General features: G+C 42.2%; 1 protein-coding gene across 1 annotated transcript; it reads left to right on the top strand.

Moving 5' to 3' along the window:
- The first annotated feature begins 74,889 nt into the window (after positions 1-74,889).
- On the top strand, positions 74,890-142,585 carry UGCG (UDP-glucose ceramide glucosyltransferase). The gene is made up of 9 exons (XM_077475347.1): positions 74,890-75,392; positions 96,198-96,339; positions 116,712-116,814; positions 126,172-126,273; positions 128,333-128,445; positions 130,473-130,651; positions 131,290-131,376; positions 135,005-135,194; positions 139,344-142,585. The coding sequence occupies exons 1-9, from the start codon at positions 75,295-75,297 to the stop codon at positions 139,512-139,514; spliced, it is 1,185 nt and encodes a 394-aa protein (XP_077331473.1). The 5' UTR covers positions 74,890-75,294; the 3' UTR covers positions 139,515-142,585.
- Positions 142,586-144,179: the final 1,594 nt, after the last annotated feature.

Here is a 144,179-nt window from a genome sequence, read left to right as displayed (position 1 = left end):
TCAAAATTCTTGCCGCTCAGGTCCATGCTCGTCCTGAGAAACCTTGTGACCGCTGCTTTGTCCCTGTGAGTCTCCGTATTACCGTGCTCCAGACTTAACATTCTCCCAAGGCTGCTGGCCACCCTGGGAAGAATGAACTCTTTTGGGCATTTTCTCAACAATTCTGGTGGCCTAGTCTACGTGCTGATGTAGCCGCCTTTCTAGCTGCTTGTTCCGTGTGTGCTCACAGTAAGACTCCACAACATCTTCCAGTTGGTTTCCTACAACCCATACCCAATGAAGAGAGGCCTTGGACCCATCTGTCTATGGATTTTATTGTGGAGTTACCCATCTCCCAGGGCAACACAGTTATCCTTATGGTGGTTGACTGGTTCTCGAAAATGTCTCATTGTATTCCACTTAAGACGTTGCCCACATCCAAGGAACTGGCTTCCATTTTGATAGGGAGATCTTTAGCTTACATGGGCTACCCAAGTTGATCGTTTCGGACAGGGTAGTCAGTTTTTGTCCCGGTTCTGGCAAGCCTTTTGTGTACAGTTGGAAATTCAGCTGGCTTTCTCCTCTGCGTATCACCCGCAGTCTAATGGGGATGCAGAACGAGCCAACCAGTCCTTGGAGCAATTCCTACATTGCTATATTTCTGACCGTCATAACAACTGGTCAGACCTCTTACCTTGGGCGGACTTTGCTCACAATAGTGCCTTGAATTCTGCTTCCCGATTGTCCCCATTTATGGTGAACTATGGTTTCCAACCTTCCATGTCGCCTGACTCATTTGTTCTGCAGAGCATTCCTGCATTAGAGGAACATCTCCATGGTCTTTGTTCCACTTGGGCACAAGTCCAGGAGCCTTTGCAACATGCCAATGATAGGTACAGTCAGGTAATTGCCAGGTCATATCTCTCCACCATGACTCACCTGTTGATATCCTGCTCATCAGTCCTGCTTACTTAAGCCATCCAGCCCAGATGATCTCTGCCTTCGCCTGGTAAACATCACAGAGTTATTATCCTGCGTGCCTGTTAAAGACTTGCTTGGCTGATGTTTCTTCTGGCTCAAGATCCTGCTTGTGGTCTCACTATGCTGATTCCTGGCTTCCTGGCTTGTCTGACTATCCATTCCGGTTACCAAACTTTGGCTATGTTTTGACTACGTTTGTTCTATTTACTTTTATTATTAAACAAGTGTGACTGAACTGTACTTCTGTCTCGGTCTGATTCATGGTTTCTGACATTGTAGCTCTCCAGTGCCAGCAGCACTCATGCAGCCCCAGACCATGACACTCCCACCACCATGCTTGTCTGTAAGCAAGACACACTTGTCTTTGTACTTACCTGGTTGCCACCACACACGCTTGACACCATCTGAACCAAATAAGTTTATCTTGGTCTCATCAGACTGGGAGACATGGTTCCAGTAATCCATCTCATTAGTCTGCTTGTCTTCAGCAAACTGTTTGCGGACTTTCTTGTGCATCATCCTTCTGGGATGACAGCCATGCAAACCAATTTGATGCAGTGTGTGGCGTAAGGTCTGAGCACTGGCAGGCTGACCCCCCACCCCTTCAACCTCTGCATAAATGCTGGCAGCACTCATCAGTCTATGTCCCAAAGAAAACCTCTGGATATGACACTGAGCATGTGCACTCAACTTCTTTGCTCTACCATGACAAGACCTGTTCTGAATGGAACCTGACCTGTTAAATCACTGTATGGTCTTGGCCACCGTGCTGCAGCTCAGTTTCAGGGTCTTAGCAATCTTCTTATAGCCTAGGCCATTCTTATGTAGAGCAACAATTTTTTTTGTTCAGATCTTCAGAGAGTTCTTTGCCATGAGGTGCCATGTTGAACTTCCAGTGACCAGTATGAGAGAGTGAGAGCAATAACACCAAATTTCTGTTTCAAAATGTCTATTTGAAATTCGAATAAACAAGAATAAACAAGAAAATACAATCTGCTCCTTGAGCGCCCTCGCAGGGGCTACAAAACATGAATACAAATCCAAAGGGCAAACCATCGCATTGTACTTATAACAAAATATAAGTAGGGGATGGTATCGAGACTGGCTACAGTACCGAACATCTTGTCCCCTTGTCGTCTCTGGGGGGGAAAGCCCTTCTCCCACTACCCCCTTCCATGGGGGGCAGCAGTATTTGTTAGCAATGAGAGAGATTATAAAGAAGAGTGAAAAGAGATAGGGGACAAAGGAAAGAAGGTTAGAGAGAAGAGAGGGAGGAGAAAGGAAGGGGGAAGCTCGGACGTGGATGCCTCACCGAGGGGAGTCAGACCAAGCCCAGACATGCAGCTTGGAGCGCAGGGAACTCATAAGAGATCCACGGCTCCCAGATTTTTAGAAATTTAGCATGAGAATCATGTACAATACTGGACATGCGTTCTTGAAGTAGCATAGCAGTCATGCGTGTTTTAACCCCTTGGAAATCTACCAGTTGGGTCTTCCAGGCTTGGGCAATGGTCCGCTTGGCCGCTATAAAAAGATAGGTAGCCAGCTTCTGCGGAGGGCCTCGCAAACCAGGTATCGGACAATGGAGGAGGGCTAGCTTAGCATCCCTTCAGATCGTTAAGTGGAAGAGTGTCTACAGCAAACCAAAAACCCTAGACCAGACCCCACCAGCCTTGGGCAGGCCCACCATGTGTACATAACATCACCCCGCTGCTCACAGTTGCGAAAGCATCTGTCAGTACTCCCAGGGAAAGCCTGGGCTGTGCAGGCTGGTACCCAGTACCATCGGAACAATACTTTGTATGCAGCCTCCAGGGTATTTGTGTTGAACGAGCATTTGGCTACCATTCTCCAGGCCTTGCTCCAGTCCTCCAAGTCTACTGGGGCCTGAAGGTCCTTTTCCCATTGAGCCATATAAGAGAGGGATGCTGATGGCGGGCATCCATTCAAGGATGCATAAATGGCCGAAATAAGGTCTGGGGACCCCGGGGCGTGTTGGCATGCATGCTCGAAAAAAGTGTTTTGGAATGGGTAGGTGGACGTGCGGCGCAGTGCTACAATCCAGTGCTTTAATTGGATGAAATGATAATGCTCGCTAGCCGGTGCCCCTTGTGTTTCCCGAATACCCTCCCAGGAGGGGAAGGAGCGTGAAGAAAGAAAATTTTGGACTCGTGGGCAGCCATGTGAGGGCTCCTCCAGACCTGGGGGGAAAAGAGGGTTATGGGTGATGGGGAGCAGGGGTAGAAAGGGGGACATCAGGTTGCCCGAAATGCGAACCAAGTCTCAAACCTGCAGACCATGTAGCAGCATGGGACTCAGAGAGGGAGGGCGCAGGTTCCTGGGGAGCCAGAGTAGTGCCTGAAGTGAACATGGGTCACAGCCAGGCACCTCCAAGAGCACCCACAGAGGAACATCCGTGGTTGCATGAAGCATAGTCAACGGGGAGATCTGGGCCGCTGTGTAGTATTTAGAGATATTGGGGACCCCCAAACCTCCCCGGAGCCTATGGGTAAAAAGGGTCGCTCTAGGTACCCTAGGGCATTTGTGCGCCCATATAAATTGGAGGATCCTATTCTGCAGGAGTCTAAGGAAAAAAGTGGGTACTCGAACAGGCAAAGTGCGAAAATAATAAAGGACTTTAGGCAGGATCATCATCTTTGCTGTCGAGATCCTGCCTACCCATGAGAGTGTGGGAAATTGCCAAGCCTGCATAAGGGTGGACACCGTTCGCAACAGGGGATAGTAGTTGGCAGGGAAAAGGGAAGGATAAGATGGCGTTAGTTTGACACCTAAATAATCAATCGAGTGGGGAAATGGTCCTGGAGGCGCTGCACCAGTTCCAGAGGGAGGTTGACGTTCAGCGCTGTGGTCTTGGAGGGGTTGATTTGAAGACCCGAGAAGGCTGAAAATCAGTCCAATACTAGTTACAGGTTGGGCAGGGAGATGAGTGGGTTTGACAGAGTCAAAAGGGCATCGTCAAAGAAATTCACTTTATATTGAGTGCCATGTAAGGGACTCCCGAGATGTCACCATTGGCCCTGATCGCCACCGCCAGCGGCTCCAATGCCAGGATAAAAAGTGCCGGGGACAGGGGGCATCCCTGTCTGGTACCCCGAAGTATAGGGAAAGGGTCAGAAAGAAAGCCTGCATATTTTACTGATGCTGACGGTGCGGAATAGAGGGCCTGGATCCATTGCAGAAAATGTGGCCCAATTCCCCATTTGGTTAAAACGAAGGTAGTCCCAGGAGAGCGAGTCAAACGCTTTATAAATATCCAGGGAAAGCAAAAGTCCTGGGATTTTACGCTGATGGAGTATGTGGAGGAGATGGATAACCTTGTGGACATTGTCCCCCGCCTGGCGACCGGGCACAAAGCCCAACTGATCCCTGTGAACGAGGGCCTGAAGGTATCTGTTGACTCGTGTGCTCAGAACTTTTCCCAGAACCTTCAGGTCAACATTCAGCAGGGAAATGGGACGAAAAGACTGCGGGTCTCAATAACACCAAATTTAACACACCTCCTCCCCATTCTAACATGAGACCTTGTAACACCAACGAGTCACATGACACTGGGAGGGAAAATTGCTAATTGGGCCCAATTTGGACATTCACTTAGAGGTGTACTCACTTTTGTTGCCAGCAGTTTAAACATTAATGGCTGTGTGTTGAGTTAGTTTGAGGGGACAGCAAAGTTACACTGTTATACAATCTGTACACTCACTACTTTATATTGTAGCAAAGTGTAATTTGTTCAGTGTTGTCACATGAAAAGATATAATAAAATATTTACAAAAATGTGAGGGATGTACTCACTTTTGTGAGATACTGTATATTGTACATTTACATCAGTCCCTGCCCTCAAGGAGCTTACAATCTAAGGTACCTAACTCACATTTATACATATACATACTAGGGCCAATTTAAACAGGAGCCATTTAACCTACTACTACCTACTACTCTTTGGAGTGTGGGAGGGAACCCACACCAGCACAGGGAGAACATGCAGACTCCAGGTATGTAGTGCCATGTTGGGATTCAAACCAACAACCCTAGCGTTGCCAGGCAGAAGTGCTAACCACCTAGCCACTGTAAGTATGCTAATGTGCATTTGATGTGTAGTTGAACGCTCTATGGCAATGGATAGGTGTGATTGGGCCCTTAAGCACCACACAAATCCACCCCCCATCTTCTCTATGGGAAAAGGAAAGGATCAGATATGTTGCAAGGAATTTTTTGAATAAGCACTTAACCTCCCTAGCGGTAATCCCGAGACACAGATTACAGTACTGTATAAAAAAATTACACAACCCCTTTGTCCCTAGTGGTCTGTGCAGTGCCCTGCATGCACTTTTATATTATAAATACAGTTTTTTCTGCCTGGAATTTGCAGATTGTCCATAGCAACCAAAAAGTGTCCCTTTTTCAGTGTTTTTGGATTTGATTACATTATTGAATAATTTTTATTATTATTTATTATATTATAAACTTTATCATACCCGGGATGTCTGTTTGAACAGATTTAAGAGAGTTATTCCTAAGAATTACAGGACTACAATATAAAACGCCAAATTTCCATGCAAAATAATTGTACCACTTTCAGCACCTAAAACCAGAACTAATCATACCGCCAGGGAGGTTAATAGTGTTTGCTTCTAGCATTGCAAGTCATGATCACCACTTTCTAGGAGGGGCTAAACACGTAGATACTTTCACAGGCCTTGTTTGACCTACATTCTCATCAGAAGCAACTATTCTATTTGCCTACGGTGGAGGAAAAGGCCTGTTTATACCTGCTAGATTAATGTGAGGATTAGTTGTGGATAAAGAAAGAATAATATTTTCTCTGGCCTGTTTTCCTGTAGCCACCCTGGTGGTATGATTATGTCAGATTTTTGTGTCTCAAAGCGGCACACTTTTTTTACATAGAAATTTGGCGTTTTATATTGTAGGCCTGTAATTCTTAGTAATAACACATTTAAATCTGTCCAGACAAGAGTCTAGTAGACATCCCGGGTATGATAAAGTTTGAAACATGAAATCATAAATTATAATATAATAAATAACTATAAAAAATAATAATATAATAATAATAAAATGAATTTCCTCATGATTCACTATCGCTCAATTCTGCAAGTGTTTTAATTTACTATAGCTGTTTTCTAGCTGGTCTAAAACCACTTTTGACGTAAAGGGACACTTTTTGGTTGCCATGGACAATCTCAAGCTTCCAGGCAGAAACAACAGTATATATAATATAAAAGTGCATGCAGGACACCTGACAAAGCACTAGGGACAAAAGGGATGTGAAATGATTTGATACAGTAATGTAATCTGTAAGATTACAGTGTACTGTATGTACTTTCTTAATTTGCTGCCATGTTCCGCCCCATGCGTTGCGACGCTCACAGGGAATGGAGCCCGGAACACAGAGCATCAGGCGGAGGACACAGCCCACGAACACAGCGGGGGGACTGGTGACAAAGTAAGTACACTGCACCAGGATTCTGCAATGCAATCCTGAGTGTGGCTCGGGGTTACCGCTAACGGTACTGAAATTTAACCCCTAGCTACACTTAGGAATACTGCCAGGGAGGTTAAAAAAAATCTTCTGATGTGATTATTGTATGTTGGAGCTGAGAATAATTTTTTTATGTGCTAAATAAGCTTTTTTTACGATGACCTTTTCTGCCAGCCTCTGCCAGGAATAACTGATGTACTGTAGAAGTATTTTTAATATGTCAGATGCATGAAGCCTTAAAATGGTTGTAAAGTCAGAAGGTTTTTTCATCTTAATGCATTCTTTGCATTAAGATAAAAAACAGTCTGTGTGCAGCAGCTGCCACATGACCCCCCTAATACTTACTTGATCCCCATCTCTCTCCAGCAATGTCCACAAGTTCCTCGGCTCTCTTTTTCCTCCTGATTAGCTGAGACCCAGCAGTGATGCCATTGGCTCCTGCTGCTGTCAATCAAAGTCAGTTAGCTAATCAGGAGAGAGAGGGGGCAGGGCTGAACTGGGGCTCTGTGTCCAAATGGACACAGGGAGCTGTGACTCAGCTCGGGTGCCCCATAGCAAGCTGCTTGCTCTGGGGGCACTCGACAGGAGGGAGGGCCAGGAGAGCCGAAGAGGTACCTGAGAAGAGGAGGATCTGGGCTGCCCTGTGCAAAACCACTGAACAGAGCAGGTAAGTATGTTTGTTATTTTTAGAGAAAAAAAAAGAAATTTACAATACACTTTAAGCTGGCCATACACTGACAGTTTTTTTCTCGTTTAGCCTGCAGGCTTAAAAAGACTAACGAATTCCTCCATTCACACAAACAAGAAGAATGGAGGAATACCTCCCTATCCCCCACCAGGGCATTGTATTCTGTCAGCAGCATCTGCAGCTGTTAAAATACACTGACTGAGAAAAGATTTCCAAGATATCCCTTCAACAGAAGTTGATTTAAGGAGAAGTACAGTCAAAGCTCATTTAGCTGTACTTCTCCTGTGGGTCACAGGAGTATAGTTCATTCTGCACTCCTTAGAACCATTTTTAGCAGACAATGGCCTGAAGCACGCTGGTGGCTGACATCACAGAGCGGGTCCAGGCTCAGACAAGATCACATTCCGCTCGGGGAGCCCTAAGAACCAAGCGATCGATGGTATTAGATCCTTTGGTTCTCAGTGTTAGAGCCGGCGGGGGGACAGATGCAGTATCGGACCGATACTGCATTCACCTAGGTAAGTATGTTTTAGCAAAGAAAAAACTAACCCCATACTTTCTCTTTTAACCCCCCTAGCGGTAATCCTGAGTCTGGCTCGGGGTAGGAATTTACTGATAGAAGCGGTAACCCCGAGCCAGACTCGGGATGGCTTTGCTCGATGCAGGGGAGGACACAGGGAGAGTTACTCACCTTGTCCCCTGGATCCAGCGATGTCCGCCGCGCTGTGTGATCGAGCTGTCCTCCGCTCGATTCACAGTGCCGAATGCCGCCGAGCTCCGTTCCCTGCGGCGTTACGGCACACGGGAGCGGAGAACGGCGGCAAATTCAAAAAAGTTAAAACACACAAAACACACACAGCACTGTAATCTTACAGATTACAGTGCTGTATTAAAAAATACACACCCCCTTTGTCCCTAGTGGTCTGTGCAGTGCCCTGCATGCACTTTTATATTATAAATACTGTTTTTTACTGCCTGGAATTTGGAGATTGTCCATAGCAACCAAAAAGTGTAAATTTTTCAGTGTTTTTGGATTTGATTACATTATTGAATAATTTTTATTATTCTTTATTATATTATAAACTTTATCATACCCGGGATGTCTGCTGGACTCTGGTTTGAACAGATTTAAGAGCATTATTCCTAAGAATTACAGGACTACAAAATAAAAGCCAGATTTCCGTGCAAAATAATTGTACCGCTTTCAGCACCTAATTCCAGACTGAATCATACCGCCAGGGAGGTTAAACAACTGCCATGTGTTCAGCTGTGACTTATCAAAATTTGACTGGTTCCAGCTTTAGGTGCTGCACACACTGAATTAGTTTGTTAGCCTGACAATCATAAGGTTATTCCGGCACCTCCCAGCTCTGCATTTGCTATGTTCTTTTGGTATGTACTGTTGCAAAGGCGGAAGACACTTCTAGGAAAAGAAAGGAAGACACATGCTGTACCTTATAAAGTAATTGGAAGTATTACATAATTTTCAATGTTCTCATAAACTATTTTCAGACGTTATGAAATATGTTCCAAGATTGCTATAAAAACTACACCATCACTGGGCGAGTCACAAGCAAGTAAAAGGTGTGACAGAGGTGGATCAGCTGCTATTGTAATGTAAAAGCCACAAAAGAAAGTAGATTGTGCACAGTCACTATGTTTATCGTTAGTAAATACCCACTTCCCTTCAATGAAATTATTGGTAATTTGTTAGCCTCACCTTATAAGAATGTATAATCTATGAACATCTACGTAACATAATTTTTCACATCAGTGCTCTGTAAACATAACATGAGTGGAAAATACATGTATGAACAAAGCAGTTACCAAGCAGAACAATATGACATGGACAACAAAACACTTTAAACAGCAACGGAATTCATTATAGAGTTCTCTATTTAGTGTATAAAGGAACAGGGATTGATTCCCTGTTCATTACTGCTGCGTGGGGTGGTAGATTTTTCCCTCGTGTCCAGCAATGCCATGTTATGCTAACCTTGCCTTGTACACCCAGCTACTACTGTCTTCACCCGGGGAGAATTCCCTATACAGGCATACCCCACTTTTAAGTACGCAGTGGTGTTTATTTACTAAAGCTGGGAAGTGCAAAATCAGGCTCACTTCTGTATAGAAACCAATGAGCTTCCAGGTTTTATTACCAAATCTTAACTGAACAAGCCTAGGTTAGAAGCTCATTGCATACTTAAAAGTAGGGTATGCCAGTATATTCCTATGGAGAATTAGATAGACAGGAGATGATACTTTATTTCTATGTTTTAGAAGGTGGTTCAATCGGACGTAAACCTAAGTTAAAGCGGTTGTAAAGGTAAATGTTTTTTCATCTTAATGCATTCTATGCATTAAGGTGAAAAAACATCTGGCAGTGCCGGCACCCCCAGCCCCCCCCCCGTTTCACTTACCTCAGCTCTCGAAAGTCCCGTGCTCGTCCCCTGACGTCCTTTCCACCGTTCAGCCTGGCCGCTGATTGGCTGGAGTGGATGGATGGAAAGCAGCGCAACCATTGGCTTGCGCTGCTGTCAATCACATCCACTGACGCAGAGCGCCAGGGGGCTGGGCTGTGTGATACAGTGAGCTGCTATAGCCGCCAGCTGTATCACGGGAGCGTGCCCGCAGATGCTCCTCACCATGCGAGGGAGCTCACATGAACGTGAGAAGCACCTGCGGGAGGAAGCAGAGACAGCCGCCGAGGGACCCCAGAAGAGCAGGTTCGGGGCCACTCTGTGCAAAACGAGCTGCACAGTGGAGGTAAGTATAACATGTTTGTTATTTAAAAAAAAAATTCACTTTACAATCCCTTTAAAGAAAAAATGTGAGCAGGCTGCTTGTTATTGCAGAAGATACATCATATGTCTCTTCTGCCAAAATGAACACCAACTGCCTGCTTGCAGTCTTCTACTGAATGCACACTAAGCTGTGCATGTGCAGCTCAGCATGCATTCCTGGCACACTCGGGCTGTGCCAGAATGACTGATTCCTGTGTGCATGTGTGGGATGATGTCATTCCCCACCTGCCGATCACGAGGTCAAAAAATGAGCATCTGGGCAGAAGTTAACAGCTACATCTATGGAGGGAAGAGGTATATTGTGAGTTAATTCCGCTTTAGGTGCTAAGAACTTGTCTTCCCACACTGTGTTTCTGGGTTAAATTCACGCTATCCTCATGGAACTTATATTTTTTTTACTTATAATTAAATGTACTTATTGCAGTGAAAACAGTTGCTGAGCTGAAAAACCCATCTACACTCAAACGATACCCCCTTTTCTTGCTGCTGTCTCCTTCCTTAAAAAATAAAGCATTCAAATGCTTATATGTCAGCTGGAGAGGTCTCTTTTTACATTTCACTAAATCACTAAAAGTGGAAAGGGGTGGCTCTGTGTGAAACAGAGACCCTGATTAGATGCTAAGTTAGCAGTAAAGGGCTGTTGAGTCTGTATACAGTTGAGCAGGGTTTCATAGGGTTTCTACGAGTTCCTTGAGCAATGAGCAATTTCTGTCTCTCAGATAAGTTCCCACTGAAACTATTGATCTTTTTAGCTATCTGTAAGGGGGTAATTCTTCCCAGTGACCACATGTGTAAGGAACATTCTTCCCATGACCCATACACTAATATATTATGCATTGTAGATATAGTAATTTTCAACAGGGGTTCCCCTGAGACCAGAAAGGTATTTTAAGGGTTCCTCTGCATTGAAAATGTTGGGAAAAGCTGCATAAGAGGCAGTGATTGCCCATTAAGAAGGACAGTCAAATAGTGGCTCAACCTTATTGAGGACTCATCCCTTGCCATGCCAGACACTTAAAAATATTTTCTCTCTTGTCCATTGAGGGACATGGGAAAGCTTAGACTACAGGACTATACTGTGGCCTACAGGAGAAATAGACACTGGCAACAAAAAACCTTTAGCCTACAGGATAACTCCTCCCACAGCCATCAGTTTTTTGCTAGTGTCCTTAGGAGAGTGAGCATTTTCCCTGTTTGGAAGATTTGTCTACTATTGACAGTTGCTGGAAGATTCATACCAGATATAATAAATCTTGGAAGTCTTTGCAGTCAACTAATGAGCACTGGTAAATTCATGCAGGATATGTTAAATCCTGGAAGTCTCTCCAGCAATGACTGGGTTTCCCCATTTATACTGGTGCACTCTCTGTAACAGCCCTACATTTCTGTAAAATTTCTCCAGTCAGCTACTCATACATTCAGACCGGATATGGAAATCCTGAAAAGTTCTTCAGTTAGCTGGCCAGAGCAGATTCTCGGTCCATTATCTATGCTGGCATTCTCTATGCATCAGTATGTGTTCCAGTTCACACAGGACTGCACTATTCAGGTCATACGAGTATGTCTGGGAAATTCCCTATGAAGTTATTGATCCCGAGCTGAGGACATTTCTCAACTGACCCCTTTTCTGAAGATGTATTGATCTAAGTGAATGTATCAGGCTAATGCTGTGTTGAGGGTCTGGATCCACTGCTCCTCTGAAGAGCCATCTGCATTTGGATTGTTTTTTGTAGGAGATTAACCGGTGGTGAGAAGGCAATGTGATGCCTCCTAACAGCCTATTTTAACCCCATTTTTGTTGACAATTGTGTCGCAACCATGTGCTCTGCAAACAGTTGCAGGGCATTTTCAACACTTCCCTGATGCTTGAATCAGTCACTTTTGATGGGTTTGCCATCCACTGATCGCAACACGTTGGATCATTTTTGCAAAGCATTGCAACCTTGGCATGTAAACACTGCATCTGTTGCATGCCTACAATTAGCCTAAGGTATATTCTGCCTTTCAGGACATTGTTTTTCTATCCCTCTGTCCAGTTCCAGTTCACTCAAAAGATATTTTCTTTCATTGTCTGGATGTGTTTTGGGCCGGAAAAGTCTATCTCTCAGCTACTGCCTCTTTGTGTTGTAGCCTTCCTTGTCCAGGTGCACTCTACTAGATCAGTAAGTGTGTTCTGTTTTTTCCTTTGGCATCAGTTGTTTCCCACATTTGCTGATTTTACACACAAGCAGTAGTCCAGGTCTCCAGAGGTCTGACACAACTACTCCCCTCTGCACATTATTCAAATCAATGGTTCTACAGCTCCCAAGAGTGTGATGTAATACAGAGAGGGGGATTTACCAAAACTGGAGCAGCCAGAGTTTGGAGCAGCTGTACATGGCAGCCAATCAGCTTCCAATTTTTTTTTCAAAGCTTAAAGAGAAAGTTAACTCCCCTGGTTTGTTTGTACCTATAGGTAAGCCTATAATAAGACTTACCTATAGGCACTGTAAATATTTTCTAAACTTGCATTGGTTCATGCGCTCTGAAGGAATGGCTGCCCATGATGTTTCTTCAGGGTGCTGTGCCGTGACCAGCGGCTCCCGCGTGCACAAACGGGAGTGACGTCATCACAGCTCCTGCCAATCACAGCTCCAGAGCCTGTGAACCCAAAAGAAACACCGGTGAAGAGGTCAGCCATCTAAGTGGTGCGTGGGCGCCCCTGGAGGGCTTCATTCTAAGGTAAGTATTTCATAATGAGCTAGTATGTGATGCATAGACAGAGACGTCAGAAGCGTCTTACCTGGACTAATGAGAAAAAGGACTGGACTGTTGCTCAGTGGTCCAAAGTCCTGTTTTTGGATGAAAGTAGATTTTGCATTTCATTTGGAAGTCAAGGTCCCAGAGTCTGGGGGAAGAGTGAAGAGGTGCAGAATCCAAGTTGCATGAGGTCAAGCGTGATGTTTCCACAGTCAGTGATGATTTGGGGAGCCATGTCATCTGCTGGCGTTGGTCCATTGTGTTTTATCAGGGCCAAGTCAGCACAGCAGTCTACCAAGAAAATTCTAGAGCACTTCATGCTTTCATTTGCTGACCAACTTTATAGAGATTCTGATTTTATTTTCCAGCAGGACTTGGCACCTGCCCACACTGCCAAAAGTACCAATACCTGGTTTAATGATCATGGTATCAATGGGCTTTTTTGGCCAGCAAACTCATCTGACCTAAACCCCATAGAGAGTCTGTGGGGTATTGTCAAAAGGAAGATGAGAGACACCAGACCCAACAATGCAGATGAGCTGAAGGCCGCAATCAAAGCAACCTGGGCTTCCATAACCCCTCAGCAGTGCCACAGGCTGATCACCTCCATGCCACACCACATTAATGCAGTAATTAATGCAAAAGGAGCCCTGACCAAGTATTGAGTGCATTCTATACTGTATATGGACATACTTTTCAGTAAGCCAACATTTTTGTATTAAAAATCCTTTTTATTATTGGTCTTATATATTATTCTAATTTTCTGAGATACTGAATATTGGATTTTCACTAGCTGTAAGCCATAATCATCATAAGTAAAATAAAGAAATGCTTGAAATATATCACTCTGTATGTAATGAATCTATAAAATATATGACTTTCACTTTTTAAATTGAATTCTGAAAATAATAACTTTTTGATATTATTCAAATTTTTGGAGATGCACTGAGACGATCTCTGTACTAGGAAATTACCTACTATCCAATGAGTTTAGTCTATTCACATTATAGGAGATTATAGAAAAATCCAATGCTTTAGCCATGATCCATATCAGACCAGGTATAATCCTGGCTTACTATAAACCTTACCTAATTGGGAACCCTGCTGTAAAAGAAAATTATACATAAGACCAAATGGAAAAGATTACATACAAGTTGACTAAGTAATCTCTATATGAAATGTTGTCCTTGTTAACCCCTCAAGCTGAAAAGAGAACCTCATAAGAATGCAAGTAACAAAATATTACCCAAAGCATAAATAGCATGGCTGCATTGGTTGAAAGAGACACATGCTCATCAAGTTCAACTATTAAAAAAAAAAACTTTTATCCTTAGAACCTGAAACCCCAGGGTCGAGCCACTGAAAGGCAGAAAAGTGAATTAGTGGTAAGCATGTCTGCCTTGCAGTGTGGGGTCCTTGGTTTGAATCCAAGGCAAGACACTGCATAGATTGAATTATCTTCCTGTACTTGTTGTGTAGGTTTACTCTGATTTCCTCCTACACTTCAAAGATGTTCTGGTCAGATGTTCCTCATTAAACTCGTCATAGGCCTAGTACACAAGATGAGAAAATCTGGAGAAAAATAACCCTTTTGAAGCGATTGTACGATAATCTGATAATTAGTATATAGCTTTTGAGAGCCGATCATAACAGTTCATGCAAAACTATCCGAAGGGACAAGCATGAAAATTTCTCGTATGACACCAGAACATTTTTTTTTTCATTTACTCAGTACAGTATTCATCTGAAAAAAGGAACCAAGATCACGCATGCTCGAAAATTAAAGCATGAATTACAATATATCACTTCCGAAGTTGTATTCTGTCATACAAGAATTTTTGTAACTTTTGTAACCTCTTCATATGAAAGTAGCATGCAAAAAAAAAAAAACAGACTATCATTCATTCAATAGTCTCATCGTGGGTATGAGGCTTAGTATGTGCATGTTTGTGAGATATGGACCTTGGACTGTAAGCTCCTGGAAAACAGAGTGATGTCAGTGCACAGTATGTAAAGTGCTGCGTAAATTGTTGGTGCTATATAAATTCCTGTAACAAATACATTTCTCTGTCAGGAATAATTGTTGTTCCTGCTTTCCAATTACTCAGAAAACCCCTAGTATCAATATACAGACATACCCAACTTTTAAGTACACAATGGGGTTTATTTACTAAAGCTGGAAAGTGCAAAATCAGGCTCACTTCTGCATATAAACCAATGAGCTTCTAACCCCAGCTTGTTCCATTAAGCTATGGTAATAAAACCTGGAAGCTCATTAGTTTCTATGCAGAAGTGAGCCTGATTTTCCACTTTCTAGCTTTAGTAAATAAACCCTATTGCGTACTTAAAAGTGGGGTATGCCTGTACTAGGATGTTATGTTTTATAAATACTAGTAGCCATTTATATTTTGTGCCATACAAACATTTCCAGCCCTTTTTGGAAACAAACTGGGTTCTCACTAATCAGTTCCTGTGATAAACAATTACATATTTTAGCTATTCTAAAAGGGGTTTTAGGCTGGGTTCACACCTAATACAGATGCAGCTCACAGCAGGGGTCCGATGCCTCTCTGTTCTCCATTTCAGGGACGAATTAGGCCTGAATTTTTGCCCAAGTTCGGGCCTGAAATAGAGCCAAAGACGCACATGACCCTTGTGCAATCCGCTCTGCGGCCGCCCCAGAGATGTGTGAACAGGCTCAACTGAGAGCCGGTCACAGTTTTCTGTCATGAGAATTGGATGCAGAGAAGTGTGAACTCTGCCTAGAATTGGTGTCTTTTTATTTTGTTTTCATTATGATTTTATACCCTTCCATGATGATCGTATGCTATAAGTCAATCTCACATAAGCCGTTTTACTATTCAGCTGTGCTTCTTAAACCACAAAGGCTTGGTTCAAAATAAAACTTTTCAGTTTTGGGCACAGCTCTTGATTTCACAAGGGAGTGACTCATGCAGTACTGTACAGTCAGATAACACGAATCCTTGTGATCCAGCCCTGTGTACCTTGTGGAGGAAAGAATCATAGATAGGCAATTCTCTGAGCTGTATGACGTCGCTGAGCTGCTGACTACTCCATACATATTTCATTGTGACTTGCATCATCAGAAGAAGAGTGATTAAAAACTTTCCACTCAGATACTAAGAATATGGTGTAAAGAGTTAACATTTTGACTTGAGATATGATTTATAATGTATTTTTAGAAATGGGTGTGTGTCAAATGTACAATTCTAGTATATAGCAAAGCAATCCACATATGCTATAAGGAAAAAAGAGGTCTTCTAGATTTGTTTTTCTTTGTCCATTGTATATATACATTATACATACTTTTGGCAAGTTCCATTTAATATGTGTAAGGTAAATCTTTACAGTGACCATGTGCTTAGACACAGCCAGATCTACTTTAAGTTTGTAAAATTTACAGCCGTTTAGATCTCTAAGGCTGAATTTACAAAGGTAGTAGATCCAGAAAAGCATGGCAGTGTTCTGCTCATGGTTGGTCTGCTCTCAGTGGAAATTGAAATTCAAGGCAATATTCAGCCACAGGCAGCTGGGATTTGGGTATTGCAAAGCACTGCTCACATATGTGTTGAGCCAGTTAGCTTAGGGGCACTTGGCAGAACCAGCTGTCGGGAGCTTTTTTTTATCCATTTCTATAAAGCCAGAGTATGTGGTTAGCCTTGACTATCACAATGCAGCAAAAGGTTATTCCACTTGATTCAAATGTATACAACTACATAACTAGGCATACATTACATTCCCCACTGTCAGTTACTTTATTGTCAAATTTGATAAATACAGGTATTTGTGTGTGTGTGTGTGGGGGGGGGTACTGATAGTGAAGAGACAGGCAAAACAAGTAGGATAAAGTTCGCAAGAAATTAAAGTGTATGTCTGGGCAATTTGAAAAACGCATATTCAGTACTTTTTTCCAATCCATGTAGATTTTTCTCCTTTAGGCCGGGTTCACACCGCTGCGATGCGGGAACGCCGCAAATCCGCGGCGTTTTCCCGCATCGCATTACTCCCGCCGGCAGTTCACACTGCCCTATGCGGACGGCTGGGAGTGTCAATGATATGTTAATGACACCCCCAGATCCGTCCGCATATCGCAGTGCGATCTGCCGACTCGCACAGGAATCGGATCGCATGGTGTGAACCCCCATGCGATCCGATTCTGTTGCGGACAAAAAAAGGGTCCCGTGCGAGTTTGCTGCGGGAGCGATGCGAATTCAGCCATACTATCTGTATGGCTGAACTCGCATCGCTACGGAGATCGGATGTGATTTGCGGTGCGAATCACATCCGGATCTCCCCCCGCAGCAGTGTGAACCCAGCCTTACTGCAAATAATAACTGCAATAATAACTTTCTATTTGAGTGGACCACAGAGTGGGATTGATTAACTAAAACGGGAGAGTGCAAAATCTGGTGCAGCTGTGCATTGTAGCCAATCAGCTTCTAACTTCAGCTTGTTCAATTAAGGTTTGACAAAATAAAACCTGGAAGTTTTCAAGCACAGCTTCACCAGATTTTGCACTCGCACCAGTTTTTAGTAAGGCCCCGTACACACCTATGCAAATTAGATGCAGCTTACACCGCATCCAATTCACAGGACATTTTAAAATACATTCATTTGAATGCTTCTGGTTCACAGATGTGCGTTGCATTCGCACTCCACATTGCCCAAAAAACGTGAGTTTTCTGGGCATTGCGGTGTGAATTGCAAGCACATTATCTTGGCAGGGGTAGGGATCCTTGGCTCTACAAAGCCCATGAGACATTGCAAGACCCTAACAATCACAAGCATGACTCCTAGAGGCAGAGGCATGATGGGATGTAGTTTCAAAACAGCTAGAGAGCCGAGGTTCCCTATCCCTGTTCTATGGGAACGCATCTGATTCACAGATGCATTCCGTTTTGAACACAAATTCTCTCCTTCTCCTCACTACACCTCCCCCTCTCCCTGCTCTGATCCGCAGCTACAATGGAGGGGCACCGCTGAACAGCTGTTTTTTCTCTTTGCAGAGAAAACGGAGCTGGAATTCGCACCGCACATGTGTGAACCCCACCTTAACCACTTGCCTACTGGGCACTTAAACACACCTCCTGCCCAGACCAATTTTCAGCTTTCGGTGCTCTCACACTTTGAATGACAATTACTCAGTCATGTAACACTGTACCCAAATGAAATTTCTGCCCTTTTTTCCCACAAATAGAGCTTTCTTTTGGTGGTATTTGATCACCTCTGGGTTTTTTATTTTTTGCGCTATAAATGAAAAAAGACCGAAAATTTTGAAAAAAAAACGAATTTTTCTTTGTTTCTGTGATAAAATTTTGCAAATGATTAATTTTTCCTCATAAATTTTGGCCACAATTTATACTGCTACATATCTTTGGTAAAAATAACCCAAATTAGTGGATATTATTTGGTCTTTGTGAAAGTTAGAGAGTCCACAAGCTGTGGTGTGAATCACACAAAATTGATCACATCTGATGTACTGGTGGTCTATCTCATTTCTTGTGACCCGAACAAGCCAGAAAAGTAAAAATACCCCCCAAATTACCCCTTTTTTGAAAGTAGACATTCCAAGGTATTTAGTAAGAGGCATGGTGAGCTTTTTGATGTTGTAATTTTTTCCCACAATTCTTTGCAAAATGAAGATTATTTATTTTATTTTATTTTTTTCCACAAAATTGTCATTGTAATAGGTTATTTCTCTCACGTAGCATGTGTATACCACAAATAATGCCCCAAAATAAATTCTGCTACTCCTCCTGAGTATTATGATACCACATGTGTGGGACTTTTCCACAGCCTGGCCACATAGAGAGGCCCAACATGCAGGGAGCGCCGTCACGTGTTCTAGGAGCATAAATTACACATCTAACTTGTTGACTACCTATTACACTTTTAAAGGCCTTGGAGCACCAGGACAATGACATGTGACACCGACGTGGCACTGATGACAGATGGCACTGATACGTGGCACTGATATATGGCACTGATGACAGATGCCACTAATACGTGGCACTGATGACATGGGACAGTGACAGATGGCAATAATATGTGGCACTGATGACAGATGGCACTGAAACACGTGGCACTGATGACACGTGGCACTAATACGTGGCACTGATGACAGACGGCACTAATACGTGGCACTGATGACAGATGGCACTGATACCTGGCATTGATGACACATGACACTGATAACAGATGGCACGTGACACTGACAGGTGGCACTGATGACAGATGGCACTCATATGTGGCACTGATGACAGATGGCACTAATATGTGGCACTGATGACACTTGACACTGATATGGAACTGATGACAGATGGCACTATGTGGCACTGATGACACGTGGCGCTGATGACAGATGGCACTATGTGGCACTGATGGCACTGTGGCACTGATGACATGTGGCACTGATGACAGGTGGCACTGATGACAGATGGCACTTATATGTGGCACTGGGGACAGGTGGCACTGATGACAGATGGCAGTGGGGGCAGATGGCACTGACAGGTGGCAGTGGGGGCAGATGACAGTGGGGGCAGTGGGGACAGATGGGCACTTTATTTTCCTTTATTTATTTATTTATTTATTTTTTGACACTAACCGCTGTGAGATCTCACAGCAGTTCACCTCTCCCTCCTCACAGGCTGTCTGTGTGAGGAAGGAGAGCGGCGATGTGAGATGATCTCATATGTTTACATATGAGATCATCTCTCATTGGGCACGCCGATCGTGCTGTAAATGGCCACTGTGATTGGCCGTTTACAGCGATCTGTGACTGGCTGTGTCCGGGGGACATGGCCAGCACAGAACTTCCCTGGTGCCCGTGGCAGCGCGCAGAGGGGAAGTAAACAGGAGGACATCCAGGGACGGCCTCCTGGCAGTTAGCGTCCGCTCTGTAGCCGTCTTTCAGGGTATAGGGTGGGCGCGAAGCGGTTAATCAACCCCAGTGAACCCCACTGCATTGAAATCCCAAATAGTGTTGCCTGTTCTGCCTGACTGACTAAAGAATACAGGTGATACTCAAAAAATTAGAATATTGTGCAAAAGTTCATTTATTTCACTAATGCAACTTAAAAGGTGAAACTAATATGAGACTTTATTTATACATATGTTTGAAATATGGCATGGGAATGTTCATAATATTTGAATGGACAGTATTGAGCGCTGCTGCAATATTTTAGAATATTTATGTTACATATGATCTCTTATTTATTGCTTTTATTGAATATATGAGATAGACTCATTACATGCAAAGCAAGATAGTTCAAGCTGTAATTTATCATAATTGTAATGATTATGGCTTAGGCCGCGTACACACGGGCGGACTGTTCGCCCAACTTTGTCCGCTGAACAGTGTTTCAGCGGACAGTCCGCTCGTGTGTGGGCTTCGGCGGACAGTTTCAGCGGACAGTCTGACGAACAAAGTTTTTCGGAATTCCCGTAAGACAGTCCGCTGAAACTTGGTTTGAGCGGACAGTCCGCTCATGTGTAGGCTTGTTCGTCAAACTAAGTTCCGCGCATGCTCAGAAAGGATTTACACGCCGAAGGTTGCATTGCAGTGTATAGGACGTCGTTTTTCTAGTCCCGTCGTACGTGCCGTTCACGTCATCGCACACGCTTTCAGCGGACTGTTCGTTCATCGTGTGTGGTCAAGTCCGCTCATGCAAATTTTGAGCGGACTGTTTGTCGGATTGTTTGACAAACTAAGTTGGGCGAACCGTGTGTACGTGGCCTTACAGCTCATGAAAACCCCAAATCCACAATCTCAGAAAATTAGAATATTACATGCAATCAATAAAACAAGGATTGTACATAGAACAATATCGGACCTCTGAAAAGTATAAGCATGCATATGTACTCAGTACTTGGTTTGGGCTTCTTTTGCAGCAATTACTGCCTCAATGTGGCGTGGCATGGAAGCTATCAGCCTGTGGCACTGCTGAGGTGTTATGGAAGACCAGGATGCTCCAATAGCAGCCTTCAACTCTTCTGCATTGTTCAATCTCATGTCTTTCATCTTTCTCTTGGCAATGCCCCATAGATTCTCTATGGGGTTCAGGTCAGGCGAGTTTGCTGGCCAATCAAGCACAGTAATCTTATGGTCATTGAACCAGGTTTTAGTGCTTTTGGCAGTGTGGGCAGGTGCCAAGTCCTGCTGGAAATTTAAGTCAGCATCCCCATAGAGCTTGTCTGCTGAAGGAAGCATGAAATGCTCCAAAATCTCCTGGTAGATGGCTGCGTTGACCCTGGACTTAATGAAGCACAGTGGACCAACACCAGCATATGATAACAACACCAGCTCCCCAAATCAACACAGACTGTGGAAACTTCACACTGGACTTCAAGCATCTTGCAGTGTGTACCTCTCCATTCTTCCTCCATACTCTGCGTCCTTGGTTTCCAAATGAGATGAAAAATTTGCCCTCAGCATCTCATTTTGCAATTTCCTTAGGAGGCTTTCCCTCCTTATGAAGGGTGTCAATGATGGATTTCTGCACAACTGTCAGGGCAGCAGTCTTTCCCATGATTGTGATTCCTACTAAACCAGACTGAGAGACCATTTAAAGGCTCAGGAACCCTTTGCAGGTGTTATTACTTAACTAGCTGATTAGTGGGACACTTTGAGCCTAGAATATTGCACCTTTTCACAATATTAAGATTTTCGAAGATTGTGGATTTGGGGTTTTCATGAGCTGTAAGCCATATTCATCACAATTATAACAAATCACGGCTTGAACTATCTTGCTTTGCATGCAATAAGTCTATCTCATATATTCAGCCATTGGCTCGCACTGCTGTCAATCACATCCAATGACGCAGCGTGCCGGGAGCGGGTCGAGTGATACAGCAAGTAGCTATAGCGGCCTTACTGAATTATTTTTTAATTATTTCCATACATACACTCTAAACAAATAGGGAGAGTATCTGGAAAAAAGGGGCAAGTGAACAGGTGACATGCCAAGAAGGGTTGGTACTTGGCAGAAAAGGGAAGACAACCAAGAGGAATGAAGATGCCATTAACGAATGGAAGTGGATTTGGCCCTGGGAAATTGAATGACTAAAGACATGACACAATGATAAGTCAACGAAAGCTGGAATACAAATAGAAAAGAGGAGTACCTATTTACGCTTTAAACAAATGGGGAGAGTATCTGGTAAAAAAGGGCAAGCAAGAAGGCAGGTGACATGCCTAGAAGGATCTGTAACTAGCCAAAAAGGGAAAAATATGACACAATGATAAATTAACAAAAGCTACAATAGAGAAGTAGGGTACCTATTTACCAACTTAAAATGTTACTGTGGAATGTGTGATGAAAATGGACTTATTGTACAGAGTGGATATAAAGGTCAACAGATGTAGCATTTAATGTGTGTAATATTCGCAAAATGGGTAGACAAGGAAGTGTAGAGGGCAGAAAAGACAAAGAGGGCAATAGGGATCAGTGCAGAATGTTGAGAGCGCCAAATGTACCAGAAACAAGTGAACAATCACACATGAGGCAGAAGAAAATAGAGCATCGACCAAGGAAAATGGAAAAGAATAAGAGATAGCATGGAACAAGAAATATAGAAAAATTGGATTTTAAAGGTGCAGCATTCAACATACACATTGGATCAAAAACTATTATTCATTTAGAAAGAATTTTTTAAAAGACATAATAAGATTAATAAAAAATTCCTCCTGAATTACAGTACAGTTTAGTTGCAGAATGTGCAGCTGAAAAATGTTCTTAACATGTTTCACCTCATCTAGTAGCTTCCTCAGGAGAATTACATTTATCAGGCACTAATGACTGTACACGAGGCAGATGCCACTGTAGCGTCCGTTCCTCCCTTTTTTTTGGTGCAGTTTTCTAGGCGCTAGATTGGGGAGGTGGAGGGTATATAAGAAACCCTGGTGGAGGCATTCTAAGCAATGGCCGCTATGAGAGGAGGAAGGTTTTGTTGCTGAATTATATTTTCAGGTATTTTATTATGTCCAATCCCTGGGTGATATTTCTCATCTCTCTATATGGATTATTGATCAAAAATTCCTCCCCCTAGGTTTTTTTGCCTTTTTGGGGACCTCGGACTGTAGCAGTTCTCTTGAATCAGGACATGTGAAAGTTCATCTTGTTGAACGTCAGTCCTGCATATTCAATTCAGTATAGGTACATCTTACGATTTATTTCATATGGATTTTGGATTATTTTTTTTTATTTTTTTTCATTAAATCTTGTCTACTTGTTTCTATCCCTATTTAGGCCTTTTACCCACCTGTCGCAAACATATATGCTTTTTTTTTTCTTATAATACCCTCTATGGTCACCAGATGATCCACCTGTGGGGTTTCTTTTTGACCTCTTGGCCTTGTCATTAGTCTTTACGTCATCTGTATTTATCTATATACAGGTAAATCTGCCTCCAGTGGTTTTGTCATTGTGGTATCAGTTTAGCCATTGGTATTTTATATAATTGTGTTTTTGAATTTTTGATTTATTGTGTACTATTGTATTGCTCATATTGTAATTCTTGTGTATTGTTCTTCTTTATTTCAGTAGATAGTGCCTGATAAATGTAATTCTCCTGAGGAAGCTACTAGATGTGGTGAAACATGTTGAGAACATTTTTCAGCTGCACATTCTGAAATGAAACTGTACTGTCATTCTGGATGATTTATTATGTCTTTTAAAAAATTCTTTCTAAATAATCCAATGTGTGTGTTGAATGCTGCACCTTTAAAATCCCATTTTTCTATATTTCTTGTTGTTTATTAATCAAAGGGATGTGGTCTCAATATCATTTATAGGTGATAAGCAAATATATAGTTTTCTCCTTAAGAGATAATATGGGTAAAGGATGATGACACCCATAGACCAGCCTGCTGAAGAAAAAAAGACACTGGCTAACACTACATATAAAGAAAAGTGATGTATACATATGGGATGAGTGGAGGAAGATAAGGCTGAAAGAAAAGTTGGCAAGGAAGACAAGACTGACAAGAGAAGATAGTACTGGAAACAGAACCTCATAAAGGAAAGCCAGAATGTTCAATAGTGGCAAAGACAAGGAAGCTCAACCTGACAAGGAAGGTGAGACTTGTGAATGAAGCAGGTGAAATAAGAGATACACAAGGTAGTCAAAGTAAGACAAGACTGAGTAAGAAAAGACTTATGAACAAGACGGGCTGTAGGGGGAAAGTAAGTCTAAAATTGGCACAGGGACAGAAAACATACCTGCCAAAGTAAAGAAAACATGCAGAACCTACAGAAAACCAAATAAATCAGTTTGGCACTGCAAAATGGTAACGGCATGGAACATAAGCTTATCAAAGGAAAATTAGACTTCCAAGCAAGTTGAGTAAGGACAAGAGTGTCACAAAACATGGCAAAAAAGAAAATGGAAAGATAAGAGTGACAATTTAGGAGAGGCATATGCAAAAAAAATTCATAGCCATGAGATTTAATTATAGTGAAGAAGTTACCCAGTCCACATGTCAAGGTGCACAATCACCACCCTACAAAGAGCTCTATAAAATTTTGTTGCAGTTGATTTCAGAGATTTAAGATTAATATGTAAATAAATTCTTTATTTTAGATTACCTGACTTCTGATAGCAGTGATTAAGGGGATGAGAGCTGAACTGCAAACAAATTTCTGACAACATTTGACAGATTACAGGGCTGCATGAATATCAAATTAAGCTATTCTCACAAACAGATTTTGAGGCATTTGTGACATCTGTCATTGCATGTCAGACTAAGTCTTCAAAACAAACCTGTGTTTTGCCCATTTAGGGCAAAGCAATGGATTTATTTAACCCTCCTCCCAAGAAGTATATAATTACCTTCTAGGTATGAAGGACCATGTTACTTAGTCCTTGTGACAATTAGTGATCTGTAAATCTGCTCAGGTTCCATTCACCAGGGGTAGTCTTCAGCAAACTCGAACTTAGAAGCAAATCTCATTGAAGTCTATGGGGCAAATCTTGTTGATAAATTTTAGCCATTTTTAGGGCTAATATGCAAACTGCTCTCAAACAAGGCAAGGGAAGTTGGGCACTACTATAGAAGACATGTATCAATGCAAAACATATTTTTAAACAATACCATAAGTGGGAGAGACAGTCTTTTTATGCTGCTTCAAGGCAATATTGAAACCACAAAAATCCTTGTTTGGCTGGCTGGCTGGCTGGCTGGCTGCTGCATAGTGTAGAAGTCTTGTGCCCGCTGCAGGAGCGTGCCCTCAGACTTGATGTCCACTGGTAGCCTGCAATCATGGTACGGAGAGGCAGAACGGGGAGATGCCTATGTAAATAAGGCATTTCCCTGTTCTGCCTAGCAACATGACAGGGATCTACTGCTCCCATTGATCAGGAGCAGTGATCACTGTCATGTTCTAGTGAGCCCACCCCCTCTACAGTTAGAGCACACCTAGGGAACACACTTAACCCTTTGATTACCCCCTAGTGTTTAACCCCTTCCCTGCCAGTGACATTTACACAGTAATCAGTGCTTTTTTATAACACTGATCACTGTATAAATGTCCATGGTCCCAAAATAGTGTCAAAAGTGTCCGATCTGTCCGCCGCAATGTTGCAGTCACAATAAAAATCACAGATCGCTACCATTATTAACTAAAAAAAAAAATTATAATAAAAATGCCATAAATCTATTCCCTATTTTGTAGATGCAATAACTTTTGCGCAAACCAATCAATATACGTTTATTGTGATTTTGTTACCAAAAATATGTAGAAGAATACATATTGGCCTAAACTGAGGAAGAAATTTGTTTTTTTATATTTTTTTGGGGCTATTTACTATAGCAAAAAGTAAAAAATATTGCTTCTTTTTTCAAAATTGTTGCTCTTTTTTTTATAGCACAAAAAATAAAAACCTCAGAGGTGATAAAATTCCATCAAAAGAAAGCTCTATTTGTGTGAAAATAAAGTACATCAATTTTGTTTGGGTACAACGTCGTACGACCGCACTATTGTCAGTTAAAGCGACGCAGTGCCATGTCGCAAAAAAGGGCTTGGTCAGGAAGGGGGTAAATACTGCCGGGGCTGAAGTGGTTAAGGGAAGCCTTGCATCAAATAATACATAAAGCAAATATATTAAAACACAGGACAGTAAGTAAAAGTGACCGATGAGCTCAAATCAACCACAACATACTATGTAAAAAAAAGAAGCTCCCAATAATAAGAACAAAGAAAGCAACACAGGGTTGACTGCCCAAACAGCTAGCAATCAAAAGTAAAGCAACATTTACCTTTGCAGTTTGTAAACTTTCCCTATGCTTTCCCTGCAACAGCTTCCAGTTTGCTGGCACTAGATTCTGAGATCTCCTTTCATTTTCATTACTTTTTTTGAGTATTTCTAATGCCGCGTACACACAATCAGACTATCCGGCGGACTTAGTCTGGCGGACAAACCGCCGTACAGTCCGCCGGACTGTCCGAATGAGCGGACCTGCCCACACACGCGACTTTTCTGTACTTTTGAAATGAACAGACTTGCCCACACACACGGAGGAAAGTCCGTTCATTTTGAGCGCGGCTCCAGGTAACCGGGACTAGCGAAGGAAGCGTCGCTGGCCTCGTCACCTGGTATGGACTTAAAGGGGAAGCCCTACGCCAAAAAAATGGGGTTCCCCCCTAGGTCCATATCAGACCCTTATCTGAGCACGCTACCTGGCCGGTCAGGAAAGGAGGCGGGGACGAGCGAGTGCCCCCCCTCCTGAGCCGTACCAGGCCGCGTGCCCTAAACATGGGGGGGTGCTTTGGGAGGGGGGGCTGCGTGGCCCCCCCGTCCCCAAAGCACCTTGTCCCCATGTTGATGAGGACAAGGGCCTCTTCTCGACAACCCTGGCCATTGGTTGTCGGGGTCTGCGGGCGGGGGGCTTATCGGAATCCGGGGGCCCCCTTATTATACCTGCCCCCCACCCTATGTGAATGAGTATGGGGTACACAAGGGTTAAAAATAGTTTATTGCACAGCTCCGGGGGTCTTCTTCCGTCTTGGGGGGTCTTCTCGCCAGACTCCTCTATCTTCTGCTAGCTCTTTTACTAGCGGAGGAGCCCGGCTTTCTTCTTCTTCGCCGCCTGGGGGTCTTCTTCCGACTTCGGGGGTCTTGTCCCCCTCTTCGGGGGCTTGTCCCCCTCTTCGGTTCTTCTTGCCGGACCTCCGCACCTTCTTCTAGCTCTTTTACAAGCGGTGGCCCAGTCTTCTATCGCCGCTGCCGCTGCTGTCTTCGCCTCCTTCTGTTCTTCTGTTCTTCTCTTCTTGAGCTGTTGACTCGTCGCTGTCTCTGGCCACAATGACAGGCACGCGGCGTGCGGCGACTTATATAGGGACATCGTCGGGTGATGTCCACGCCCATTATGATGTCACAGTCCCAGAGGATGCTGGGCTGTCTTTAGGAAAAGGCATCCAAACCTTCTAGAACATAAGCAAAAATCAAGCACAAAAAAACCCTCCTCCCATTCATTTCAGTGTGACTTTTCACACTGGTGCCGTGCGTTTGCAGGATGTTCTAAAAAGTCATGCAAGCAGCATTTGGTTTGGGAGGGCTTTATACAGACCTCAGATCGGCACATCTCAGATCGGCAGGAGGGCTCTGTGATTGGCCCTCCTGATCACATGACGGCCGTGTCCAAACAGCCGGTTGCTAGGCAACCGGCTCTCCTCTCCTCACACGGAAGTCATCGCTGAGGAGAGGAGAGCAGAACGCTGCAGCCGGCTGATGATCAGTGAGTATGAGCTGTTTTTTACAGCTTTTTACTCACTGATCATCAGTCTAGTGTAAACACACACACAACACAGTGTAAACACAATGTCCCCACACATGTCCCCAAAACACACATGTCCCCAAAACATACATGTCCCCAAATAATAAAAACACATGTCCCTAATAATAAAACCATGTCCCCCACATATGTCCCACTAAAATCACATGTCCCAATGATTATCTGCACACATATGTACGTGATCACCTGCACACATATGTACATGATCATTTGCGTACATATGTCCGTGATCACACAAACCAATTATTATACACTTAACGGATTTTTTTTTTACCAAAAACATATAGCAGAATACATTTTGGCTTAAATTTATGACAAAATTTGATTTTATTGGATTTCTTTTAAAATAGAAAAAAGAAAATATTGTTTTTTTTCCAAATTTCGCCTTTTTTTGCGCTTATATCGCAAAAAATAAAAAACGGAGTCGTGAATAAATAACACCAAAATAAAGCTCTATTTGTGCGAACAAAATGATAACAATTTCATTTGGGTACAGTGTAGCATGACCGCGCAATTGTCACTGAAAGCGCTAGAGCGATGAAAGCTGAAAATTGGGCTGGGAAGGAAGGGGGCGAAAGTGCCCTGTATTGTAGTGGTAAAAATGCTGTCACCACCAAATTTAGGAAAAGGCGTCCAACCTCCTAGAACAGTGATAGCGATCTTTGGCACCCCAGATGTTTTGGAACTACATTTCCCATGATGCTCATGCGCTCTGCAGTGTAGTGGAGCATCATGGGAAATGTAGCACAAAGTACAAACAAAAAAGGCATAGTTGCAAGTGGGGTGTCATACAGGAGCTGCTTAACATGTTTTGTTTGCCAATGTCCCAGCCTCATGTAAGCAGCAGTATGATCAAAATGTTTAAAAATGTTTGTATTCCTGTGCCCTTTAATGGGTGATAAAGAAAGAAAGTGTTTGGTTTACTTTAAGAGGCTTTGGATTTAGTACTTGTTTGGTCTTAGTTTTTCATCTGTGCCTTATTATTGCCAGAAATACAGTAGTTCCTTTTTGATGGCAATATCAGATTCACAAAGGCATTTCCATGTGTGAAACTGCTAAAAAGGTGTAATCATCACTTCAGTTTTGCAGCCTCTTATAGCCTGTTAAAAACCTAGTGATAATGACGTGTCCAGCACTGATCTTACAATGTAACCCTAACTCTGCAAGAATGTTTTATTTTTTATTTTTTAACATTTAAACTTTTTCTTTAAAGCCTAGAAGTAAAGTTGACAGAAAAAAAAATCTTCTCCCTGCAAATGTGTTAGCATGCAATGCATACAGGCACATAATGAAAGACTTACCTTGAAGCTAAACCCTCCAGCGGTGCACTATCACCGCTGACAGGGCTTCTATCTTCACCCGGTCTTCCTTTTGGGTTCAGGTACTCCGGTCCGTTGAGTGACCGAGCCGCAATGACATCACTGTTTACAGCACACGAGGCCTTGAAGAAATAGCATGAGTATGTTGTTCCTTCAGAGCGAATGCGGCTGTAGAGACAATGAATATCTATAAGCTTACCTGCACTTAGGTAGAAGTGTCCATGGGGACTATACTATCACTTTAAAAAATAGGTAAAAAGATTCAAAATTAACTAATCAGCAGGTTCTTACAGATGTTTTTTGTACCCTTTATTTTCCTTTAGGGGGTGCAGGTAATAAATGAGTGTTTAAATAAAAATTAAAAATAAAACATGACAACATCAGGCAACAAAATTTCATGTGATGGTTACATTCATTCTTTTTTTAGGCTTTCTTTCACCTATTTTGATAGTGATAGATCCAGAAAGTATGTTGTTTTTCAAAAGTACAAGCACTCCAGCAGAATGTATCAGTTACAGAGATGAGACAACCCATTACCACTATCAGAGGTGCCTACAATGATCATCTTTTATTTATGTAAAACCTTTATCGCAAAAGGAACAGCAGTTTTTCTTTGCTGTAACTGCTTATAAAGTGTTAGATGGGGTTTGGTTTCAATTTGGTAATGTCTCTAAATCCGCTAGTACATCAAACCCCCCCCCCCCCCCCCCAGAATGGCAATGCTGCTGTCCAAAGGTGCCCCCAGGGCTCCTTCATCCAGAGTGGAGGCACTCTAATATAGCAGGTATGTTACTGGCCAGATCACCAGGTGAAAACAGAGAGAAGAAGCCAAAGAAAAGAAAACGGATGCAGCCACCACATCTAATGATTGGTAAGATGAAATATATTATATTTTAGGTTTTAATACAGCTTTAAACTTACTTTATCTGTCAGTGAATCCAAACCTCTCCCCATTCTCTGCTAGTAAGCATCATCAGGTGCCTAAACGTACCATTACCACCTTATACAATTTATAGAAATGATGTCAACAATCCATAAAATACAAAATTAATAAATTGATATAAAGAAACAGGAGTATCAGACCAGGGTTATCGAGAAACATATATAGACTGTTTTGCCATAGAAGCCCTCTGTTGCCTATTTATCAGAAATTAGAGGCCCTGTTTAATTATTATTATTATTATATATAATGTGATTCAAACCAATGTTATAAAATACATACTTTTTAAAATAAGGAACTTATTAATGTATATGTATAGGTATGGAAAAACACTCTTTTTACAAGATTGCTTTGTGGGCAAATAAGCCACTAAGCCAGTGTATGATCCGCGACATATGATGTTGGACATAGTGGGACTGATTTATTAAAGACAAATAGGCTGTTCACTTTACAAGTGCAGGTGCACTCTGCAAGGGAATTTGGTCCACAGCTTAGTAAATGAGGTGAAGCTTCATTTTGCAAAGAATACCTAATCATATGCTAGGAAAATAAAAAAAAACAGCATTCTTGCTTGCCCATGATTGGATAATGGAAGTCAGCACTGCTTCACCTCTTATATTAACCTCTTCAGTTACAGAAGGTTTACCCCCCTTCATGACCAGGCCATTTTTTGTGATACAGCACTGCGTTACTTTAACTGACAATTGCACGGTCGTGCGACACTGTACCCAAATAAAACGTATGTCCTTTTTTTTCCACAAATAGAGCTTTTTTTGTGGTATTTGATTGCCTCTGGATGTGCATCCAGCACATTTCTGCTGTCAGAAGAGAGCCCTGTGTTTGTTTACCTACACAGGGCTCTCATCTGTGATCTCCAGAGCCGACCACTCAGATGCCGCACCCACTGCTTGGTTCGTTTTTAAGCCAAATCCAGCACAGCTGGGGCAGGCGCGTTTCCTGGCCCAGTGCGTGGATCACATACTAGGTACATGATTCTGCGCAAAAGAGCCGCCTTTCCGCAGTATATGTACTGTATATGGCCGGCAAGTGGTTAAAGTGATTGTAAAACTTAGTTTTTGGGGGCTTTTTTTTACAATTAAAATAACAAACATATTATACTTACCTGCTCTGCAATGGTTTTGCCATGAGCAACCCCATTCCTTCTCCTCTGGGATCCCATGCTGGCGACCCTGCCTCCACACCCCTGCCAAGTGCCCCATAGAAAGCTGCTTGCTATGGGGGCACTCGTGTGTGCTGGTTCCTAAGCCCTGCTCTAGTTGTCCATAAGAAACACAGAACAGGATTCAACCCTTCTCCCTCATCACTGGCTCTGACTGACAGAAGTGAGAGCCAATGGCTCCTGCTGTTGTATCTGAGCCAATGAGGAGTGATAGAGCCTTGGCTCTTGTGCACATCCCTGGATCGAGATCAGGCTCAGGTATGTATTTAGGGGAGGAGGGGGGAGCTGCATGCAGTAGATTTTTTTCCTTACTGCATAGAATGCATTACGGTAAAAAACCTTTGGCCTTTACAATCATTTTAAGCTCTAGAGCAAATTCCCTTGCAACATGCAACTGTACTTGCAAAGTGAACAGTCTATTTGCCTTTAAATCAAACCCTGTGTGTTAATGACGATATCAAATGATTGATCTGAAATAATCACTGATCATCAGACCCTTCATTTAAACCCAACCCATCACATCCTAAGTTATAAATAACTTGGCAATATGATCAAAATTGACGCTTCTTCATGGTATCCAGGAAATGTGTGTATGTACACTATTCGAAAAAGGAGTGGACAATGGAGGAAAGTAAACTGTAAAATATAGCTACAATTTACATAATTGCTGTGGTTTGAATACTGTTGCCAGGGACCCTTAACTTTTCACCAGGTGAGTTTTTGCATGTAATGTGAATTCTCATCAAAGCCAGTGCACTAACCACTCAACTGTTCATTATCATAATACATTTCTCTTGTACTTCATAAACATCAAAATGAATAATACAATCTACTTCTAGGGTTATCTCAATAAAATGTGGAACCTAATTCAGATACAGAGTTTGGGGATTTAGCCCCCATTCACACTGTTTGCGGCTTTCAAAAGCGACTTGCTGACATCTGTGCGATTTCATGCAGAGAGGTCAATGCAAGTCACACATGAACTCATAGAAAGACATTAGATGCGACCTCAGGTCCGATTTGTCTTTGGCGTAATAAAATGTGGAGCTGGTGCCAGCATTTGTGTAATACAGCTACTTCAAATGTATACAGTATATTCAAAACGATTATTTTCTACTTTTGATACAGTAGGGAAGAATTAGAACCCTTGTCAGATTTTATCAACACATACATTCAACAATCTGTCCCATGCTATCTTCCATCAGCAGACAATTATATCTGGGACATATACTGTATTTTTCAAACTATATCAATATCTTTACTGAAGATTTCAATAACATTTTTAGTCGTACAAGACTAGAAGACAAAGATACAAGTATGTACCTTTAAAAACTATTTTTGCATTCCTACAAAACGAAAATATTACAGTGCTGTGAATATGGGGATTAGCTAGTAGGCAAATATAGACTTGTAAACCATGTGTAAATGTATATATACACTAAAGTTATTGCATAATTTCTTTGTTCACTTAGGTGCATTTTCTATCATAGTTGAACATGTCCACCCATCAATTATAAATGTATTTATAATACATGTGTACTAAATATACCAGAGTACTTCTCTAATTCTGATAATTAACTCCAGTAATCCTGCACACTCGATTGTGGCATTCAATTAAGCATCGATTTGATTGTCAATGTATCTCATTCAGTGAAGAAAGTATAACGTGAACATGTATTTATTTGTTGTGTTCCTTACATCAATGCCTTATACTTTTAGATCTTCACATTTTTGTATGGAATGACATTGGTGCATGTTGAAGCAATTATTGGCTACCATATAGTTCATTTTAATATTTCATATTTATTTAACTTCTTAAGACCCCGCTTATTAGTGTACTTAGTATCATATGTTCATATGTTTTAGGAAAAAAAAGTAGTTCTCAACTACATCTAAAACCTTGCTTACTGGGCACTTAAACCACCCTGCTGCCCAGACCAATTTTCAGCTTTCATCGCTGACGCACTTGGAATGACAATTGCTCAGTCATACAACACTGTACCCAAATTACATTTTTGTCACACAAATAGAGCTTTCTTTTGGTGGTGTTTAATCACAGCTGGGATTTTTATTTTTTGCTAAACAAACAAAAGAAGATGGAAAATTTTGGAAAAAAAAAATCCTGTTTCATAGTTTGCTATAAAATTTCATACAAGTACGTGGTACACACAAACTTCTTGTATATAGGGTCACAGGTTCTCTTTTTGGAGGCTTCAGGGGTCTAGTAGCCTCCCTGGCGATATGATTATTTCAGATTTTTTGGTACCATTATTTTGCATGGAAATTTGGCGTTTTATATTATAGGCCTGTAATTTTTAGGAATAACTCACTTCAATTTGTCCAAACCAGAGTCTAGTAGACATCTCGGGTATGATAACATTTGAAACACAAAATCATAAATTATAATATAATAAATAACAACAAATAATAATATAATAATAATAATACTTTTAATTCAATAAATTTTAGCAAATAATATAATCAAAAACACTGATATTTTTTTTTGGCCAAAAAAGGGCGCAATATTAGTAGTCACATTTCTTCAGTAAACGTTCTGGGTATGGAAAATTTTAAAACATGGTACAGCACAAAGTCTGACGTCACAATCGGGACAATAGAACCTGGTTTCCCTCCTGATTTTCCTTCCAGTGTCGACACGCTTAGAGCAGCAAACCACACGCATCCTTGTGGGTTCTGACTTCTTTTCCGTTGGTGGAATGTGGTCCATAAAGTGACGACCAGTCAGTCGTTCTGGGTTCACAACGCCAGCAGCACGACGTTCAGATCTATTTACAATTGTTGGTGTTTGGTGCTTGAGAAATATAAGTTCGGCAACTTTCCAAACAAAGTCCACATGAACCACAGGCTTGTCACTTTTTTTTATCAGAATGAAGGCATTCCACAGGCACTGTTCAAGAAGATGCCTGAAGAATTTTTTTTGTTGTTTTCTCATCGCTGGATAAAATGTCATGGCCTGGTCAGCTCTGTCAACACCTCCCATGGTGTTATTGAAGTCCATCAGGATGTCTTTTCCACCTTTTGTGTGTACCATGACAGTAGAGGTGTTGTACTCATTAGGCACACATCTTTTTTGTCGCACCATCATTTTGCCTTTCTGCTAGGCAACTATTTCTCCTGTCTTGAGCTTTTTATTGCCAAAGATTGGCGGCATGTCACGCCGGTTAGCCCTACCGGTCCCATAGGCATCCATCTTGTTCTGTAGAAGGAACTCATAGGGTTCTGGAGAAGTGTAAAAATTGACACAATAGCCCTGATTCAGCAATGGCTCAATCAAACTGAGGCCGCGTACACACGGGCGGACTGTTCGCCCAACTTTGTCCGCTGAACAGTGTTTGGGCGGACAGTCCGCTCGTGTGTGGGCTTTCAGCGGACAGTTTCAGCGGACAGTTGGACGGACAAGGTTTTTCGGAATTTCCGAAAAACTGTCCGCTGAAACCTTGTTTCAGCGAACAGTCCGCTCATGTGTAGGCTTGTTCGTCAAACAAAGTTGCGCGCATGCTCAGAAAGGATTTTCACGCCGAAAGCTATAATGCAGTGTATAGGACGTCGTATTTTTCGTCCCGTCGTACGTGCCGTTCACGTCATCGCGCACGGTTTCAGCAAACTGTTCGTTCGTCGTGTGTGGCCATGTCCGTCCATGCCTAATTTTGAGCGGACTGTTTGCCGAAACTGTTGGATGGACAAAGTTGGGCGAACAGTCCGCCCGTGTGTACGCGGCCTAAGAACTGAAGCGGTTGCCATTCAATAATTACTGAATCTTTTGTTGAATTTGGTTCCTTTCCCAGTGTAAAGGACCGAATTCCATATGTAACCAGTGCTGGATTCACATAGCATGAATGATTTTATGCCAAATTGTGCTCTCTTAGATGCAATATATTGTATCCAGCTGAGTCTTCCTTTGTAGGTCATTAGACTTTCATCGATACTGATGTCTCTATCTGGTACATAGGTCTGCTGGAAATTTTTCTGAATAATTTGATATACCTCTAAAATCTTTTTGAGTTTTGGTGCTGGATGAGAAGTCTCATCAAATTCTTCATTATTTTCAAAGTGCAAATACTTCATTATCAGAGAAAATTTGTACTCCAACATGACGGGGCCAAAAAAAGGAGTGGCTGGTAATTTGTTGGTTGTCCAATATCACTTATGCAGGTGTTTCCCCACCACTCCCTGAATTATTAGGCTCAGAAACTTCCAGATGTCCTCTTTGGTCACTGGTTCCCACTTTCTGCTCCATGCAAACCTCTGATGCGTAGCAGCTTGTTGCTCCTGGTACCTATTTGTCTACGTAACATTTTTTTCTATAACCTTGTCAGTCAAAAAGAGTTGGAGGTATGCCAAGGGGTTGTCATCTTCAACCTCCGCTTTGATACCAGGTGCTCCAGTAAACGGGAATAATGGAGGCGCTACATGCTCGGTACCGCAGTCAATCGAGCACCAAGTCCACACATCACTGGGCACAGTCGCAGGATCATCGCTGAAATCGCTTTCTGTGTCTGATGACGAACTTCCCCACGAATCTCTATCACTAAATTCTGCAAGCAATTCTGTATCGAGGTTGCTGTTTTCCAGCAGGTCATATGCTGCTTTTCAGGTAGAGGCGTGCTTTTTTGATGCCATGGTCGGTCTGCAGTTTCCAGACAGAAAGTACAGTAAAACTGCAGACAAGGGTACTGGAGAAAGCACTGGGGGCAAACTAAGGTCAATTTTATTTTATTTAGTAATGTAATCCAATAGGATTACAATGTATCAGTGTGTTTCTGCTTTATACTATTTAAATTTGCCACCGGTTCCACCCCCTGCGTCATGACTGTAAGGATTGAGGTATGTTGAAACAAAATGGCTGACCGTATGTCTTACTAATTACTTGTATTTCTCTCTGTAAAATAAGGATTCGTCATCTTTAGTCACGTACGCATAAGGAGAGGCCGCATCAGCCCTAAAAAGCAGTCTACGCCCAGAAGATTGTCTTATCAGCTGATAACACCCGGAGAATTGTCTTTCCTTTGCAAAAATGTTGTTTTTTTTACATTTGCTGATGTTTGCCCTTTTCTGTCTATAAAAGATGTAATAAACAAGCCTCAGAGCCACAGTCAGTCAGAGACAGTCAGAGTTAACGACGGACTTCTGAGCAGAAATACTGAATACTTCTGTGTCTCTTTGCTCGGATAAGAACTCTAACTAACAATTGGGAAACGGTAACATAACCTGACAAATAGGTGACTTGTTGAGGTCACACCTAACATTTCTGGCGCCGCGAACACGGACTCGCTGAAGAAACTACAAGAGGCGAACGAACATAAGGACGGAACAAAAAGGCTGGGCACATCAAGAACCACAGACAAATCCTGCGCAGGTAAGAAAAGCTTTATTTTCTTATAAACTCTGTGCTTCTTAGATTTGTGCCCACCTGATCTGTCTGAATTGTTCTTCAGGTAAAAACCAACCTCTGTAGTAAGCGGGTCTTGAACTTAATATTTTGGCTTATGTTACCGTTGTTTCTTGTCTGTCTACTTGTCATCTGTCTGTTGTGAATGAGATAAGCCCTGTTTGTATGGTGTGAATTGAAACATATATCATCCCAATGGGTAACGGAATGCGCCCTTAACTCGTAAGAGTACTTTGGGGGTCCGACACTTAAGTTTGATATACGCTTTTTGATTCATGAGCCTAAAAACGGGTTGAAAGTATAAGTCCTGACTGCCTCAATAAAGCAGGAATAAGAAACGAATGCTGAGAGATTCCATGGTAATGGGAAGGGATAAGGTCTCCACAAAGCCCGGAGACCTAGTCATATGTGTTTGGCCACCAAAAGGGAATGCTTGTATATGTTGTAGCCGTCAGTCTGGTCATAATATTTGTCAGTTGGCTAGCATATAAGGTAATTCGATTTCAGAAATCTCATCCAGGAGAGGTTTTTAGTATTTTGGCACCCTAGGAGGAGAAGGCAACGAGACACTTAGTAAGTGATCCAAACGCCACCTAGGCAGGACTGTCAAAATGGGCCAGACACATGGTAAACCCCAGGAGGAATCTCAGAAATGTTATGCTGTTAAAGACATAATTACAATGTTGTATGGGAAGGATAAGGCACAGGGCACAAATAGGATTCTCAAGAAATTGGGGATGGATGGAGAAAATGGATTAAGTGTAGAAGGTTGGGAAGAAATAAAGAGAGACAGACAGGGAGAGATATTGAAGAACGGATGGGTATCACAAATACAATGTTTAATTAAGGTTTCCAACAGGGCTGAAGAGGAGGGATGGGAGTATTGTCAGGAAAAGGGTGGATGGGATATGAAGGTCCGACACAAAAGTCTTCCTTCTGCTCCCGGCGATAGGGTAAATACGGGAGATACTCCACCTCCTTATAACACTACCACACCAGGTAGCGAAAGACCAAAACTTTATCCTTCCTTAAGAGGAAGAGGATGGGTATGCCGAGTATGCGGTACCCAGAATACAGACTGGGCACAGGAATGTGTACATTGCGGCGCTCAAAGACCAGAGCCCGTAGCTCCAGTCCATAGTCGGACTAGGGTAATACAAGTAAATAATCCAAATGCGGGTCAAGCAGGACAGCCACCTACAGTGACCCGACAAGTCGTTCTGAGGACATGGACACCTTGGTCGGCTGACACTCTTATGGCATTAATACAGAATGCTCCTGATCCCGTAGCAAAACCTGCCGCATTCTGTAGATTCGTGACACAATTACTAGACACACATGAAGCAACTTGGCAAGATGGGGAAGATTTGTGTAGACATAAAATGACACTAACGATGTTTAATCAATTTATGAATGAAATTGCTCCACATAGACCACAAGGGGATCCAGCGGCAGATCCGCCAGGAGTACACCCCCGTCATATAGACTCTAGACCCCTGTTTATTGCTCAGTTACGAGAATTTTGCCAAGGGAAACAGCAGGAAAGGGGTTCGACAGCGCCCATAAAACAGGCCCCAGGTCAGACTGTTACAGAATTTTACCTCAACATGGAAAGCATGATGGCTGACGAAGGTCTAGATTTAGCCTTACCCGTCACCATTAGGGCTTTCAATCGACAGTTTATGGAAGGACTAGTACCCCAAATAGGTGACAAACTGAAGGCATGTACTCCCGAATGGAGAGCCATACGGGACAGAGGAACATTGTTGCAGAAAGCACAAGGCATAGAGGCTGATTTAGCAGAAACTAAACCCAGAAGGACACCGGGAGTTAACACTGTTGCCCGGGTCAATGAAGGAGGGAATTCCTCCCGTAAACCTCTTACCTGTTATTACTGCAACAAGGTGGGACATATAAAAAGAGACTGTAGGAAAAGGATAAAAGACGAACAGGAAGGAAACACGGACAGAGACACGAGGGACTACAGACAGAGGCGTACCAATGATAGGGACGATCCGACCGCATGACTTGCCCCAGTCCTAGCTGAATCAGAGAACAAAATGCTCCACATGTTGATGAAGGTGGAAGGTAAACATATTCCTTGTTTGGTTGACACAGGAGCGTCACGCAGTCTGTTGTCTGATTCAGTAGTCCCTCCACACATGACGTCCCGTGACACCATACCCATAAGTGGTTATGACGGTCTTTTGTCCGATGCCCCACTGACTAAACCTTAAAAAGTAAAAATAGGGGGAATGGCAACCGCCTGACACTTGTGTATTGTTGCAATATGTAGATGACCTATTGTTATGTTGTCCGGATAACGATACTTGTTTAAAAGCCACTCTCTCATTGTTACAATTCCTGGCTGAAAAAGGGTGCAAGGTGAATAGAACTAAGTTACAGGTATGTCAGAAAAAGGTTGTCTTTTTGGGCCACTGTATATCCCAGGGTACTCGACATCTCACTGAAGACCGAGTCCAGGCCATAAGACAAATGAATATCCCACGCAACTTTAAGCAACTTCGTATGTTTCTGGGAATGGTATCATATTGTAGACAATGGATACCACATGCCAGTTCTCTGATGCAGCCATTATATGATTGCTTGAAAATAGTACCCTATGTACTCACAGAAGCAGGTCATGAATCTTTTAGCACCTTAAAAAGGTTACTGATTTCGGCACCTGCGATCGGGATCCCTGATTATACCAAAACATTTCATTTGTACATTGCTGAAATCACGGGACACGCAACAGGGGTGTTGACACAACAACACATCAAACAAAAGCCGGTAGCATACTTCTCGGCAGCTCTCGATCCTGTCTCTAGAGGATCACCGTCCTGTGTACGAGCAGTTGCAGCAGTGTCAATTATCATTGACAAATCCTCAGAAATTGTCTTAGACAATCCTGTAGTGGTACATACCACACATGACATACACGCCATCTTATCACAGGTCCAACCAAAACACATATCAATGGCAAGGCAGCTGCGTCTACAATGCACTTTGCTCCTACCCCCCAATGTTACCTTTCAGCGATGCACTTCTTTTAACTTAGCACAGCTTTTACCATTACAGACAGATTTGACAGGGGGGAGTAATGATGATAATGGTGTAGATACAGCACAAGATACTCAGGATTCTGACACACGTTTCCACATGTCACAGACATACCCATTGCAAATGCAGAACACACACTGTACATAGATGGTAGTAGATTTGCCGATGACAAAGGTAAATATCACACAGGTTATGCTGTGGTAACGGACACACAGGTAATTGAGGCAAAGTCACTACCAGCACACATGTCGGCACAAGAAGCGGAACTAACCGCTCTAGAGAAAGCCCTAGAACACTTGGAGGGACAAGAAGGGAACATTTACACTGATTCCGCATACGCCTACGGTGTGGCACATGATTATGGCCACATATGGAAAGCTAGAGGTTACCTTACAGCAGCAGGCACACCTGTTAAACATGGTGAAGGAATCAAAAGAGTCCTGAACAATCTTCAAAAGGTTATAAGAGTAGCCATCATGAAGATAGCGGCACACACGAGCGCAAAAACAACTGAGGCAAAAGGAAACGCATTTGCAGATTTAACTGCAAAGAAGGCAGCTCTAGGGGAAGTAAGCCCTGAGACCTTAGCCACGGTACAGGTGAGTATGCCCGAAACCACATGGCAGCAGCTAATGGAACTACAGGAACAAGCAGGGGCTATTGAGAAGGACCGTTGGGTTAAAGAGGGAGCTGCACCAGGCCTTGACAATGTATGGAGAGAAGGAGACAAAATATGTCTACCCGGTTCTCTATACCCCGCAATGGCAGCGGCTGTTCACTTACCCACTCATGTCAGCTCCAATTCTATGTATAGGATTGTAAGCCAAGGATGGCTAGCCCCTGGATTCAGTAGTACTGCAAGGAACTACTGTGCTGCATGCCAAATCTGTCTGATTAATAACCCAGGACAGAGAGTGAAAACCCCACGTAAACATCAGGTTCGGGCCCAATATCCCTTTCAGAGACTGCAGATTGACTACATACAAATGCCTAAGAGCGGCCCCTTTGAATTTGTTCTCGTGTGCATCTGCCTATTTTCAGGCTGGTCCGAAAGTTATCTTGTGAAATCAGCTACGGCAAAAGCCACCGCCAAGAAACTGATTACTGAGCTGATACCTAGGTTTGGTCTCCCAGAAACAATAGAATCAGATAGGGGGACACATTTCACGGGAGAAATAATGCAAAATGTGATGGCAATGTTAGGGGTTCAACAAAGTTTTCATACTCCTTACCACCCACAGAGTTCAGGATCAGTAGAAAGAGTAAATGGTACAATCAAGCTGAAAATACAAAAAGCTATGCAGGAGTTGAACAAACCATGGCCTGAGTGCCTACCCTTAGATTTGTTCTCTATTAGGTACACCCCAACAGGAAAAACAGGGTTATCCCCATATGAAATACTGTTTGGAAGTGCACCTAGATTAGGTTTATATTTTCCTCAAAGTATGCAATTACAATGTGATAGTTTAACTACGTATGTAATACAGTTGCAACAGCGTCTGACTAAAATCCACAAGAGTGTGTATTCTTCTCTTCCAGACCCTAATTCTGTCACAGGTACACACGATCTACAACCAGGAGACTATGTGTATGTAAAGAAACATACCAGAAAGACACTGGAACCAAGGTTTGAAGGTCCTTTCCAGGTGCTATTGATTACAGCAACCTCAGTGAAATTGGAAGGGAAACCTACCTGGATCCACGCTTCTCATTGTAAAAAGGAGCCAGTTGGCAAATGACAACATGTATCTTTTTATTGTTTCAGTAATTCTGGCTAATAGTTTGGTTACCTCACAGAATAAAATACACAAGGATGAAGGATTTTCTAAAAAAATGTTATTACTGAAGTTTAAATATGCTTATGCCCAGAAGTCAGGATATGAGAAATGTTGGATTTGTAGCAAATTACACCCCAGCACAGCAAGTATACCACTGATGGCAGTTCCTATAAACTATACTGATCTTGCTAACAGTAGCATTAACAATTAGAATTACATGAATTAGCAATTGAAAGTATGAGTGCAGCACTGACAGGACTCTGTGAAACTACTGAGGACTATGAGTGCTGTACTTGGATACATAACACCAGCATTGAGGTACCTGACTATTATGACATCATTGCACAACACCGTACGGAAGTAAAGAATTTACAAGAGAAGGCCCGAAATATTGGTCGCGACTGGGATCCGTTTGGTGGAACTTTTAGTTTCTCAGGGTTATTCTCTTGGGTTAAGAAGGCAGCAATGACGATTATAGTGGTGCTCTTATTCGTATTTTTCTTTTATGTATGCTTTAAACTGCTCATATGCTTTTGCAAGAAAGCCAAGGTAAATGATGCGGAAAAGATGGAACTTTTGTGAAGATAGGTAGATTTAGTTTCTTGACATCACCCATCTGTCAGAAAAGCCACTCTTCCTGAATTTTAGATGTTGGTACTGTCCAGGGGGATGGGTGTATACCCCTCTGACAACTCGCGGTCAGGGAGAGTACTCTGGATATAGGCTGACTAGAACTTGTTCAGGTGGACCCAGGGCAAGAGGGAGGGGTGATGTCAAAGGGGGAAATGTAAGGATTGAGGTATGTTGAAACAAAATGGCTGACCGTATGTCTTACTAATTACTTGTATTTCTCTCTGTAAAATAAGGATTCGTCATCTTTAGTCACGTACGCATAAGGAGAGGCCGCATCAGCCCTAAAAAGCAGTCTACGCCCAGAAGATTGTCTTATCAGCTGATAACACCCGGAGAATTGTCTTTCCTTTGCAAAAATGTTGTTTTTTTTACATTTGCTGATGTTTGCCCTTTTCTGTCTATAAAAGATGTAATAAACAAGCCTCAGAGCCACAGTCAGTCAGAGACAGTCAGAGTTAACGACGGACTTCTGAGCAGAAATACTGAATACTTCTGTGTCTCTTTGCTCGGATAAGAACTCTAACTAACAATTGGGAAACGGTAACATAACCTGACAAATAGGTGACTTGTTGAGGTCACACCTAACATGACGCTCGCAGGGAACAGAAGCCAGGGCACACAATGCATCTGGCGTAAGATCCGGCCACTGTACACAGCGGGAGTACATTGCGGGATCCCAGGGAGAAGGTACGTAACCTCTTCCAGGATCCAGCGATGCAATGCTGAGTGTGGCTTGGGGTTACCGCTAATGGTACTGAAATCTCACCCCAAGCCTCACTCAGGAATACCGCCAGGGGGGTTAAACTCCTTAATGCATTCTCTGCATTCAAGTTATAAAGATTGACCACAAACTGAGCTTGATCTCCAGGTTTCCGTGGCGAGAGCTACCAGTACTGACAGGGGTTGGGGTTGATTCATTGTGCAGCAGACCAGGAAACAGGTGGTTCTCCGTCTCCTCTCATTGACCATCTTAGAAGTGTTTCTAAGAAGTCCTATTAAACTATGCCAATAAAAATAGCAAATCTGCCACTTTTGGACCCTGTTAATGTGTAAAGTGATTTTTTTCCCCCTAAAATGAACAAACATGTGATACTTACCTGCTCTGTGTAATGGTTTTGCACAGAGCAGCCGCCCCTCCTCCCTCCTGCTGGGTTCCCCCACAGGACATCAGGACATGGACATTGCTGGAGAGGGGCCCAGGTAAGTATGGGGGGGGGGGGCTGGAGGTGCTGCTGCTCACAGAAGGTTTTTTGCTTTCATGCATAGAATGCATGAAGGTAAAAACCTTGTGCCTTTACAACTACTTTAAGGAACCATTTGGCAGGTGTGCTGGTGTAGATGATTTTATAAACTTTGGTTAGTGTTATGCCCCATACACACGATCGGACTTTCCGACAACAAAACTGTGGATTTTTGCTCGAAGGGCATTCGTTCGGGAGCCTGTCCTCCCCTCGTACAGCGTGGTGGCGTCACTGCATGCCTTTCCAGACACATTTCGTCACAGATGACGTTGTCAATGGGGAACATCACTATGAGGGCTTCCTCCTCTTTTTGAGCTGCTAATAGTGCTACTATCAATCTGGGATTGCTGATCGTGGGAGTTTTCATGTGACGCTGCTACACAAGGGGAAAGCTGATCCATGAGCTTTTGGTGTATGGAAAAAGACACAGATCGTTCAATAATAAGGCTCTATTTGTGTTGCTATTTGGTAAGCGCATCCACTTCTCGGTGATGGGCACCTGTTTTCTGTTTTGTGTGGATTCACCGTGGTGTCCTGAAAAGAACTGTTACAGAGGACTTTATTATATATATATATATTTTTTAGTAGTGACCCTAGAGAATAAAATGGTGGTTGTTGCAATATTTTATGTCACACTGTATTTGCACAGCAGTCGTTCAAATGCATTTTTTGGGGAAAAAATTGCAATTTAATGAATTAAAAAAAAAATAACAAGTAAAGTTAGCCCAATTTTTTTTGTATAATGTGAAAGATTTTACGCCGTGAGAATCATGACAGAATCGTGATCTTTTTATTCTAAGTAAAAAAATTGTGATTCTCATTTTGGCCAGAATTGTGCAGCTCTAGCTCCAACTTGTCTTGCATACACACGGTCACACAAATGTTGGCCAACAATTATGAATGTAGTGACGTACAAGACGTATGACGGCTGATAAAAAGGAAGTTTAATAACCAGTGCGCCACCCTTTGGGCTCCTTTTGCTAATCTCATGTTTATCTGGTGTTATTAGAAGTTTGGTGAGAGACGATTCATTGATTTTCAGCCTCATGCTTTTCAATTTGTGCTTGTCGGTTCATATCTGTTCTTCAGTGCATGCTTGTCAGTTCATTTCTTTCTTTCAGTGCTTTCTATTTATAGTTCGCTTCTGATTTTCAGTGTGTTGTTGTCCGGTCGTTTCTGAATTTCAGCTCGTTCTTGTCAGGTCCTTTTTGATTTTCAGTGCGTTCTGTCAGTTCGTTCTGAGCAGTCATTCATTTATTAGCCATGTTGCGGTTATGTACTCGTCAGAGAATTTGTGCTGTTGTTGGGCTTGGTGTTGGAGTTATTGCTTTGACCCAAGTCCAGTCCATGAACAGGGGGAGGAGGAGTTCTTGGACCAAGAATTGGTTGCTTAATTATGACCAATTCTGTCATATGTCCTTGTTGCATGAGCTCCAGGAGAATAATCCTGATGATTTCAGAAATTATCTCTGGATGACGCACCCCGTCTTTCACCGTCTCTTGGCTTTGCTGATCCCTTATATTATGAAGCAGGACACCTGCATGCGGCAAGCCATCACTCCCGAGCAAAGGCTCGTCGCCACCTTGTGGTACTTGGCGATGGGGAGAAGTCTCTGACCTAAACTTCACCCCTGATCTCCCCTCAGAAATCATTATTCCAGAGACCTGTTCTGCCATCATTCAGGTCCTGCAGAAGGACTATATTAAGGTAAGTTTTATCCTTTAACATCACATTCTATGTATTTAATGCTTGCTGATGTATTGTATTTATTTCATCATTTCATAATTACCATGATTGTACTATGCTGTGAATGTCCTCTTTGTCCTCATGTATGCTGTAAGCTTTTAATGCTCTTTTTTTGTCCTTCATGCATATTTGCTGTCACTAACCTCCCCAGCATGTTATCCTGGGCCCATACTCACCTAGCCTAATCACATAACAATGTATTTTGTCAGCTTCATTGTAGTGCTTACCCTAAACACCCCCTAAAATGTGTCCAAATGTTATTGTTGTTCTTAAATTCAGGCAGAGTGCAAGAGGCTTTTTTTTGGGGGGGTGGCAAAACTCATTTGGAACCCTACCTCCCGCCCAACCCGCTAAGTCAACCGATGCCAATACTCTATCTTCTAACTTTGCCAAACCCATATAATACCATTCAGCAGCCTTATGCCAAGGACTCATGATCAGATTTTCCTACGGGAAATGTTAGATATGAGCTTGTTGGCTGAAAGTCTGACCGTGTGTATGCTCCATCGAACATTTGTTGTCAGATTTTCCACCAACAAATGTTGGCTAGCAGGTTCTCAAATTTTCCGCCAACAAAACTTTGTTGTCAGACTTTCCGATCGTGTGTACACAAGGCTGTCGCACAAAAATACACGAATGCTCTGAATCAAGTACAAGCCGGAAGCGATCGGTCTTAACTAGCGTTCATAATGAAGATATCACATCTGTGACGTGCAAATTATGAAATCTCTCAATGCAGCGCATTCTCTTCTTCTTTATAATGCTATAATAATGAAGTTGCTTTGTTGCTGATATTCACAGAGTTCTGACAAACGTATTTTTTATTATTTCTAGTGATCTGAATTAAACAAGCTTATGAGAATGGAAGAATTATCGACGCAGCTGCACGACCAATAGTCTAATTTTCAAGATGTATGGCTCCCTTGGATATCTTTTATGGAAAAACCTGATTTTGCAACCTTATTATCTTAAAACGCTATCATGTGACCATAAAACCCATTTTTCCTAATATATTATTGGACACTTTGTCTACAGGCCCAAGTCACCCCTTTTTTCCCCCTTTTTTTATACTTAACTATGGCTACTATTGTTCAAACATACAAACGTACAACTGTAAATTAGTCCTAATATTTTTCACGGTAACTCACATTAATTTACATGGGCAGATTTCTAAATATATTTAGGGCATTAATGGGCATTATCATACATTTACATGTTGTTAATTGTGATTTTTTTTTCCTTTCTCTTTTATGTAAGTTTCTATAAATTCTACGAAGAAAATGTCAATAATAATATATTAAAACAAAACAGAATAGGATCATTTACTAAATGTAGCAGTACATACGAATCACAATCCAGACACATTGTAAATATAAAAAAGAAGAAAAGGTATGAAATACTGAACTCTGAAAAAAAAACTTTACTAACTAGTTTTTCAATGCTATGTCCAGATCAGCAAGGGAGGGACTGTTCCAGAAATCACATCTAGACAAGAGCTAGCAATAGTAATTACTTCAAGACCTGTCAAAAAAAAGGGTAAAAATGGTTGACATTATTAACACAGAAAAAGAAAGAGAGACAAAATAGGAAAGTAACAAAAAAATAAATAAAACAAAACAAAAAATAAAAACCCAAGAGAAACAGAAAAAAAAAGGGGGGGGGGGGATGAAAAAGAAACTAAAGGAGATAAGGTATCAAGAGGATAGTAAAAGAGAGAAAGGAGGAAGGAAAGAAAAAGCCAAGAAAAGAAACGTATACCGCAATTAGAAAGAGGCAATTGATATTTAAATGCTGACACTGACAGAATTAGCCATAAAGCTGGCAACCAGAGCTGGATTTATACTATTTTCCACCTTAGACCAGCACCCTTGTGCCACCTATACCCACATACTGTAACAGACAAAAAGTGAGAAATAATTAACTTGCCTAAATAATAATTAACTGTACTGAAATATAAAACAACTTAACCAATTCAGCCCCGGAAGGATTTACCTTAATGAAAAGGCCATTTTCTTGATCATACATCACGGGACACAGGAGCTTCATTACATAGTGGGTTATATAGGCACCTCTGGTGATTGGACACTGGTTGACCCCAATTAAGGAGAATTCCTCCCCTATATAACCCCTCCCATATGGGAGGCACCTCAGTTTTTTCGCCAGTGTCTATGGTGGTTGGTCACGTAAAACATTAGCTCTATGCAGGTCCCTGCGAGGGCCTAAGGGCTACAACCCGGATCCATATCTCGGGCCGATATTTTGACTCCCAAGATGGTATGGTACCCGGGCCTCGTCAGCCGAAGAAGCGAGGTTTTGCCTGTAAGTCCTCTCCATTGGAAGACTGGGCTCTGGGAAAACCAGACTTGGTGTACTGTTTATACAGAGCGCACGAAAGTTTCTGGCAGAGCTTTCTACATGGCCCAGGTAGGAGGTTCTTCCGAGAAAGAGCCCCAGATAAACCTGAAGGTTGGCTAACAATACCCGCCGTGATGGGTGAAGGCTGGAATTTGTCTGGTTCAGCAATTCCTGCGGCGAGGACAGGCAAGAGAAGTTAATCCTGTATATATATAATTATATGAATGGATTTCTTCATTGTGAGTAGTTGTATGTCTTACCTGGTTTCCACCACTAGAGGGAGTAAGAGCAGCCTGATGCATACTTACATGCCTTTCAGTACACACGCTCAGTGAAGCCTGGTTCTCCAGCTGACTCACGTCTCCACTGCAATCCCTGCCACATCAAGGTAAACAGGGGTCCCACGTAGTCTGGGGGTCCCACGCAGCTCCGGTGGAGTTCTCCTTCCCCCCCCTGGATCCCGCTGACCTCATGCACGCGCGCGGGCGTGTGCATGCGTGCCGGGCGCGTTCCCATCCTAATGGAGGAGGGGGGAGTGTGGTTGTGAGCCGTGCACGTTGGTGTGCACGGCGCTGTAATGCACAGGCGCCAGGCGGCAGTTTTTAAAAAAGTCCAGAGCGTCAGGGGGCTGTAAGTGGAGACACAGGAGCTGTGGGCAGTAAGCATCCGTGGGATTGGATCCAGGCAAACCTAGACACCTACTCAGCATCAGGTTGTGCAGTTTAAGCATATATATTTATTGTGAGAGTTTAAGCACAACAGTGATTGCACTTGTACTAGTACCTCTGCTTTGTAGCTTAGGACTATGTCTCCTCATAAGAGGGTTTCAGGGGGAGGTAGCAAAGGCACTGGTAAATCACCGCCTAGGTCCAGGGGTTCTAAAAGAGTGCCTGTAAGTTACCATCCCCCCCTGCAAGACTGGAGCCAGCCTCTCAAGACGAGTCAGTGCACCTGTCAGGTTTGCAGCCTCTCCTAATATGTCAGCCCCGGTTTATGTCACTGAGGTACTCCCTTAGGGCTACATTGGAGGGTTTTAAAGAGAAAATAATGAATTTTATTTCTGCTTCCCTGAAATATAGCAGGAAAAGGGGTAGATCCCCTCCCTCTGCTGAAATTCCTCTCTCAGGTGATTTTTCTGAAAATGAGGAGAGATCCCTATCTTGGGATGGGGATCATGAGCAGTCGGATGAATCAGAGGAAGAGGAGAGAGTCCCCTCCTCCCAGGCACTCAGAAAACAGGTGCAGTATTATACTGAATTGGTGCGTACCACATTCAGAATGCCTGCTGCTGAAGTCGCTACGTCCTCTGTTTCTTCCCTGGGAGTCAGGAAAGCCCCACAGACTGCCTATTCCTTTCCAAGCCATCCCTTAATGGAGGGATTGTTGTATAAGGATTGGGGACATCCCGATAAAACTGTTTCCTCCTCCTAAAAAGGTTTTCTATGCATTATCCTCTGGAGGAAAGTTTCACCAAGAAGTAGGGGGTCCCATCTGTTGATGCGGCTGTTTCTTGCGTGAATGAAACCTGACTTGTCCCTTGGATATTGCGCAGGTATTTAAGGATCCAACTGATAAGAAGCTGGAAACCTTATTAAAAGCCTCCTTTTCCATGACTGGCGCTGTGGTGCAACCTACAGTCGCAGCCGTGGGGTTGTCAGTTCCTCAAGGAACAGGTTAAGCAGATGCTTGGGATCCTTACCAGTGAGGAAGTAGAAAATTATGCAGAACTGCCTCATATTCTGTGTTTTATGATTGATGCGATTTTGGATTCTGTCCAACAAGCATCACATTTGTCCCTCATGTTGGTACACATGCGAAGGGCCCTATGGCTAAAGGATTGGGCAGCTGAGCTGTCATGCAAGAAGCATTTGATTGGGTTCCCGTTTAAAGGGGAACGTTTGTTTGGAGAAGAATTAGACAAATCTACTCTCCTTCCAGTCAAAAGGAGCAAGCGTCCTTCATTCAGGCGTGCTCCCTCTCCCAGAGCATCAAGCTCTAAGCAGTGGCGACGGCCTTCTCAACCCTCCTCTACAGGAAAGGCTCAAGGCCGAGCCCAGGGACAGGAAAAGACTTGGGGGCGAAAGCCTGCCAAGCAAAGCCCAAAAGCTTCCTTGTGAAGGGGCGCCCCCGCTCGGCCGAGTGGGGGGAAGGCTCCTGCGGTTTGCAGGAGCCTGGCGGTAAGAGATCCGGGACAAGTGGTTGATCTCTTCGGTATCTCTGGGCTACAGGCTAGAGTTTCAGGAGATTCTACCTTCTTGCTTTCTAAGGTCAAGGATCCCCAGGGATCCAGTAAAGCAAAAACCGCTATTTCGGGCCTTAGATCACTTACTATCCCAAAGGGGTGATAGTAGAAGTGGACCCAAAAGAACAGGGTTCAGGGTTTTACTCAAATCTCTTCACCATTCCAAAGCCGAATGGTAGTGTCAGACCTATCTTAGATCTGAAGGATCTGAACCGGTTTTTACGCATCCGGTCCTTCCGAATGCAGTCAATCCGCACTGTGGTCTCCTCCCTGCAAGGGGGAGAATTTATGGCATCAATAGATATCAAGGATGCATATCTCCATGTGCCAAATTTTCCCGCACACCAAAATTTCTAAGGTCCGCAGTGGAGCAGCGCCATTTTCAATGTGTGGCCTTGCTGTTTGGGCTTGCTACGGCCCCTCGAGTCTTCACAAAGATTCTGGACCCTCTCTAGGCAAACCTAAGAGCTCAGGGTATAGCCGTCATGGCTTATCTAGACGATTTGCTTCTCATGGAGAAAAACAGCAGCGTTCCTGAATCGCAGCGTCACCAGAATGCTAGAACACCTGGAACGCCTAGTTTGGATCATAAACCTAGAAAGATCGTCCCTACAGCCTGACACCAGGTTTGAATACCTGAGCATGATCATCAACACCGCTCAGGGCAAGGTGTTTCTTCCAAGGCCAAAGGCCTTGGCCATTGGGGATCTGGTGCGCCTAATTCTGGGCAGAAGATCTTCCCCCATTCGGTTGTGCATGAGACTGTTAGGGAAAATGGTCACATCCTTCGAGGCCGCCCCATTCGCCCAGTTCCACTCAAAGCCTCTGCAAAGATGCATCCTTGCGGCTTGGAACAGGAAGCCCCAATCCTTGGATCTTCCTATGCGTCTATCCCCAGGGACACGCAAAGTCTCGTCTGGTGGTTACAAACCAAGAATTTGCTGGAGGGCAAAACCTTTCTTCCTCTTCCATGGAAGATTATCACAAACAGATGCCAGCCTGGCAGGCTGGGGAGCAGTATGGGAGGAGACGTGGGGAATGGTCTGCGATCGAGAAGCTATTGCCCATAAATATCTTGGAGATCCGGGCAGTTTATATGGCTCTCATAAAGTGGTCTTACAGACTACGAGGTCTCCCGGTTTGGTTCAGTCGGACAATGCCACAGCAGTGGCTTATATCATTCACCAGGGCGGTACCAGGATCTGGTGGCCCAAAAAAGAGGTGAATCGCATACTTGTCTGGGCAGAAAAGCATGTTCTGTGTCTTTCTGCAGTCTTCATTCCAGGAGTGGAAAATTGGCAGGCGGATTTTCTGAGCCGCCAGCAGTTGTGCCCAGGAAGATGGGCTCTGGACCCCGACGTGTTTCGGAGCATATGTCACAGGTGGGGTACTCCAGACGTAGATCTGTTTGCATCCAGGTTCAACAGGAAACTGGACAATTTTGTGTCAAGGACAAGGGATACACTTGCTCAGGGGTCAGATGCTCTGACAGTTCCCTGGGATCAGTACAATCTGATCCATGCCTTCCCCCCGAGCCCGCTTCTGTCGCGGTTCCTGGGAAGAGTCAAGAGGGAGACAAAGTCGGTCCTTTTGGTGGCCCCGGCTTGGCCCAGGCGACCATGGTACGCAGAGATCATGAAGTTGGCAGTAGGCAGGCCATGGATCCTCCCTCTCCGGCCAGATCTGCTCTCATAGGGTCCAATCTACCATCCTGCTTTACGCAGTCTGAATTTGACGGTTTGGCTGCTGAGACCGTGGCCTTTAGGGGCCAGTCCTTTCTACTCTGGTCAATACCAGAAAGCCGGCCTCCAGGCTTATTTATTACAAAATCTGGAGGGCATATGTTTCCTGGTGTGAACTCAGGAAATGGCATCCTAGAAAGTATGTCATTAGCAGGATCTTGGCCTTTCTCCAGTCAGGCCTAGAAATGAATTTGGCCATAAACACTATCAAGGTGCAGATTTCGGCCCTGTCAGTGTTTTTTTTCAAAAGCCACTTGCATCACATTCCCTGGTACGGGCCTTTATCCAGGGGGCCATGCGGATAAGACCGCCAGTCAAACCTCCGGTATGCCCTTGGGATCTGAATTTGGTTCTCTCGGCTTTGCAGGGGCAACCATTTGAACCTTTGCATCTGGTTTCATTAGCTCTCCTGACTAAATAATTGGTCTTCTTGGTAGCCATATCCACGGCTAGAAGAGTATCAGAGCTGGCAGCTCTTTCCAGCAAGGAGCCGCATCTAATTATTCATAAGGACCAGGTGGTCATGCGTCCCAACAGGTCCTTTCCACCTAAGGTGGTTTCGGGATTCCATTTGAATCAAGATGTAATCCTACCATCCTTTTTTCCGGACCCACAGTCCGCAGAAGAAGAATCTTTGCACACTTTGGATGTGGTTAGAGCAATCAGTATTTATCTTTAAGCAACTACTCAGATAAGGAAAACTGATTGCTTATTTATTTATTTTGCCGGAAGGCCCTAGGAAGGGCCAGGCGGCGTCAAAATCCACTCTCTCAGGGTGGATTAGACAAGTTATTTCTCAGGCCTATAGTGTAAAGGGGAAGATTCCTCCTTTTCAAGTGAAAGCGCACTCTACTAGGGCTGTTAGTGCTTCTTGGGCAGTGCATCACCAGGCCTCCCTGGCTCAGATCTGTAAGGCTGCAACTTGGTCATCAGTCCACACATTCACCAGATTCTATCAGGTGGATGTCAGAGGGCAAGAGGATATCGCCTTCGGGCTCAGTGTACTGCAGGCTGCAGTTTAGGTCCTCCGGTCCCTGGCGGTCTATAATTATGATCTGTGTCTCCCTCCCCTCAATCTGAGCATTGCTATGGGACATCCCACTATGTAATGAAGCTCCTGTGTCCTGTGATGTATGATCAAGAAAATGGGATTTTTATATACAGCTTACCTGTAAAATCCTTTTCTTGAGAGTACATCACGGGACACAGGGCTCCCGCCCCTCTTGGGTTTTACGTGGTTTCTTATTGCTTTGCTACAAAACTGAGGTGCCTCCCATATGGGAGGGGTTATATAGGGGAGGAATTCTCCTTAATTGGGGTCAACCAGTGTCCAATCACCAGAGGTGCCTATATAACCCACTATGTAATGAAGCTCCTGTGTCCCGTGATGTACTCTCAAGAAAAGGATTTTACAGGTAAGCTGTATATAAAAATCCCATTTTTTGCTATACAGCACTGCGTTAATTTAACTAACAATTGTGCGGTTGTGCAACGCTGTACCTAAATAAAATGGATGTTATTTTTTTCCCACAAATAGAGCTTTCTTTTGGTGGTATTTGATCACTTCTGTTTTTGCGCTATAAACAAAAAAAGAGCAACAATTTTGAAAAAAACAAACAACACTTTTTTAAACTTTCTGCTATAAAATATATCCAATAAAAATATGTAAAAACTCTAATTTCTTCATCAATTTAGGCTAATTTGTATTGTACTAAATATTTTTAGTTAAAAAAATCCCAGTTGGCTTATATTGATTGATTTGCACAAAAGTTATCGCGTCTGCAAACTATGGAATAGATTTAGTGATTTTTTTTTTTTTTACTAGTAATGGTGGCGATCAGCGATATTTAGCAGGACTACGACATTGCGGCAGACAAATTGAACACTAAGTGACACTTTTTGGGGACCAGTGACACCAATACAGTGATCAGTGCTATACTGTCACAGTATAAATGACACTGGCAGGGAAGGAGTTAACATCAGGGGAAATCAAAAGGTTAAATGCGTTCCTTGGGAGTGTTTTCTAACTGTGTGGGGGTAGCTGACACTAGACAGTGAGAGAGATATCTGTGTTCCTGATTAGTAGGAATCACAGAACTCTCTCTCCCTGTCTGACAGAATGAGTCTGCCTTGTTTACATAGAATTACATTCTGTCATTGCTGAGAAAAATCGCGGGTGGCCGGCTGCCTCATGGCCCCTGGACCTGCTGATTAGCTCCTGTTGTGTCCAGTCACAGCGGGAGTGGGTCGCTGGCGGCGCACACCCCATAGCAGGGATCGTGGACAACTTACAGTTATGTTGTTTTGCGCAGCTGGGCCGCCCTGCCGCAGTATATGTCTGGTGGGTGGTCCGGAACTAGTTGAATAAGGTGATAAGCCTTTTGTCTATAAATTACTATAAGGCATGGTTCCCACCTATGCGCTTAGTGCGACCTATTTTTGTGTGGGCACAGCAGCCCATTCCCTTGACACAAGTGTGAACCTAGCCTAAATAAACATGTAATAATGAACTAAAGGATTCACAGAATAATTTTACAAAAGCATAAATATTAACACCTATTTCACATAGACTTACAAAATTATACCTAAGGCTCCATTCATACTTGTACGACTGCAAAGTTGCATCGACTTTGGTGAAACTTTGACACAACTTTGGATGGGTGCAACATGGATACGACTTTTGCTTTGAGCAGTGATAATGGACAACTGTTGCACACAAGTTGCATTGTATAACATTCAGGTACGACTTTTGTGCAACTTCTGAGGATTAACATTGAAGTCAATGGCCCTCAAGTTGCATGAAAGTTAGACCAAAGTAGTACATGAACTACTTTGAAGTTGCTGCAACTTTAGGTCCCGCATATATGAATGTTTATCATTGAAAAACATGGGAAACGACTTACCATTTGACTTTGATGTCCAAAGTTGCATGACAAGTTGCGCAAGTGTGCAGCATAGCACAAGGATGGTGGTAGCCCCTCATAATAAGCAGCCTCAGGACGAAGTCAGCACAGCACAGGGATGGTGGGAGCCCCTCATAATGAGCATAGCACAGGGATGGTGGGAGCCCCTCATAATATGCACAGCAGAGGTACAGCCCCAGGAGGAAGTCAGCACAGCACAGGGATGGTGGGAGCCCCTCATAATAAGCAGCCCCAGGAGGAAGTCAGCACAGCACAGGGATGGTGGGGGCCCCTCATAATAAGCAGCCCCAGTAGAAATATGACACCGCTCAACCTCTTCAAACAGGAGGGTACGGGCATATAGTACGGTGTGCTTTTTTTGGACAAGGAAGTGAGCCAAATGAAGAAAGAAGGTCTGTGTGCTCGATTAAAAAAATCATTTATAGACATATACATGGTCTACTGGTCACATGTGTTGAATTCCTCCAAAATCCATGCCTCATTCATTTTTAGAAATGTGAGGTAGTTAACACTGTCGTGAGCTAGGCGAGTACGCTTATCGGTCACGATCTCCCCTGCTGCGCTGAACGTCCTTTCGGAGAGGACACTGGACAAGGGGCAAGTCAACAGTTCGATTGCAAATTGGGCAAGCTCTGGCCAGAGGTCAAGCCTGCCCACCCAGTAGTCCAGGGGTTCATCACTCCTCAGAGCGTCCATATCGGCCGTTAACCCGATGTAGTCGGACACCTGACGGTCTAGGCGTTCCCTGATGCTGGATCCGGATGACACCCGTCGATGGGTGGGCTGAAAGAATGACCTCATATCCGAAGTCACCAACACATCTTCAAACTGGCCTCTTCTTGCAGGCGCTGTTGGATTGGTACCTGCAACTCCTTCTCTGGGAGTGGGAATTGCTCCTCTGCCAGCGCACGCAAAAGCAGAATGCAGCATTTCTCGAAGCAAGGTCTGGAAGTGCTCCATTCTGACAGCCCTCTGTGACGGCAGTAACATTTCCGCCATTTTGTGTTTGTACCGGGGGTCTAAGTACGTTGCCACCCAGTACTGGTCCTTGACCCTTATGCTTTTTATACGGGGGTCCCTATTAAAACACTGGAGCATGAAGGCCCCCATTTGCACTAAACTGGAAGCGGTGTGGTGGCCTGGCTCCTGCTCATCATCCAGGATAATGTCATCCTCTTCATTCTCCTCTCCCCATCCACGCACAACAACAGGGATCCCAAAAAGGTTTAAAGAATGCTCTTCTTGCTCCTCCTCATCCGCCCCGGCACCATCCACCTCTGACTCCTCTTCAGACTCCTGTTGTTGACTTGTCTCAGATAGAGTAGCCCCCCCTGAGAATTCATCCAGCATTGCGACTTCCTCATCTTCCCGCTCCTGCTCCTCCACACAGCTTGATCAATGACAAGACGCAATGCACGCTCCATAAAGAAGGCATAAGGTACCATGTCACTTATGGCGCCATGGCTGCGACTGACCAGTTTGGTGATCTCCTCAAATGGGTGCAGAAGTCTGCATGTGTCGCGCATGAGCAGCCACTGGCGTGGTGAAAAAAAACCCAGCTCCCCAGAACCTGTTCTGCTGCAGAGCTCATACAGGTAGACGTTAACTGCACGTTTCTGCTGGAGTAGCCTATCAAGCATATAGAAGGTTGAGTTCCATCGCATCGGGCAATCGCAAATAAGATGTCTGACCGGCAGATTGTGTCGCCACTGAATGTCAGCAAGGCGAGCCATGGCCGTGTAAGATCTTCTGAAATGGGCAAAGATTTTCCTTGCCTGCCGCAAGATGTCCTGGACCCCAGGGTATTTGACAACGAATCGCTGCACGACCAAGTTTAAGACGTGTGCCATGCATGGCACGTGCGTAATTTTGCCCTGTTTCAATGCGCTAAGCAGATTGGCACCGTTGTCACACACCACTTTACCAACTGTCAAATTGAGCGGTGTTAGCCACTGATCTGCCTGTGAACGCAAAGCTGAAAGGAGTGCTGGGCCAGTGTGGCTCTTGGCTTCCAGGCACAACAGACGCAGCACGGCATGGCAACGTCTCACCTGGCATGTCGAATAGGTTCTGGGGAGCTTGGGCAGCGCAGCGGAAGAGATGCTAGCAGCGGAAAAGGAGGAGTCAGCCGAGGAGGAGAGGGAGGAGGATGGAGTAGGAGGAGGAGGAGGAGAAGAAGAGCCAGGCCTGCATGCAATCCGTGGCGGTAAAACCAAATCTACACGGGTGCCACGGGTTACATGCTTGACGGCCGTCAGAAGGTTCACCCAGTGGGCAGTAAAAGTGATATACCTTCCCTGCCCGTGTTTGCTAGACCACGTGTCTGTGGTCAGATGTATCTTGACACCGACACTGTGTGCCAGAGATACAGTCACTTGCCGCTGAACATGGCCATATAGCTCTGGGATGCCCTTCTCTGAGAAATACTTCCTTCCTGGGACCTTCCATTGTGGTGTTCCAATGGCCACACATTTTTGAAAGGCCTCCGAGTCCACCAGTTTATATGGCAGTAGTTGGCAGGCTATCAGTTCTGACAAGCCAGCTGCCAACCGTTGGGCAAGAGGGTTATCCGGCGTCATCATTTTTTTACGCTCGAACATTAGGCCCACAGAAGCCTGCCTTTTTGCAGAAAAACGTGAGCTTGGCATGATGGAAGGTGGAGTGGAGGACAATTGTGAGGAGAGAGGAGAAGGAGAAATAGAAGACGAGTCTGGACGGTGAGAGCCTGGAGTGTGGCTTTGTGTGTTCCGTTGCTCCCACTGGGCTCGGTGATGGCTGCTCATGTGCCTTCTTAAGGTGGTCGTCCCTAGGTGAGTGTTGGGCTTACCGCGACTAATGCGTTGACTGCAAAGATTGCAGATGGCAACGCTATTGTCAGCAGCGGACACGTTAAAAAAAGCCCACACTGCGGAGCCATGTGCCAGCGTCCTGGGAGCGCCAGATGTGACCGTACATGGTCGATGACTCGCTCCTGATACATTAGCAGTCTGCTTTGTCCCTCCTGTGCAATGTAAGTTATTCCTGCTTCTACTCAATATCTGCTGGTCCATATCTCCCTCTGAACTCCCCTCCTCTTCCTCTCTTGTGGGCACCCATGTGACATCACTAGACACGTCATCATCGACGTCACCTTCCCCACCGCTATAAGTAGAGATCTCGGAGTAGGCAGCAACACCGGGGACCAACCTCCTCCTTGGGCTGATCTGGGTACTGTCGTCAGACTGCTGAGTGGCGGTTCTTGCTACCTCCTCTTCCTGATTCAATGCCAAGAGTGGCTGTGTATCAGAAATGTCTTGATATGGATCGGAAAATAATTCCTGTGACTCAAGCGGAAGGTATGTGGTGGTGGTGGTGTTGTTGGTGGTAGTGTCTTTGGGGGTGCACATAGCAGAGAGTGAAGAAGAGGGTGCAGATCGAGAGGATGAGGAGGGTGCAGAAGAGTAAGGCTGAGTGAGCCAATCAACTAAGTCTGGTGCGTCCTTTAAAGTAATTGAACGCACCTTCTGCAACGTCCCACTTTGGCTCAAGCCTGTTGCTCCTGCCCTACCCCTACCACCCCTGCGGAAGGGCCTGCCTCTTCCTCTGCCTGTCATTTTTTAAATGACCCTGTGACAAAACTCTCAGTCCCTATACTGATAAAGGACTGCTGCAGAATAGGGCAGCAGTCAGCAGTAGTGCACCTCAACCCTATATATTGTGGACCTATACAAGTCCTTAAGGAATAGCAGACTGTACCTCACTCAACCCTATGTACTGTAGTACCCTATACCTTACCAGTCCTTATAAGGACCTTTGTGGAACTAGTAGGTTGTGAATGATTAGCAGACTGTACCTCAGTCCCTATACTGATAAAGGACTACTGCAGCAGAAGGGCAGCAGTCAGCAGTAGTGCACCTCAACCCTATATATTGTGGACCTATACAAGTCCTTAAGGAATAGCAGACTGTACCTCACTCAACCCTATGTACTGTAGTACCCTATACCTTACCAGTCCTTATAAGGACCTTTGTGGAACTAGTAGGTTGTGAATGATTAGCAGACTGTACCTCAGTCCCTATACTGATAAAGGACTACTGCAGCAGAAGGGCAGCAGTCAGCAGTAGTGCACCTCAACCCTATATATTGTGGACCTATACAAGTCCTTAAGGAATAGCAGACTGTACCTCACTCAACCCTATGTACTGTAGTACCCTATACCTTACCAGTCCTTATAAGGACCTTTGTGGAACTAGTAGGTTGTGAATGATTAGCAGCCTGTACCTCAGTCCCTATACTGAAAAAGGACTACTGCAGCAGAAGGGCAGCAGTCAGCAGTAGTGCACCTCAACCCTATATATTGTGGACCTATACCAGTCCTTAAGGAATAGCAGACTGTACCTCACTCAACCCTATGTACTGTAGTACCCTATACCTTACCAGTCCTTATAAGGACCTTTGTGGAACTAGTAGGTTGTGAATGATTAGCAGACTGTACCTCAGTCCCTATACTGATAAAGGACTACTGCAGCAGAATGGCAGCAGTCAGCAGTAGTGCACCTCAACCCTATATATTGTGGACCTATACCAGTCCTTAAGGAATAGCAGACTGTACCTCACTCAACCCTATGTACTGTAGTACCCTATACCTTACCAGTCCTTATAAGGACCTTTGTGGAACTAGTAGGTTGTGAATGATTAGCAGCCTGTACCTCAGTCCCTATACTCATAAAGGACTACTGCAGCAGAAGGGCAGCAGTCAAGTATAATATTCTTTCTATATTTGGAAGAAAGAATATTATACGTGTACAAGCCTATTACCATACCAGTCCTGAAAAGAACCTTTGTGGACCTAAAAGTAACAGCTACTGATTAAACTGACTGTCCCTCACTGCCACACACAGCTTCCTGCCTGTCCCTATTTAAACTGACAAAACACAGGCTGCTGGAACAATAACTTGAATAGCACTCAAAACTATATCCTGTACTAATTTACCATACCAGTCCTAAAAAGGACTTTTGTGGACCTAATAGTAACAGCTAATGATTAAACTGTCTGTCCCTGCTGCACACAGCGTCCTGTCCCTCTCTCTACACTGACAAAAGACAGGCTGCTGCAACAATCACTAGCACAGCAGTGCCTCAAACCTATATCCTGAACTACACCTAACACCTATACCATGATACCAGTCCTTAAAAGAACTTTTGTGGACCTAATAGCTAGCGATTTGGGTCACTGAAGTCTCTCCCTGCTCCACACAGAAACCTTTCCCTATAGTGACATACGAAAGAATGTAAAATGGCCGCCGGATCGGGTCTATTTATAAGTTAGGGGGAATGTCCAAGTGTCCATGTGCTGTAATGTCTCAATTGGCTGTCCTGTACCCCATGATGGATGTGTCATCATAGGTCAAAGTTCTTTTACACAGTAAACACACAAGTCTGCCGGGCAAACAGCGGCAATAGTCCGCCGATCGGGCGGACGGCGAACAGCCGAAATTCGCCTCGAAACGACCGCCGGGCAAACCGTTCGGCCATCCCTAGATGTGTCATCAAAGGTCAAAGTTCTTTTACACAGTAAAAACACGGAAGTCCGCCGGGCGAACAGCAGCAATAGTCCGCCGAACGGGCAGACCGCAAACAGCCGACCGCCGGGCGAACCGTTCGGCCATCCCTATTCATTATGCATGCTCATATGCCATCCTGCTTAGCCTGTCCATCAACACTAATGTTAGCTTACAAACATGGTGCTACCATCTGAGGGGAGTTCTCAGCAGGAACCACTTTAATTCTTTGACAGGAATCAGGATTGTAATAGGACGGTTCTATCCCTCCCTAATCTTCTTTCTTTTCTGCTCTCGTATAAGCAACTTGTTTTAAAATTACTGCTGTTATTAAAGGTGTAGGGAGAATGCATGGCATGACTGGGAGGGACCACACTGTCTTCTATTCCTTATGCAAATATAGGAACATAATGACACACTGAGAGGGAGCTATGGAAAGCCTATTACCTTTCGGTTGGTAAGCAATAAAGACTGAAACCAAGAGGTCATAGAGAAACCTGGGTCCTGCTAGTGTGTGCCACAGCAGCTGGAAGACCTTTTGGATAAACTACATAGGCCCAATGCACTCAGATGGTTTGAGGCATACAAATTCCAGCCATTTTTCATGCCCGGGGATCTGCAGGTGGTGCCTACAGCCAATCACAGAAGTGAACAGCTGTACGCACTTGTACTTGGATATATGCTTTGGTGCAATGAGCATAAATATGCACATGTTAACGAGGCCTTATTCATACCATGTGCAAAGGTGTGATATTTTCTGCTAATGTTCTGCAAGGGCACAAAAAAAACAATTATTCTCTGGTTCACCGGTGTCACATGCAGATTTTTTTCTGCGCAGGAATCTGCAACAGGTATGCGGTTTTCTGCACGGAAATAAAATTGATGTGATGACACAGGGTGTGATGTCTATCTGTGCATAATAAAAACGTGCATGAAAACTGATGTCAACATGCATAAAAACTCACTGAAACACGCATGAAATCTGATGTAAACTTGTGTTTTGCTTCCATGTTCGTGAAATCTGCATGGTTTTTACATCAGTTTTTATGCAAGTACGGTGTGAACAAGGTCTTAAGAATGGCAGTACATGCCAGAGTGGGAGGATTTCTTTTCTAGGGCAATTGGTTACAGTTAACGTTAGGCCTCATGCACAAAGGATATCTGCTATCCCAACTCTCCTAGACACCTTTCCTCCTCGCAGCAGCGTTTTGACTGAAGAAAAAAACATTTGAAGCTTGTGAACGCTTCTCGACACGTTTAGGCTCGCTAAGTGATTGGACGTTAATTAATTCCATTAGCCAGAGTAATAACTTATTCTGGCCTTTTAAATTAATTAACACTCAAGGGCTAAAGACGCCTAGCATTAACGCTCATTTAGATGCGCTTACGTGCATCAAGTGTTTTTCTGCCAAAGCGCTATTTTTCTCTGTTTCTCAGGAACATGTACATTTTAGGGTTGACATACACTATATTAACAAAAGTATTGGGACACCTGTCTTTACACGCACATTAACTTTTTTTTTTCAGGTAGGATCTTATTGAGAAGTCACATAAGCCTCTTCCCATTGATCACCAGGTATGTCACCCATGTCCTCCTCCCAGCTGTCACAAGCTGAGCTAGGAAACTTTTCCAAGTATAATCCTAGAAGGGAAGCATAACAGTTAGAGATAAAGCCCTTGGTGGAGTCAGATTGCTGCATTAAATAAAGGACTGGTGTGCATGAAAATTCAAAGGCATCCATAGACCTCCGAGCTTTTACCGTATGTTTCAATTGTGCATAGTAGAAAAGCATATTTTAAATAGCATATATTAAAATAGCATATTAGAATAGCATATTTTAAATAGCATATATATAGCATATATTGAAGGAATACCAATTCTAGACTGTAGTTGGGCAAATGATAACAGGGTTCCATTTTCAAATATTTGTTTAAGATGTGTACCCCCTACAACCCCCCACCTGGCAGCATGCTGTAGCTTAAGCAGTTCAGGGAAGGTATGGTTGACCCATATTGGGCCGTAACTGGTGTATCCTGTAACCTTCTGTAATTGCTTTGTTTTCTCCCATACTTTTTGTAAAAGCCTGTATATTTAGAGAATAGTTGCGCTTCTAGCCCTTTAGCCAGGGTAGATGCCTTACTAAACTGAAACATTATGGCTAGTATAGAGTTATACATTTCAACTCTAGAGCCTGAGATCTCCACCAAGCCTCCTACCATATGTTGGAGCTGAGATGCCAAATAGTATAGCCATGGGTTTGGGAGAACCTGTCCTTAGGCTTCTGTAGTTATTCCAATTTGATTCTGGCATTACCCCCTTTCCACAGGAAGGACTCAAAAAATAGAATTAACTACTCAAAATATCTTTAGAGGGACTACCACCGGGGAGTTACGAAGATGGTATAGTAACTGTGGCATCAAAATCATTTTGATCAGGTTAGCTCTTCCTGAGAGACATCATTTGTTCCATAGCTTGGCCTTATCGCTAAATTTATTCAATAATGGTAGGATATTTAAGTTGCAAAAATCCAATGGTTGCAAGAATATCACAATCCCTAAATATTTGAATGATGTCACCACAGGTACTGGGCAATAAGTTAACAGGAGTTGTACCCCTTGATCTAATGGCAGTAGAGCTGATTTGGACCAGTAAGCCCTGAAAATCGCCCAAAGTCTGTGATAGTTGTCATAACATTTCTCATGGAAGTATCAGTGCCCCCCAGTAGCAGAATGAAATCTGCATAAAGCCAGAATTTTCTCCTGTAAACTGCCATACCTCCTGTTACCTCCTAGTTACTGATACAAATAAGCACTTTTTGGGCCCAGTGATGTGGATCTGAGGTTAGATCCTGCTAGTCCTATTAACAGGCTGATAAGGGGTGTCTGGCAGCAGCTAAGATGTTATGGATTGTATGAACTGAAAGAAGGAGGGAGGGGGAGATAGAAAAAGGTCACTGTGGCTCTTTCCTTCTCATGACAAAACTGCAGGTGAGAGTTGTGACGTGAACAAAATGGCTGCTGCACACACAGCTTTTCGTGTGCCCAGTACACATGACCAATACAGGGAGCATATCAGGTGGCCTAGTAAGATTCCGTCTCTTTAACCAACTTCCTCTATGTGACTAACACTGGTCACAGACATTAAATCTGGACTCTAAGCCAAAACAAACTTTTAGATTCAGCGGGTAAAATAAGTATTGAACGCGTCACCATTTTTTTTAGGTAAATATATTTCTAAAGGAGCTATGAAACGTTCACCACATGTCGGTAACAACCCATGTAATCCATACATACAAAGAAACCAAAACAAATAAGTTCAGAAATGAAGTTATATGTAACAAAATGCAATGACACAGGGAAAAAGTATTGAAGAAGTATTAATTGCTAAAACATGCAACCTGGATGTGCAAAACAGAGCTTGTTAGTAACACATAAGGTGAAAATACATAAGGTGAACTACATTGGTACTAGTGCAAACAAAATTGATGTGAATAAAAATTTAATGATGTGAAACAAAAAAAGGAATTATATAACTGAACAGTCCTTAAAGGGGTTGTAAAGTAAAAATGTTTATTTTTTTAAAATAACAAACATGTCATACTTACCTCCACTGTGCAGCTCGTTTTGCACAGAGTGGCCCCGAACCTGCTCTTCTGGGGTCCCTCGGCGGCTGTCTCTGCTTCCTCCCGCAGGTGCTTCTCACGTTAATGCGAGCTCCCTCGCATTGGTGAGAAGCACTGCGGGCGCGCTCCCGTGATACAGCCGGCGGCTATAGCCGCTCGCTGTATCACAAGGCCCCGCCCCCCGGCGCGCTGCGTCATTGGATGTGATTGACAGCAGCGCGAGCCAATGGCTGCGCTGCTTTCAATCCATCCACTCCAGCCAATCAGCGGCCAGGCTGAGCGGCGAAGAGGACGGTGGGGGCGAGCGCGGGATTTTCGAGGGGTCAGGTAAGTAAAACGGGGGGACTGGGGGCGCCGGCAGTGTCAGATGTTTTTTCACCTTAATGCATAGAATGTATTAAGGTGAAAAAACATTTACCTTTACAACCCCTTTAAAATATAGAGTACACCCCTCACATTTTTGTAAATCTTTTATTATATCTTTCCATGTGACAACACTGAAGAAATGACACTTTGCTACAATGTAAAGTAGTGAGTGTACAGCTTGTATAACAGTGTAAATTTTCTGCCCCCTCAAAATAATTCAACACACAGCCATTAACGTCTAAACCGCTGGTAACAAAAGTGAGTACACCCCTAAGCAAAAATGTCCAAGTTGGGACCAATTAGTAAATTTTCCCTCCCCGGTGTTATGTGACTTGTGGCAGGTGTGTTTAAATTCGGTGTTTTCGCTCTCATGCTCTCATATTGGTCACTGGAAGTTCAACATGGCACCTCATGGCAAAGAACTCTCAGCCCTTGTACACACGGTCGGAGATTCCGACAACCAAATCCGTCTGAGTAATTCTGACGGATTAATTCCAGAAGAGGTCCGGAAGTGATGTTGCATACACACGGTCGGACTAAGTTGTCGGAAAATCCGATTGTACATAACGGGATGACGTTATTTCGTTACGACGGGACTACGTTCAGGCTAGTAGCCAATAGCTTTGGTCTAGGAATTTGATCTGAGCATGCGTGGCACTTTGTCCATCAGAGTAGGCTATACATGATCGGAGTATGTCCGATTGGAGCATTTTGTCGGAAAATTTTACCCGCAAGTTGGAAAAGTTGGTCTGTCGGATATTCCGACGGAAACAGTCTGATGCAGACCACACACAGTCGGAATATCCAAAAAAACGGTCCGATAGGACACATTCCGTCGGAATCTCCGACCGTGTGTACAAGGGCTCAGAGGATCTAAAAAAAAAATTGTTGCTCTACATAAAGATGGCCTAGGCTATAAGAAGATTGTCAAGACCCTGAAACTAAACCGTAGCATGGTGGCCAAGACCATACAGCTGTTTGACAGGACAGGTTCCACTCAGAACAGGCCTCGCCATGGTCGACCAAATAAGTTGAGTTCACATGCTCAGCGTCATATCCAGAGGTTGTCTTTGGGAAATAGGCGTATGAGTGCTGCCAGCATTGCTGCAGAGGTTGAACGGGTAGGGGTCAGCCTGTCACACCACACACTGCATCAAATTGGTCTGCATGGCTGTCGTCTCAGAAGGAAGCCTCTTCTACAGATGATGCAAAAGAAAGCCATGGACATGGAAATTAGTCCAAATATGACTAAGTCCCAATAAATCTTTCAAGTACTCCAATGAAAAGAAAATCTTCCTACATGGATCATATGGTGACAATTGTGGATGTACACTTACCAGATATTGTAGATCCCCCTGCCTTATGATGAGGATCATAAAGGGCTTGTTGGGTCTCCCCGGCCTCCTTTGGTCTTTTAGGCAAATCTTCCATTGTACCTCCTCCAAGTAGAGCGTAACTTCAAGACGGGATGTCACCAGTGGTAAAGGAAGGAACAACAATAGTGTAAAACCGTATAGGTAGTTTTATTAACCACTTACAGACCGGACCATTTTGCTGGTCAAAGACCAGACCCCTTTTTGCGATTCGGCACTGCGTTGCTTTAACTGACAATTGCGCAGTCGTGCGACGTGGCTCCCAAACAGACCAATTTTCAGCTTTCGGTGCTCTTATGCAACACTGTACCAAAATTAAATTTTTGTCCTTTTTTTCCCACAAATAGAGCTTTCTTTTGGTGGTATTTGATCACCCCTGCAGTTTTTATTTTTTGCGCTATAAACAAAAATAGAGCGACAATTTTGAAAAAAACACATTATTTTTACTTGTTGTTATAATAAATATCCCCCAAGAATATATAAAAAAACATTTTTTTCGCTCAGTTTAGGCCGATACGTATTCTTCTACATATTTTTGATAAAAAAATCGCAATAAGCGATTATTGATTGGTTTGCGCAAAAGTTATAGCGTTTACAAAATAGGGATAGTTTTATGGCATTTTACTAGTAATGGCGGCGATCAGCGATTTTTATTGTGACTGCGACATTATGGTGGACACATCGGACATTTTTGACACATTTTTGGGACCATTGTCATTTATACAGCAATCACTGCTATATAAATGCAGTGATTCCTGTGTAAATGACACTGTCAGGGAAGGGGTTAACCAGTGGGTGGCAGTGTAGGGGTTAAGTGTTCCTAGGGGTGTGTGACTAACTGTGGGAGGCTGGGCTTTCATTTAGTGAACACTGATCTCTGCTCCAATCACATGGAGCAGAGATCAGCGTCACTAGTTGCTAGGCAGAATGGAAAAATGCTGTTTACGCAAGGACGTACCTGTATGCCAATATGCCTGCCCATGCCATTCTGCCGACTTACATCAGCGTGCGCTGGTCGGGAACCGGTTAAAAGCCTCAAAGGGCTGCAGCATAAAACAGGTGAAAACAGTCTATGACCCTCCAAATGCAAACAACCGTAAACACAATGGGGGTTGTGGAGAGCCATGTAATCTACACCAGAGTCAGCGTGCGTTCCACAAAGGCGTGACCTAGCACAACGTGCGTTCCAATCTTATGTGTTTCGTCATCAAAATATATATATATACTCTGCACCTGCAGCATCCAGTCAGTGTAGCCTAGATCTACATTCTGCAGTGTATTCCATGGTGTACTATTTCTTATCGACTTCAGGCAGTGTATTTAATATATATATATATATATATATATATATATATATATATATATATATATATGTGTACAGTCAGTCTAATATATATATATATATATATATACATATACTCTGCAGCATCCAGTCAGAGCATGCGCTTCGTGGAATAATAGACAGGGCACTTAAGGCAGAAACAGCGGGAGGAAGAGGAGGACTTCCTTACTTCTCAAGGCCCCCTTTATCCAGATAGCATTCCTGTGGGCCCGCCAAACACACAGGAAGAAGAGGAGGAGGAGGACTGTGTCAGCATGGATGTAGAGGATAACACTCAGCACCAGTCTTTAAGGGATGGTTTCCAGTTCCCGGAAACCCAAGGAGTTGTACGTGGTTGGGAGGAGGTAGTTCCTGATAACGTCATCCTCAGTGACCCGGAGGACTCACAATTGAATGTGTCTGCAATCTTACGGTGCATAGCCTCCCTGATTCTGCAAAGCCTGCAAAAGGACCCTCGGATTTGTGGTATGAAGGAGAGGGATCATTACTGGCTGGCAACCATTCTTGATCCACGTTACAAGGGTAAGGTTGCAGAACTTATCCTGCCTTCGCAGAGGGAGAAGAGGATGAAACATCTTTAGGAGGCCATGAAGGAAGGTTTGTGCAATGCGTTTTCAGACCCTGAGAGGTTAAAATGTCATGGTGCTGGACAACGTGTTGCTGAGGCTTCGTTCAGTCAGAGGAAGAGCGGTGAAGGTGGCCGACTGACTGATGCCTTTAGACAGTTTTTCAGTCCTCAGCGCCAAGGTCTGATCAGTTCAACCAACCATCGCCAGCGTCTACATTACATGGTGCATGAATATCTTGGGGCAAGAACAGACTTGGAGACCTTTCTAACAGAGCATCCACTGTATTTCTGGGTCTTGAGGATGGACCACTGGCCAAAACTTGCTCAATATGCAATTGAGCTACTGGCCTTTCCTGCATCCAGTGATCTTTCTGAACGTACATTCAGTGTCCACAGACTCCAATGATAGGCTCACATTCATAAAAATGAATCAGTCTTGGATCAGCAGCAGCTATCAAGCACCTGATGCTGATGAAACTGATCGATTTTTCTATGGATGTGGGATCCCTTGAAGACTGCCTATGCTGAGTGACTATCATATTCCTCCTCAATCTTGATGATGCTAGCTTCCCCAATATTTCTGCCACTGTTTAACAGGGGCATGTAATTACAATATTTGATATAATATTTAACAGCAGGGCCTGTTCCTGCACCCACCAAGAGTAATTGTGAGGGGTTACAGTGTTGTCTAAGGTCCAATATTTCTGCCCCTGTTTAACAGGGGCATGTAATTACAACTTTTTGATATAATATTTAACAGCAGGGCCTGTTCCTGCACCCACCAAGCGTTTTTCTCAATGATTTTCATCACCGGGACCTGACAATACAGTAAAGCCGCTAGCAGTGTTAAATTACTTTTTTCCTTTAGAAATTTCATTTTGCTGTGGTATTGTTCTAAACACAGGAAAAATTTGCCAATTTACAGGCATACTATAGACACGCCCCAGGCATGATATTTAAAGGAATATTTCATTTTTATTGTTTCACTTCAAGCATTCTTAAAACCACTGCTCCTGAAAAAACAGAAGTTTTTAAAACTTCTTTTGCATTGATACATGTCCCCTGGGGCAGGACCTGGGTCCCCCCAAACACTTTTTAGGGCAAAGACTTGCATATAAGCCTTTAAAATTAGCACTTTTGATTTTTCACATTTGTGTCCCATAATGGTGGTAACACCTTTAATGGTGTTCACATGTTCGAACAAACTTTTTTGCATGTTCGGATGTTCTGGTGCGAACCGAACCGGGGGGGGGGGGGGGTGTTCGGCTCATCCCTAGCAAGGACACAGGTTAACATAGAGGGGTGTTTAGAGGCAGAAAAAAAAGGTCTGAAAGAAAGGTCAAACGTCTGTAAAAGTATTGTTTTTGACCTCCTGTATACATGAGATTTAACCACTTGAGCTCCAAAAGATTTTACCCCCTTCATGACCAAGGCATTTTTTGCTATTCAGCTAATTAACTGACAATTGTGCTGTCATGCAATATTGTTTGCAAATGGAATTTATATAATTTTGTTCACAAATACAGCTTTCTTTTGGTGGTATTTGATCACCACTGGGTTTTCTAATAAATAAATTAAAAAAGGACCACAATTTTGGAACCCCCCACCCCCCCAATATTTTCTACATATTCAATAAAATCGAATTTCTTCATAAATTTATCCCAAAATGTATTCTGCTTCATGCCTTTGTTGAAAAGAAAATCCCAATAAATATATATTAATTGGTGAAAGTTATAGGGACTACAAACTATAGAATATACAGCATATCTGAAAATTTATCAATTCTGATGTACTGATGGCCTATTTCATTACGTGAAGCCCAAAAAATGGACAGTAGAAATAGCCCCCAAATGACCCCCGTTTAATTTTTTACACTGTTATTGCTTATACAGTATGATCACTGTATAAGCAATAGTTTTAGCTCTCACAAATCAGTTAACCGTACATGAATAGCTTGCTTATGGTTGTGATCTGTGATTAGTTAGAGAAAGTAAATTTGATCATGTGCGCTCGATCAACTGAATAAAGAGAGAGTAGGTAATTAGAACTCTCTTTCACATTGAGTTCATGTGGAGGGGTACATTTGTGGCACAAGGACAGTTGAAGTGTTCTTAGATAAGTTGACTGTAGATGGCTGCCAGCTCCTGACAGGCTAGTAACTCTGTGTTAGGCAAGCACAGAAGGAGAGCAGCATCTCAGTGAGGCATTATCAAGACATTTTATTACATAAAAGACAATTGGTAACTCACAAGATGTAGGAGATGTCAGCTCATGTGGGATTAATAATGTGGTTCATCCGCTCGTGGGGAAGACAATCTTCTCACTGGTGAAGAGGCAGCTGATGGGTCCAGGGACGTCGGTGGTTCCCAGCGCTTCCAGACACTCAGGACAGCTCACAGACAGTGGTGTATGTCACTTCCAGTTGGAGAGCTCATTTGGAGCATGCATGTTCCTTCATCAGACTAACAGTGAGAAGATCATCTTCCCCACGAGCAGATGAACCACATTATTAATCCCACATGCGCTGACATCTTATACATCTTGTGAGTTACCAATTGTCTTTTATGGAATAAAATGTCTTAATAATGCTGCACTTAGATGGTGCTGCTCTCCTATCTGTGATTGGCTAAGCTATTCACATGGAACAGGTAGCCAGGTACCATGTGATTGCTTCGGGTCAAGTACTGATCACAACAGTAAACAAGCTGTTCATAAATGGAACACCATTTATGACAGGATGTTTACATTATTATTATGTGATCGCTAGGACCAATCGTATCATCACATGATACCACGTTTGGTATTGGGAGATTATACTCATATGGTAGGTGCTTTTCCAATGAGTTGAGCCAGGGGAAACTGCATTTAAGGGCATGGCAGCCCACCTTTATAAAATAAATGGAAAGTTCACATAGACATCAGTTGCTTGTGCCGGAGTTCTTCCACATAAATATGAACAAATAAAAATACCAAGCCACCTGGCTCCCTTGTTGGCAGCACCACTGCTGTTCCCTTGGCTCTCTTAGCCTTCCGTCACAGTGCCCTGCTGCAAGGCACAATATCGGCTACTGGATAGGGGTTCTCCTGACACCCCAATAGAAGCCAACCTGCCTCCTGGGACAAGACCTCCTGGCTGGGCTCCTCTGACCCCTGGGTGAGACCTTCTGTCTCTTGGCTTCTGGCTGAGCTCCTCTGACCCCTGGGTGAGACCTTCTGTCACTTGGCTCTTCTGACCCCTGGGAGAGACTTTCTGTCTCTTGGCTTCTGGCTGGACTACTCTGACCCCTGGGTGAGACCTTCTGTCTCTTGGCTTCTGGCTGGGCTCCTCTGACCCCTGGGTGAGACCTTCTGTCACTTGACTTCGGGCTTGACTCCTCTGACTCCTGGGTGAGACCTTCTGTCTCTTGGCTTCTGGCTGGGCTGGTCTGACCCCTGGGTGAGACCTTCTGTCTCTTGACTTCTGGCTGGGCTCCTCTGACCCCTGGGTGAAACCTTCTGTCTCCAAACTAGGAGCTCTGAGCTATCCTCAGGTCTGAGTGTATAACGACACTGCACACCCAGGTACTCAAATAGGCTGAAGGTACCTGGTAAATTCCAGGCACGGGATTGAAATTTCTGATCCAGAATGACAGAATCCACGTCACGTAATCCTCAATGCAAATCTTATCACATATAGGTATATATATATTTGACTGATCCTGCCAACGCCACCCTGCCACAATAAAAGTACTGTGGTGGGGCATTAAGTGTTTAATCATAGAAAGCCATGAATTCTGTGAAAACAAGAAATTTTGTGGATAGAGTAGGGTAATTTCAGATTCAGAATACTTTATTAATTATTAAGATATAGTTACATTCAGAGACACAAAATAACAATATGGAACAGAAACAAGACAAAATAAAAACCAATAAAATGACCATTAACAAGTTAAAGTGGTTGTAATATCGTATGTATTAATTACTTTGATTCTCTCTGTTTCAGGTCCCTGTTCAGTACAGTGTGTGTGTTTCCTAAAATTATAATGCTAAATACCTTCTTTGCAGATCCCTGCTGTCCTGTCATGTGACCTCCTTCTGTTTCCATTCCTGCGTAAGTGAGTACAGTGGGAGGGGCTAAGATTTCCCTCTGATGAATGTAAGCGGGCAGAGGGAGTTTACCTGTCTGCACAGCAAAGAAAGTATTTAGCATTATAATTTTAGGAAAACTCACAGTGTACTGAACAGGGACCTAAAATAGAGACAATCAAATAATTAATACACACTTCTTTACTTTACAAGCACTAGAGCAGCTGGGGGTTATAGAGTTACACAGGCATGAGAGGAGAGGGGATGGGCGGGGAAGTGATCGGCTCTCTCACAGACTACAGAAGAGACATAACGCAGCAAACCTGCCCACAAGTGGGACACCCAATGTGACAGCTCTGACCAATTAGAATCCATCTGGTCCAACCTTGAAGCACTGATGGAGAAGAGCGGTGATTTGAAATCTTCGAACTGGCTGCAGGGGTGTTTACAGCTCAGCAACCCTGAAGATAAGTACAGTGAAGGCTGGGGGGGGGGGGGGTACTGTGTTTGTTCACCTTTATAGAAATGTAAGATGCACCTACAGGCATCATCCCGGTATGTATCTTTTCAGCTGGCGATTCCCTTTCAGGCAGATATGACCTGAGTGACTAATTAGCCACTCAATCACTTCTGCGGGTGGCGGGAGGGGGGTCGCAGCTGCCTTTCCCAGGCTCTACCATCCCATTGTAGAGCGATGCGACCATTGCTGTCCTAAACTGAGAGAGAGGAACTGACGTTGTTCCTCTCTCTCTGTAACCCCAGAAACTGGGAGCGACGAGTAGTTTGTCACTTCCGGTTCTGCCTCTTTGTTTACCTGGCTGCCAGTAGTCAGGAAACAGCCGATCAGACTGATCTGCGTCTGATCAGCTGCATGGGAGGCTAAAGAGATTTGGGGTCCAGCAGACCCCAGATCTCTCTATAAGACCCCTTTCACACTGGGGCTGCGTTAGCGCTAAAGCTTTACCGCTGTTTAAGCTGCGCTTTTTGGCTGCTAGTGGGGTGCTTTTAACCCCAAACAAGGGGTTAAGAACTATTTTTCTGTGCTTTCAAGGCGCTTTGAAAGCGCTGCCCATTCATTCTAATGTGCAGGGGTGTTTTGGGAGCACTGTAAACAGCGCTCCCAGCCCGCCCCAGAGATGCGGCTTGCAGGACTTTTTTCCCTGTTCTGCAAGAGCACCGCCAGAGTGTGAAAAGTCACAATGGAATGACTGAGAGGCAATTTTCAGGTGCTTAGCAGAGGCAATTTCCAGCACTAAAGCCCCTTAAAACTGTCCCGGTGTGAAAGGGGTCTAAAGAGGGCCTGTCACAAGGGATGTTGTCCATCCCTTGTGATAGCAATAAAGTTCATCTAAAAAAAATTAAAATAATATATATTTTTTTAAATAAATAATAAAAAAATGTTTTAAAGCGCCCCATCCCACCATGCTTACACACAAAGGCAGGCGCATACGGTACTCCCACATGCACATTAAATGGTGATTGCACCACACGTGAGGTATTTTTTGCAAACGTCAGAGTGAGAGCAATAATTCTAGCACCAGACCTCCTGTACCACACTAAGCTGGTAATCTGTAAAAGCTTTTAAAGGGTCACCTATGAAGACCCTTCTATTAAAAAAACAAAAATGTCATACTTACCTCCACTTAGAGGTGCGCGATTAATCGCGAAACGATCGCGATCTCGAATTACCCCCCCACGCGATCTAAGTTCTGGGTGACCTGCGATTTTCTTTTAGTGCCGCCGGTTCTGCGTAACCAGCGTGGAACGCAAATGGCGGATATCGGAACTGATGTCAGCCACCGGAACTAACGTCATTGGAGCGTGCGGTCACCCCGCTCGAATCGGCACATGCCGCGATCCGCGGAGCGCTCCACGGTCTCGGCCTTAGGAAAGGCTGCGGCTTCGGCCTAGCTCCGAAGCAGCGGCCATCTTTCTACACCCAGGCTGTTTACACTGTGATCGCTCCGATGGAGCGATCACTTGTAAACAAACCGGCGTCATGTCATGACGCCGGTTCCTCTCTCCCCCTCTGTACTAATCTGTACAGTGGAGGGGAGAGATCCAGAGATGGAAGCAGCCATCCCTCCATACCCTGCAGTACCCAGAAATACCCTGCCAATACTCTAGCAATACCCTGACAATACTCTAGCAATGCTCTGCAATAACCTGCCAATACTCTGCAATACCCTGCCAATACTCTAGCAATACTCTGCAATACCCTGTCTGCCAATACTCTGCAATACCCTTCCTGCCAATACTCAGCGATACCCTGCCTGTAAATTTTTCAAATAAAACAGTTTTTTGAGAATCGTGATCTTCATTCTAAGCAAAAGAATCGTGATTCTCATTTTTCACAGAATCGTGCAGCTCTACCTCCATTGTGTAGTTCGTTTTGCAGAGTGGCCCCGGTCCTCCTCTTCTGGTGTCCCTCAGCAGTGCTGGTGGCTCCTCCCCACATCAAGTGTCCACGTTAGAGAAGTGCTCTCCTTGGTGGACACCCGTGCGTGCACACCAACCAGTCCATAATTTGTTTCTTTTAAAATTTATTGTGAGTATTAGCAGATTATTGCAGAGTATTTCAGTGTTGCAGAGTATTGGCAGAGTATTGCACAGTATGGGCAGAGTACTGCAAATTATTGGCACCGAGCAGCGCTGTGGGCGCTTCACATTTGGCCCACAGCGCTGCTGCCATCTCTCCCCCTCTCACTGTACCAATCAGTACAGATAGGGGAGGGAGGAACTGGCATCATGACGTGACGCCGGTTTGTTTACAAGTGATCACCTCGTCATTTGACGGAGCGATCACGTGGTAAATGGCCCCTACCAGTAGCCGTTTACCGTGATCTGTGTTGTTTACTGTGATCACGGATCCGTTTACCGTGTTCACAGATGTTTCCGAGTGCACGCCCCAGGGGGCGTGCGGGAGCAAAATTCAGAATAAGCCGACCGCGCTGTAGCCGTATTTCGACTATGGCCCGGTAGGCATGTGGTTAAGCACTGTACTTTGCCGCCATTCAACCGGCTGATGCAATTTTAAAAAGAGTGACATGTTAGGTATCTATTTACTCGGCGTAACATAATCTTTTACATTATACAAAAAAAAAAAATGCGCTAACTTTAGGTGTTTTTTTTTTATTCATGAAAGATTCCCCCCCCCCCCAAAAAAAAAACTGCATTAAAAAAAAAAAACGCTGCACAAACACAGTGCGGCCTACAAAATTGCAACACCCATTTATTCTATAGGGTCGGAAGTTCTAAGTAATTTTCTAGCAAAAATAAAGTCGATTTTTTTACACGTAGGAGTGAAGTGTCAGAATTGGCAGGTAACTCAATTTCAGACGTATTTTACATAAGCATTGTACATATACATTTCACATATGCGTATTTTACAAATAGCATTTGCAAATAGCACATATGGCACTGGTAGTGATGGGGTTAAGCCAGCGTAGTTTTCTGTCGCCCAGCAACTACAGAGATGGGGGCTGGTCCTGGTTGTACATTTAGATAGGACGTGCAGAGTAAAGGAAGACTCCTATAGGTAGTATCAGGTTCTTCCAGTTGCACCCTGACACATTGCCCTCTCCTTTCTAGTCACAACAAAACTATTCCCGAACCATGACGTCACCCCTTTCTCGCTAGACTTTCCAGTATTACCTCCTCACCACAGGACACAACCTCTCCATGCCCAATGACAATGACGACATCCCACATGACATGTTCTCCACACACTATTCGGCCCTCCCCCTCCCCGCTCGTGATGTCACCGCGTTTGATTGACAGTTTTACTGATAGTGTGTCTCCTTCGGCTGGGGTACCGCCCTCAACCTGCTGCGTAAGAGGAGGGGCTACGCTGCCGGGGAGTGGCCGTCGGGTCGGCAGGAGTGGGCGTGTCTGACGTAGAGGGAGGACGAGGAGGGGGTAAACACGGGTGTGCTCGGAATTGTCGTGGTGCTGATGAGTGAGTGAGCCGGACATGGGGTGGGCGTGGAGTGTGCCGGGAGGCGTAGTTACGTGTCTGGCGGAGAAGGGTGGTTGAGCAGGGGTGCCGCTCCTGCGCCGGTGTCACTTGCAGCTCTTGGTGTTCTCGGAGACAGTGGTGGTTGAGAAGGCGAAGCTCCATACAGGCCGGTCACTGAGGAGTAGAGGAAGGCGAAGGAGGCCGCTTGTGTCACACCGCTCTAGACTGCTTCCATGTCTCGTTGTGTGAGGTATCACTGACACTTGCCATTGGTCTGTCCGGACACCGAACCGCCGCTCGCCCGCACAAGTGAGAGAGAAGGAGGAGGAATTCTTCATACAGCTCGGTGTCATCTCCCCCGGTTATGGCCATCCTGGATCTGGCCCTGCAGGGACTCGCCATCTTCGGCGTCGTCCTCTTCTTCGTCTTATGGTTCATGCATTTCTTATCCATTATTTACACGTGAGTACCCACTTCACCCTCTATCTGTATGTTCCACCCCCTCGTAGTCTACACAATGCCAATCATGGAGGGCTCATCTCTATATCCTGCTGTCATCACTACTATATACACCCCAGGAGGAAACCAACAAATCTTCTTCGCTCTCTGGGACACCGCGCCAAACCAGTCCATTGGCCACCAGACTAATGTCACCTATGTTGGTGGTCGGTCATAATATTCCTCGTTAGTAGTTTATAGGAAGAATCTGCATTACGTTGGTGATCAGTTGGTAGAATGCCCCCCCCCCCCAATTCATTGCCAGCTAGTTGGAAGAAATCCCCCCCCCCCTTCATTGGCAGTCAGTTGGAAGAATGCCCCCCCTTTTTGATTGGCGGTTAGTGGGAAGAATGCCCCCCCTTTTTGATTGGCGGTTAGTGGGAAGAATGCCCCCCCCTTTTTGATTGGCGGTCAGTTGGAAGAATGCCCCCCCTTCTGATTGGCGGTCAGTTGGAAGAATGCTCCCCCCCTTCTGATTGGCGGTCAGTTGGAAGAATGCTCCCCACCTTCTGATTGGCGGTCAGTTGGAAGAATGCTCCCCCCCCTTCTGATTGGCGGTCAGTTGGAAGAATGCTCCCCCCCCCTTCTGATTGGCGGTCAGTTGGAAGAATGCTCCCCCCCCCTTCTGATTGGCGGTCAGTTGGAAGAATGCCCCCCTTTTTGATTGGCGGTCAGTTGGAAGAATGCCCCCCTTTTTGATTGGCGGTCAGTTGGAAGAATGCCCCCCTTTTTGATTGGCGGTCAGTTGGAAGAATGCCCCCCCTTTTTGATTGGCGGTCAGTTGGAAGAATGCCCCCCCTTTTTGATTGGCGGTCAGTTGGAAGAATGCCCCCCCTTTTTGATGGGCGGTCAGTTGGAAGAATGCCCCCCCTTTTTGATGGGCGGTCAGTTGGAAGAATGCTCACCCCCATTCATTGTCAGTTGGAAGAATGCCCTCACCCCCATTCATTGTCAGTTGGAAGAATGCCCTCACCCCCATTCATTGTCAGTTGGAAGAATGCCCTCACCCCCATTCATTGTCAGTTGGAAGAATGCCCTCACCCCCATTCATTGTCAGTTGGAAGAATGCCCTCACCCCCATTCATTGTCAGTTGGAAGAATGCCCTCACCCTGCTTTTTCATTGGCAGTCAGTTGGAAGAATGCCCTCACCCTGCTTTTTCATTGGCAGTCAGTTGGAAGAATGCCCTCACCCTGCTTTTTCATTGGCAGTCAGTTGGAAGAATGCCCTCACCCTGCTTTTTCATTGGCAGTCAGTTGGAAGAATGCCCTCACCCTGCTTTTTCATTGGCAGTCAGTTGGAAGAATGCCCTCACCCTGCTTTTTCATAGGCAGTCAGTTGGAAGAATGCCCTCACCCTGCTTTTTCATAGGCAGTCAGCTGGAAGAATGCCCTCACCCTGCTTTTTCATAGGCAGTCAGTTGGAAGAATGCCCCCATTTCCATTGACAGTTAGTTGGAAGAATGGCCCCACCCCCTTTTTCATTGGCAGTCAGTTGGAAGAATGCCAATAAAAAAAAAAGGGGGCAATCAGTTGGTAGAATGCCCTCACCCCTCTTTTTCATTGGCAGTCAGTTAGAAGAATGCCCCCATTTTCATTGGCAGTCAGTTGGAAGAATGCCCTCACTCCCCTTTTTTTATTTTATTGGCAGTCAGTTGGAAGTATGCCACCCCTTTCATTTGTGGTCTGTGGGAAGAACGTCCCCCCCCCCCCCCCCCCTTTGGTGGTCATGTGGAAGAATGCCCCCACCTTTGGTCGCGTGTGAGGAATGCGCCCCCCCAAATTAGCGGTCACGTGAAAGAATGCGCTCTGTTGCATTGGTGGTCCATGGGAAGAATGCACTCACATCGGGTTCATGCTAGATTTGCCTATTGGTGTTGACCCTGGAACTATGCGGAAGTCAATCGGCCATAGCTCGAGAAACCTAGCATTCTACCAAACCTGGGTTGAGAATTATTTCTTTAGAAACAGATTCTGACCATCTCACGTCTTGCTCATAACTATACAATGCAGTGCTGGTAAATCATTCCATCTGGCTTCCAGTGCAAACCTGCTAAAGCAGTGTTCTTCCACTACTGTACTTCAGAGACAGGCCAGGGGTGCTGAATGGAGCAATCCTTGATAGGTGAACAAGGCTGATGGACCATTGTTCGCCTGACAACCCACCTAAGCAATTTTGACAAGCTTATGAGCCTCCACATCTCATGTCAATGCAATGTAAGTGTGGCCTGCTTTGTACAACACCAGCGTCTAGACACAGGCATATGTCTGTATCAGAATATATGCTTTTATCATGGGTGTCCATGCAATGGATGTATGGACAAATGTGCTATTGATAGCCCTGCTGCTTTGAATGGTATGGATTTTTTAGAATGGCAAGAGGAAGAAGCCGCTTACTGGAAGGAGGATTTTCTTTCTGTCATGCTGCTGCTATTGACATTTGAAGTGCCTCCTGAAGCTGTGTAGAAAACTGGAACATATAGGCCTTGTTTTACCCTGATTTGTATGGCTATTTATAGCTTCGTTGTTACTACACATTTTTAAGTGTATAGTTACTGTTTGAAAGGGAATATTTATTCCGGTAGAAGGGATAATATCCTATGAGTAGAATCACAGCTGAATGCAAGCAATGTTCCCAAAATACCTACTATCTATGACTTTGACGTTTAAAATCTGTTTGTGGTCGAAAGTCATTTGATCGAGAGACTTGGACCCAGCTGCAGAGCATTCAGCACACATTACTACCATTGCTGAGACAATCCAGTATGCAGACTGAAAATAAGGATGTGGTAATAGACTTGCTGCAATGTTGTTTCAGCATAATAAATTCAGCGTTGATGTCTAGGTTGTGCAGAACTGCTGAGTATCCTAGTTTTAGCTCATTATGGTCTCCCATGATGATGCATAATTAACTTTTACTCTTTGCTCTCTTTAAAGATGAAATTGCTACAATAAGATGATTAAACTTTGTACTGCATCAGCAGATCACATGGCATTTCATGTAATAGTTTTTTGTTGCCACTTAGTAGTCTGCTGTTAGGATGTAGTCCATTCTATCTTTTTTTATTTTTTTATTGCAGTTTTCTAATTCCTATTTCCCAGGACCACCTTTTCAAAAAAATAAATGCACATCTTTGCAGGTGTTTTTTTTTTATTTTTTATTTTTTTTTATTTTTTTGGGAGCCTGTAAAGCATTGCACACACGATCAGCAGATTGGGGGTGCTATGCAGGGCTCTTGCATACAGGGCTGGTGCTACCACTAGGCAAACTAGGCTGCTGCCTAGGGCGCCCGGCCACTGGTGTTCCTACTCTCTTCTCTCTACAGCAAGCAGCTAAGTCTCAGCATCAGCAGGCAGCCGCCGCTCCGTTTGCACATATTGTTAGAGGTGGTGGAGGACTGTGTCTGTGTCCCGACTCTCAAATGAATAAAAGAAAACATTCATTAAAGGGCGCTGGTGAGGCTGCATTGATGGGTGCTTCATTAAAAAGGTGGTTTATACATAGGCAGGGCAAATAGGTGGAGTCAGGGGTGGAGCCAAGGGGGCGGCAAAATGAGGTTTCACCTAGGGCAGTGATTGGGAACCTTGGTACCCCAGATGTTTTGGAACTACGTTTCCCATGATGCTCCTGCACTCTGAAGTGTAGTTGAGCATCATGAGAATTCATGGGAAATGTAGTTTCAAAACATCTGGAGTGCCAAGGTTTGCCATCACTGACCTAGGGTGTCAAAAATCCTTGCACCAGCCCTGTGGGCATAAGCTGTTTGCTCATTCAGACAGGCAGTTGCACACTAACAGGAAGCCTCAATGAACTACCTAGAGGGCTCAACAGCACCCTGGTAGTTCATCAAGAACTACAACCTGACAGCTGCAAAGGCTGTCGGTAGTTGTAGTTTCCTATTCACAGAACTCTGAATTGTGAATTATGAATTGTAACTGCAAACGTGGGAAAAAGATCCCTGGTCTGTTATAGCAGGGACTTGAGGGTGGTGGTGGTTGTGTGTGGGGGGGGGGGGTTAGTGGGGGAAGATGCAGCAGTAACATGTTACACCCCGAATACAGGTGTAACATGTTACCCTGGTGCGATTGCATATGATTTTCACCGCATTCCTGTGCACATCACATGCGATATCTTTGCAGTGTGATTTCAGTCTTACAGTTTGTAGGACTGAAATTACATTGCATCCAAACCAAAATGGTGCAGAACCCCCCCCCCCCCTTCCCCCCCCCCCCTCTGCACCTGAATTGCATCGCTTCTGGCAATCGCACTGCATTTTGTCATCTGTTTCGGTGGGGGGTCGTGAAGATAACTTTGACACCTGCAGCAGATCGCATGGACGCTGTACAATTGCTTAGAGTGCGATGTGGGGAAGCGCAGCAAATTGTATGTTTTTCCCGCACCACATTAGTATGAACCGAGACTAAAGGCTAACTCCACTCCACCATAGCAACATGTTCCGCTTGTAGATTCTTCTCCCCTACCATACATCTTAAAATGGCTCTGAGAATCAATGAATTATAAATCTTGATCTGCCGGTAATCGGCACACTTATGGTTTGACAGTTCTCCCAGCTCTCCAAGCCTTTATGTAGGTATGGACAGGGAGCTGGAGGAGGAGTTTGCAGAAGTCTGATATTGCACCAGCGATCCTGGTCAGGAGTACAATACTTTGCACTCTTTGCAGGCTTCTTTTTGCAGTAAAATAAGTTGTGCATTTATTTTTCATAAAGGAGAACTTGGCCTTTTAATGTGTTTTGAATCTTTTTTAATGCTTGACTCCAAGATTTGGACAAATTAACCCTTGCAGTGGGGCCCACCTGCATTGCAAGGTGTCACCATATCTTTTTGGGGGTGCAGGAATAAGAAGTAATACCATATTTCTTGCTCCAGCAGGGTCCTTTCAAGGGAGCTGCTGATCCCACAAAGTCCGCTGTCAAAGGTGTTCCTGGCTCCTCCACATACAATACAGTGGTAATAGCCCAATATTGTATGTGATTCAGAGGGACCGTCCACAGCCCAGAGAGAAAGGGAGCTCTGAAGCTAGCATGAGCAGGGATAAAGTAAATGTTACAGGTATTTTGTCTTCCCCCTAAACTTAAAGTGGAACTTTATCCATAACAACTTTAATAAAAAAGATTATTCTTTAGCAAGGAACATACGTTCTACATTAATAATTACGCGACCAAAATAGTGTGTGCTGTAAATTGCCTCCATCATTGCTCCTGTCTCTTCCTGCTGGAGGCTGTCATTTTTGCTAAAGCCCCAGCTTTAACTCTATAAGGACTTTTTTTGACGCCCTGCCAGCGCAGAGCCTCAGTGTGAAAGCACTCGGGCTTTCACATTGGGATGGCAAATGAGGCTTCCTTCAGGCACTTTTTTTTTTTTTTTTTTTTTTTTTTTTAACACTAAAGCCCCCCAAAAAACGCCCTCGGTGTGAAAGAGGTCTAAAGCAGAACTAAACCCATCGCTTTACCAGTTTCAAACTGTTGATTTAATTGTGTTCTCAACCAAGCTGTCAAATCATCAAATGGCTGGGGTCATAACTGAGCTCATGTGCAGCACCATCGCAATTTCAGAACTCTGCTTTCATCTTCTGACTAAAGTTTCACTTTAAAGAGGTTGTAAAGGGAATTTTTTAATTTTTTTTTCTTCTTAAAATAACAAACACGTTATACTTGCCTCCACTGTGCAGCTCGTTTTTGCACAGAGTGGCCTCGAACCTGGTCTTCTTGGGTCCCTTGGCAACTGTCTCGGCTCCCCCCCCCGCAAGTACTTCTCACATTCATGTGAGCTCCCTCACATGGTGAGAAGTACTTGTGGGCGCGCTCCCATGATACAGCCGGCGGCCATAGCTGCTCACTGTATCACTCGGCCCCGCACGCCGCGTCATTGGATGTGATTGACAACAGTGGCCAATGGCTGTGCTGCTTTCAATCCATCCACTCTAGCCAATCAACGGCCAGGCTGAGCAGCGAAGAGTATGTTGGAGGCAAGCGTGGGACTTTTGAGGGGTCAGGTAAGTAAAAACGGGGGGGGGGCAGCACTGTCGGATGTTTTTTCACCTTAATGCATAGGGTGCATTAAGGTGAAAAAATGTTTTACCTTTACAACCCCTTTTTAATGAGCATTTACCTATGCAGTTCAGGGGGCCCAAGGTACTTTTATCTAGTTGCTGGAGTTGGGCTTTAAGCTATATGTATCTAAAGCCATTTATTTTGAATAAGATGGAGAAGGCATAGCTGTTATTGGTGCGGATGTTCTCCTTCTCTATATAACTCCCAGTAACCATTGTCTCCTGGACTAGGAAAATGTAAAAAATGTGAGTGTTTACTGGAACAGAAATAAAAGGTAAAATAATTTCTCCCATAAATACAAACAGCATGGATGGAGGAATCTCCATTTTTATTCTGGCAGCTATAGCACCCCGATAAGATGTGGTCACTGTTTTGCTGATACATTTCTACCTAGCTCAGGAAATTTTAAAATCAAGCCGTGGCTTGATTTTCGGCCGATTCAGCAAGAATTGCCTGCAATGCAAGCCACCTATGGAGGGGTTTCCCTTATGTTGAATAGATTTCCTATTGCCTCCTGTGTTTTATCTGTGGGGCAGGGAGTGTAGAGAAACCTCCCCAGTGGAACAGACGGCTGAAAAATCTGAAAGGGGTTTTAACTCCTTGCCACTAGCCCTTTAAGGGGTCATAATGCTGAAAGGTGGGCTTACTGATCATCTGACCACTGTAACAGTGGTCACATGATTTGGAGCCTGTCCCACCAGGTCCCCGTTGTAAACCGTGACCAGGAGTTGTTTTATTTATATATATATATATATATATATATATATATATATATATATATATATATATATATATATATATATATATATATATGCACCCCAGCCATGCTGCTACATATGTGTATAACCATCGGGAAGTGATTTTCAGCTTTACCTACACCAGTGGTTCTCAACCTCAAGTACCTGCAACATGTTTTGGGATTTTCTCTTAGGTAAAATAGCTGTCCAAAATACAAAGCCATTGACTGATTTAAAGCACCTGTACAAGATAAATGAAAACCTGCAAACATTGCCTGTTGGGGGTACTTGAGGACTGAGGTTGAGAACCACTGACCTACACTATCCAAAGCATAATTTTTTATTTTTTTGTATTAGTTGTCATCTGCAGTTGGAAGGTTGTAGCTCTGATTGCTGGGTGAAGGTTGTCATTTTGGTAATCGGTTGGTGAAGGTTGTAGTTCTGATAACCACTTGTTGAAGGTTGTCCTTTGATAAGCCCTTATGTTAATATACAGGCATTGTGGGATATTGGTCTGGTTGCAGCAGTCAGGGTACATATCTTGTGTATTTATATTAGTTGGAGATATTTGAATTATTTTTCGCAAGAATTCGAATAAACCTAATATGTCTTCTAGCAATATCTAATGCTGGCCATACATGTGTACATTTTTAGTTCAAAAATGTTCATTTAAATAAGTTTTGTTTCATTGTAAGGGCCGGTTCACACAGGGGGCGACACGACTTGCCGTGCCGCGACCTGACAAGTCGCCCCCGTTCTGTACAATGGAACCGTTCTAAGAGGAGCGACTCGAGTCGCTCCGACTCAGAAAAAAGGTTCCTGTACTACTTTTGGGCGACCTCGGGGCGACTTGCATTGACTTCTATACAGAAGTCATTTGCAAGTCGCTGCTGAGGTCGCGGCAGGTCGCGGCGAAGCAAGTCGGTGTCGCCTCGCATCGCCCCCTGTGTGAACCGGCCCTAAGGTTCCAACTAACGATTTTCATAATCGATTAGTTGGCCGATTTTTTTTTTTTTATTTTTTCGATTAATCGGTCAAAGCGGAAGTAAACCCATCCTTAAAACAGTTTAATTTCCTGCACATGCCAGAAATGTAACAATCCCATTGCTTGTGCTCTCAACCAAACTGTCAAACCATCCAATGGCTGGTGTCATAAGTGATCACATGTGCAGCACCATGGTAGTTGTAGATTAAACAGAGGCAAAGATGGCAGCTTCCTTGGCTGAAAACAATATGAGGGTTTACTTACACTTTAATAACCTTAACAAAAAAAAGTGGGTCAAATTGAGGTTCATTTTCAACCACAGTGACAGGAAAATTTGGAAATAGAAAACTTCTCGGTCAAAGGATTTTTCAGACAGTGTATGTGGTTTTTGTTCAGAAATGAAGTGAAAATTTCAAACAAATTTCTTTCATTCAGCAAATGTACAAAGATTTTTCGTCTGAATATTCTCACCTGAAAATTGATCCGTAAGGCTCGGTACACACCTATGCAGTTTTTGCTTTTGATCTGTTTCTGCAGTGCTTTTTGCTGTGCGTTTTTTCCTTTATGCTTACGTGATTTTACTGCAATTTGCGTTTTTTTTTTTTTTTTGGGCAGATTAAAAAACACAAATTGCTGCAAAAACGCATTACATTCTTTTCTGCAGCTTCTCCATTAAAGTATATTGAACCAAAAAAGCACCGTTTTGCGTTAAAAGTCCCTGACTCTTTCCAAATATGCAGCGACTGGAAAAAGCACAAATCTGTACGTGTCCCATAGGAAACCATGTAAATGAACTGTAGGGCGTTTCTGCAAAAAGCACCAATAAACATATAGATGTGAACCAGGCCTAAGACGTTTAGTAACATAATGGGGTTAAAAAGACTAAAATTAGCCCTTTATAGTACAAAAAGGCAGATAATCACTACTAGAAGGGGTTCGTTTTTTTTTTTTTTTTTTTACTGTAGAACAGTGAAACTAATAATTGCAGTAGTGATTATATTTTTGTACTATAAGGCCTCTTTCACACGGGGCGGATCAGTAATGATGATCCGCTCGCTCAGCGGGGATCACTCCGTTGTCCCCGCTGAGCCAGCTGCGGACAGGGCGGTCTCCGCACACTGTGAGGGGACCGCCCTGTCAGCTCTCCGCTCTCCTCTATGGGGATCGGATGAGCACGGACCGTGTGTCCGTGTTCATCCGATCCGCTCTGCAGACTGATAGAAAAATAGGATTTTCCTCCGTCTGCAGAATCGGACTGTTGCGGAGGAAATCGGGTGTCTGCGGATGTTCATCCGCAGACACCCGCTATCCCATAGGGATGAATGTATGTCCGTATTTCATCCGCAAACGGATGGATGAAATACGGACATATCATCCGCATGTGTGAAAGGGGCCTAAAAGGGCTTATTTTAGTGTGGGTTTTTTTTTATTTTTTTTAACTTCGTTATGTTACTGGCTGTTCGATTATGAAAATAGTAATCGATTCATTTCATAATCGATTAGTTGTTTCAGCCCTATTTCATTGAATGTGTTATTGGGGTCAAATCATTGTTTTCGATCAGTGACAGGAAAATTCAAAGGAGCAGAATAGAACATTTTCTCAATCATGAATTTTTGGATAGTGTATGTGATTTTTCGTTCAGAAATTACATTTGTTTTTAAATTGAATGTTAAAAGCAGGTGAAATTTTTTGAGTGACATTTGTCCATTCTTAAAATGTACAAAGACTTTTCGGAATAATATTCTCACGAAAGGTTATACGTATATGGCCAGCATAACTTGGTATGGGAAGATGTATCCATCTGATGCAAGTAAACCTTTTCATATAGTGCATTTTAATTAAACCAACAGTTGGCTAGTACATTGAGGGCCTGTAAATGTTTTATCAGGTGTTTAAACTAGAGGTCGACCGATATATCGGCCGATATTTGCCGTTTTTTAAATAATCGGCATCAGCCGATTTGTGCTGATAAAAAGCCGATTTAGAACTACAGCGGGACTTTGAAATGACTTCTGTATAGAAGTCAGTCTAAGTTGACTGAGTCGTCATAGCAACACTTTCCTCCTCTCTGGGCAGGCTGCCAAGAAAAGAACAAAATGATACAATGTTTACACTTGAATGAATTAAGTCATCTCAGTGTGTAGAAGTTCTCAGTTTAACCATTTAAAGACTAAGGGTCCTTTCACAAGGGGCGGATCAGTTCTGATCCGCCCCGTGGATATCCGTTTGCTCAGCGGGGATCACTCCGTCGATCCCCGCTGAGCAGGGAGATGACAGCTCCGTCTCTGCATACTGCACAGGGACGGACCTGTCACAGCGCCGCTCTCCCCTATGGGAGATCGGATGACGACGGACCGCAGTGCCCGTCGTCATCCGATCCGATCCGCAGACGGATGGAAAAATAGCTTTTTCCTCCGTTACACTTTTTCGGATCGGAGCGGGTCGGATGTCAGCGGACATGTCACCGCTGACATCCGACGCTCCATAGAGCTCTATGGAGCACCCGTTCAGGTCCGCCTGAAAAACTGACAGGCGGGCCTGAACGGGACGTCAGTGTGAAAGAGGCCTAAATCTTTTCTGACACATTTGCACAGAGGTCTTTCAAATGCATTTTTTTGGGAAAAAAATAAAAATAAAATAAAAACAGTAAAGTTAGCCCATTATTTTTTTTTTTTTTTTTTTGTCCAAAAGTTTTGACTACCTGTTTTTATTTATTTATATATATATATATATATATATATATATATATATATATATATATATATATATATATATATATATATATATATATATATATATATATATAATTATTTTTTTTAATCTAAATCATACATACAAGTAAACTGATTGGAGGTTTGTTTTGTTTAATAAATGTTTAAGTGTAAGAAATTTTCTGTATCGCGTATGAAGGCCGCTTTCACACTGGAGCGGGCAGGCGTTGATGGTAAAACGCAAGTTTTAGCGGCTCTTTACCATCATTTTAGCGGTGCTATTTGGCTGCTAGTGGGGCACATATAACCCAGCTAGCGGCCAAGGAAGAGGTTAAATGCGCCCATGAAGCACCGCTGCCAAATCGCATTGCATGCGCTTCGGCAGTGGTGCCCATTCATATCAATGGGCAGGAGTGGTGGAGGAGCGGTATACACCACTCCAAACGTGCTGCTTGCAGGACTTTTTTTTTAAGATCCTGCCAGCGCATCGCCTCAGTGTGAAAGCACTCTGTCTTTCACACAGACTGCAGGGGAGCCATTTTACAGGCACTTTACAGGCGCTATTTTTAGCCCAAAAGCGCCTTAAAACGCCCCAGTGGGAAAGGTGTGTTCGATCAAGGGGGATTAAAAATAAATAAATAAAATAAAATCGGCCTAACATATCGGCCCAAAACAATCGGCATCATATATCGGCTATCGGCCGCCATGATTTCTAAATATCGGCATCGGCCAGAGAAAAACCCATATCGGTCGACCTCTAGTTTAAACAGAAATAGAACTTTCTTTTGGTGGTATTCGATCACCTCTGCTGTTTGTTATAAACAAAAAAAAAAAACTGAGCATTTAAAAAAAAAAAAAAAATGGTTTACTTTCTGCTATAATAGCAAAAAAATAAAAATATTCATCAGTTTAGGGCAATATGTATTCTGCTACATATTTTTGATTAAAAAAATGTATTGGTTTCTGCAAAAGTTACAGCATCTACAAAATGGGGCAAAGATTTAGGAACTTTTTTATTTTTTAATTGTTTTTACTAGTAATGGCGGGGATCAGCAATTTTTAGTGGGACTGCGACATTGTGAAGGACAAATCTGACCCCAATTGACACTTTTTGGTGCCCAGTAACACCAATACAGTGATGATCAGTGCTATGCACTAATCACTGTATAAATGGCACTGACAGGGAAGGGGTTAACACTAGGGGTGATCAAAGGGTTAAGTGTTCCCTAGGGAGGTGTTTACTCCCAGTCAGTCCGCCCCCCTGACAATTGGGGAGATCGCTATTCCTTCGCTCTCTCGCAACGGGATCTGCCTTGTTTACAAAGGCAGATCCCCGTTCTTCTTCTCTTGATTGTGAGCTCCCCACTGTATCTAATGCACGCACCAATATACAGGTAGGTTGGTTTGCGCAGCTGGGCCACCCTGCCAGAGTATATGCAGTGGGCGGTCCAGAAGTGCGTACGCACTTTAAGAAAATAAGGCATATGACCGTCTGGTTTTCCTCGCTGTTTCACAGGAAGTCGAAACCATATGACACAGGTGTCGTGTGTGTGTGTTTTTTTTTTTTTTTATTTTTTTTTTTGTCGACCTCTGATCATGCTTATTTCATGTACAAAAACAGTTTGTTCTTTTCATTTATGAGAGAGTTTAGAATTTTGTCCCTTTTTTTTTTTTTTTTGAAATTTTTATTTGGAAAGTCTTTCATATTTGATTTTTATGAAACAGTAAGCATTAAACGAAAATTATTTGTTCTGTTCACGTACAGGACATATTTTTATTTGGAAATTCTGAATTGAATGTCAAATTGTGTACACGTTGTGCATACGATCGTGCCTCCTACAGAATTTTTCTACAGATTTTCTGTAGTGTGTGTGTGTGTGTGTGTGTGTGTGTGTGTGGCCAGCTTTAGGTAAAGAAAGCAAGCTATCCCAGTTTGGTTTATTGTGACGAGTACATAGCAGAGGTGGGTCTTTGTTTCCCAGCAACTGTCAATCTAATATAATTGGGAAAGGAAGGCTTCCTCCTAGGTAGAGTATTGTCAGTAGTATCCAAGGACAACTGGTGCAAAAGGTTAACACCTGTATTGTCTGCACAAATCACTAAACTACCAATTGAGCAAGCCACATCTGTTCTGCTCTTTGGTGACTCGTCTATATCCCAGCAGACCTACAGTACTACTATTAATGATCATTGGTGTCATGTGCTCTTGTGCCTCACTGCCTTGCACATGTTCAAAAAACATCATTTAGGAATCTGGAACTTTGGGTACAGTCAGATTTTTTTTTTTTTATTTCTTTTTGCAGTGTCTTGTGTTTTTTTTTTTTTTTTTTTTGTAATCCTAGTGACATCAGCAACAGCTGAGCTGTATTATTTGCCTGGAGATTTGCTAATTCATTTTGAGAAAATTCTAAGAATTGACCGCTTTCCTTAAACCTTGTTCCTTGCTGTTTTTATTGCCAATCTCAAACAATGCTTTCCTTTTGATAAAATAAAAAATAAACTTGTGCAACTTTTGAAGGGTGATCAACCATTGACTCCTAGCTGAACTGGCATGAGATTCAGGGCAAATCCTCCTTCCAATATTGTCCAGACAGAGTGAAAGATATGCTGACAGTTCTATGTTTAAACATAAATCTTATGAACTTGTATTAGGACCAGTTCACACCAGATGCAGTTCCGTTTTTTTTCTGCACCAATGCAGTCAGTTTCTGCACCAGAAACTGACTGCATGGTGTGAACCAGAGCCATTGGAATGCATGTAAAACACTGCATGCATTAGTGCAGAAAAAAAGCAAGCAGAATTGAACGTAACTGCATCTGGGTGGTGTGAACTGGCCCTTAGATCCTGCACGGTTACAGCTCCCTGCTTTTCTTTATCACTGGTCAGATTAGATATCCTGTTGAATGCCATAGCAATGCGAGTTTTATACAGTATTTAGAACTCCGTGACACTATTTTGATATCGAATTTTAAAAGCTGCGTCAAGCCTGCTGATCTCACGTTTTGCTAATCTGACAGAAGACTGCTGCTTTTAAAATTGATCATCAAAACAGTGTTAGAGTTCTAAATACTGTATTTCACGTGTAAAAACATGTCCGCTTAGCGACTTCAAACTGTAGGCTTACTGCGGCTGAGTGCGAGGTGTACCAAGATGGACGTGACGGAATGTCACTTCCGTTACAAGATTTGACAGGTTGCCTAATCTGACGGAACACCTGCTTAATATATAAATGGTGTGTGTGTGTGTGTGTATATATATATATATGTATGTGTGTATGTGTGTATGTGTGTATGTGTGTATGTGTGTATGTGTGTATGTGTGTATGTGTGTATGTATGTGTGTATGTGTGTGTGTGTGTGTGTATGTATATATATATATAATTTTTTTTTTTTGCCTAATATCAGGCATGATACTCTTCTCCAGCACTGGTGTGCCCTCAGTATCAAGGTCCTGCTGCTGTGGGTGTGTCACCAGGCTTACAAGAGAGTCACAGGGAACAGTGATCATATCATGCAGGGTGGGGGCTCAGATAAATCGGAATGAAATAAAACGAAGCTACTCTAAACCATTATAGTTGCGGTTAAAGTCCTTGTGCCTTTTTAATAACATTAGAAGATGACCTTGAGACATATTGGAAATATCAGTTCGTTCGTAAAGAGGAGTGCAAGGTTGCAGGCAGTTCTCAGCAGCTTGGCTTGAGCATATATGAATGACCTGATTTTTAAGAGAATGCTAAAGACCACTTTATAGCACTGTGACTCTTTATTGATAAGAGAGCTAAAGAAAGCTAAACAGAATGTGAGCTGGTATTGCTGACCTTTTTTTGAAAAATGCTAAGTGCCTCACTATCTTGGCCAATGCAGGAGCCTTTAGTGCTTTTCAAGTCTGTGACCTGGAGCAGATGTGCAGAGCTCTGGTTTAGGCTTTACTTCCTGCCTAGGTTTTCTGTGTCCGTAACTTGCAAAGTAATAAACTTAATGGGGTTGTCCTAAGAAAAAGATTTTTTACTTGGTAAAAATTGGTCATACACATAAGATTTTCTTTATTCAGCCCAAGGGATCATAGATTCCCCATCCAAGCTGAACACAGAATCTCCTGCTGCCACTTATTGTATCCTGACACTTGTCACCTATTGGTGACCGAATACAGAACAGTGTAGCTTAATTGCAGGCAGGCACTGTTGGGTTACATTTTTCTGCCTAGCTTTTTTCCAGTGGAAGTTTTTGAGGTGGGTGGTGCTGGCAGGGTCACCCATGGCAAGAATTTCAACCAGTTTACAATAAATTTGCACAGTACTGAGTTCCAAAAAAAACAAAAACCTGCCTTCACGGTCCTATATGGACTGTATTTTCGCTGTACGCATTTTTATTTTTTTGTCCTAATTACATGGGTACAGCACCCATGTACCTTACTGGCCTGTTCTTGCTGACATGTGACTATTAACAGTGTGTAATCAGCATTACACACTATCAAGTTGACGTGTTAACCCTGAATGGCCGCGTGTGTCCTAGCAATCGGTAGGATACATTTCTGCTGTATGAATACATGCGTACAGAGTACGGGCAAGATTTTATGAAGGACCTTACTGCCAACAGCCACGTGAAGGACCTTACTGCCAACAGCCACGTGAATGACCCAGCTATACTTGGAAGCTTGTTTGGAGTTGGTGGAATTCACACTATTTTTAGTAATGTTCCCTTCTTCCTCCTGCCTACCCTGTGTAGAAAAGTTAGCTTTTTTTTTTTTTTGGTCCGGTCATGTGATCCCGCAGCACCAGCTTCCTTGTTCAGTGAGTGGCGGCTGCATGGGGGAGGAGGTAGCACAGATTCTGCCCACAATTCCAAATCCTGCTGCCATAGTTGCAAAACACACCAAGTGTTCGGTTGGCATTCATTTTCAGTGGTACCTAAACGCGGTGCGGTTTTACTGCAAGAAATCACGGCAATCTACATCGCGCAAAGCTTGTCATCCAAAATAATCTCTTACTCTGCTTCGAGTGATGCTGTTTGCTGAGTGATTCATCTCACAACAATCATGATAAAATCAGTGCCACTTGAACACACATGGTGCTTTTTTGCCACTATTGCAGTGTGATTTGGGATTGCGGGCAGACTCACGGTAATTCAGAGTTCCCAATACGTCAGATGTGAATGGGGACTAGAGGATCAAAAACACCTTGATGTGCTCAAAAGGAAGATTATAGTTTTTTGTAATTCGGTTTAGAGTACAAGTGTAAACCAGGACAGTTGGAAAGACTTGGGTTCTGCCTATTCAGGCATAGTCATGTCACGTGTAGGGAGATGAGCAGAAAAGTGCTCACATGTGACTGGGGGCTTCTTTTGAATGACACACCAATAGGCTGTCTAATACATGTTGATGTACAGCGTAACCCAAAGCAACAGTGTGGATCCAACTTTGACAATGGCAACGCATAATGAAGTGTGCACAGAAAAGTAGGCATCCACCCTGAAGGTATTCTGACATCCAGATCATGTGCTATACAGTGGTAGTATATCAAACGCAGATTTTCTAAATTATCAGTATCTTGTCTTGTATGTTACTATCACTCTCATTCAAACTAGTTAATAACAAATGCCAGTTCGGACCCATTCAGACGTGTACCTTATGTTAATGCACAGTAATGCACACAGATTGTGGGGCTTTACTGTGATGCAATGTAGGTAATTGTGATGCAATAGCATTTATTTGTAATGCCACTCCACTACACAAATATAATGGCAGGAAATGTACCTTTGTTGAAGCACAATGCCATACACATGCTATGCAAAAGATAAAAAAAAGTTGAGGGTCATGCCCAATTTTTTTTAATCTTTGGGGCCAGTTCATACCATAGAAACACAGTCCGGGTATTTTTTTTGCGTGTGTCTGACGCGTTCCAGTGAGTTTTCGGTGCAGTCCAGTGCATTTTTCCCTTACGAGGCAAAATGGACATTTTAAACGTGGGTTAACATCTGTCAAGTTAATTCATTCAGAGGTTGTAAAAATGTCCCGTGTACATTAAACCTTATATTGCAGCTTAGCAATTCATAGGTCTCATTTACACTTGCTTCGGCTTCAACACACATTAATGGCTAGTTTACACTAGCTTCAAAACAAGGCTTCGGATGGGCTTTGTTAAAGCCCTCTGAACCCCAGTCAAAGCTCCTGTCACTAAATAAAATGGTTGGCTTTTTATTTAGTCCTGTTTACACCTTGCTTTTGCCTTTGGGGCTTCAAACGAGCTTTGCCTCAGACTTCTATGGAGGCTTTGAAGACTCTTTTAGGCTTTGCCCATTGGCATGATCCTTACTCTTGGATCATAAAGTGATTTTTGTAGTATTTTATTGGAGAAGGGGGTTGGATGAATGACAGTCTCCCCTTCACAGAACACCTTGCATTCTAGGAAAATAGGAGTATTGGGACAGGAAGGGTAGTGGCTAATTCTCCAGCTTACCAACCCCTATATTGTTGGTTGATCACTACTGTGGAGGGTGAATTTTCAAGAGAAATCTGCAAAGCATGGGTTGTACTTTATTAGGGGCAAATTATGTGGCAGGTGCGGCGTGGCCAAAAAAACTTTTACTGGTGTTCAGCTTTAAACCCATTGACCAATCAGTGGACTTGTGAAGTGCTTAAATCCTGTTTGTGACCATTTAGTCTTTTGCAGAAGTCATTAGTGTCATTTGAGCTGTTTAGGGAAGGTGGCTGCTTTATAACACATAGATCTATATCAAGTAAAGGTAAATATGTAATGTGGCGTGCAATAGATCTTTGTCGTGGAGTTTTGTTCATTTATGCAGCACCTGCCATTAGTTAAGCAGTTCTAGCTCTAGGCATTTGCTTCCCCTCGTAGTGCCTTTTTAATTGCCTCATTCTGCTGATGTTCAGTGAGTTCCCACATTAGGGCTCAAGGCAATTACTAGTGTGTTATCATGGGACTAGCAGTCACTAGCAAATGCAGTTTTCTTAATAGAGTTTCTGATCATTGCATTCCTTGGTTAAGCTAGCACATTAGCAGCTAGAAATTTTAAGGGTAGGGTACTACGACCGTTGCATATCTGGCCAGATTTGTGATATAGAACTAGAGATTTTCTTGTGGCTGCAATAAAGCTGAACTCCTGGCAAACAATAAAACATGCAGATGCAATTTATTTGAGGCTACATTCACACCCGGGCGCTTTGAAGCACGGGCAGAATTGCCACGATTCTGTCCGTGATTGCAAAACACGCTGCCAAAATTACAAATGGCACAACACGAATTTTGTATGCCCTTCATTTTAAACCTAAAAACGCGGCGCCAAGATTATCATGTGACAAACCACTTTGTGTGTTGATCGTTGCTTAAAAAAGGATCAGGGGCTTTTTTCAGGCGACAAGCTTTGCGCGGTTACATTGCGATGGCATCATTACAATGAATGGCATCTAAAATTCACGTTGTGCTTATTTGTCATTGTCGGACACGTTCACACCTGGGCATTTTAGGATCTGCCGACAATCTCAAAATGCACAAAAATAGCAAAGCACAGGTTCAGTGTCATTTTCAATGGCTCCCAAAACACAACACAAGCGGCAAATCGCATTGCGCAATGCTTCTTAGGAGCTTCTTTTGGGGGACAAGCTTCACGTAATGTGATTGCCTTCAAAATAATGGCACCTAAACCTGTGTTTTGCAATTGTAGGCAGAATTGCAGCGATTCTGTCTCAATCCCAAAAGTGTGAATGGAGCCTTAGCAGAAAAAGGTATCAGGTCAATGATGTGCTTGCAGTTAAAAAATTACATTTAAAAGGGAAGTACAGGTATTTATTTTCTTCAGAATCATACTTGCCTAGGTGGATGCTGCTTCTGTCCCCCGTCAACTCTAAGACTGAGAACGGAGCGATCAAACACAGCTGATCACTCAGTTCTCATGGCTCCCTGAGCAGAGAGCTGGTGACTGTGAGTCACTACTGTCTGCTCTGACTGGAGTGCTGGGCTGTGGAGGGAATGGGAGGCTCAGGCTCTCAGCGGCTCGATGAGAGGCTGAGCTGGGTGTCCGGTCCAGGCATCCCAACTTCGTTGTCGCAATCTTGCCTGGACTGGCTCTGTGATGTCGCCCAGCTTCAGCCCGCTGTACGCTGAAAATGGGTCATAGGAGTGCAAAAAAAACTGCACTCCTGTGATCCACAAGAGAAGTAGAGCCAAACGAGCTATGGCTTTACTTCTTTTCTAATGTCGTATTAAAATTCTGGAGCTTCAATGTTTTAATGTTGTATTTTACTAGATGTATAATGGAATTGGCGTTTTTCTTTTATTAAACTTAAAGTGGTTGTAAAGTCTTCCCCCTCCCCCATAAAAACATGTTACTTACCTGCTCTGTTGTAGTGGATTTGAACAGAGCAGCCCGTATCCTCCTTCTCGGGTCCCTCTTCTGTAATCCTGGCCCTTCCCTCCTGTTCAGTGCCCCACAGCAAGCAGTTTGCTATGGGGGCACCCGGGCTGAGTCACAGCTACCTGTGTCCATTCCGACACAAAGCACGGATCTGGCCCTGCCTTCTCTTCCCTGATTGGTTAGCTGACTTTGACAGCAGCGACAGCCAAGGGCGCCACTGCTGTGTCTAAGCCAATCAGGAGAGAGAATTTCGGATGGCTGAGACACTCCTGGGTAGAGAGGGACCTCAGGTGTTAGGGGGCCTAGGGGGGGCTACTGTACACAGAAGGCTTTTTATCTTAATGCATAGAATGCATTTAGATAAAACACCTTCTGCCTTTACAATCGCTTTAAGATTCTTTTATTGTACAATAAAGCCAAATCAGTTGTACACACTCCATGAGGCATTCCCACATTAAAGGAAGCCTCCACTCTCATAATAAGTAATTGCAACAGAAGCCATTTTGTAATTGAACATTTTTAACCCCTTAGCGCCGACCGTACGCACATATGCGGCCTCGGTTTGAAGGGGTTATACCGGGGTGATGCCTGCAGCTACAGGCATCACCCCGGCACCAGTTTTTAGAGTGGGGGGTCGGCTCTTTAATGTAAACAACCAATGCAGCCAAAAGCAGCGTTCCCCCTCCTGCTGCTCTTCCCAGGCTTCCTGTCCCATCGGGAGACCAGATCCATGATCTGGCACTTCTGCCGGATAGGCTGAGACTGAAATGAAGCTGGAAACGGCTTTGTTCCAGTCTCCTATGTAAAAACATGGAAGCGACATCCCTTCCGGTTTACTCGGCTGCCAATGGCGCTGATTTAAAAAAAAGAAAAGACAGTATTCGGAATTGCCATTTTTGACAATCTGAATACTGAAGTGCAAAGGAGGGATTGGGGGTCTTTTAGACCCCCAATCCCTCCATAAAGAGTACTTGCCACCAACTGTTATGTCACAAGGGATGTTTACGTTCCTTGTGACGGCAGTAAAAGTGATCAAATTTTTTTTTTTTTTTTTTTTTTTTAAGTGACAATGTAAAAGGGGGGGAAAAACCCCAAGTCACGCCCGCATATGTAAACGGTGTTCAAATCACACATGTGAGGTATCGCCACAATAGTTGCAGCAAGAGCAATAATTCTAGCAAAAGACCTCCTCTAACTCTAACCTGGTAACTGTTAAAAGAAAAAAATTTAAAGCGCCGAATGTGGAAATTTTTTAGCTGCTGTAGTTTGTTGCTGTTTTAAAGTGTGATATGTTGGATATCATTTACTCGCCGTAACATCATCTTTCACATTATGCAAAAAAATTGGGTTAACTTTACTGTTTTAGTATTTTTTGAAATATTGACAAATTCCCCTAAAAATTGTGTTTGAAAGACCGCTGCGCAAATACTGTGTGACCTAAAATTTTGCAACAGTCACCGTTTTTATTCTCTAGGGTACATTATTTTCTAGCAAAAAATATGGATTTTAACTTGTAAGCAACAAATGCCAGTAATAGGCTTAGATGTGGAAGGGTTAAAATGACCCTTTCATTGCACTCTGTAGATTTATTGTAGATCATTTTCTAGATATATCCGCTCTTGAGTTCATAATGTACAGCATCATGCTGCAAGTGCAATTGCTGGTCATAATATCAATACCCTAAACGTTACACTTGATGCCTGCGTTGTCGTGTTTGCTATTTATAGTTTCATTACAGAAATGCTATTGGTGCCATTCGATTCTGTATCTGCAGTGTGCACAGTGCTTAGATGGGGCTCTGACAAGGAGTGTAAATCCTTAGTGACACGGATAAAAAGGAGCCTGTTCTAACTACTGATTCTGAATTCATTCTGGTTTTTGTTTTCATTATAGGAGACTACACCTGAACAAGAAGGCATCCGACAAGCAACCTTACAGCAAGCTTCCTGGGGTTTCCCTTCTTAAACCATTAAAGGGGGTGGATCCCAATCTCATCAACAACTTGGAAACCTTTTTTGAACTGGACTATCCAAAAGTATGTAGGAACATTTTTCTTATTGTTTTTTCTGTTGAATTACAGCAGACGTGTATCCTCTGCAGAACTTGCAGCCCTGTGGTCACCCCATACCAAACATTTCCTCCTTAGTGTTGCAGTTTTGCTCCCATGCTCGCACTGTCTACACATTTCTATTGGTTAGTTAGTCAGCCCATCATAGCTATGGGCCAATTGGAATGGCGCTCCCCTGCTACATGTAAATAACTCAGCCTGACATTCAGATGAAGTAGAGACTAAAGAATGCTGATGTGCAGGTCCCAGCACTCTATGCCTGTAAGCAGGTTTCAGTATACTGTACTTAATGTGCTAGGCTCATTAAAGTCTAATTCTGCTTATAGCCTATACAGTCGCTACACAGGTCATATTTGTAAATGCAATTTCCCGCTTTGTTTGGCTCACTGATTTTCTTAGAAGTCTGCACTACAAGTAAGATTTTTAGGTATCCCTGCAACAGAAATGTAATTTTCGCTAAGATACTCCCTAAGGGTTAAATAGTTCTGTAGGGATGCGGACACAGCAACTTTTTTCAACAGAACACTGAAAGTGCACCAGGTCATTATAATGAACCTTGGCCCTTTCATTCAGAATCAGTATCGGGTATGCTCAAACAGCTATCTCTTCAGAGCAGAAACTTGTAGAATTCTGCAACAATGCGTCCTGAAATCCCTGATCATCCAGAAGGGGTCTTTTATTGAGTTAAAAAAAAAAAGTGGAGTTGTTCTTTAAGTCACTGTCGGTTCTTGTTGATGTATTCTACCTTGCCTCAGAATTATGGTAGTAATCTTTGACAACCCTGAACTTGGTGAGTACAGACTAATACACAGAATAAAAGCATGGATTGTGCAGTGCAGATGCAAAGTTGTCAGTGTACTGACCACTGGGATACATGTAGTCAGTGATATTTCCTATGCCCTAATGAGCATCTGGCAAAACCATTTATTTTTCTATTTTTTTTTTTTTTTTTTTTTTGATTTTTGCATGGTTCTAAGCAATTGTTAGAGTTGCATATACCTCTTGAAAGGATCTTCCCAACTTCCATTTTTTAAGCCCCGTACACACTATCAGATTTTCTGCTGATTTTTTGTCTTCAGATTTACCAAAACCATGTATTGCAAGGGCCTGCCTGATTACATACAAAGTGGAACTCCTAAGGTTTGACCTCCATATTGCATGGTTTTGGTAAATCTGCAGACAGAAATCAGCAGAAAATCTTATGGTGTGTATGGGGCTTTACTATAGTTGCAGCTACACCAAGTGCTTGTGTTGCATTTCCTTGATGGATTACGCATAACGGGAGGTGAGAACAAATGTGTTTGTGATGAATAAAGCTGCAAAAAAAAGTAACACTGTCATTCTGGCTTTGCAACAGATGGCTGGTAACAAACCACTGTAAGGAAACGTTGTGTCCTTCAGTCAGAAACCATTCCTTATTGTGCTGCTCTACTTTTATACTGCAAAGTGGCTGTTTACTTTTTGTGACTTCCTGTTTCAATACTGTGACTTCAGCTCAATTTCTGCATAGGATTTGCAATTGCAATAAATTACTTTGGGCCTCAAATTGTTCCCTTTCAGTTGCAAGTGTTAAATATCTTCCTCACTTCTTAAGATAGCTCATTGGTGTGTGTGACCATATGCTTGGTTTGTCTATGTGAAAAATATCTGGTATGGCATTAGCACTACAATTCTAAATCTGTTGCAGTATGTAATTGAATTGTGCCTTGCAACTGATTATTAAATGGAGTGAATGCAACAGGATTGATAAAAGTCCCCCAAAGAGTTTTAGGTTGTTATGGCAAGCTGTGATTTATAAATAATGGGATATCCACTTTCTGTGACCAGTGAACCTAGAGCAGACATGTCCAAAGTCCGGCCCGTGGGCCAATTGCAGCCTGCTTTCCGATTTCGAATGGCTCACCTGTTAAAGGATGCATTAAGGTGAAAAAACACAAACCTTTACAACCCCTTTAATTCAGAAAGCTGCCAAAAATCTGATTCTTTTCTTTGTGAAAAAAAAAATATATATATATATATTCTTGAGAGCTCATGAACTTTAGAAGGTGAAGAGACAATGTTTTTGTCAATTCCTGAAAGATCCTACAACAGCTAATCAGGACTTTACCCTCCTATCCTTTACAGCCAAGAAAGTTGCCATCTTCTTGGCTTCTGTCCAAATCTTCAGTTGCCATGGTACTGCACTTGTGATCAGTTATGAGACCAGTAATTTGAGGGCTGAAGTTGAGAGTTGACATAAGCACACTGGCAATTGTTATCACTAGAGGCATGCCTTGAAATGTAACTGTTTTGGAAAGTACAGTTAAAGTATTTGTTACCACAACACTTCATATTCCTGATGTGTCTGTACCATGTACTTTTATGAGACAGTATCCTGTTCTTTGTATTGCTTCCTTTTATGTGAAATACCTGGCTTTGTTGCAAGTCCCTCTGCCTATTAAAAACTGGCCACACTAAGCAGGAGAGCACACTGGTCAGTTCTCTAGCTGTGCTGTCCTCCAATGATCAGACTTGTACTGACACGCCCCCCCCCCCACCCCCCACACCCCCCACACCCACAAAGCCATTCACTGCCTCACCTCCCCCAGCTCTTATGCAACTGAGAACAAAGGGAATGTGATTCCTTATAAAATTGTTGATGGTTAGAAAAGTGTGGTTTTCGTGTGTGAATTCATATTAGCTGGAAATGATACGTTTAAGTTGAAATGAAACTCTTCCTGTTTTGGTTTTCTTGTGAAGAACAATCTTTGTTTTTGCAACTTTATGCCTGACTTGACGTGTTTACCCAGAGAGCTTTATCGAACCATTAGCTTATTCGTATCATTTTTATATCTCTTCTTAGAAAGATACGAGATCATGACAGGGAAAAGACTGAGGGGTAGGTTTGGGCCTCTTTTGGTCTGGTTGTCTAGATGGGGTGGATTTTACTGCTTGGTGAAAGGCAATTGTATTAGAAACAAATATATATGCCTGTGCAATTTGATTTGGGTGTTCTGTAGTTGAATATTAAACCACACCTTGCTGCTTCTGTTCTAGTGCCAGCAATCTATTAAGAGATCTTGTCTGAAAACAGGCATGCAGATAAAGTTAATAGGAGCAAAGTTGTGCCAAAATATTTGAGTTTCAATGAAGTTGTTTTTGTATATGGATTTATTGATGAAAATACTTTTTATAGAAAGCAGACCTTCAGTGTGGGTTTTTTTTTTTTTTTTTTTTTTTTCTCTCCCCAACTTTTCATCTATTAAATCTTCAGTCCTTGTTTTGGTTAGTAAAACATCATTTTTCTGCCAGTAAATTTCTGTTTCTTGTCTGGTAAAAAGCCTAGTCTTGTGACATGCACAGCTCTCTTTGCAACGTGGTTGTAGGGAAGCGTCGGCATGGAATAGATGTTATTACAAATGATGTGAGCAGACTGCAATTCCTTGTGAACTGCCCCACTGTAGATTATAGTGCCTATGTAAGCTGCAGCTAAAACTGGGAATGGTGAGGTGGTGTATGCTGAAAATTGGCAGAAATTAGAAGACCTTGCCCTGTTTTAACACAAACTCAACTGCTGTAGGGACCACTGTGGATGTGATTATTGTGGCTAGCACTTGTGTACCTTTTTTTTATTTTTTTTTATTTTTTTATTACATGTTGATCAAAATATTAAGGCCCCATTTACGCCAATTCAAAATTTTGTATCTACCTTGAATTTTTTTATTCTTCAGGGTCTCTGACTTGTAAGAAAATATAAAATGTTTGGGGGTTTTAACAAATCTTCGAGGCTAAAATGATTTTTTATTTTTTTTTAATGAAATTATGCCTACAAAAAAATGTAAGGGTTAAAGGGCAACCTAACCTAATGGAAAAGTGCCTATTATGTATGTTTCTTGTAAAAAACAAAACAAAAAACAAAACAAAAAAAACACTCGTGTATCTGGGATGCACAAATCTTATCGCTCAGATGCCCGGGGCACGCAGTTCTGGTTGGCAGGCAGGTGTGTGGGGGTGTTTTTTTTTTTTTTTTTTTTTTTTGCCCCTTTAATGGATTAGGCACTGACACTGGCGCTTGATTTGGCTGCTCAGCATACACTTGCACTGAGTGCTTCCATATGTGAGGGTAACCTGAAGGAATAGTTTTTTTTATTTTTTCCTCATTTACTCGCTCAGCAGATGAGCCTCTGCTGAGCATTAAGAGAGCCTGACACACCCAATGCTGGTCACACGGCTAGTCCCCAGATGTGCTAGACCACTTCTGCCTAATAAAAAAAAAAAAAAGCAACTCTTCATATGTTCCATCCCGGCCAAGCCATTTAAAGGGACATGCATCCATTGCAAATCCATAAAACTGTCTCGTTCAGTAGTATAACTGAAACCGTTTGTCTTTTTTTTTTTTTATTAAAATGATAAACTAAAAGCCATACATTATGTTTAAGTAAATTATGGCTTTTTATGTAAAAATCAGACAACTGTCTCCAGTTATGCTACTGAATGAGACCATTTTATCGCTAGGTATTTTTAAGGGATGAAGGTCCTTTTTTAATTGTGTGCCTGATGCATAATTTATTGAAAGTTGGCTGTGTACATGTATGGTTGTAAGTGTTACTAAACCCAGGACCCTGGATTCACTATATCTGGTCTCCCACAGAACATGGAAATGCAATTATTTTAGTGCATATAAACTAATAAATATCTCTTCTCATCAGCAGTATATAGCAGTCTTGTGGTTTTCTATCAATGCCTGGTAAAGCTTGTAGGAGGAATTTTCATACTGCACTGGCTGTCCTATCGGGTTGCAGTACCCCTGACCCGCTGCACAATGCTGATTGGCCCTGTGATGATTAAATGCACCCTTTCCAAAAAAAAAAAAAACTCTAGCAATACACTCCAAACTGAGCATGGGGATCTGTACTATCAGTAGATGGATTGGGGACTGTAGAAGAAGGGGATGATCAAAGACAGGGTCAAAAAGCCTTTTACACAATGTGCAAGATTAACCCCTTAGGTTCCACAGTGAGTATAACAAGCATGCTTTACTGCATATACAGACTGATTTTATTGTTGTGTGGGCTTTGTAACACTTTAGGTGACTGTGTATGTGACTGTGTGCATGTATGGGTAATTATGGGTCTTAAATAATGGTGGTGTTTTAAAATGTATTTATTTTTTATTAGGACCCCTGATTTAGTCCCTTGGACAAGTAGCTAGTGGTGTGTGTTTTTATTTTATTTTTTAAATGTATTGATCATTTTTGATATTTAATCTGTAACCCATGCTTCTTGCCAAAGCCTTTCTATTCGCACTGCCTTTTATTTATTTTCAGCTGAGATATGTGCAGGAATGAGTTCTGTCTGGTATCAATGCAAATCTATAAAGCTGTCTTTTGGCTTTAAGAGCGTTTCATGCTATTTTTGTAGTATGTTTGCATTGCTGTATTGTAGCTGCTAATTGCACCTCTGTTGCATTAAGAGTACAAATCTCTTCCGATATTTGCTTTGCAGTCTCCTCGGTTTATAGTCCTTATATACTAAAAGGTACATCATGTTTTTTTTTAGAACGTCAAACTGCTTCTGCTAAGACTCCGCAGATTTTTAGTTTAAAATGAACTTGATAAAGTAACCTAACGTGCGAAAGGAATGCACTAAAAATGTTCTCGTGTTTAGAACAGAAAATGGGGTTAAAAAATGAAATAAAATCTTTATCTATATCATTGTGTGTGTATGCCTTTGAATTCTAGGGGAGCTTGTTTACAGTTCATTCAAGGTTAAAATAAGTAGATAAAGAAAAACAAAGACCCAGCAGTGCCTTTTTATAAAATTGTGTCCTAAACAATTTAAGATCAGGACCTCATTTCCTTTCAGGAGTAGATTTCTTTCCAGAAGAAAAAATAATTTGGAAGAAGGCCTTTACTGTTGATACAGATGTCGCGTGAGGGCATGTCTACATTTTAAAGATAATCAAAATTAGGGCCGAAACAACTAATCGATTATGAAAGTAGTAATCGATTAATTTCATAATCGATCAGCCACTAACATAATGGGGTTAAAAAAATTTTTTTTTAACCCTTTATAGTACAAAGAGCAAATCGCTACTGTAAATATTACTTTCACTGTCCCATAGTTAAAAACGAACCCCTTAGACCCCTTTCACACCAGGGCGTTTTGCAGGCGCTATAGCGTTCAAAATAGCGCCTGCAATCCATCCTAAAACAGCTGCACCATTGTATGTAGTGTGAAAGCCCCGAGGGCTTTCACACTGCAGCAGTCCGCTCGCAGGACATCAAGAAAAGTCCTGCCAGCAGCTTCTTTGGTGAAGGAGCGGTGTGTTTACAGCTCCTCCACCGCTGCTCCCCATTGAAATCAATGGGGCAGTGCTGTAATACCACTGGCAAAATGCTGCTATTGCGGCATATTGCCAGCGGTTTTAACCCTTTCTCGGCTGCTAGCGGGGGTGAAAGCACCCCGCTAGCGGCCGAAATGCACCGCAAATCTGACGGTAAAACGCCACTAAAAATAGCGGCGTTTTACCGCCGACGCTATGGGCAGCGTGGTGTGAAAGGGGTCTAACAGTAGCTATTATTTTCTCTATTTGTACTAATTTTAAGTGTGTGTGTGTGTGTGTGTGTGTGTGTGTGTGTTTGTTTGTTTGTTTGTTTGTTTGTTTTTTTTGTTTTGTTTTTTTTGGTGTTTTTGCAGAAACGCACGTTCACATCCATGATTTTTTTTTTCCCGCTGCTGCGTATTTGGAAAAGACAAGGACTTTTTTTTTTTTTCTAACGCAAAAACGGTGCTATTATTTATTTTTTGTTTTTTTTGGTTCAATATACTTCAATGGAGAATCTGCAGAAAAGCATGTAATGTGTTTTTGCAGCAATTTGTGTTTTAATCTGCCCAACATCACATTGGCCTAAAAAAATGTAAAAATGCAAATCGCAGCAAATTTAAAAAAAAAAAATAATTTGAACCCATAATCGGCCAACGAATCGATTATGAAAAAAATCGTTAGTTGCAGCCCTAATCAAAATAGATTAAAAGGTAACATTTATTAATGTAAAGTTAAAACATATATGTCTGAAAATACACATATGCAGCCATAGAAACAGATATAACAATGTTACAAAGAAGTATATATAGATATATATAAAATGACACCTTTTTTATATGCCTGTATTTGTCTTTGTAACAACATTGTTGTATCTGTTGTAACTGTATTTTCAGACATGTTTTTAACTCTTTGTATTAAATGTTAACTTTTTTTAAATCTATTTTTTATTATCTTTGTAAGTACCTATATAGTTCCAATCCCAGAGGTTTATCTGTTTGTATAGTGCTTTCATCCTGGATTTAAACAATAGCAATTTAAAGTGATTCTTGTGTGATTTGTTTTTGTTATACAAATTCATACTTTCCTCCTCTGTGCAGCATTTTTGCACAAAGCAGCCTGGATCCTCCTCTTCTCTGGTCCCTCTTCCGTGCTCCTTGCCCTTACCTGCTGTTGAGAGCCTCCATAGCAAACAGTTTGTTATGGGGCTACCCGAGCCAAGTCAAAGCTCAGTGTGTTGATTCAGACATGGATGCCCCCTTTCTGTCCTGATTGGCTGATCCCCTTTGACAGCACTGGGAGCCGATGGCACAGTGCTGCTGTCTCTGCCAATGAGGGGAGTTCTAGGCAGTCCAAAAACTTCTGCAACATCTCTGCATCTAGATGAACCTCGGGTAAGGATTGGGGAGGCTGAGAGGGGCCGCTGTACACAGAAGGCTATTTAACTTAATGTATAGCATACATTAGGATAAAAAGCCTTCTGCCTTTACAATTGTTAAGGCCAGTTTCGCTTTGCCTACATTTAAAGGGAATATATCATGAGGCAAATACAGGAGGCAGCTGTTTTGTATAGTTTATATTCATTCCACAGTAGTGACGCTTAACTTTTGTAAATGTGTTCATCGTTCGGCTCCCTTACATGCAGCTCGATATGGCGGAAATGGGCGGGTCCCGCTTCTGCTGGCGAGCGCAACCCCCTCCTTGCTGGCGCCATCTTTGGGCATTCACGGACGCCGCACTTTGCGGCACATGTGCGGGGCCCCGTGGGTGAGATGTGACGTGCGTACATCACGCTTTTCTGACGTGAATGACGCAAAAGCGGGGCCCCTCTACAGCCTTCCAGGATGCCGGGGAGGTCACACCCGGCTAGCCATTTGGCAGCCATGTCCCCCTGACATAATTGGGAATAATGGTAGGATCGCATACACCTGCTGCAGCACACAAAAGGATAGGATTGGCGTACACTATATATATATATATATATATATATATATATATATATATATATATATATATATATATATATATATATATATATATATATATATATCTATATCTATCTTCCAAATGGGAATAGATCGCTCATTTTTCTTCCAACCACAGGAGGATCAACACCAATGCTTACCCACTAATCGGTATGTTGACATTATCTATTTACAAGTCTAATATTATATTGGCCACACCATATATGCAATTAGATGTGGGGGTCATTTGGAAACCACCCATATAGGCATATATAATATAAAAATATTTTATTATATTTTTTTTCTTACTTTTAGATTGGGTGCTTCCCCATTTTCTTCCTCCCTTTTTTGGCATGGAACAATAACTACTGGTATATTCAGCGCAAGGGTCATATCACAGAGCCCTGCCACGTCACCTTTTTGAGCGACGTGAAACACTACTATGCGCATTAATCTACGCCATATATCAACCTTTTAATCAATATATACTTGGCGACTTCAAGGTACTGTTTTGTGTTTTTTTTTTTTTTTTTTTTGTAATAATTACTTCACATTTATTCCCAGCTTTCACACGCAATGGTTTGCTGCGTTTTCATTCACTTCCACTTCGTTATTTTTGTTTCATTCACAATCACCCATCCCTTTCCACACCCTTTTATTTCTGTATTCACACACTATGGGCAGGTCCTTCTATTTAGCACTTCCTTGTTCCTTTATCACCTTTATGATTCTTTGTCACCCTAATTATATTTTCTAGCATTACGCTCATCTTTCCACATCACTTAGTAGTCTTTCATATGTCACCTTAATTCACATTTTCCATTATTCTCCTTATCATCCCACGTCACTCAGTAGTCTGTCATGTATGTATGGGGCTTCTATCACCTCACTCATTCCTACAGCTCCATCCCCAACTTCACATGCTTAAGCATCCACTTCTTGGCTCTCATCATTTCACCCTCACTCCTTTCCTCATGATTCAATTATTAAATCCTTTTTTTTTTTTTTTTTCTCTGCACACGAGGTCCCCTAATATAGGATTTACACCTAATAGATATAATGCTCCTTCCATTTACCCCTCAAGCCTTAACACATATGGGAATTTATTTATTTCTCCTTATGTGTGGTGTCTTGCCACAAACACTGGTGGTGGTTAACCTTAGCAAATACAAAAATTCAAAACCCCTTACACCATATTCTTTCCTGATTGATTTCTGCTGCAAGTGTGATCTAGCTGCGTCCCAGTTGACGGCGATTCACGCCGTGTCGGAGGGTCCTTTTGTTGGTGTGACCTCTCGTGAGACACATCTTGGAATAGGTGCCCCTCCCCATCTGGGACGCATGGTCGGGGCACGTCTTTGGATTCCCAACCGGGAGGAAAGAGGGTAATTTTAAAGGGATCTCCAGTTTGGACTAAACTTTCTTTTGACTCTGTACTTTGGATATGCATTTTGGGGTAATTATGTGAAATGTTTGTGAATATATCTATATCTATCTCATGTATGCACATAATAGTTTACACATATACTCATGATGTGTTTTTCCCCGGGAAAGACTATCCCTCTGACTAGGTTGGGTTGAAACGCATCCATTTTTTTTTTTCTTGGGTTTGGAAACAATTGTCACTATTTTTTGTTCCTAGGAAAATTTCAGTCTGTATTGTATATTCATATTTCCCATAATATTATTGTCCTACTGGAGCTCACTTTTTAATCCCTATGTCTATTTTTCCTTTTAATTATTATTTTTTTTTGTTTTTTTTTTTTTTACAAACTTTGGAATATAAATTTATAAAATAGATTGGACCCTTAATTCTGCTGCCTAAAAATCCCACCTCTGGGGGAATTGCTCCCAAATATTTAACTTTTGTAAATGTTTGCCCCATCTAAAACGTATTTATTTTTTATTTTTTGGATAGAATCTAGAATGGTTAACAACTTCAGGATTTTTTATTTTTTTTGGTGTCGTGACCGTCGTAAAATTTGTGAATTTCCCATCCATTTCAGTATTGATGACCATGGTCGCCAGGACAAATGGAAAGGGTAAATGTCCCCAGATGCCTAATAAAAACCTTTTTTAAACTTCCAGTCACTGCCCTGAAACTAGTTAGTGGTGCATGAATGATATATTCATCACAAAACTTTGAGACAGGTGCTCTTGCTTTGTGACCGATTAGCAGGTCCTCCGTTTTTTAGCATGTACCTCTTTCTGCAATGAATGATTTTGCTTCCATGGTTTATCCTGTATAAAAAATAAAAATAAAAAAAACAAATGGCAATAGTTGGTTTTTTTCCTTGTAATATTGACATGTTAGAATTTTATTAAAGTAAATCTAAACCCTCATTGCATGGAATGTGTGTGTGTATGTATGTGTGTGTGTGTGTAATAAATATATATATAATCTAGGCTGATTCCCAAACCTTAATTTATAAAATTGATGTTTTTTTTGCACACTTTTTTCCCCCCACTGTATTATATTGCTGGTTATTCCTAAAAATGTTTAGTTGACCAGTTATTACCAAAGCTTCTATATAAAAAAAATAAAAATGTTGATAACGCTCGCATTTCATATGCGTTCTGATAATACTGTGGTGATCCTCATACTGTGTGACACTGCTTAAAAAAAAAAAAAAGATGAAAAAGCAGTGCAAGTTAATTACGGAAATGTTGCCAAATCTCTAAACATTACTATGAACTTCCAGCAAGATGAATTGCAATGTTTTTAACACATGTCTAAAGGTTATGTAACCCCAAGTGCTTTCTTTTAACACAGAAATGTTTGCTAGTGTTTAGAGTACTGTACCAGAGGAATGTTTTTTTTCCTGTTGGTTTATGCACACACGGCATTTTGGAAGGATGTCTTTTTGATGCCATCTCTGTTCAGCTAGTTCTAGAACTCCATTTTTGTAAAGCGTCACTAAAGGTAAAGCTATAGAACTAGGGTCTCCATTGGAAGATTCTCTTTCTATTACTGTTTTCATGTCCACCAAAAATGTGGTGTTTTTTTTTTTTTTTACTTTGGATGATGAAAAACAGCGTAAATCTCCCTGACAGGGTTCTAAACCCTCTCCACTCTGTCACTGAAAGAAAAAAAAACGTGTTTTTTTTTTTTTTTTTTTTTTTTTTTTTTTTTCTTGAATACTATTAGTAGCTTTTGGAATTCCTTTTAGTATTCATCATCTACTTTCCCCCAACATTTCTAGTAGTTTTAAAGTGAGTGAGTAGTGCTTCAATATATATTAACCTGAAGTGAGTTTGTTTTGTATGTTTGGCATCATACAATGCTGTATACAATATTATTTTTATTTTTACTTTTTAGGCTGATGCCCCTAACTTGCTTCCATGCAAATTAACAGTAGTGTAGTCAGCTTGCTGTGCTGGTTAGCCTTTGGGCTACCATTCAGATAAGCAGAGCCACAGCAAAACTAAGGCAAACAATGCTGCAGCTTTATTCGCTTGGACTAGTCAACCTGAAATAAGAATGGCTGTTAGGTTCCGTTCACACTTTGCAGGTGCGCCGGAGTATATAAACTTTTTTGTTTTACATTTTGGAAAGCCCATTCATTTCAGTGGGTTGTCCTTCATGCGAGAAACATGCAAAAGTAAGTGCTTACAAAACTCTAGGGCATGATGGTGAAATGATGAAAAATAGACTTTGGTTTTTTCATAAACTTAAAATATTAAAAATTAAAAAAATATAAAAAATGTAAGGTCTTTTTTTTGTCACCCTTGGCTTTGATGGAAGTAGCCATTTCCCAACTCTGGTGACACATACTGGTTCTGGGGCAGTAAAGATAAGCCTGCTGGGTGAGTCATTGCTGTGAACCCAGTCTGTAGGACACAAGTCAAGAAATGTTCGCTTTTGTCCCGCCCCACCAATGTTGAGATTGAGAACATTGTTAACTGTGAGGTTTATCTAGCGGGCAGCCAAGGGCACAACAAGTCTTTCAGCAGGTAGGCTATGTCACAAGTAGGTTGTTTAAATGTAGAATTTCTTGTTTGGCTAGTGTCTTCCCTTTTCAGTTTTCTGCAAATTTTGTTTTTCGTTTAGTAAAATAATTTTTTGTGTGTATACACCAGACTTCTAAGGTCCAACGTCAAATGTGGTGAGGGAGGGGAGTTGCTGGATCCACAATAGGTGCAATGTGTGTGCCTCAGAAATAAAATCTGTTCTTCGTTCTTCATTAACATTTTTTTGTTTTTGTATATTTTTTTTTTTATTTTTTTTTTATTGAAAGCAGTGTGCTATACATTGCAACTATGATAAAGACCAAAAGTTCACTTAGTGATCTGAATTATGTGTATTCCTTTTAGCCAAAGCATGCCTCTGTACAGGTAACTTCATCTGTACATGTTGAGTATGTAATGTTTTACTCAGTTTCCTGCAGTTTTGTTTGCACTCTTTCCTGTATCACCAATCACAATTCCTGGTCCAGGTTGAATCTGTTGTCTGTGAGAAGCTTCAGGTATCTTGTTTTTTTTTTTTAATTTTAAATTTTTTTTTTTATATATGCAAGAGACTTCAAAGAGCCTGCGATGGATGTTCCAGCATCCCATCACAAACAAGATTTCCCAGCACGCTTACTGACCAGGGTTTTGTTTGCACGTATATGCATAAGCTGCATTGCCCATGTCAAGGGACCTCTGTATATACTGTAGTACTAACTCTAAATTTCCAAATCCTCCATAGTAGGAGCACATATGAGTGGATCGATTTAAGGGCAGGTACGCCTGGAGGAAGCCCATCCCTCCTTAAAGGCGTTGTGTCCCTGTGCCTTTTTAAGAATCTGTCAAACGGCATGAGCCTACATTGGCTGCAGAGGTTTTTTTTATTTTTATTTATTTATTTATTTATTTATTTTTATTCCTTAGGGTCATCTACCAGCGTTCATTAGGGACTCTCACTAAAATCTGTAGCAGACTTGAAAGGGCCTGGTATGGATGGGGGCGGGGGGGGGTCCCTTCTTTTTGGCAAAAAACAAATGTTTAGTTTACATTCAGCTGTCAGTGGGGAACCCTGCTGACAGCTGATGAGTCCTCTATTGTTAAGGAGGTTCACTGGTTATTAAGACGCCGGCTGCCTGATCTTTAACAAATTACTACTGTACTGCTCCTAAACAGTTTTTGAGCATTTAGTGTACATGGAGCCTTAGAGTTTAGAAGAGAATGAAATATATATATATATATATATATATATATATATATATATATATATATATATATATATATATATATATATATATATATATATATAATTATAAATTGTTTTTAGCTAATTTACCAATTGCTCCTTTTTATGTTGTCCAGTAACTATTAGCTGTATTTTGAAGTTCTGCGCAAAGCTGGGAGTGCAAAACTGCTTATAACCAAATACTTTAAATAATGAAACCTATTTTATTTTTTACAAATTTGCACTGGTTTTAGTTTTTGGTTTTTAGCAGGCCATATAGAGTGCAAATTTCTTTCCTGCAGCCACGTTTGTAAGAAATTTGCATTATTCCCCCATCAACAGATACTGCTGACAGGGGAATCCCTCCTGCTGAGCAATTGTCTGCCCCCAATCATGGGAGTGGGCGGGGGAAGCTGTCCCGCCAGGGGAAGACAGTGATTGTTAGTGGCAGCCACTAGCGATAATTGCAAGTGACTCAGGCAGGCTGGTTGTGCCCAAGCTGATCAATTGATCAACTTGGTACATTCAGCCTGCCCCTGCATTGTTTGAATCTTGGCTGGTTCTTATTGTACCAGTTGAGATTCGAACCGTCTATGGCCGGCCTAAGTCATCATTCTAATAGTTTTAATTTAAAGGCAACCTGCCTGTCCCCAAAATTTATCGTTTAGCCTCCTACTCTTTATGTTTTTGTAGTGCCTTTTATATAAAAATGTGGGTAGCTGGAGCACTGCTTCTAAACAATGCTTTGTTTACAGGTGTGTGCCAAAAAGCGCAACGCTTTGTTTTAATCACATTGCCATTTAGACGTTGCAGATCACAAGCAAAAAGCACAAAGTCAATCAGGATGCATTTACCTTTTTATTGATGTTTGTAGGACTGTAAAAATGTGTTTAAGTGCTGATTTATGAATCTGGGTTGTGAGAACACAAGTCGGCGCATGCAGCTTCTATTTGTATACTTTGTGTGGCTCAAAATATTCCGTTTATATAAACGGAAACATATTATTTTGTTCTTCTGCTTCTTTTATTTTTTTGTTTGTAGGACTGTGTTCCCATATTTTAACTACTACCCTCTAGGCAACACAAGTCACAGAAAACTTCCTCCTCATCATTCAAACAAAGACAATGTTGCCATGCATGAGGTCTTCTAATACAATGTTTTTGTGTCTGTGTAACCAAGTATTGAATTGACAGAACAGGTTTAGCAAATGGAACCGGTCATGGGAGGAATGCGTGTTGCCCTTGCCAACCTCTGGCGGAATATTTTTGTTGCCTTGCTTTTGTTGAGGTCCTTTTCACTACTTGCCGACTGCAAAAATATACAGTATGTAGCCAGTGTAGTGGGAATGACTAATCTGTATGTTTGCGTAGTATACTCCTAGCATTCATGATTGTTCATCCTAGCTTATTTCTGTGATGACCGATTTTTTTTACCTGGATCCGCAGGTTCAGGAAGTTCTTACTGCACAGGATTTAGAAAATGTAATCATAGTATAAGGATGAGCTCACACGTTGTCTGGTTAAACCCTGGGAGGTACATAAGCTTCCTTAGAGCTGAGTTAATGACTTATCTTGACATTAGCTGTAACACATTCACACATCATCCTCTTATAACACACATCTATTTATAGATGACAGGAAAGGAGAATAATAAGATTGTATACTGTTTTCATTCACAAGCTCATTTGCTATTGAACATCTAATAGATCTGGCTTATTTAAAGCAAATGTCCAGGCACTATCCACATTTACTGCAAAACCTTCCTCTGTCCCAACACTCTCTATTAATATTATTTTTGTACCTCGTTCCTGTATGATAAACGGTTTATTGCTCCTTGTGACATTTTTCGCTAAGAGAAATTCTGCAAGGACAGCTTCTGGGAGATCAAGTTAAAGGTTCATTTATAGGTAAAGTTGATCCAGGGAATATCCGATTTGCCTCTCGTGGAATTGGGAAGGATTTTTTTCCCCCTGCTGGAGCAAATTGCTTCATACTTTGCTGGATTTTTTATTTTTTGCCCTTCCTCTGGATCGGCTGTGGGTATATGAGATTGTATGATTTCTTTTATTTATTTTTCCTTTTTTATTGGTTGAACTAGATGGACTTGTTGGGTGTGTGGTGGTTTTTCTTTTTCTTTTTCTTTTTCTTTTTTTTGTTTTGTTTTTCCCAACCACACTATGTAACTGTCAACTGGTGGGGATAGGCGGAGTTCTGCTGTGTACTCGGCATGAGTCCTCTTCCTGACTGCCGCACTGATGCTCTTGGCTTTCCCGAATGGCTGACCTGAAACGTGTATAGAAATAAGGAACTCTGATATTTTGCTATATAGTTGTGCCAACAATCCTGTTTCCATTGAAAGCATAGCCAAGATGCCGTCTACATTTTTGCATTATGCAATCTCCTGCCCCATAAGCTGAGAGTCCTGTCAAGCTGTAAGTTGACTGGAGAGGCAGAGATTGATTGCAGCCTATGTGGCTGCAGGGCTTAGGTGCAATCTGAACAGGATGCCTCATTGCTCGCTACTTATGGACACCCAATCGCTGGCTGCATGGGCAGTGACTCTGTGCCAGCAGTCTGTTTACCTAAAACGTAGTGCACATAGGTAGAATGTTGTGCGGCATTGGGCAGTTCAGTAAAAACTGTCCGACATTTGGCCCGTGTGCACTGCAGCCAGTGGGCTGGCTTCTGTCAAAGGGTCATGACAGAAAAAGGTCTGTCAGTCGGCTCCCATTGTCTGAGAATTCTGACCGGAGTGTTCTGCAAGGAGGGTATCCCCCTGTCAGAACACAATAGCACAGTAGGGGAGATTGCTGTACTAACGGCAGATAGTTAGTACATCAGCTCCTCCTGTGCTGTTAGTTTTTTTTTTTTTTTTTTCAGCCCTGTTTGGTTGAAGAAAAAAATACTGGTATACTAGGCTTAAAGTGATTGTAAAGGCATTTTTTTTTTTTCGTAATGCATTCTATGCATTAAGATAAAAATCCTTCTGTGTGCTGCAGCCCCCCTAATACTTACCTGAGCCCATCTCGGTCCAGCAATGTTTGTGCTAGACTAGAGACTCAGCTATTCGGGACTCTCCCTCCTGATTGGCTCAGACAGCGGCGCCATTGGCTCCTGCTGCTGTCTTAGTCAGTAAGCCAATGAGAGGGAGGGAGAGTGGCTGAGTTACGGCTCTGTGTCTGAATGGGCACACGGAGCTGTGGCTTGGTTTGGGTGCCTCAATAGCAAGCTGCTTGCTGTGGGGGCACTGAACAGGAGGGAGTTGTCAGGAGTGCTGAAGAGGGACCCGAGAAGAGGAGGATCTGGGCTGCTCTGTGCAAAACCGCTGCACAGTGCAGGTAAATATAACATAATTGTAATGGAAAAAAAAAGATTTTAGTATCACTTTAAGTGTGGAGGGCTTGGAAGGAACATTATGTCTAATCCTGCCGTTATCCTTGCTGAGGTGATGCTTACTAAGGACGCCATAAAAACACCATTGTGATGTTGGTGGCACCCCTATGTTTGAGAAACACTTTTTTAAATAAAATTCTCTGAGGTAAGTTTTGGAAGCTTCAGAGTGAAGTTTGGGGGTGTTTGGCAATCAGATTTGCAAAAGGAGTGGCTATCCCTTGACAAACTACAGAGTAGGTTTGTCTTCTTTTGTTATGAACATGTAGGAGATTGATACCAGAATAATGTATTTTGGCTAAGCAAACTATCCCTCTTTAATGGCCAGTGATGTTTCCTGAGAGCACTGTAATTGAGGGACCATCGCCCACCCACCCTCTCTCCATCCAGTCATTAAAGAAAGTACTTCTGTACTACACAGAGAGCAAATGAGTGTAGATGGGAAAACCTAATTCCTATACACAGTCGTAAATAGGTTGGTTTTGTTATACTAGAGGTGTTTGTTCCCAGGTACTACAGTTGTGTTAAGTTCCCTTACATGAGCTTGGTGTCATTTATTATTATTATTATTATTATTATTTTTTTTTTTTTTTTTTATTCTACTTTTGATTTGACATTTAGTATATAATGCAGCATTTGGATTGAGACATTGGGGAGAATTCAATAAAGCTGATGCACCGTTTTTTCTGGCATTAATTCCTCGTGTTAATCTATTGTGATATATTCGTAAAGTATTTGGGACCCTTTTGATTCTGACAGCAGCTTGTACACCAAATTCAGGTAGCTCTATAATGCACTACTTAGCCTATAACTAAGGCTCTCGCTAAAACGCGCCAGTTGTTTGGTTATTAATGCTCATATATGTAGCCAATGGGTTGCCGGCTCTTCTCCCTTATGCACTTCTTTTACATTGTGTCACATTGAATGCTTCAAATGTAAAAGTGGAGCGAATTAAGACCAACCCTTTTGGGCGTACAGAGAGAACTGGCTCAGATGGGTTTTGCGAACCTCTCTCTCTCTCTCTCTCTCTCTCTCTCTCTCTCTCTCTCTCTCTCTCTCTCTCTCTCTCTCTCTCTCTCTCTCTCTCTCTCTCTCTCTCTCTCTCTCTCTCTCTCTCTCTCTCTCTCTCTCTCTCTCTCTCTCTCTCTCTCTCTCTCTCTCTCTCTCTCTCTCTCTCTCTCTCTCTCTCTCTCTCTCTCTCTCTCTCTCTCTCTCTCTCTCTCTCTCTCTCTCTCTCTCTCTCTCTCTCTCTCTCTCTCTCTCTCTCTCTCTCTCTCTCTCTCTCTCTCTCTCTCTCTCTCTCTCTCTCTCTCTCTCTCTCTCTCTCTCTCTCTCTCTCTCTGTGGCGCAGCATGAGCCAAAGTCAGGTACAATTTCTAGACAGGTTTATGAATTTGGCACATTCTTCACCACTTTTAGAATGCATGAGGTACAAATATGGCAAATCTGCCTGCGTCAGCCTTTATGAATTCCAGGGATTGTCATGATTTGAGCTTGGTTAAAGTAACCATTACAGCCAAGCACAATGAATGTTCTAAAGCAAACTGATAACAGTACTTCCTTAAGCAAACTTCTAGCAGGTGATTTAGGTTCAAGTTACAACAAGCCTGGACAAACCTTAGATATCTAGTAGCCGGCTGAATGTTAGGGGCAAGCAAACCGCTGGTTGACATGGTGGCTGATCTTTCCAAATGTTTTATTGGCATCAAACAAATTGTATCATGACTGTATGGGACTTTCCTGTCACTCAATCTAATTCAGAAAAATGTATGTATATTATCTCGTTTTATTGCAGAACATAAAATCATGTCTCACTTTTTCCCCTGATGAAGTGATGTACATACAGACTATGAACCTATGATGGTTGTATATGGGGTCCTGTTCTCCAATAGTGCAAGTAAGCCTACAGTGTATGTTTTGGGATATGGTTTTATGTTCTACAATATAAATGTTAAAAAAAAACATATAAAATGTTAATTTTTATTTGATGCCAGGAAAGTCCCATACACTCATGATATAGTTTGATGGACAGACTATTTCTGGGATGTTGACACCCAAGTAGCCTCCAATCACACAAGCTATTCTGCCATAATTACAAAAATCTCTCCTTCCTTCTTCCTTCTTCCTTCTTCCTCCTCTCTCCTCCTTCTCCTCCCTCTCCTCCTTCTCCTCCCTCTCCATAGACTACTTTCACGCTGGGGTGTTGGTGGTAAAGCACCGCTATTTTTAGCGACACTTTACTGACATTTTTACTGAGCTTTTCGACTGCTAGTGGGGCACTTTTAACTCCCGCTAGCTGCCGAAAATGGGTTAAAAGCGCCCACAAATTGGCGGCGATGCCCATTAATTTCAATAGGCAGGGTCACACCGCTCTTAAAGTGCCTCAAAGACTCTCCTTGCAGGACTTGCCAGCGCACCGCTCCAGTGTTTCACACTGCAGTGAGAGGAGAGCCGCTTTGCAGGTGCTATTTTTAGTGTTATAGTGCCTGTAAAGCGCCTCGGTGTGAAAGCAGCCTTTCTCTCTCAATACTGACCCATATGCTGACTCCCAGATCTGTTCATAGATCGCAGTGCGAACATATGCGATATATATTCCTTCTTTTTTTTTTTTTTGGTCTGATTATACACTTATCGTTTTCTGCTTACACTTACAGAAGCTGTGCCATTCTTATTTATCCCTATCCAAAAAATGTAATGTATGTGTAAAGTAGCCGTAGGGCTTTTAATGACCAGTTGTCGCTTTCTCGTTTAGCAAAAAGTAGGCTTAAGTTAACTTCTAGACATAAATAGACTTGTGTTTGTGCAAGAAAGAAAAATGTCCTTCATAGCCATAAATGTGTAATAAAGAGGATATATAAACTTCTCAGTGTTATTTTTTGAAACTCAAGTAAAAGGTCCTCCATGATGTAAAAAAATAAAATATTTGTGTTCATTTTGTCTGTAGTTTTAAAATGTACTCTGGGCTTGTAGATTCTGCTTTTGCGGTACTGCACAATAGTTCTGCTTTTCAGCTTTACTGTCTTGCAGTACAGATCTGTGAATTGGTTACTTCGTTAAAAACCAGCATTGGTGGCTCACTACAGGAAGTTAGGAGAACATTATGTTTTCAGAACATAAACAGTTACTACTCAATAACTGCAGTGCTTTTTAAAGGGATAAACCTGAATTGTGTATGTATTGCACGGGTGTACAAATTATATTCTCTGAAGCCTCCCCAGACATATGCTTTAAAATTTATACCTCTTCTTTAATGCTTGAGAATCCATTGTAAATATGTAGAGCCACTAAAGACTTGCACTCTTATTGACAATGTGTATATTATATGAAAAACTGAGTATGGAGAATTTGAAGCTCTTTATTTATAGTAATCCATATTTTGTTGTACTCCATCCATTTATTATACTATATAGGAGATTTATGTTAAAGTGCCATGCCACCATGCTAGTGTGATAGTTGGATTTTTAACTAATCGTGTTTTTTTTTTGTTTTTTTTTTGTTTTTTGTCGCTTGCAGTTTGAAATCCTTCTCTGTGTACAAGATGTTGATGATCCGGCAGTGGATGTATGTAAAAAGCTACTTGGAAAATACCCAAATGTGGATGCCAATTTATTTATAGGTAAGTGCTGTGCTGAACATTTAGGCCTCATGCACACGAGACGCAGATGAAACCTCTGTTAAAAAAAAGCTGAAACGCGCGTTTAGAAACGCGCGTTTTGCCGCGTTTGCATGCCGCGTTTAGACGCGTTTAGACGCGTTTGCGTTTAAACGCGTTTATAAAGATAACATCATGTAGACCCTCCCCAAGCTCTCAAAGCATTTTTTTTAACTATTTCTGCTATTTTGATCAGAGTGAGCAGCAGCAGCATAGAGAGCAGTTGTACACTTGCATTTGCCGTGTCACTTGCCACGGCACCTGCCACAAGTTGTGGATTGTCCACTTGCCACGTCACTTGCCACAAGTTGGGGATTGTCCACTTGCCACATCACCTGCCATGTCACCTGCCACAAATTGTGGATTGTCCACTTGCCACGTCACTTGCCACATCACCTGCCACGTCACTTGCCACGAGATGTGGATTGTCCACTTTCCACGTCATCTGCCATGCCACCTGCCACAAGCTGTGGATTGTCCACTTGCCACGTCACCAGCCACATCACCTGCCACAAGTTGTGGATTGTCCACTTGCCACGTGACTTGCCACATCACCTGCCACGTCACTTGCCACATCACCTGCCACAAGTTGTGGATTGTCTACTTGCCGCGTCACTTGCCACATCACCTGCCACGTCACTTGCCACGTCACCTGCCACAAGTTGTGGATTGTTCACTTGCCACGTCACCTGCCACGTCACCTGCCACAAGTTGTGGATTGTCCACTTGCCACGTCACTTGCCACAAGCTGTGGATTGTCCACTTGCCACATCACTTGCCACGTCACCTGCCACGTCACTTGCCACGTCACCTGCCACAAGTTGTGGATTGTCCACTTGCCACGTCACTTGCCACAAGCTGTGGATTGTCCACTTGCCACATCACTTGCCACGTCACCTGCCACGTCACTTGCCACGTCACCTGCCACAAGTTTTGGATTGTCCACTTGCCACGTCACCAGCCACATCACCTGCCACAAGTTGTGGATTGTCCACTTGCCACACCACTTTCCACGTCACCTGCCACGTCACCTGCCACAAGATGTGGATTGTCCACTTGCCACGTCACCAGCCACATCACCTGCCACAAGTTGTGGATTGTCCACTTGCCACGTCCCTTGCCACGTCCCCTGCCACGTCACCTGCCACAAGTGGATTGTCCACTTGCCACATCACTTGCCACATCACCTGCCACAAGTTGTGGATTGTCCACTTGCCACGTCACTTGCCACAAGTTGTGGATTGTCCACTTGCAATTGCAATTGTTTAAAATATTTTTCTAATGGTTTTTCATCATTTGCAATCATTTTTGAGATTTTTTATGTAAAAAAAAAGGTCACCTTTAAAAACGCATATAAACGCAAACGCGGCTAAACGCGGGTGCCGCGTTTAGCCGCGTTTAGCCGCGTTTAGCCGCGTTTTGCGTCTGAAACGCAGAAATTTTTGTTTCTGAACGCATTTTTTTGCTTCTGGAAAAACGAGATTAAACGCAACTGCATATAAACGGAAAAAAACGAGACTGTGTGCATGGACACATAGGATAACATTGAATGAGTTCAGGTGCAGTTGAAAAAACTGTCCAACTGCATCTGAACGCGCGTTTAACTGCGTCTCGTGTGCATGAGGCCTTAGACTGGCAGGGAATCTATTTGCTAGGTGGATCAACAAAAATGTACAATAACAAGTTTAATGCATGCTGCTGTTTATTTTCTTTGTTATTGACACCAATGCAATGAAATGCAACACCCAATGAATGGTAATGTCAGGATCTGAGATATATCTGTTCTGAGCAGAGAACAGTGACTGCTTTGTACTGTGTTCCTCCAGACCTGAATGCAGCGCCAGGCAGGAGAGGGGGCAGGAGCAGCTGGCTCAGACTTCCAGCAGCTTGCTTAGAGGCTCAGCCAGCTACAGGTTAGACATATCTGGGTGGATCACAACTCTGATATCAGCTGACTGGGCTTTGGTCCACCGTCACCTGATTCTGATTCACAGGAGTAAGTGTATGCCTGTGACCTACATGAAAGCAAACAAGCTTTTGCCATACTTCTTTTAAAGTATTACTAAACTCACAACAGTAAAATCAGTTTGTATATGCAATAAAGCATGCTTGTTATACTTACTGTGGAAACTAAAGGGTTATACCTGCACATTGTGGAAAAAAAAAAGAAGCTGTTTGACCCTCCTTTTACTGTCCCAAATGAATTTTGTTTCATGAACAGAGCCCTTAGGAGGCACTCTGCACATGCTCAGTTTGGTGTGTATTGCTAGAGAGAGAGACTTTTTTGGGAGGGTGTGTGTGATCAGCAAAGGGCCAGTCACTGGTCCAGACACAGGATCAGGGGTCATGCAGCCTCATAGGCAGTCACAGGAGAATGACAACTCCTCCTACAAGCTTTAACCAGTGCTCAGTTGGACACTAATAAAAGTCACAAGACTACTATATACTGCTTATGAGAAGTTATTTAGCAGTTTATATTTACTAAAATTGCATTTCCGTGTTCTGTGTATTGTGGCTGACCAGATATATTGAATGCAGGATCCTGGGTTTAGTAACAATTTAAGCACTGGCTATGACTTTTTAATGGTCACCATTTGCATAATCACGCTGATGGTGCCCTGATGTGGCAGTGCCTGATCCTGTTGACAGGGTACTCAGTCTCTGGCCATTGTGATAACTGGCCTGGGAACATACATGTTGTCCACTTCAAGTAGTACAGAAAAAGATGTTAGTGCTGGAGCTATCAATTCCTGCTGCCTGGTTATTATTTTTTATATTTTTTTCTCCTCAGGGTTTTTTTTACATATGGCTGACATAGGTGTTAGACGGTTGGGGTTCAAGAGTCAGTCTTCTTTTGGAGAATGGGGTCAGGTGCCCTCCCTCTTAGACTGTAAGCTGTAAGGAGCAGGGCCCTTCTAGCCCTCTTGTTCTGAACTGTACTGTTGTTGTTTTGTCTCCCTTTATATTGTAAAGTGCTGCGCAAACTGTTGGCGCTATATATGTATGTATGTATGTATGTATGTATGTATATATATGCTGTATTATAATAATGTGCTTCCATTGACTATGGAAAAAGCTTACAGATTCCAGCTATAATTGATTTTAGTTGCTTGGACTGCCTAGGATTTTTTGGCAGAGTACAATTTTAACGTGGCAGCGGCATCCCCTTATTTTGTAAAATGGCAACTATGATTTTTAACATAATGTTCTTACTGGAAATGGCATGAAAAATCTTGTGTGCAAGATAGCTTGTGAGCTGGATGTAGCAGGATGTTTAACAGAGGAGCTTTGTTCATAAATCACTCCTCTGTGCTTTGTAATCGAATACAGAACAAGCTGCTACACTATAAAAGCAATTGCTGCAGTGCTGTTACTGCGCAGTATCTGATACCCGAATTCCAGGATTTCTACATCTCTTCAAGAAGATGAAATGGCAGATGAATTTCTGTGTTCTTATTATTTGAAGCTAGGGAAAGCTTGCAGGGGTTACTAAAAAAAGAAGCTCCTTTTTTATATAATAAAAGCAGCATGCACAATGTCTTTATCTCTAGACCTTTTGCTTTTCTTTTAAAAATTGTGAGTGGTATTGACTGCAAACTTCCTGGCAGGTTATGCTGAGAAAGGGAAACCTCCTTTTTGACTTGTTTCAAGATGCATTAAACAGCAGTGTTTGCATTTCCTGGGATTCTGGCACGCAAGCTAAACATAACTGGCCCGCGAGACCCACCAACAGCTGAGCTCCGACAAAACTGCTTGGCCTCAATCAGGCTGCCTCTTTCCTGCCAGTAATGAATATTTCATAACTCGTGCTACACGCTTCCATTATATGCTGTCAGTCTTCTGAAAAATTGGGGCATGCTAAAACATTTTTAATGTTTTCATTCCTGCCTTTCTCCCTATTGATCTGTTCCATATACACCAAGGGTGCATGGACTCGGCTCACTGTATTGGGGCTAATTGGGATGGAACAATCATTTTATAGTATATCTTAACCACTTTCAGACCGGACCATTTTGCTGGTAAATGACCAGAGGTCTTTTTACACTTTGGCACTGCGCTGCTTTAACTGGTAATTGCGCGGTCATGCAATGTTGTACCCAAACAAAATTTGCGTCCTTTTCTTCCCACAAATAGAGCTTTCTTTTGATGGTATTTGATTGCCTCTGCGATTTTTATTTTTTGCGATATAAACGTAAAAAGACCGCAAATTTTGAAAAAAAATGATATTTTCTACTTTTTGTTATTAGAAAAATCCAATAAACTCAATTTTAGTCATACATTTAGGCCAAAATGTATTCAGCCACATGTCTTTGGTAAAAAAAAAGTCAATAATTTGTATATTTATTGGTTTGCGCAAAAGTTGTCACATCTACAAACTAAGGTACGTTTTCTGGAATTTACGCAGCTTTTAGTTTACGACTGCCTATCTCATTTCTTGAGGTGCTAAAATGGCAGGGCAGTACAAAACCCCCCCAAATTACCCCATTTTGGAAAGTAGACCCCCTAAGGAAATTGATAAGAGGCATGTTGAGCCCATTGAATATTTTATTTTTTTGCCTCAAGCGATTGAATAATGACAAAAAAAAAATTTTTTTTTTTTTTTTACACAAAGTTGTCACTAAATGATATATTGCTCACACATGCTATGGGCATATGTGAAATGATACCCCAAAATAAATTCTGCTGCTTCTCCTGAGTATGGGGATACCACATATGTGGGACTTTTTGGGAGCCTAGCCGCGTACGGGGCCCCGAAAACCAAGCACCGCCTTCAGGCTTTCTAAGGGCGTAAATTTTTGAGTTCACTTCTCACTACCTATTACAGTTTTGAAGGCCATAAAATGCCAAGATGGCACAAAACCCCCACAAATGACCCCATTTTAGAAAGTAGACACCCCAAGCTATTTGCTGAGAGGCATGTTGAGTTCATGGAATATTTTATATTTTGCCACAAGTTGCGGGAAAATTAAACTTTTTTTTTTTTTTTTTTTTTTTAACAAAGTTGTCACTAAATGATATATTGCTCATGCATGCCATGGGCATATGTAAAATGACACCCCAAAATAAATTCTGCTGCTTCTCCTGAGTATGGGGATACCACATATGTGGGACTTTTTGGGAGCCTAGCCGCGTACGGGGCCCCGAAAACCAAGCACCGCCTTCAGGCTTTCTAAGGGCGTTACAGTTTTGAAGGCCATAAAATGCCAAGATGGCACAACCCCCCCCCAAATGACCCCATTTTGGAAAGTAGACACCCCTAAATTTAGGGGTACACTAGTGAGACTAGGTAATAAATGGCGGGTGCCCTGAAACTATAAAAAAATAACTAACCAACCAGCGTCACCTGTAACAGTTATATGGTGATCACTGGTGAAAGGGTTAACTAGGGGGCAATTAGGGGGCTTTATGCGGTAGTATATGGGGGTCCCTGGCGCTATAAAAAGCTGCAGCGAACCTAAATACCTACCTGCCTAACTAGCGTCACCTGTGACACTAATACAGCGATCAGAAAAACGATCGCTTATTAGGCTGGGTTCACACTGGAGCGATGCGGGAACGCCACGAATGCGCGGCGGGTTCCCGCATCGCATGCCTCCCGGCGGCAGTTCACACTGCCCTATGCGAACTGCTGGGAGTGTCAGTGAAATGTTACTGACACCCCCAGATCAGTTCGCATATCGCAGTGTGATCTGCAAACTCGGATCGCATGGTGTGAACACCCATGCGATCCGATTCTGCTGCGGGCCAAAAAAAGGGTCCCGTGCGAATTTGCGGCGGGTGCGGCGGGTATGGCGGGTGCGGCGAATGGCTGAACTCGAATCGCACAGAGATCGGATGTGATTTGCACTGCAGTGCGGTGCGAATCACATTCGTTCTCATAAACCGCTGCAATGTGAACCCAGCCTTAGTGACACTGGCGACGGGGGGTGATCACGGGGTTAAACCTTTATTGGGGGGGTTAGGGGGGTACATTAGAACTAAAGGGGGCTAACTCTAACTGCCCTAACAGTTATTACAGTCACAAATGACACCAATGCAAAAAAAAAAAAAAAAAAAAAAAAAATGACATTGGTGTCACTGTGACTGGGGGGCAGGGGTAATTGGGGGGGTGATCGGGGGGTAAAGGGGGGGTGTGAGTGTGCCTGGCATGTTCTACTGTGTGTGTGAGTGTTGGTGCAACTTACTGATCCGCTCTCCTCCGTGTCGGAACGAAAAATACCGACACGGAGGAGAGAATACATCACTTCCTCTCCTGTGTTTACATTACAGGAGAGGAAGTGATGTCACCGGGGATTTCTATTCGTCGGGAGCGATCGCGAGGGGGTGGCCATGAATGAATGGCCGTCCCCTCGTCCGGGATCGCTCCCGAACGAATACCGACCGCCGCAGGCACCGGGCGGGGGCCCGATCGGGCCCCCGACCCGCGGGAGGCAAGGGACGTACATGTATGTCCTTATGCCTGCCCGTGCCATTGTACCGACGTACATCGGCGTGCGGCGGTCGGCAACTGGTTAAGCATGCTAAACTCCTGTTGTAGTGAAAACTATTTTCATGCTCCTCTCTCACTCACACTCTCACACACACACACACACACACTCTCACACTCTCACACTCTCACACTCTCTCACACTCTCTCACACTCTCTCACACTCTCTCACACACACTCACACACACACACTCACACACACTCACACACACACTCACACACACACTCTCACACACACTCACACACTCACACTCTATCTTTTTGAGACGTTTATATTTAATAAAATAATTGCATTTCCATGTTGTGTACTGTGGGAGACCTGGTATAGTGAATGATGCAGGGTTTTGGGTTTAGTAACACTTTTTTTTTTTTTTTTTTTTTAAGCTTTGACAAGGAAACCTGGTTTCTATGCAGATCTTGCACTCTTCAGTTTTAGCAAAGCCACCTCCGTTTATTCAGCTCCTGGAGTGAAGTCTTTCACTTCTTCATTGTGGCCTTGCACACGGCTGACTTGTTCATCTCCACGTCAAATTAAGGATCGGCCTATCTGCAGATTAATTGTCACAATGCAATACTTACCATTGGTGTCACTTTGGTGCAATAGAAAAGTCAAAGGGAGCAATCAAGATCTGCTTTTAAACTTTCTGGCATGCTGAAAAATTCTGCCATCACTACTTGCAGCTGGGATCAGCCACATTACAGCCCATAAATGTGTTTTAACTCATTTGTGGCCTAGATGCTTGGGTCAAGCTTTAGCAGTCCCCATATGTTAACCTGACCATATCCCTGACTAATTTTCATATCTAGGCACACCTCCTGGGTGATTGTTAACCTGACCATATCCCTGACTAATTTTCATATCTAGGCACACCTCCTGGGTGATGAATGTACATAGAAAGAATCCTAAACTCTGTTGCAGATTCCTAAAGTGCTTCTGCTCAAAGGAATCACTCTTTGTTAAACAATGTTGTACACAGTCATTGGGAGTGACTAATTCATTTTAATCAGCTTATTCGCTTTGAGTGTTCAGTGAGACAAGACGTCCCTTTAAAAGTGATAAACCCTTATGGAGTATCTTACCAAAAATGAACACCCCCTCCAGAGGATGCCTAAAACATATCAGTGTTGAGTTATTTGCCCAAGTAGAAAATTACATCTTTGGTGTACAAGACTTTTTTTTTTTCCTGGAGGAGCAGGGAGCTGTGCATGCAGGCAGACTGTTGGTCAAAGGAGACACGGTAGCTGTATGGACTCGACCAAGCATCTAAATTTGTCAGGTACACAGGAATGGGTGCATAAGCCCCAAACACAGGTAATGTGCATCTGGGGCTGGCACCCATCCCTGCATGGATGGCAAACTTGGAAGTGCTAGTGAGTCCATACAGCTGCTGCGTCTAGAAAATGTTAAGATGGTGGAGGTAATCCGGGTTCCTGCTGTAAGCAGTAGGAATGTTTCTTTGTACAACTCAGCAGTAGGTAGAAGAAAAAAGGAGGGGGAAGCTCCAGGTCCAATGGGGGTCCAGATCGTGAAGTATATTGTGACTAGGTACGTTTTATTAAAAAAAAAGCTGAATGTACTCCCATTAAAGTAACAAAGCACAGTACCACAAGTGGCGAGCTCAGAACCTGATGTCACTTCCGGTGCCTATCTTTATCAGGGAAGTCACGTGATCGTGACGCTACACATTGGAATAGATAGGCACTGGCAGTGATGTCCGGTTGCGAGCTTGCTGCTCGTGGTGCTGTGCTGTGTTTTTGTTTGTTTACTTTTTAATGTGAGTACACTCGGCTCTTTTTAATAAAACCTATCTAGCCACCATATACTTCAAGATCTGGACTTCCGTTTTTTTTTCTCTCTCCTATACACCATATTGGAGCTGCTCCCTCCTTTTCTTATACATATTGCTGAGTTATACAATGAAAAATTCCTACTGGCTTATGGCAGGAACCCAGATTATCGCCGTCATCTTTTTTACATTTTCTCACGCTGTTACCTTATGGCGGTAAGGTAAGGGACCACCTTGCACAGGATGTGTAATTTACACTGAAGAACTCTAGCCCCATACACACTATCGTTTTTTTTTTTTTTTCCCCTTCATGTTTACCAAAACCATATAATATGAGGTCAAACCTTAGGAGTTTCAATTTGTATGCAATCAGGCAGGCCCTTCTACATGGTTTTGGTAAAGCTGAAGGGGAAAAAAGTCGCTAGTCACCAATAATTTCCCCTGCATCTGCACTAAGCACTATTTGAAATAGCATGTCACTACCCTAGTTCACCCTTATATGCACTTATTTATATACTATTAGCTCTTTAATATTTATCTGAAGAATTGCCTATGTGTTTTTTCATTATTGTAACATTGGTTTACACAAAGTTTCTTTCACTACTGTCACTTTTAGCACCTGCACTTTATATCTATTCATTTATTGGCTACTCCTTAGTACTGTGATTACTACCTAGGATTTTATTCCATCTGTGTATTATTGTATATTCACTTAGCCATTACCTAGAGCGCAACATCGCGCATTGATTTTTATCTTCTTTACTTGGTGTATCGTCATCGGTCACATTTTACAAAATTAAATAAAAAAATTGCACTAACTTCAGTTTTTTTTGTTTTTTCCCTAAAAATTGCGTTTGAAAAATTGCTGCACAAATACCGTGTGACATAAGTTGCGATCACCGCCATTGTATTCTATAATATATCTTTTTTTTTTTTTTTTTTTTTTTTTCTCTCTCAGAAGATTTAATAGATGGAAAGATGAAAAAATGACTGAAGTTCCACTGTTAATCCTGTTTTTTTTTTTTTTTTTTTTTTTTAACATTTTAGGTGGCAAAAAGGTTGGGATTAATCCAAAGATAAACAATCTAATGCCTGGATATGAACTTGCCAAGTATGACCTCATATGGATATGTGACAGTGGGATTAAAGGTATGTTGGCGATGCACTTCTAACAACCCTTACCGTGCTGATCAGTGCAATTATGCATGCCGACACAGAAAATAAAATTCTTTTGATTATGTAACTTTAATGAGTGAAATTATGAATTGACAAGGTGTTTCGATGCTTAAAGTGCTATTAAACTCAAAAGAAAACATTTATTATATTGCAGCTTACCAGTTCTTAGGTGGGGTGGCTGCATTTGGATATTTTTTTTTTTCCAACGTCTTCTATTTCATTTTAATCTGGTGATCCAGCCAGTAAGTCTGTTGGTTTTTCTACAGAACAGGCTCTCCTGCAAATGTACCCATTAGAGAGTAAAGAAAACCATTTACTACTGACAGGTTGTTTGCTGGAGTTTGGCTTCAATTTGTTAGATGTACTAGCAGATTTAAATACACCATTGTATCCCTCCAGACCCACAATGCTGCTGTCCTGTGTGCCTTTATGCAGAATGGAGTGGCCAGATCACTAGGTAAAAAAGGAGGGGGGGGGGGGGGCGGTGGCTATAAAAAGAAAACTGATACAGGCACCACATCTAATGTTTGGTAAGCTGCAATATATTACATTAAAACAACCTTTTGTCTCATATAAGGAGTCGCCTCAGCTGAAGCTAGAATAGCTATGGTGGTAATTGTCATTATTGTTTATTTAAATCTTTCTATTTTTACCTCCTCACTGGAATCCCCGTAGAACCCATTTTGGCTCTGCTGTTTTTTGTTAAGAGCTTTATGAGGCCGGCGGGATTTGATAAGATCTATTTATTCTTCCATATCCTCCTAATACATTACATGACTTGAGGATGTTGGTTGCTGTGTAGACAATGCAAAAGTCAAACATCAGTCAACATTCTTTGAATGCTCTAGGGCCTTTATGCATGTTACAAGGAAAAGGACAACAGGAACCACATAATGGAAGTGAGAGGCATCTTTTAGAGACAGGAAAAAGACTAATTTCTAGTTTTCTGTAATACTTTTTCTTTTTGACACAATGTTCCATAGGGTTAAAATAGAATCTTTTTTGACTTCGATAGTGGTGAGGGGTGTTTTTTTTTTTTTTTTTTTTTTTTTTTTTTTAGCTGTCTATATCCCTATTATGGAGATTCTCACTCTAATTGTTATGATCACCAATGTCACTGGGAATGGAAATGCACAAGGGTAAATCTAAAATTTTAAGTTGCCAGCAAAACGGGAATAGAAGCAAAATCTTCCCAAGGAGGCGCTCATTCCCTTGACGGCTGTCTAAAACCCTCAATTAAAAACAGCATTTGTTCTTGCAGGCAGTATGAATCTGAAGCAAATACTTTTTTCCTCCATTCTTGGTTGAGAAGGGGAAGGTTCAAACTTTTTTTTTTTTCTTTGTGTCTCATGGAGTGTAATGTAGACTCTTAGCAGGAAGTGAGAGAGAAATCAGGGAAATCCCCCTTTTTGCTTCAGATTCATACTGCCTGCAAGAACAAATGCTGTTTTTAATTGAGGGTTCTTCCTCTAGTCTATTCTATACACATTGGCATATGCTGTTCCACCAAAGTTATATCAAGGCACAATTTTAAAAAAGTGCTTCGGCTGCTAGTGGCCAAATAGTGTTGCTATAACTATGGTAAAGCACGGCTAATGCCCACACCGCCCAGTGTGAAAGGGGGATGGTAAACCTGGCCCTGTCCCAACTTTTTTGAGACTTTTACCTACCATTAATTTCAAAATGACCTTGTTTTTTTCTTAATTATACATTTTTCTTAAACCCTTTTTTTTTTTTCTTTTTTTTATGTAAATAAAATATGGGTTTGAGGTTTTTAAATCGTTGCATTATGTTTTTATGTAGATTTTATCCAGCGTCCCGACATGCAGATTCATTTTACATGTAAATGTCTCGCTTTTAAAAAAAAAAGTTAATAGATTCAGGAAGAAACAGGAATGTAACATCTGAGAGAAACTAAAAGATTTAGACGGTGGAAAAATTTCAGCCTGTGTGTGTTTTTTTTTTTTTTTTTTAATACTGTCATGCGCAGTGTGTGTTTGTGCTAACATATTACCACTTTTTTGAATGGCAGTGAAACCTGACACATTGACTGACATGGCTAATCAGATGACGGAAAAGGTTGGCTTGGTCCATGGACTTCCTTATGTAGCAGACAGGCAAGGCTTTGCTGCTACACTAGAACAGGTAAGCTGAAATTAAAGTGTGACACATTGCCCTACCTTACTGAAGGAAAGAATGAGGAACCAGTTATGAGGTAATATAAGTGTTGGGTGTGTAGTGACTGAAAATCTGCTGCATATTCCATTAGCACTAAAGGGGATCTATAATAATGTAATACCAGCACAGCTGTCTTGTGTCTATTTCATATGTACAGCTGGACATTGCTTTGGTACATGGAATCATGTAGGAACATTAGGTTATTCATGGCTATATACACATCCCTATGTAACTTGGTCATTTTTAAACTGTTCTATAACTATAATTCAGCAGAGCCCCTTTCTTGTGTATTTCCTCCTGGTTGTGTCCCATGTCTTGGTAGTTGTCAGCCTTCTCACTGATTATACTCTAATCGCACAACAAATGACGGCTTTCATTAATGACCTAAAAAATATACATTTTGTTATGTCCCGTTTGTGAGAAATTTACAATATGATTTGCAGCAGTGATACGCTTAACCCAACACTCACCCACTAGGCCCTCAAAATTCACCTTTATTCTAGTCCATTAACCTTTTTGAAGTGATTCGCAGCCTATATACCTACAGAGAGGTAAAGGGAAAATTATAGTAAGTCTATTTGGTGTTTTTTTTTATTTAATTTTTATTCTTTATGGGCTGCTAAAGTTAAACTGAGGCTGTAGAAAAGTGCGTGACTGGAGAGTAGATTTCTCCTCCTGTGGTGCCTGAGAGAGATGAATGTTTGGCAGGATAAACCAGCTTGTTGCTGTCCTCAGCACTCTTTAATGTCAGTTCAGGTAAGCAGGACCGGTAATGATGTAAATTTTTTAAAAGGCTGAACAGAGGAATCAACGTAAATCATTTACTGCTTATAGGTAGGCACAATCTGGAGCAAACCTTTTCATAGTTGTGGACATGGTGTGTGTGTTTTGTTTTTTTTTAGCCTTTTGCAAAGGTAGTTCTAAAAGGGAGCAGGGAAATGTGTTGTAGTGGGGTGTGATAAATTGCAAACATGCTGCATTATATCATATGTCATTGCATGTCAGGGCATACCCACTTCACTGCTGTGTCGTGCATGAAGTGTCACTTTGTGCACTTGAAATAAAGTTGGCAAAAAAAAGTGAACATTGTGGTGCGGTAAATTGTACATCACCCTGGTCACCAGGATGCATTGAAAGGGAATCTCCAGCAATAACTTGGGCAGCAGTAAATATCTGACAGGATTCACAATATTGTATTAGAGCAATACAAGTTATGCACATTGGTGTGCTGTCATTCATTCTGAAAGCACACATGGTAAGTCACTACTATGCATTCTGTTTGCTTCAATAATGCAGTCCATGTTAACTCACCACACAGATGTAAGGAGGCCCATAATAAAGTCTCGTTCATCTCAAACGCACATTTTATTTTGATGTCTAGTTGATGAATAAATGGTTAAAAATTTAAAGGGAGGGTGTTAAAAAAACAAAAACAAAAAAAAAAGGCCCCTGTCCTTCCGAGCTTGCACGCAGAAGCGAACGTCTCCATAAGTCATGCCCCAAAATGTAAACAGTGTTCAAAAAACACATGTGAGGTATCGCCACAATCAGAGCAAGAACAATAATTCTAGGGCAAGACATCCTCCTGGTACTTTTAAAAGGGTAGCCCGTAAAAAAAAATGTTTAGACGCCTATGAAGTTTTTTAGGTACCGTAGTTTGTCACCACGAGTGTGCGCTGTTTTAAAGTATGACATGTTGGGTATCTATTTACTCGGTGTAACATCTTTCACATTTATACAAAAAAAATAGGGCTAACTTTTTTTTTTCTTATTTATTCATGAAAGTGTATTTCGTGCAACAAAAATGCATTTGAAAGGCTGATGCACCAATAGTGACAGAGATAGAGATATATATATATATATATATATATATATATATATATATATATCTCTATCTCTATCTCTGTAACAATGCAGTGCATAGCATTCTTGACATACTAGTCAAGTTAACCAACTTCAGCTTTCTATTTATTCTCTTCTTTTTCACATCTTAGGTTTATTTTGGGACTTCCCATCCAAGGTCTTACGTTTCTGCTAATGTGACTGGTTTCAAGTGTGTTACTGGTATGTCTTGCTTGATGAGAAAAGAAGTTCTGGACCAAGCAGGAGGGCTTATTGCATTTGCCCAATACATAGCTGAAGATTATTTCATGGCCAAGGCAATTGCAGATCGGTAGGTAGTGGATATTCCAATACTTTTCTTTATAAATCTCTGTACATTTTCTATTTGTGACCACTGGTTAATATTGGTGGTTGTTCTTTCATGTAATTCTTTTTTACACTACCTTCAAAAATCCTTGCCAGGTGGGGAGAACAAAAAATATCTCCCCTAGAGGTAAGCCTCGCCTCTGACAAGCCATTCATAGATTTTTATATTTTTTTGGTATAGTTTCCCTACTTCTGCGGACTGGTAAAGTAGAGGGCAAGGTCTTGAGTCATTCAGAGACAGATTCTCACCTTTTGTGGTCAAAATTATCTTTATTTTATTACAGGCGCTGTCAATTTGCGCAGCACTTTACATATATTTTGACATCACTCCCTGAACTCAAGGAGCTTACAATCTAAGGTCCCAGACTCGCATTCATGCAATCACATACGAGGGTCAATTTAGACAGGATCCATCCAATTAACTTCCCAGCATGTCTTTGGAGTGTGGGAGGAAATCGGCAGAGACCATCTGAAAATCAAGACACATTCCAAAGGCACAAAAAGCTCAATTGTGTGAATAAAATTTTTTGGTAATGCACTATAATGCTGTGATAAACTTTAGCGTTATTTGATGGCTTTTTTTTTGTTCTTTCCTATGTACAGGGGATGGAAATTTTCTATGGCTACACAGGTCGCAATGCAAAATTCTGGTTGCTACTCTATATCTCAGTTTCAATCTCGGATGATTAGGTAAATATGCCTTGGATTTTTATTTTTATTTTTTTGTCTTCTTTCAAAGACTCTTTGATATTTGGCACTCACGTTTTAAGTGTTTTGTAAGGCTTTGATAAAAGCCATCTCCTTAAAGTAAAAGGCCTATGAATTGTCTGCAAAAAACCTGTCAAAAGTTCTGGTTCCTTTCTATCGAAAATAGTTTATAAAAGTTCAAAGTGTAGAAGAGTTTGACTGTGACTGCATTGACAGTATCCATATTCTCAGGTCTGTTTTACATTAATCTAGTGGAAAAATAGCTTTCAATGTGAAAATCTTTGAAAAAAGTTTAAAAGCAGCAGAGAAAAAATGATTTGTATTTCTGCTGACATTTAAATTTTCCAAAAGAATGAACCTTCGCTTTTCGGAATTATGCACATAGAATGCAAACTCCTATGTCGCAGACCGTGCAATAGGGTTGCGTTACTAAACGTGGAGTACAAAATCTGGTGCAGCTGTGCATGCTAGCCAATCGGCTTCTAACGCCAGCTTGTTCAGTTAAGCTTTGACAATAAGGCCTTATGCACACTGGACGTTTTCTGAACGTTTTTATAGATGCTGTTTTTGGTTTCAGAAATTTTTTTTTTTTTTTTTTTTTTTTTCTACAGTCAAACACTCCAGCATGCAATCCTATGTGTCCATGCGCACATGTGCTGTTTATCAACTGTTTTTGGCTGGGGTGTTTTTTGGCTCACCGGTGTTTCCCATTGATTGCAAAAAAAAAAGCTTAAAAAAAAAGTTATGCTAAATAACACTATTGCAAAAACGCTGGAAAATGTTGAAAAAAATTACTGCAAAGCTACTGCCATTTTTTAGAACTTCCAGTGTGCGTGAGGCCTTAAACCTGGTAGCTGATTTATTGATTTCTACACACAGCCGCACCAGATTTTGCACCCTCCAGTTTTAGTAAATCAACCCCTGCGTCTTCAGCATCAGTTTCAATTTTACATGTAGAATTTGAAAACCAAACCAGAACTCCAGGAATGATATATTTTACATATGTACACTGGGCTAGCTTGGCACAATGCAAGTATGCATAGGTCTCTGTTGAAGCTATAAATCCCTGTAGTATTCTACAGTGATAGCCCTGGTCTTTGGGTTCTGTGCTGAGCAGCGCCCCTTCAGCATAGTAACTATAGGTGTTTGCTTGCTCGGCTTGGCAACTTTAGAGAAATTTTAGAGAACACTTTGCACTTTTTTTTCCAATGATTGCCACGCTGACCCAGTTTGGCAATCATTCAGTTTGCCAAAATTGATTCACTGGAAATCAATTTTAAGTGTACAGAAATTCTGTATGTAGGACTGTTTTAGACACTATACTTTTTTTTAGTATTTGCATTTATTGCTTCTAAACTGTAAAATGATTCACTAATTTTGCCAAAGAGTTACTAAAATGCTTCTCCTCACAGCTATAAAAGTAACTGCAGCCACATTTTTGTTTTTTCTAGTTTGGGATTGCATGTGGAAGAGTTACATTTTTTTTTTTTTTTTTCTGTGCTGTTGCACTGGAATGCAAATGAGAGGAAATCTTCAACACATCTTCTGTCACTGTAATGGTGACAAGACTAGGATAGGAAGTGTGATAACATTTTCCCAAAAGTCACATTGGGAGCAATAAAATACTGACCAGTTTTGAGCTTTTCTGACCTCGACAAAAATGTATTAAAAGAAAAACAAATGCTAAAGTTCCAGTTTACACAGTGGGGAGAACAAGTATTTGATACACTGCCAATTTTGCTGGTTTTCCTACTTACAAAGCATGTAGAAGTCTGGAATTGTCATAGTACTCTTCAACTGTGAGAGATGCAATCTAAAACAAAAATCCAGAAAATCACATTGTATGATTTTTCAGTAAATAATTTGCATTTTATTGCATGACACAAGTATTTGATACATCAGAAAAGCAGAAACTAATATTTTCTACAGACACCTTTTGTTTGCTATTAGAGATCATACGTTTCCTGTATTTCTTGACCAGGTTTGCACACGCTGCAGCAGGGATTTTGGCCCACTCCTCCCTACAGAACTTCTCCAGATCCTTCAGGTTTTGGGGCTGCCACTGGGCAATATGGACGGTCAGCTCCCTCCAAAGATTTTCTATTGGGTTCAGGTCTGGAGACTGGCCAGGCCACTCCACTCCAGGACCTTGAGATGCTTCTTATGGAGCCACTCCTTAGTTGCCCTGGCTGTCTGTTTTGGGTCATTGTCATGCTTGAAGACCCAGCCACGACCCATCTTCAATGCTCATACTGAGGGAAGGAGGTTGTTGGCAAAGATCTCACGATACATGACCCCATCCATCCTCCCCTCAATACGATGCAGTCGTCCTGTTCCCTTTGCAGAAAAGAAGCCCCAAAGAATGTTTCCACCTCCATGCTTCATGGTTTGGTTCTTGGGGCTGTACTCCTCACCCTTCTTCCTTCAAACACGGCGAGTGGAATTTAGACCAAAAAGCTCTATTTTTGGCTTGCACCACATGAACTTCTCCCATTCCTCCTCTGGATCATCCAAATGGTCATTGGCAAACTTCAGATGGGCCTGGACATGCACTGGCTTGAGCAGGGGGACCTTGTGTGCGCTGCAGGATTTTAATCCATGACGGCGTAGTGTGCTAGTAATGGTTTTCTTTAAAACTGTGGTCCCAGCTCTCTTCAGGTCATTGACCAGGGCCTGCCGTGTAGTTCTGGGCTGATCCCTCATCTTCCTCATGATCCTTGATGCTGCACGAGGTAAGATCTTACATGGATCCCCAGACCGAGGGAGATTGACAGTCATCTTGAACTTCTTCCATTTTCAGTTTTTGCCTATTGTCCTGTAGCCCATCCCAGCCTTGTGCAGGTCTACAATTGTATCCCTGTATCCTTACACAGATCTCTGGTCTTGGCCATTGTGGAGAGGTTGGAGTCTGTTTGATTGTGTGGACAGGTGTCTTTTATACTGATAACGAGTTCAAACAGGTGCAGTTAATACAGGTAATGGGTGGAGAACTGGAGGGCTTCATAACCACTTGCCTACCAGGCACGAACACCCCCTTCCTGCCCAATCCATTTTTCAGCGCTGTCGCACTTTGAATGACAATTGCGCGGTCATACTACACTGTAACAAATTTTTGTGAATTTTCTTCACAAATGGAGCTTTCTTTTGCTGGTGTTTAATCGCTGCTGGGTTTTTTATTTTTTACAAAAAGACCAAAAATTTTGTTTTAGAATGCCCTTCTGAGTTGAAGAGTACCTATGATACAAATTACAGACCTTTACATGCTTTGTAAGTAGGAAAACATGCAGTGTATCAAATACATGTTCTCCCCACTGTAACTAGCTGCCTTCATCTAAAGCTAAATTCATTTTACCTTGGCTATACTGAAGTGAATTTTCTCCAGTCTCTTGACTTTATACGCTCCTTGCTGTGGGCTGGGATAGTATAGTAGTAGTGTAGTATTTTTGACCAGCAGCAGCAAATCGTTGCTAGGAAGTTGTTGGAGGACCTGATGTAATGGGGAGATAATTTTTTTTATTTTTGTTCACAACCCACCCCCCGTAAGTCTTCATGTCAATATATCAGCATTAAACACAGAATAACTTTAATATTTTTTTTTTTTTTTTCCCAGGTGGACAAAGCTAAGGATCAATATGGTTCCTGCTACAATCATATGCGAGCCTATATCTGAATGTTTTGTAGCCAGTTTAATCATCGGCTGGGCAGCACATCATATCTTTCGATGGGACATCATGGTGTTTTTTATGTGTCATTGTCTAGCATGGTTTATATTTGACTACATTCAACTCCGAGGTGTTCAGGTAAGGTTTGCCAATCCCTTTGGCCACATATTTGCTTGAGCCTAGTGCTATGTGTGTTTTATACCTGCATAAGACAGAATCTTACAGGTTTCTAAAAGTTCTTGAAAACGTTGTGTATAAAAAGTTGCCTCAATCTTTTTAGATTCAGAAATTTCCCCTAATTGTGTTCAAAAGGGCAAGCCTGCACAATCCATATCAAATATTTTTAATATCTAGCATTTATAGGGCAGTACAGTTAGCAATTTAAGCATCTGTGTGCTTTCAGACCTGGTTCACACTTTAGCGTTTTTGAGATCAAAGTTCAAATGCTCAACAAGCAAAATGGCATTCATTTCAATGGCCCCTGTTCACATTTGAGCGTTTTTGTCACCTGTAGCAAAATGTCTGTCACTCAGAAAAGTACATGAGCTACTTTCTAGGCCAATTTAAGTATTTTTGAGAAATGAGCGTGTGGTGGATATTTTTTTTTTTTTTTTTTTTTTTCTTTTTTTCCATGTGTTTTGTTATTTTTTTGTTCAGACATTTTCAGCTCAAACAGCAGCTCACATTTTCTAGCATCACTCCACACCTTTATACAGGTTTCTATTAGGGATTGACCGATCTTGACATTGTATTGGCACTGTAAAAACTTTATTTCGGACACCGCTCCTACCGATAACCAATATTTTTTGTCGATATTTTGTACATTTAAAAATCTATATATTTTTTTTTTTTTTTACACTGTCATTTTTTACATTTTTTTTTTTTTTTTTTTATCAGTTATTGCTGTCACAAGGAATGTAAACATTCCTTGTGACAGTAAGGCCCCATTCACACCTGAGCGTAGTGTTTGTAGGCAGAAAATAATGATTTTACTGCGGTGTAGCTGTGTATTTTGTGCAGGGCAAAGGGTCACCAATGTAAAAAAGAAAAATGCCCAAATCTGCAAAAAAAAAAAAAAAAAAAGTTCCAGAACTTGTTTGAGCTTCAGGTTTTTTGTAGCTTCTGGCTTCAGGCATTTTGGAGTGGAGATGTGAACTATCTCCATAAAGAATCATTGATTTATTTATTTTTTGCCTGTTTTGTAGCTTTGGGCTTCAAGCTACAAAATGCTCAGGTGTGAACGGGGCCTAATAGGCATTGACGGGTACTCTTTATGGAGAGATTGGGGGTCTATAAGACCCCAAACCCCTCCACTGCACTTCAAAGTATTCAAAACGTTATAAAAACTTTGTGGGGAAAAAAAAAGTATTCAAAACGTCAAGGTCGGCTATTTGAATACTTTATTTTTAAAAACTGGTACCATTTAAGATGCCACTAATTCCGAGAAGTGATGTCATGACATCGCTTCCGGGTTACTAGATCAGAGACCTGAACAACGCATCAGCTTAATCGGTTCTTCAGCCAGCTGGTGGTCGTGTCGGCTGGTTGCTTGGGCCTCCCATTAGGTCGGGAGAGACCAGGCAAGTGGTGGGGGGGGGGGAAATTCCCCTCCCACTGCTTGTAATAACAGCCAAGCGGCTGCTGAGCCGCGTTGATTATTAAAATAAAGGCAGCCATCTGCTTTAAGTGGCAGTAGTCAAACCACTTAAAGCAGTATGTCACTTTTTCTTAAAAATAAATAAAATGTATATCAGCTGCACGAATAATCGGTTGATCCCTAGTTTCTATTGGCCGTAGCAAAATCTCCTAAATTAAAAATGCCTATAATATTTGCAAATCTGCTCAAAAAAAGCTTTCAACTGATAAGACTTAATGTGGTTGTAAATCCATACATCTACCCAGTGAAGTGACTGGCCTCAAGTGATACAGAGATGAAACCAATCTTCCTACATAAGTTGTACCTGTTTATCTGTGGTCTTCTGTTTTCTACATCCATTCAAAGACCAGAATTTATAAAGCTTTTTTGAGCTGTCAGAAAAAAGTGTCAGGAGCTGAAGTTGCAGACTGATTGTATTTGGCCTAATGTATTAATAATAATGTAATCATAAAAGATTTACATCAAATATATAGTAATGTATTTAATACGAGTAATCAATGGACATGATTGGTGCAATCAATACAGAATGGATAATTTGCATAAAATACAGATCATATAAGCAAGATTCACATGATACAAACAGTAGGTAATGTTAAAATGCATAATCTGGTCGAGCAGCCAATCATCAAGATATGATGCACAGTTAATGCTGAGAAATCAGATGAGTATCTGAGTGTATATATAATGTCCTCTGTGGGAGGGAGATATCAGAAAAACTATTTCTCAATTACTTACAGAAACAGACCATAGCCTGTGCCCAGCTTCTGTGATGTAATTTGGCAGTGGCTTGGGATGAACTGGTGAAATCATGTGGAGCTGCAGGCTGTTTCTGTAAGTAATTGAGAAATTGGTTTGTAAGAGGGAGGTATCTCCCTCCCACAAAGGGCATTATATATACTAATAGATACTCATCTGATTTTTTTCATCATCAACCGTGCATCATACTCTTGATGATTGGCTGTAACACCATGAAATACGCACCGTTTCTAACCCAGGGTGCCGAGACATGCTCGACCAAATTATGGATTTAACAGTATTGTCTACTATTTGTATCATGTGAATCTTATATGATCTGTATTTTATGTGAACTATCCATCCTGTATTGATTGGTACCAATCAGGTCATTACTATATGTCTTGTATGTTTAAACTTTTATGCTTACATTATATATTATTGATATTCCTAATACAATAATGGACTACCTATGGGATTGTGGCAACAAATCGGTTTACAGTTAGATATTCCATATATTACCATATACGTTGACATGCCTCATGCAAAGTCTCATCTCCATTTCTTTCTTTTTTTATTAAAAAAATAAAAATTGGGTATAGATATAACAGTTCAAGACCTGCTTATTAACTACTTGCGGACCGCCCTGTGCAGCAATGGGGCGGCCGATCTGCGCCAGAACGTGAGCTGGCATTTCTGGGTAGGAAGCATGCGCGCCCACCTCCCCATCTGTGCTGTGATTTTGGTACAGCACACAAGTCAGTAGGTTCTGGCAGTACCAGGACAGGATCGACCAGCACCCAGGGCAAGGATTCAGAATTGCACCCCTCCCTCATTGTTAATGCATACCATAGAATGGGTGTACCATTCTGCATCTATTCTTTGCCCCCTTGCTCATCCGCACCCAGGGCAGCTTCCTCTCCTGCCCCCCTTGTCCCGACCAATAATTTATGGCTGGGACCTGCTGATCAGCTTGGTGAATCGCAGTACAGAGCCCTATGTTTACTAACACAGGGCTCTGTACACAGAGCAGAAATGTGGCGGTTTTGCAGGGAGAAAAATTGGCCCCATCTTCTAGTAAAAGCAACACATATTGCACACGTTGGGTTCCATGTACACTAGCGGCTCCTGAACTTGAGTTTAGGAGATTTTTGGCTTTTTTGCCAAAGCACCTAAACTCAACTCAAAAAAAGGCCATGTGTCCATGTGCACTTAGGCTTTTAGAATCATTTAGGAGTTGCTGCAGTTAGGGAAGGTTCAACCTCCTGAATGTCAAAGAATGGCTTTGGGCCATAAAAATTGTGGCACCATTTTACAGCGTATTTGCATTTTCCCATAGCCGGCAGTCAAAGTAGTTTAAGTATACTTGAAGCCTTACACTTGTTAGGCACACAGTTAATGCTTACATTGTCCCCTAGATGTTAACCCCTTTCCAGCCAGTGTCATTAGTACTCTGGCAGTGTATAGTATTGGCACTGGTAATGTCCGTATCGGGTATTTAGTTCTCATTCAGTGTCAGTTTGCCGCCATACTATTACAGTCCACTGTAGGTTGCTGATCACCGCCATTACAGTACAAAATCCAGTGTATGTATACAATCATTTTGTAGGTGCTCTAACTTTCACGCAAAGATAAGTAGCAGAATTACATTTTGGCCTAAATTAATTTCATTGTTTTTTATTGGATATGTTTTATAGCAGGAAGTTAAAAAAAAATTTTTTGATAGATATAAATAAAAAATGTAGTGATCAAATGCCACCAAAAGATGGCTCTGAATGTTGCATGACCATGCAATTGCCATTGCCGAATAGAAATAAAATGCTCGGGTTATGAAGGAGTAAAACTGTCTGCAGGTCAGGTGGTTAACAATGTGTTTTTTTTTTTTTTTTTCTTTTTAGGGAGGTTCGCTTCCTTTTTCAAAACTGGACTATGCAGTGGCCTGGTTCATCCGTGAATCTATGACGATATACATTTTTCTATCTGCCCTCTGGGATCCCACGATCAGCTGGAGGACGGGACGATATAGGTTAAGATGTGGTGGCACAGCTGAAGAAATTCTAGATGTATAGTTTTCAATTTATGACTGTATATAAAAGAAGAAAAAAGGAAAAAAAGGAAAAAAAGTATTAATTGTTTATACGAATGCTTTTAAAAAAAGAAAAAAAAAAAACTACATTTTTGAATAGTTTTTACATGTATGTTTTGCTGTCTGATCTTTAAATTATTTTGCATGGCACTTGCATCTGTGAAGACTTAACATGTTTGTAATTTAGTCCATATGGGGCAATACTGAATTTATTTCTTTTTTCTTTTTTTTAAAAAAAAGAGATAATTTCAAGATGTTAGCAGTACTCTGCAGTAAACTTCATGAAAGTGGGGGAAAACATTGTGCTGTTTTGAATATGTGGAGCTGGATGCAGTTTCTGTGAAAAATGAGAAATTAAGGCAGTAATATTTTCTAGTGATTATAATCTGAGCCCTAACACAACAATAATGTGTGCATCAATTCATCATTCCATTTTTTTATTTTTATTTTTTTTTCCACCGAAAACCAGTCTTACTGGATTTTTTGCACACTGTTTGCTACCTCGTAGCATTGCTGCAGAGTAAGTATAATCTCCACTTAGTGGCAACCTGTATGTGTATGTTCTATAAACAGCGAGAGAAGCAATTTGAAAGTGTACTAGTTGTCGGGATCAGCTGTTCTGTTGGTTGAAGCAGTATATATGTAAATGCAAACCAAATACTAAGGACCAATGACTGCTTTAGTGGCTTTACCGGTTCATAGTAAATGGGATGCATTGTCAGAAATATTTGCACAGGCTAAAAAATGGCTGACTAATGTGTATAAGCAAAGGTTAAAAGATGGATTGTCTTCCTAGCTGTTACTGCAATGAACCAAAAGTAGACTGTTTTGATTGCTCCCTATGGCTAGCCATGCTCCTAAAGATCATTACTAATTTGTCTGATCTGGGACTCTTGCTAATCACAATGCTGTACTTCACTTTAGCCTTTGCCTCCATAATTCCTCCTGGTGAGGTTTTTTTTTTTTTTTGTTTAGCATTTTTTTTTTTTTTTCCGTTTTACTTTGCATTTATTTCTACAAATGGTAGAAATGGCATTTACAAAGCAGCCCACGCGTTTAACTATTTTCTTACTCCACATAAAAATAAAAATTGCTAAGTCATTTTGTAACATATTTAGTATCTTTTTAATGCATGTATGATGAGCAGACTGAATCACCGTAAATAATGTAAATATATATTTAAATGTATAAAAACAAACTGAGGTTATATTTGCCGCATTGAAGAGCTGTATAGTCTTAATTTATTAGCTATCAAACATGTCTACTGTTGGGTTGTATGCTTTATACAGTTGGATCTAGTTGTATTTAAATTTATTTTTTTGTTAATTATTTTTTTTAATCTATACTTGTATAACAGCTAAAAAAAAAATGCAAATGCATGCTGTATATTATTCATATAACTGTTTGTATTTATTATTCTCAACCCTAATGTCTGGTTTCCCGTGAATTTGTGGTGAACTGGGCGTGTTTTTGGTTATGTACAAGCACTTAAAAGAAGTGAACAAGATATGCATAAGCCTTTAAGAGTATGTCAGTGTCGTGCTATGCCATCTCAATCACCTCCCATGTTTCCATCCTGGCTAGTGTATAGGAATCTCGCATAAGCTTGAACCTTTGTTGTTCTTAAGCTTAACACATGCCAGAGAACTCTCTCTATTTTAAACCTCAGGCTTCCGAAAATGAATACTTTTTTTATTTTATTTGGGTAGATGCTGTTGTTTGAAATCTCTCACCTGCTTATCACTTTTAGGGACTGCATTGAGCAGATTTATGCAGCTAAAATTCCCAGACCTACCAAGCTACCATGATCAATGCACATCAGTCCTTTTAAATTGCAGAGATGACGGTGGCAGCTGCAGGGTTCCTGCTACAAAAAGTGGACTGAGATTCTATTGCTTGGTTGACTGAGACCGAATCTCCAGCTGGTAGGGTCATATCTGAGAAGCTAGTGGAGGATTCAGCCCACCAGCATCTATTTATAGCCAAAGTATCAGGTTTGAGTGGGCTAGCCTGAAATACAACAGACATTCAGGGGTTTATTTACTAAGACTGGAGAGTGCAAAATCTGGTACAGCTCTGCATTGTAGCCAATCGGCTTCTAACTTAAGCTTTGACCTGCTAAAACCTGGAAGCTGATTGGTTTCTATGCAGCAGTGCACCACATTTTGCACACTCCAATAAATCAACCACTCAGCCTAGTACTCTATAGCAGCTATTGAAAGCTCGCCTGTTGTCTCATTAAATTGCAGAAATGTGGCTGCTGTGGTTAAATGCATAGCATGCCTCTTTGCACTACATTAAGTAAAGTCCTGTGTCTCGAAAGCAATAATTACCTCTGTTAACCTTCGGACACCTGTTTTCCTTACTGAGCCTATAAATATTTTGCCCGGAATTGTATCCACTTAAAGTGATTCCTCTGGCCAGATCCATCCTAGCCAGCTTACTGTTTTGCCTTATGACATCATCATATTTTGTTTGAAGGGCATCTGTATCAAACTGGTGGGGTGAGGCTTTTGTTGCATGTTCGCATTCTTTACATGAATCGGGAGACCTGTTTCCCTGAGGAAAATGGCACATTGCAAGCCAGTCTAGTTGTGACCCACATAAGCTGTCCATTAAATGCTTTCTATAATTTGTTACATATTTTTGTATATTTTTTTTTATTTTAATTTTTTTTTTTTTTGTGTGTTTGTTTTTGAAATTTGAGCGATGCAATCCCTTTACACTGCAATCCACAGCATACGCCATGCTATCTGTAAGCTTTTGAGTGTTCGCAGTGTATAGAGACTGAAGACTGGACAGACTTTTAATGTTTGTTTTCTTGATGGAACAATGATGTTTTGCACTTGTCGTACATCTGCTTATTAAGGAAACTTTGAGCTGCTCCGAAAAGAGCTGAAGCTTTGGAATTACCATACTGTGTTAAAGTGGTCGTAAAGTAGATGCAAATGAGGACTTGTGTAGATTTTTTCAGTGTTTATTTAAAATCATTGTTGCTAAAGTTCTTTGTTCCAAGGAAAAAAGAATAAATTTTGATTATAGTGAAATGAAAAACTTGTCTTTTTCAATTTTGTACTGTTGGATCACTATTGTTCAAACATGTTTGTATTACCATGGTTTCTTTTATGCTCCTTTTTTATAAGCTGGATTATCAAGCAATCCTGTACAAATATACATTATTATTTTCTGTTGCACATTTATATGAAATTCTACCAGGTTGTAAAGCTGCCCCTACACGAGTAGCTTATCCTGCTGGGGTAAGCCCTGGCAAATAGATCGTACAGTGCCACATGCACCAATTCCATGATCAAACAAGTGACTAAAAAGTACAAGTGGTACCCCTTTCCGAGTAAGGGTGACGCAAAGTCCCACACAATCTTGCCAGTGCTTCGTATCTAATTTGGGCAGTTCTCGGGCTCCACATGACTATCTTTTTCCCACGTAAACCATAAAACTATATGTATAGCCTGTTGCCCTGTCACAGAGCTTATACATCTTGACCCCATATCTGGCACGCTTGCTGAGAAGATACTGTTTGAACGACAAGCAGCCAAAAAACTTAATGTACTGTTGGATCACTATTGTTCAAACATGTTTGTATTACCATGGTTTCTTTTATGCTAACTTTATCAGCTGGATTATCAAGCTATCCTGTACAAATATACATTATTATTTGCTGTTCTATCAGGTTGTAAAGCTGCCCCTATAGCGGTAGCTCTTGCTCTTTTTCCCTGTGATAGGCCCTGTACCCCCTACCACAAAGCACCTTGCCCCCATGTTGATGGAGGCAAGGGCCTCTTCCCAACAAACCTGGCTGGTCTGTGGCCGGGGGGCTTATCGGAATCTGGACCCCCCTTTAACAAGAGGGCCCCCAGATCCTGTCCCCCCACCCTATGTGAATGAGTGTGGGGTGCATTGTACCTACATGTTCACCTAAAAAAAAAAAAAAAAAAAGTGTCAAAAATAAAAACCACACACAGATTTCTGACAGTGATTTATTAACCACTTCAGCCCCGGAAGGTTTTACCCCCTTTCTCACCCGAGGGCTTTTGCAATTTGGTACTACGCCAAACTGGTAATTGCGTGGTCATGCAATGCTGTACGCAAACAAAATTTGGTATTTGCTGAGAGGTTTGTTGAGCACATTGAATATAAATTTTTTTTTGTCATAAGTGATTGTGTCCCTGAAATGATATATTGCTCAAACATGCTATGGGCATAGGTGAAATTACATCCTAAAATATATTCTGCTACTTCTGAGTACGGTGATACCATATGTGTGAGACTTTTTGGCAGTCTAGTCGTGTACAGGACCCCGAAAACCAAGCTCTGCCTTCAGGCTTTCTAAGGGCGTAAATCTTTGATTTCACTCCTCACTACATATCTGTTTTGGAAACCATGAAATGCCCAGATAGTACAAACCCCCCATTTTGGAAAGTAGACACCCCAAGCTATTTGCTGAGAGGCATGTTGAATATTTTGCAGATCTCGCTTTTTGTCAAAGTTTTTTTTTTTTTTTTTTTTTTTTTTCTTATTTAATTTTTCATCAATAGATTGTACAGTGCCACATGCGCCAATTCCATGATCAAACAAGTAACTAAAAAGTACAAGTGGTACCCCTTTCCGAATAAGGGTGACGCCAAGTCCC

The sequence above is a fragment of the Lithobates pipiens genome, unplaced genomic scaffold, assembly GCF_037356315.1.
Source record: "Lithobates pipiens isolate NorthernLeopardFrog02 unplaced genomic scaffold, aLitPip1_a1.2 Scaffold_13, whole genome shotgun sequence".
NCBI classification, from domain to species: Eukaryota; Metazoa; Chordata; class Amphibia; order Anura; family Ranidae; genus Lithobates; species Lithobates pipiens.
This window is presented reverse-complemented; position numbering and strand designations above follow the sequence as displayed.

What these genes read in the sequence shown, in the direction of transcription:
- UGCG (XM_077475347.1), top strand. Translation starts at nt 75,295, where the DNA reads ATGGCCATCCTGGATCTGGCCCTGCAGGGACTCGCCATCTTCGGCGTC. An exon ending in TTGCTGCTACACTAGAACAG is followed by an intron (nt 128,446 to 130,472) that starts GTAAGCTGAAAT and finishes TTCACATCTTAG; the next exon opens with GTTTATTTTGGGACTTCCCA. An exon ending in TTCAACTCCGAGGTGTTCAG is followed by an intron (nt 135,195 to 139,343) that starts GTAAGGTTTGCC and finishes TTTTCTTTTTAG; the next exon opens with GGAGGTTCGCTTCCTTTTTC.